At 48.7% G+C, this 142,863-nt stretch overlaps 4 protein-coding genes and 1 pseudogene across 16 annotated transcripts in view; 4 read left to right on the forward strand and 1 right to left on the reverse strand.

Moving 5' to 3' along the window:
* FOXF1 (forkhead box F1) overlaps positions 1 to 2,256 on the forward strand; it is a 4,796-nt gene extending 2,540 nt beyond the window's left edge. The window contains exon 2 of the mRNA XM_009251024.4: positions 665 to 2,256. Within this exon, the coding sequence (XP_009249299.3) occupies positions 665 to 825 (161 nt within the window). The 3' untranslated portion in view covers positions 826 to 2,256. The remainder of the gene's footprint in view (positions 1 to 664) is intronic.
* Positions 2,257 to 13,510: 11,254 nt separating this feature from the next.
* On the forward strand, positions 13,511 to 14,381 carry LOC100442978 (large ribosomal subunit protein eL8-like; annotated as a pseudogene).
* Positions 14,382 to 18,231: 3,850 nt separating this feature from the next.
* Positions 18,232 to 46,004, reverse strand: MTHFSD (methenyltetrahydrofolate synthetase domain containing). 11 transcript variants are annotated; one of them, XM_009251019.4, is made up of 8 exons: positions 44,521 to 46,004; positions 42,443 to 42,546; positions 39,785 to 39,898; positions 36,310 to 36,423; positions 34,408 to 34,498; positions 29,977 to 30,089; positions 29,573 to 29,698; positions 18,232 to 20,543 (listed from the first exon to the last, which is right to left on the reverse strand). In XM_009251019.4, the coding sequence occupies exons 1-8, from the start codon at positions 44,534 to 44,536 to the stop codon at positions 20,073 to 20,075; spliced, it is 1,149 nt and encodes a 382-aa protein (XP_009249294.2). In that variant the 5' UTR covers positions 44,537 to 46,004; the 3' UTR covers positions 18,232 to 20,072.
* Positions 46,005 to 56,211: 10,207 nt separating this feature from the next.
* Positions 56,212 to 59,105, forward strand: FOXC2 (forkhead box C2). The gene has a single exon (XM_024234065.2). It carries the CDS (start codon positions 56,720 to 56,722, stop codon positions 58,223 to 58,225), a length of 1,506 nt encoding a protein of 501 aa, XP_024089833.1. The 5' UTR covers positions 56,212 to 56,719; the 3' UTR covers positions 58,226 to 59,105.
* On the forward strand, positions 59,106 to 72,803 carry FOXL1 (forkhead box L1). 3 transcript variants are annotated; one of them, XM_024234068.2, is made up of 2 exons: positions 59,106 to 59,511; positions 67,861 to 72,803. In XM_024234068.2, the coding sequence occupies exon 2, from the start codon at positions 68,077 to 68,079 to the stop codon at positions 69,100 to 69,102; it is 1,026 nt and encodes a 341-aa protein (XP_024089836.1). In that variant the 5' UTR covers positions 59,106 to 59,511; positions 67,861 to 68,076; the 3' UTR covers positions 69,103 to 72,803. The 3 variants fall into 3 exon arrangements, with proteins under 3 accessions (XP_024089836.1, XP_063573470.1, XP_024089834.1); XM_063717400.1 differs by lacking the exon at positions 59,106 to 59,511 and adding an exon at positions 65,727 to 65,759; XM_024234066.3 differs by lacking the exon at positions 59,106 to 59,511 and adding an exon at positions 65,730 to 65,819.
* Positions 72,804 to 142,863: the final 70,060 nt, after the last annotated feature.

The following is a 142,863-nucleotide window of genomic DNA, read 5'->3' on the forward strand; positions in this document are numbered from 1 at the left end:
GCATCTGCCAAGAGAGATGCGACAGCCTCGCCTCCTGATTCTGCCCCAGGCCCCCCGCAGCCTGCGGGCCCAGCTCTGGAAAAAGCTGGAGTGAGCTTGCCAGGGCCAGTCCAGGGTCAGCTGTCAGCAGCCCCAGGAGGCAGGAGCCAGGCCTGGAGGCCTTAGGTGGCCTCTCTGCGGGGGGACTCCCCCGCTCCGGGGCCTGTTCTCTGGAGAAGCTTCTTCTCACCCCTGCTGCTGGCCTGGCGCTGGCCCCGCACTGGCCTCTCCTTCGACCGGGCCGGCAGTCGGAGCCTCTGAGGTTGGGGGTGGTGGTGGCTGCCCTGGCGGTGACGGCCATGGGAGTTAGGGGCCCTCCACTTAGCCTCCCTCACCACTTCCCCTGTGGCTTCTGGAAGCCCTGGGCCCCCTGCACGGTGTCCAAGGCTGGACAGGCACGCAGCAGGCAGGCAGGCAGGCCGTGGCAAGTGTTCTGGAGTCTTTTCCTCGGGTGGGCAGCCGGAAGGCCGGGACTCGGGGAGGAGGGCGGGGAGGCGGCCGTGCTCTGGAGCCAGGCTGGCAGGCCCTGTGCGCCCGACGGGAGCGCTGCTCCTCTGCCTGAACTCGGAGCCACCGTGGCTAACTCTTCTGCTCCCCCAACCCCTCCTGTCGCCTCGCCTTGCAGGCATCCCGCGGTATCACTCGCAGTCGCCCAGCATGTGTGACCGAAAGGAGTTTGTCTTCTCTTTCAACGCCATGGCGTCCTCTTCCATGCACTCGGCCGGCGGGGGCTCCTACTACCACCAGCAGGTCACCTACCAAGACATCAAGCCTTGCGTGATGTGAGGCCGCCGCCGCAGGCGCTCCTGGTGCAGGTCAAGCCTTGCGTGATGTGAGGCCGCCGCCGCAGGCGCTCCTGGTGCAGGTCAAGCCTTGCGTGATGTGAGGCCGCTGCCGCAGGCGCTCCTGGTGCGGGCAGGCGGGTCACAGGGACCCTGGACCGGCATAAGAAACTGCTTTATTCTCGAGGTATAACCGTCGGCAGAAGAAAAAGGGTTCCACCTCTCCCCAACCGGAGTTTTTGGCAAGGAATCCCCAATGCAAAGACACAGCGCTGCGGTTGGCACCTCCTTCCTCACTCCCTCAAAATTGTTAGGAAATGGTAGTGGTGGGTCTGATCTGACTGCAGCCATCGGTAAATAAAAGTTTTTGATCCTGTTGAACCCGCCTGAGACGGTGCTGTGCAGGGGAAAGCCTTCCGCATCCACACAGGAATTCTGCTGAGGTCCCCCCTCCTTCTGGCCAATAGCAGAAGTGGAGAAAGATTTTTAGAAGAAAAGCAAACATGTGAGACCAATCATTATCAAATACTTTTATTTTTTGGTTGAGTATTTATCTTTTTATTTTTTATTTTTATTTTTTTGAAAGAATGTCTTGGAATGCGCAAGTCTCCCTTTAGAGCCGTCTTTTGCGGGGAGTGGGAGGTGACAAGAGATCAGCTCTTCCTCCGATCTCCCTCCTCACCTCCGAAGTCTCCGTGGACCACAGGTGGATCTTTGTGCGAATAACTTGCATTTCGGAAGCCACTGTCCGTCTTTAAACAGAAAGTCGAAGGAGCCACGAAGCAAGCGGCCGTCCGGGCCTCCGCCTCCGTCCCTTTCCATGTTCCTCTTCTTCCTTCGCTTCAGCCTCTTCTGTTATGTTTTGTCTTGAATTCTATTTAGACTTTTTCAGTGGGTATTTTTCTGTCTCCCAACCTCTACTGTAAACTTTCTGGTCCGAGAACGAGCCGAACACAGCGCGACGCAGGGACTAGGACGGCCCGGTGACCGCGCGGATTCAGGATTGCGGGGACGCAGAAAGGTTAAGGCACTTTTAAAAACTATAGCAAGGCTCCTGTTTATTTATTCTACTTTCTTTCCCTAATAATCAAAACACCGCGTAGGCTCCTCCGTTTATCAGTATTAATGGTGTAACTTTGTTGGCAATATTTGCCGTGTAGAATTTTTTTTAGATATCCATTGTAAATTTGAAACAAAGACCGATCTGTGTAAAAACAAATTTCCATATGTTTTATATAAATATATATATAATATGAAGGACTACCCTCCTTTTTTTTTTTTTAGTATTTTGGCTGCTAGAGTGCAGCATTTGTGACACGTATTTGAAATTTGAAATTTCCTTCTGCACTGTATAAAAGGACCATTTGAGGATGTTTTGCCTTTTGTGTATTTTTTCCTAAAAAAAGAACAAAAATAAAAATGTATAACATTTGTACATGGCCTTTAAAATTGTATCAACAAGAAATAAAATTGCATGAGTATTTTATTGGGACTGAGATTGCAGAATACCTTCCAGACTCCCAAAGATAGAGGGGGAAAAAACAGGCTTTGGATCTCTAGACTTTTAAAAATTTACAATCTGGGTGATTCTGAGTACTTTTTTCTTTTTTGGCAAATCCTCCTCTTTTCACTCTTCATTCCACTTTGAAGTAAACGCTGGACAAGAGGAACTATTTTTCTTGGCTTCTGTTTTTTAAGAAGAGCCCTTTGCCCCTCTAAATGTCATTGATCGTTTTAAAGAAATAATCAAACGTTTAAAGAACACTGTAGACCTCCTTCCCCTAGGGAACACCAATTAAACCATATATGTGCACATATATATGTATATACATATATATACATATATACATATATGTATATATGTATACGTGTCCATGTGCATAATATATATATTTTTGCCACTACAAGACCAATGAGAGTTTTACTTTGGGTTTCCAACTTTCTTGTTCTCTTGCTGTAGCTGTTATAAATCGTGAATCAACTTTAAGGTTTTTTTTGTAGTTGTTGGTTTGTCTTGTTTTGGCTTTTTGGTGCCTTGTTCTTGGTTTTCCCCGATAGAAAATCAAGTAAAATCTAAATGAGGCAAAAGGGCGCTTGGTGGGCCAGGTGACAGGCACCTTTCCAATCCTGTAACATTTATCTCCTAAGTCACAGTTCGTCCTCTCTGGGGAAAAAAATATTTTTTAACACTTGTATCTTCCACTGACCACCCTCTTTCTATTCCAGTTCCCGGCTACCGAGAAAAACAAACACAGTAAGTCACATTGTTGGTGCGGCCCTTCCAGACCCACCGCGGTGTCTTGCGTCGTGGGGTCGTGAGTCTCCGAACCTGGTTCTTCTCAGAGTTGACATTTTGGACGTGGGGGTAATTTCTCCGGTGCTCTGTTACATCAAATTTATCAATAAACTCGCCTGGGCAATTAATGTCCCAAACTAACAGCTGTCTATAAAATCGAGATAAAGGGGACAGGAAAAGGCCGGCGACTCCATCCCTTGGGGTCTCCGGCGGGCCGAAGCGTCAGGCCAGACTCTGCCGGGCGCACGCGCCTGGCCCTGCGCTCCGACAGCAGGTTCGCAGCAGGCGGAGAAGGCGGTCCTCCTGGGGCGGAGGTCTTCTCTGCACCCTCCGCCTCCCACCAGAGCCCGGAAAACCAGTCCTGAGAAGAGACCCCAGGCCTCCTAGCGCGCGAACGCTGCGCTCGCGTCCGGTCAGCCTTTGCAGGCTAGAGGAGCTGGGAGCCCCTCCTCTCTCCCGCAGAGGCTGCGGCCCAGTTAGGGCAGAGGCTCGGGGAAGAGGGGCTGATTAGCAGAAACCCAACTGCGCGCTCCCAGGTTTTCTTCTGCGGAGTCTCCAGCCCCTGCACCCACTCACTTGGCGCCCTGGCTGGCCAGAGGACCCCGTGCGCTGTGGTTGTGCATGGCTTTGGCGCCGCTGGAGTAGCGTCCAGGGCGGCGGCAAAGCCCGGTTTCCTGTTCATCTGCTTGCCTTCGCTTCAGCGGGATCTCCCAGCGCACCCATGTCCAAGTCTAGCGGGGCGGGAGGCACCCAGGGGGGCTTGTGCAGGAAAACCGGTCCGGATTGCCCGAGGACGGTGACCGGCCTCGGTCTTCCGGCCTGACTTGCGGCCTGGGAATGAGAGGGAAAGTCCAGCCTTCCCGCAAGGAGATCCTGGCTCCAGGCAAGCCCGGAAGGGCCAGATAACGCAGGCGAAAACTGCCTCTGCGCCCGCGTCCGAGATTTCGCGCTGCCGCTGCTGCAGCGCCGAGACTGCGCTCGGCTGGGCTGTGTCTTCCTCGGGGTCCATTGCGTCCTGGGCTCGTACAGGGGTCGCGGGTGAAGCTCCCACCGCTGCGCGACGCCACAAAAGCGCGCCCAGCATGTGCAAGTCACAAGCTTAAAACGCAAAGGGCTCCTGAGTCTGGTGCGAAATTACGCGCTCTGCGTGCATGAAGGACCCCTAGGATCAGCTAGCACAGAGGCGTCCTAGGTAGAATTAATTCATAATCGCTCCGATTATCTTAGGGGTTTTTGTCCTGGAATAACGTAGAATTAATTCATAATGTCTTCATCTATTTTAAGGATTTTGCGCTGGAACAGGGAAGTCAAGATGCCCCTTGACATGAAATCCCCCCTGTAATAAAGCCCCGGAGCAGGGGCAGGAGCTGCTTGGAGCAGGGCTTCTGCGTGTGGATTACACATCCGCGGACGCCGCGGTTCTCCGCGCGGGGCCGACGCCTTGGACGCACCCGAGCCTCAGCGGCTTTCCAGTTGCAGCCCCGGGCAGCAGAAGCGCCTGGGCGCGGCCTCTGAGATCCTCAGCCCCAGGCAAGGGGGACTTCGCCGCCTGGAGCTCACCCCCAGGGCCCGTCCAGGCCAGCAGCGCCAGTCGCCGGGCCGGAAGGCGCCTGGGGTGTGGGCTTCTGATGGGAAGGCGCCTGGGCCACAGAGGTGTGCTCTTTCTGTTCTCTTTTCTCTTTGGGGCTGGCGGGGGTTGGTGGCCACAAAGGCATGGCTCCAGGTCTTCCAGCCACCCACCAGCAGGCAGCTTTCGCTCAAAGGAGCTCAAAAGGAGCTAGGGTTCCTCCTCTGTGGCCACCCCAGCCTGAGCAAGACAAGTCGCCTCTGAGGCTTGGTTTCCTCATCTCTAATAGTACAGTCCTGGTGGACCTTTGAGGGCCGTGGTTAATGAGGCAGATGCTTCTAAGGAGTAAAGGGGTGGCCTGGTTCCTTGGTACCCAGACAGGAATGGCCAAGTCATACCTGGCTTTTCTCGCCGCGACATCTAGTGGGGCCAGTGTGGAGTGGTGGTGGTGTGTGTGTGTCTCCTTGTGGGGGGTGTGGGAACCGTAAGAGGTGCAAATATCCATATTTTACAAGGCCCTCTGCTCAGGGACTTCTGATCCCAGTGTGGGGACAGCTAAATTCCCATCTTCACGGACTTTCCTTCCCTTCCCAGGGATAAGGAAGATGGCTCACATAGCTGGAGAGATAATTTTCACAGTGGGTTAGGGCTTGGGATGCCAACATACACCAGCCACCAGAATCTCCCCCAACCTCACTGACCCCTCCTAGGCGTCTGAGTCCTGCGGATGACTCCATGGGGAAGTGGGAGATCAGAAGCCCCCTGAGCCCAAGTGGCTTCACCTCTGATGGTAACTATCAGAGTCCAGCCCAGGAATCACCCTCATCAGAAATATTTGGGGTGTTGGTTTAAACAGCAGATTCGAGGGGTCCCTGACAGCTACTGGTTAGAATCTCTGGAGGGGAGACCCAGGAGTCCATGGTGTTCAAAGATAAGCCGGGTGGTCCTGGGTGAGCGCTAGTTTGGGTCTGTTCTCCCACGCTGGTGGAGGCTGCTCTGAGCGGCCTCTGCTGCCCCCTCCTGCCCGCCTGCTGCATCAGGCCCACGTGTCTGTAGCAGCAGCTGGTTGAGAGAACTTGGAGGCCAGGCAAACAGGCACCATGGCCACATTTGCAGGCATACCATGTGAACGCCGGGCTGGGGCAGGCCTTCCTCCCACATGGGCATCCCAGTCCACCCCAGGCCACCCTCGCCTGCTCCTGCCCCAGCTCTGCCCTTGTTACTCTACTTGTTTTGGAGGCAGATCCTGAGATCAGGGAGGGTCAGTGACTGCTCCCGACATGGTCGGTAAGATGTGGAATTTGGACTCAGACCCAGTGCTTTCTGACCCTGAATCACTCGTCATTACACCACAAGGCTCCTGGACACCCGTTTGCCTCCATTCACCGGGCCTAGTGGAAAAAGGAAAGTTGACGTGGGATCCGTGATCTAGCCTCTGCTGGCTTCCGGCCTCCAGAGGAGAGCTGGCAATGGGCAGGACCACAGAGAGTCGGGATCTCCAAACACATGCTCTCAGACCCCCTCTTATCTTCCAGCTGAGCTAGGCGGGCGCTTGCAGGTGGGGCGGGAGCCGGCCTAGCAGCCAGCACAGCTCAGACCCTGACCTTCACCCCCTCTCAGCGTTCCGAGTGTGATTCACGGGTTCCACCATGACCTGCCATGGAAGCTTCCTTTGCTTCCTGGGGTCCCCTTAGACCAGCTGAGAAAAACTTCAGATGAAAGTGGGTGTTCAGACGAGGCTGGCTGCACAGCACTGTGGCCACCTCCACACTCTATGGAAACTTCTGGGCACCAATATGTCAGAGCTCTGGGCTGTGTGTTAAGGAGGAAGGCCCTTTTCCGGCGTCTTCTGCAGCTGAGCCCAGGGGCAGTGTCCTGGGCCATGGGGCCAGCAGGGTGGGACAGTGAGGGAGGGGGTCGCATCCATCCATGAAGGGACGCCGACTTGTTGTGGGGCCGAGAGGAATCCCGGGCCTTTGACAATTCTGTCTTCGTATGCTTTGGGGGTGCGCAGGGGTGGAGGAACGCCTGCTGTCTGCAAGCATAAGACATCGTGGGAGTTGGGGGTCTCTGAGCTGATTCTGGCTGGAAGGCTGTCCAATTTGCGAACTGTTCATTGCTCAATTAAACTCTTAAAATAAAACATTGTCAGCATGAAATGACAGACGGACAGAGGGGAACCATCGCGGAACTATCCCCTCCACACGGGGCCCTGGCTATGTGTCCACCGCTGCACTAGACTCGATTTGCGATGGACATGTTGACGCACACCTGTCATCACAGACGGACCGCCCAGTGCCGTGTCGTCCCAGCCCACTGGCAAGCGAGCAAGCATGTGGTGGTCGCACAGCAGCTGGCATTGAGGTGGGAAGGTGTGTGGTCCCCATTGGAGCAGATGCCCAGGCCGTGCACTGCCCAGCAGCTGAATACACAGGGCCATGTCCTGCGGGACCATCCAGCTGCTTCCAGCATCAGGACACCTGGGGTCATGTGGACACTCTGAAGAGACAACGACACCAAGGGCAGGATGACCACAAACGTCCTTAGCAGAAGCAGAAAGCTGGCCAGATGCAGTGTCTGCACTGTCCCTATGGTGGTCTTTCTCCCATCCTACAGTGCAGGATGTTTGCTGGGGACACAACCAAGAGGAAGCCCGGCAGAGCAGGGGCGGAGGGTCGCCGGGGCCAGGTGCAGGCATCCTCTCTGACTTATTTTGGACAATGTGCTATGTCTGATGGGTGGCAGCCTAGGGAGGGGCAATGCCACACGAAGGGCCCTTGAGAGCGCTGTAGTGCTGTGACCAGCAGCTGCATACATTTTATGGAAACTGCCGCCAGCACTCCAGGGAGCAGGCACGGACCCCGTGTTCCCCCCACCCCGTGTTCCCAGGCAGGTCTGGGGTCTGGGCCACAGGGAAGCGTGCTGAGTCTGCAAATGTCCCTGGAAGAGGATAGCAACATTTCTGTTCTGGACACTTCCCCCCAAAGCAGGCCGTGATCTATCAGTGCATGGCGCTTCCGTGACGCTGGAAGCACTGGCCAACCCTGGCTTTCTGCTGTGACTCCTCGGCAGGGTCGCCAGCCTGAGTGAGCAGCGAGGACTGCGCCGCCTCTGTCCAGGTGCAGGAGGCGGGGCCAGCAAAGCGGGCAGGGCAAGGGGAGGCAGCCGGGGAGGCTGGGCGAGGCCACAGCAAATGTGGGCCATGAGGACAGGAGGGCAGCTGTGCCGGCTCACTTCCCAGGGGCCTTCGCCGCCATGCCCGCCCCAGGGAGAGAGCTCAGTGTCAGGAAACCTCTTGGGAAACAAAAGAGGACCCAGGGCACCAGGGTCCTTCTTGCAGGGCAGCCTCTGACCCACCCCTGGGATTTCTCGCTCGGCTGTTTCTCTACGAGGAGGCAGCGCCACCTGCTGTCCACTTCGCGCAGATGCTGTTGGGCCCTAAAAATCAGTCCCATGAGGAAAATTGATCTCCCCAGGCTGGGCAGCCGCGGATGCGAGGAATGAACCTGATTACTCTATTTCAGATCCTTAGACCTTTGTCAAGGGTAGCTGGCTTTTTATTTTATTTTATTTTACTTTTATTTTATTTGGTCGGGGGTCAGTTAATGTGGTCTTTTTCTAATTACACAAATGATGTGGCTTATTCCAAATGAAAAAATAAAACTTTAGAAAAGTGAAACGAAGAAAGTAAAAATGACTTCCAACCCCATTCCTGAGTGAGGCAGCTGTGCTCCGTTGGCCACAGGAGACATCTCCCTGCACCCTCAGGGACCCTGCGGTTCTAGGAGGAGCAGATAAGGGATATAGTGGGTCAGAGCCCTGGAGTCACAGGGCCTGGGTTCGAGTCCCGACTCCACCTCTTCTCAACTTCGTGAGCCTGCACAGGTGTCTCTCTTCCGCTCACCTCGGCTTCCCCATCGGTACAGTGGGGATGACGGTAAGAGCAGGGCTCCCACAGCACTGCTGTGAGGCTTAAATAAATAATAATCTGTGAAAGGCTTACAGTGAAGAAACCAGGCACAGAGACGGCAAGCACTTAGAAGCCACACAGCCAGGACACAGTGCAAACCCTGGTGTGCTCGGCTCCAGCACCGCACTCTTCGACCATTAAATGGTCTCTCTGTTCCGACAAGCTGCGGTGGCTTCGTTACCCCTGAAGCTCTGCCTGTGGTCAAGAGATGAGCACTTGGTGTTTCTCCGGGGGACAGCCTTCTCCCGCCCAGCAGGGAGGGGCTTGACGCTATGGCCGACTCTGCTGTGAGACCGCAGGGAGTCACAGAGCCCTTCTGAGCCACACCTGTCTTATCTGGAAAAGGGAAACAGTAGTACGTGCTTCCTGGGACTCTTCTAAGGCTTAAGTGAGCTAATTCACCCTCCAAGGTGGGCAGGGATGCTTAATTTGCTCACAATTCAGCACTCAGGGCCTGAGCTGATTGCTTCCAAACCATCCAGAGTGCAAAACGCCCAAACCGCATGGTCACACGTCAGCAACATTCCCACCTCTGCGATTTATGGACATCAAAAATAAAAGGTTCCATTCACAGGAAGAAGTGCTGCCGTGTTCGCGGGAATGGGAGTGTGGGTTCCCTAAACGTCTCTGCTTGTTTGAATAAGTGCCCAGATGGTCTCTGGTAAAAACACAGGATGATCACTGAGATTGGCAAAGTCATGGGGACTTGCTGGGGCAGTAGGTGTCAGGGAGAGGGGGACAGAAGAGGGGCTCCCAGATCCCCTGAACCTGTGGCTCTGCAATGCACCAGGAAACAAGCTGCCAATACTCTATGCCTCAGTTTCTCCATCTACAAATGCAATCAAATATGGGGCTATTTCTAGCAACAGGACCTGGTCGTGTGGGGCTGTGGCACGCTGGCTGGCCGCAGGTGGCAGGCTGGTGATGTGCGCATCAGAGTTGAAGGCTTCAGGACATGCAAGATAGGGACTCCTGCTGGCTTCTGACGGAGCAGCCCTGGGCCCCGACGCGCCTCTGCACTGTGCGCCATGTGATCTGGTGGAAGCCCCCCACCGCTCCACAGGGCCCTGCTTTTCTCTTCTGGGAAACACCCCTGGCTTTGTCTGCCTCTTCCTATGTCAGGTGGCAAGTAGGGGACAATCCCCAGTGAAGGAAGGCACAGGGGGATTGGTGGCTCAACCTGTGGTCAGCTGCTGCTGCAATCGCGGCTTTACTCCCTGACCACAGGGGCACGGTGGGCAAATGGACTCCTCTGCATTTCAGTAACCTAGGCTGGGAAATAGGAGGACTCTCAAAGTGACTGCAAGGACTACCTGAAGTGATATAAATGTGTGTATCTATGTATATAGTCAATATTTCCTCTTCAATATATTTTATACATAAATACATCATGTACTTTATAAATCTATAAAGGGAATGGGATGGAGGGAAGTGGGCTTAGCAAGCCTCGATTGGTTATTTTTGCTGGGGGGGAGGGAGTGTGAGAATTAAAATTTTGGAAACTGAGTCGGCTGCAAGCCAGGTGCTTCCTGGGGGCCTGCAGGACAGGGAGAGGATACTGCCCAGCTGTTCCCAGGAGGACAGGAAGAGGGGAGGGGAGGGAATCCTCATTTTTGCTCCTTTGGCAAAAAGGCAGAAAGCTTCACATCTCCTGTCCATATCAGCAGGTCTTGGGGCTGAACATGCTGCGGAAGGTACTGCGGATCAGCCAGCAAGAGCACAGGGATCATTACTGATGTCTGTGGCGGGTGCCAGAGGGGCCCATATGTTTACCCTAAATTTACCACCATTCCTACACCTGGTTACTGCTTCCTGTTCTAAATGCTGTTCTCATCTGACATTTCATCCTCTCCACCATCACTTTGCTAAAATATAACTCTTTGTGGTGGTCTCTGCACTGGCCCTTTCTCGATAATTCTGTTCCACTGCTGTTCTCGGCCTTTCTGATTTCTGGGTGATTCTGTTCCACTGCTGTTCTTTGCCTCTCTGATTTCTCGGTGATTCTGTTCCACTGCTGTTCTCAGCCTTTCTGATTTCTCAGTGATTCTGTTCCACTGCTGTTCTCAGCCTTTCTGATTTCTCGGTGATTCTGTTCCACTGCTGTTCTCGGCCTTTCTGATTTCTCGGTGATTCTGTTCCGCTGCTATTCTCGGCCTTTCTGATTTCTCAGTGATTCTGTTCCACTGCTATTCTCGGCCTTTCTGATTTCTCAGTGATTCTGTTCCACTGCTATTCTCGGCCTTTCTGATTTCTCAGTGATTCTGTTCCACTGCTGTTGCCTTTCTGATTTCTGGGTGATTCTGTTCCACTGCTATTCTTGGCCTTTCCGATTTGCTGTCTCGTGTCTCCATCCATTTCCTTCTCTATATGGGTATCTGAGGTGAGGTATGTGGGGGTCACTGGCTGAGAGCTGGGCCGCGGGCAAAAATGCCCAGAGGACACTTCCTCTGAGTGCAGGGGGCAGCTTCTGCCAGAGCTGAGGGGCTACAGTGGGTTGGGAGGACAGGTGCCAGTCTTGCCCATCTTGGTGGTTGAGAAAGAAGTAATGAAAGAGGCAACCACAGCTCTGGGGGCAGAGAGACGGGGGCCCAAGTCTCGGCTTTACCCTGGCCTAGGTCTGCGACCCTGGCCCTAAGTCCCTTAGGCCTTCTGAGCGAAGCCTTTTCCTTTCGCCACAGTCACGGAATCCTTCTCCAAAGGCTGAGTGGGCCGCGCCTGGGATGTGTGGCCCTGTCAGCAATGAGAATGGCAGAGGCAGCCGGGCACTGGCTTGGGGAGGTCACCTCTGCTGGCTTAGCTCTGCCAGAACTGGCTGTGGGACCAGGCAGGGGGAAAGTCACTTCCTCCTTTGGGACCTCAGTCTTTTCATTGGCAAAACTGGGGAGAGCATTTTTCCTCCTTACAGAGTTGGGAGTGTGTGCTGGGGGCCGGCCCCTGGGGCAACCTGGGTGCCGATCCAACCTGTGCAGCCAAGCTCAAGAACAGACACATTTTCCTGTGGAAGGGGAACACCAAGCCTTTGCCCTGCGCATTCTAGAAATTGCTTTTAGGAGTAGACAAGCGTTATACAAGGTTTTTATCCTATTGTTCCAAAAATGATTTAATACTCAAAAAAATTAAATTAAATTAAAAAAATCACCTGTGCACAAGGTGACAAGCCTGAGAAAAGAGCCCGTGGAAATCCCAGCGGTACTTTAGTCAAGGGGGCGTGACGATTCTTCTGCTGCTGTCTTCCCACATTGCTGGCTTTTGGAGTCACACCCACATTGTCAGCCCACATTGTCAGCCCACATTGCTGGCTTTTGGAGTCCCACCGCACCTTCGCCTGCCTGCGGTCATCCTGCAGCATGGAGGGAACCCTGTGCAAACATCAGTTTCAACAAACTGCAGAACTAGACTTGTAAAACACTTTGAATGAAGAACAGAAGGTTTCCAAGGTGCTTCTTCCTGCACCCATCACCGCTCTTCTCTATTATCTTACTGAAAAATAATTAGGAACTATTTACATCACTCAGACGTGACTTCACATAGAAACCGTATGTGAAGAAACCCTGTGAATGTCAATATAGACTCCAGGAACGCCGGCACCTGTGTCACAGCCCCACCGCTCAGCTGAGGGTGCAGGGCCATGGTAAGAAGATGCCAGGGGCCGGCAGCCAGGTGTGTCCCATCTGTTTTCCTGAGCAGTGTGGTGGGATTGCAGGGAGGAGCTGAGAAAGGTGGGAGAGAAAAAGAGCCAGGGGTTTGGGCTTCATCCTGAAGCTGAGAATGCTTTTCCAGAAGTTAGAACTGGGCTGTCCTATGGACTTCTTCCTCCTTTTTAGTATTAATAGAAACAAGATGTGAATTGGGAGAGGCAGACTCTTCCATACCTTCTCAACTCACACTTGGGGAGCACTGGGTTCACTGGCCATATTTTTAAATGGCTGACACTGAAAGGTGCTTTATCTGTTGTACCTGGCAGCATCAGAAAGGCTGACGTGGGGCTGGCCGCAGTGGTTTATGCCTGTAATCCCCGCACTTTGGGAGGCCGAGGCAGGTGGATCACTTGAGGTCAGGAGTTCGAGACCAGCCTGGCCAACATGGTAAAACCTCGTCTCTAATAAAAATACAAAAATTAGCCAGGCGTGGTGGCATGCGCCCGTAATCCCAGCTACTTGGGAGGCTGAGGCAGGAGAATCACTTGAACCCAGGAGGCAGAGGTTGCAGTAAGCAGAGATTGTGCCACTGCACTCCAGCTTGAGTGACAGAGCGAGACTCCATCTCAAAAAAAAAACAATAAAAGGCTGACACAGAATAACTACATAACCTGGCCTGGTTGATTCTGCGGCTTGGAGAACTCTTCTTCAGATCATTCAGCTTGGTGGGTTCGTTTGGATTCTGCACCAGTCAAAACCTGACTTTCTAAGGGGGACAAAGGAACAGATTCCTCTTGAAATTCAAGGTCTTGCTTATGAAGCCCTTTCCTATCCCAACATTATCAAGCCTTCTCTCCTACTTCTCTCCAAAGCAATGGTGTGCTCTCGACTCACTGCAACCTCCCCCTCCCAGGTTCAAGCTATTCTCCTGCCTCAGCCTCCGAGTAGCTGGGATTACAGGTGCCCGCCACCATGCCTGGCTAATTTTTGTATTTTTAGTAAAGATGGGTTTCACCATGTTGGCCAGGCTGATCCTGAACTCCTGACCTCGTGATCCGCCTGCCTTGGCTTCCCAAAGTGCTGAGATTACAGGCGTGAGCCACCGTGCCCGGCTGCCTCTTATATTTTCTGTTTCAATATTGAATTAGCCTGGGATTTATTTTTATGTGTGGCACAATTTAGAAATCCAAGTTGCGCTCTCTCCTCCCGCTGCCCAAGATGCTGAAAGGAAAGAAGGCTAAGGGGAAGAAGGTGGCTTCAGCCCCTGCTGTCGTGAAGAAGCAGGAGGCCAAGAAAGTGGTGAATCCCCTGTTTGAGAAAAGGCCTAAGGATTTTGGTATTGGACAGGACATCCAGCCCAAAAGGGACCTCGCCCGCTTTGTGAAATGGCCCCATTATATCAGGTTGCAGCGGCAGAGAGCCATCCTCTATAAGCGGCTGAAAGTGCCTCCTGCGATTAACCAGTTCACCCAGGCCCTGGACTGCCAAACAGCTCCTCATCTGCTTAGGCTGGCCCACAAGTACAGACCAGAGACAAAGCAAGAGAAGAAGCAGAGGCTGTTGGCCCAGGCCGAGAAGAAAGCTACCAACAAAGGGGACGTCCCCACTAAGAGACCACCTGTCCTTTGAGCAGGAGTTAACACTGTCACCACCTCAGTGGAGAACAAGAAAGCTCAGCTGGTGGTGACTGCACACGATGTGGAGCCCATCGAGCCAGTTGTCTTCCTGCCTGCCTTGTGTCGTAAAATGGGGGTCCCTTACTGCATTATCCAGGAGAAGGCAAGACTGGGCTGTCTAGTCCACAGGGAGACCTGCACGACTGTTGCCTTCACACAGGTGAACTCGGAAGACAAAGGTGCTTTGGCTAAGCTGGTAGCAGCTATCAGGACCGATTATAATGACAGATACGATGAGATCTGCCGTCACCGGGGTGGCAATGTCCTGGGTCCCAAGTCTGTGGCTCACATTGCCAAACTCAAAAAGGCAAAGGCTAAAGAACTTGCCACTAAACTGGGTTAAATGTACACTGTTGAGTTTTCCGTACATAAAAATAATTAAAATAATACAAATTTTCCTTCAAAAAAAAAAATCCAAGTTGCTTTTTTCATCCTTCAGAACAACAGCCAGTAGCTCTGAGTCTGTCTCTGAAGAGGCAAATCCTTCCCCCATTTGAAATCACTGTCATGTCCCAGGTTCCCAACTGCTTGGAGACCCTGTCTTCCGCTCTCCTGAGCTGCAGACACTCCGCTGTTTGCAGGTGGGAAGCTCCATCATCAGACCTGCATCCAGAGGCCAATCCCTTTTCCTTGCCTGGGACTGTTCTTGAGTATTTCCTGTCCACCTTGTCGATTTCTATGAGCAACGCCTGGTGAGATTTTGCTGTTTGGTATAGGGAGAAGTAGCATCTTCCCAGTATCAAACCCTTCCCTCTGGAACACAACGTATTTCTTGATTCAGATCTTTCCTCTCTCTCAGGAAAGTGTGACTATTTTATCCATGTGAGACCATTTTATCCATATGAGTTTTTGTTGTTATTGCCTTAAACGTTTGCTAGTGAGTTGTGGAACTGCGTGTGACTTGCTCTGGCCCTCCAGGCCTTTTCACTGTGAAGTCAAATCTTTCTTTAGCTGGTCCAAAGTTTTACTATGACTGTTTCCATTTCACGCTTCTTCCACCCCTATCCCATTTTGCAGGGCTGTGGGGAAGAATCACCTGGCTCCATCTCTGCACTATCTGTGTCTGTGTCATTATGCCTTCAGCCCACTACTGAGTCTCTGTATTTTGAATTTCAACATTTTTTTTTTTTTTTCTGAGTCTCACTCTATCGCCCAGGCTGGAGTGCAGTGGTGTGATCTTGGCTCACTGCAACCTCCGCCTCCCGGGTTCAAGCAATTCTTGGGCCTCAGCCTCCCAAGTAGCTGGGATTACAGGCGTGCGCCACCATGCCTGGCTAATTTTTGTATTGTTAGTAGAGACGGGGTTTCACCATCTTGGCCAGTCTGGTCTCGAACTCCTGACCTCAAGTGATCCACCCACCTCGGCCTCCCAAAGTGCTGGGATTACAGGTGTGAGTCACCACGCCTGGCCTGTGATTTCAATTTCTAAGTTTTTTCTCACCAGTCCATTCTCTTTTTAATGGACACGATGGCCTCCAAGTCCCTTTGTGACTCCTGTATGAACATGTCCACCACGGCTAGCGCGTGTCTCAAGATACTGATGTCCTCAGATACCTGGCAGCTCCTTGTTGCCTGCTCGTATCTGTAGACGAGGCCCAGACTCCTGCCACAGGTGTGGGGAGAAGCCCTGGCTCAGACGCTGCCTCCGCAGCCCAGGGACGTCCTCCTGTCGTGTTTCTGAATGCCGGTGTGGTCTTGCCTTCCACACTGGGCTTGGCTGTGGCTTGCCACCACCTGGTCTCCAGCACTCTCATCTTAGTGCTCACAGATTTTCTTTCTCCCTCCACAGCACATCTTCTAATACAAACGTTGATGTTGTGAGTATGCATTTGTATTTTTAGAAACATCACCATCCCTCCTGCTGAGCTTTTTATTCCTGCTCACTGTCTGCAGGCTTTGTTTAGGATCCTCACCCACCTCACAGGACTTCTATTTTTAGAGCTCATGTTTTCCTGTGTATTTTAAGATCAGAGCAAACACGAGCAAAAATTGACACATTTTCCTTTTTAAAAAACCTTTTTCTTAATAAAGTTTCGAGGACACTTCATCGACACAACTTGTTTTCGTGGAAAACCGTCTCAAATGTCTCAGGAGTAAGGAGCGGATGATGCCTGAGATTTTCTCGATTCCTGCAGTGAAGCTTTTTCACGATGTAGTTCCTTCACTTTGAGTCTCTCAAAGGCCCCATGTTGATCTGTTTTCTATTTATTCAATTGTATTGATTGCATATTTGCCCAGGAACAAGGCCTGCGGGTGCTTCCTAGGTCTCGCGTTTCCACTTGCGTGTGGTGCAGGCTTTCAGAGCTCAACCCGGAGGGGCCCGTTTCCAGTTCAGTGACCGGCCATCCGAGGGCTGGGGAGGGGTGTGGCCAGGCTCACCCAGACGGGGAACTCGGGTCACACACGCCTCCACCTGTTTGGGTGAAGCCAGTGAGCTGGGGCCAGATGACACCTGACCTCCCTCCTGGAGCAGGAACGGAGGCTCCTTCCTGCGTTTCCCACCTGCTGTGCCCAAAGAAGCCTCCTAGAGCTCGCCCAGTGCTCCAGCTTCTCAGCCCACGTTCCCCAGGGCTCGGCTCCTGTGTCAGCCGTGTCACCTGCGAAATGGCTCTAGGGCCATCACGCCCACTTCTGCCCCAGGGTCCACTCTTGACACAAGGGTACCAGGCAGGAGCTCTGGCTGAGTCCTCAGTCTCACCCCTTTGGAGAGTGAGTCCTCCATCTGGGGGACAATCAGTGGGTCTGGGGCGGCCAGGCCGACTGGCCTCAGCAGCGGGCGCACCGCTGAGCTGTGACCGTGCACCTCAGGCACATCATTTCGGCTAACGTTCACACAACTGCACCCCCTTACAGATGAGCAATGGGAGGCTCCGAGGGATGAAGCAGCTGCCACCGCACACCCACCGCACCACAGGGCGGCAGCACTGATGCTGAAAGCCACGTCTGTTGGCTTCCGAAGCTCCTGTTGTTAATCGTGGCTATGTTTCAAAAGTGCAGAGAAGAAAGCCTGGAAATAAATAAGGGGCGATGTCAAGGTTGCCCAAGTGGTGCTCCTTCTTTATCCTTCTCATATTCTAAAATTTCTAGAAGGAATTAGACAACCAAAAAACCTAAGGGATGGTGACTAGTTAGTCTCAAAATAAACTCAGAATATTAAAACTGGTAAGAACTTTAGAAACCAAGGAGTTCAACCCCTTAAGCCAAAACCTGCACAGGTAGGTGACCTGCCCACAGCACCCACCTAGGACCACAGCCCGCAGTGAGAGCTGGGCTACTGGGCTCCAGAGTCCAGCGCTCACTGTTGCAGAGCCAAAGGTATGTGTTCTGGAAACTGCAGCTGCAGATTCTGCACAAGTCTCTCTCATCCACTGGCAAAACCACGCCACCATTTAGGAAGATACCAAGATAGGACCCATGAATCACGACAGCTTCATTTAAAAGGGTACAGGCCGGGTACGGTGATGCATGCCTGTAATTCCAGCACTTTGGGAGGCTGGGGCAGGCGGATCACTTGAGGCCAGGAGTTGGAGACCAGCCTGGCCAACATGATGAAACTCTATCTCTACTTAAAAAAAAAAAAAAAACAAAAATCGGCCAGGCGTGGTGGTGCGCACCTGTAGTCCCAGCTACTCGGGAGGCTGAAACAAGAGAATAGCTTGAACCCAGGAGGTGGAGGTTGCAGTGAGCTGAGTTTGTACCCCTGCGCTCCAGCCTGGGCAACAGTGAGATTGTCTCAAAAAGAAGGGTACAGGCCAGGTACAGTGACTCATGCCTGTAATCCCGGCACTTTGGGAGGCCAAGGTGGGAGGACTGCTTGAGGCCAGGCATTTAAGACCAGCCTGGGCAACACAGGGAGACCCCATCTCTACTAAAAAATATTAGCTGGGCATGGTGGTGCACACCTGTCGTCCTAGCTACTTGGAGGCTGAGGCGGGAGGATGGCTCAAGCCTGGGGGTTCAAGGCTGCAGTGAGCTGTGATCACACCACTGCACTCCAGCCTGGGTGACAGAGTAAGACCCTGTCTCAAAAAATAATAATAGATATAAAAATAAAAGGGACGGTCTCAGCACTTGTCAAATGGTTGTCTTCCATTCTCCCCTTATCACGTGTGAGTGACACAATCCCAACGCTGACAGGTATTCAAGAGCCGTGGGAACAAGAAGTTGGGTTGTTAAGCACCTGCCTCGCTACCGCCTGCTCACCACGGTCCTTGGGAACTGTCCCCACAGGCCTCCCTGGGAAGGACAGGACAGTGAAAGGTGTGCAGGCTGATACATGTGGGGGACTTTATTTCAGGCACTTGGCTCTTTAGTTTTTCTTACACGATGTTCCACAAATATAAAAATGAGAAACTCTTTCAGATTATCTGTGTCTCCACACACCTGGCTTATTCTGGCTAAAGTGACAGGAAACCCCAGCAGTCTGGCTTCCCCGAGTAACCCTGTACTGCCTGGTTTAATCCCGCCATCTGAGGGTGGGGTGGGCGTCAGGCATAGCTGGACACAGGAGTGCCAGTGGTGGAGTCAGAATCCAGCTTCTCCCTCTCCCGGCTCCAGTGGGTCTATTCCCCGAAGTCCTTGCTCCTGTCTGCAGGGCTGTACCCACTGCTGGCGGGGCAGGGAGTGGACAAGGCGGGGCTGACTCACTTGCTCTTCTCCTGGAGTTGCTATTCTAATGGCGACAAATCCACAGGAAAAAGGTAAACAAACAAACAAAAAAATAAGAATCTTTCAAAAAAAGAAGTATTCTTTAAAAAAAGAGAGAAAAGAAGGTGAGGAGTTCAGTGTAACCAGGTGACTACTCTGAACTGGGGACTGAGTCAGCCTCTGACACTGAGCTGAATGCCCAATGACAAATGTGACCAGCCGTGCGGGCGGGGACAAGGCCAAGGACACAGAGGGCCCAGGGTCCAGGGCCAGGTGTGGCGCTTCCAGACGTTTCTACTCCCTCATTTTATTCATGGCGACTTGGGAAGGAAATCTGTCTTTAATGAGCAAATCTAAGGCTGCGTTTTCTTTCCGAAGTCTCCACAGGATTTTCACGGCAAAACCAATGAGAAAATGCTCTTTCAAAGAGAAGACGGAGTGTCACGAGAACATCTTCTCTAAAGTGCGTGCGCGGGCTGCCCTCTCGAGGCATCATGATGTGCTTCAAATAACACTTGGTAAAACCCTCTGGCTAAAAAATCAAAATTTCCAAAGCATATACATTTGAAAAAAAAAAAATCTCCACTTAAAAGCTTACTTTGACTTGTTGCCCGGGATCAATTGCAAAAGCGCTTCTGTTGAGAAAGGACAATTCAGCCAAACTCCAGCTGGTTTTTAGAAACAGAACTGGAGGAAAAAACCCCAGAAAACATAAGGCACTGGGCAAATGTGACGTAGGCTGGGATGAAACCCATTCTCCCAGAGCCGGTCTCTCCCACAGCACAAAGCTGCTCCTCATGCAGCCAGCTGGCTGAGGGCCCGGAGTGTGTGTCCGCAGAGGGAGGAGTGGGGTGGGGAGGGGAAGAGGGGAGGCTGGCTCCCCAAAGTGTGACCTGAGGACTGATCTGAGCTGCAGTGAGCACTTTTTACCCTGGGGCTGAGCTCCCTGGACTCCTGCGACATGGATGGAGCTCTCCCTGCCATGCTGCCAGCTCAGGAGCCTGAAGCCCAAGGGCGCTCTTCTGTACCTGGCATCCAGTCCCTGCCAGGGCCTCTTGAGAGCCGGATCCTTTGTTCATCTTCTCCTGTTCAGCCCACCCCTGGCAAACCCGAGATCACCCTTCACATCACCCTCCCCTGCTTAGCCACTCACTCAGTCCCTGGCCCCTCTGCTCTGTCCCTCCAGAGAAACACAAACTGGCTCAAGGCCCAAGCCTGCACAAATGGGAGGCTGCAGTCTCTGCGTGCTGTGAGATGAACTGCAGGCCAGCTTCCCCACTCACAGGAGGGCCTGGGCGTTCACTGAGCAGTGACTTCTGAGAAGAACTGAGACCCGAGCAGCTCAGGCGGTGGCTCCAACACGTCTTGCCACGCAGGCCTCTCGAGTGCCACCGGAACCAGAGTAGCAGGGGACGGGGATGGCGAGTCTGCAGTGAGCTCCGTGGCTGTCCACGAGGTCACTTGTCCCTCTGCTGCCTGGCCAGCGCCACCCTCAGGGTGTCGGTGCCCAGGCGCAGGCCCTGCAAGCAGGAGATGGCCTGCTGGGCTGTGGCCGAGTCCGGGTAATGGAGGAAGGCTCTGCGCTGCGGGCCCTGCCAGGTGAGCCGCAGGGGCATGGAGCCGAGTTCCCGCAGGGCTCTCTTCAGGTCACTCACACGGGCGTCCTGGGGGAGGTTACCAACATAAACATCGGCTGCAAGCGGGGCACCCTCCCCTGGTGGGGAGCCACGGGCTGCCTCCACGGAATTAGCTTCTGATCCGGGTGTGTCTGGGGGCCTCCTGCCAACACTCAGGGGCACTGTCTGCTGGCGGCCTGGTTCCGAAAGGTGCTGGTGCTCACCCTGGAGGGTGACATCCTTCCCAGCCTGCTGCTCTCGGGCACGGAGGCTCCTCAATATGGGGATTTTCTCCATCATCTCCCGGCTGATCTGAAAAGCAAAGCAGTTGCAGCTCTTCTCAGGGAGAGAATCACAGGGGCACCTGCCACATATGCATCCACACCTCTGATTACCAGCTGTGCTGCACACGTGGACTGGATGCCGAGTGGTCTGAGCCCCAGGCACATGGGACTCCCACTGTCCCACCCACTGTCTCACACAGACGATGTCACCAGTCTGTAGCTCTGCCCCTTGCCCCTGGCTTAAGGGAAGTCAGCGCTCACGGGGGCTCTGGAGCGTTTGCCACGTGCTGTAGAGGCTGCAGGGTTGGGCCTTCATTTTCCTCCAGGCCTAGAAGCAGGAAAGCAAAGCTGGGGCTCTCCGCTCAGGCCTCCTACCCAGAAGAGGCACCTAAGGTTGCTACTATTGCGATTACAGGGTCACAAAAGGCAGCTCCCCTAATGATCCCCCCAGAATAATGGGGAGCTGCCTCCGCATCTGCCCCCTACCTGTGCCTTTGGGTGGGATGAGGACTTTAATAGGACCACAGGGGTCTCCTCTCCACTGAAGGAACGTCTCTCAGGGGTCACCCCCTTCAATGCAGAGCCAAAAATGCAGAAACAAGGCAAGTCTGAAACATAGCTTTGAAAACACTTCCTAGCGACGGGTCATCAGACTATGAAATCAGTAATACTATGCAAAACTTAAGTCTCAATTGTATGGGACTTGCAGACAAAGGACATCTTTGGCTTTATCTGGATTTTTCTAATCAGCTACGGCAGCGGGCCCCTTGGAACAGACTGGAACTGGCTTGATGCAGCCTAAATGGTGAAGGCCTGATGGCTCTGTCCTGTGGGGCAGTTTGCACTGGGGGCTGCCTATGGGTCAGGACAAGTCAGGTGACGCCTGGACCACCGTGCCCTGTGCAGAAAAGAAACAGACAGACACTGTGCAGTCCTTTTTGACAATTCTCCTTCTTTAGAGATCCTTTTTATTTTTCTTTGGGGCACCAAGCTTTCACACGAGCATGGTCATCTGCAGGCCTCCAACAAGTGACTATGTCGCAGTATGGGGCAGCACGTGAGCTAGACAACTGTAAATTGTTCTACATGATGAAATACTTCAACTAGTATCAATGCTCTCATTACATTCAGAATAATATGTAATTTAGAGCAATGGTTCTTATCCTCGGCAGGGTGACAGAGGAACCTTTGTGAGGAGCTGGGGTTCCCTCCCAAGAATGACTCACCCACAATTTTCTGTACAATTTCCCAGGGTCGATAAAGACTATTCATGGGCCTCCAAACTACAAGAAGTACGCAGGCCCCAAGTTAAGCATCAATAAATTAGAGTAATAGTTAAAGATAACAAACACCTAAGAACAGCCAAGTGCATTCCTGCAAACCTAGAGGCTCTCAATCTTCTCTCATCTAATACCTGGCTCTGTCTCCCAGTGCTGGGTGGAAAGTAACCTCCCCTCCCGGCGAAGCTTTTGCTTTGGTCAGAGTCCTCTGTGGCGGGATGCCACTCTGCTCCCTGGCACTGCCACGTCAGAAGCCTTGGCAGGTAGCAGGCACATGGCCTGATTTTGGTCTTGAATGGCAAACAGACTCTTGGCTGTCATAGAAAGACTCTGCAAAGAAAGACTTGTGCCAACATTTCCCATTGTTCAGACACAAAGGAAAACAACTCACGTCTATGCCATGAACACATCCACGATGCGCTCTTTTCTAATCATAAGGCGTTTCTCTTCCACTGGGCCCTTGGCCTTCCTTCTCAACTCATTCACTGTGAGGAGACTAAACTCACAGAGCAGTATCATACCAGCTCTGAGGCCCAAGGAATCTCAAAAACGACCTAAGCCCAACCACCCCAACCTCTTTCTACACCTCTATTCCACCTTCTCAGAACGTTCAGGCTTTTGTGGTTTTTTTGAAACATTTAAAAATAGATATAACTGGTCATCATTTGATTTTGAAGGATTTTTTAAATTACCAGATTTAGTATTGAGAACAGATGATACAATTTAAAACCACAATTGCAATGAGAGAAAAAGTGTGGCTATGCATTTATCTGGAAGAACTGAAAGTTACTTGGCTCTGCATACAGCACCAGAAGCCTGGAGGTGAGAGCATCCCGTGGGGTGGGGTGGGGGCGAGGTAAGGGGTACAGTAAGGGGTAGGGGTTTGGGGGCAGGATGCACCCTCCAGGTAAACACTGCTCTTCTGATGGGGTCCATCAGGAGCTGCCCCAGCCCAGTCTCCTGCCTCCTGAGTTACTTCCCCTCCCATCTGTGTCCAGTAGCACCTCAAGGTTCCCTATGGCAGAAGCAAACATTCTCAGGCGAGGCTTCACACTTGGGGTTTTGCAGCAGAAATCTGTTTTGAAACATGCCGTGGGAAAGACAAATATATCCTTCCATGCACATCACAGGGAGCTCCTTTATTCTGAGCCAGCAAATATACAATCGGCTGAAGAATAATGAAAACATCTTAACCACACATTATGAGCTAACTGGCGGCCAGGGCACTGACACACTGGCATCCACAGGGGTGGCCGTTAGAATGGAAATGTGGAAGTGTGTTCCACTGAAGGAAAATTGCTCTTTTCACGAGCAGTGTTTGTGGGTAAAGGATGACAAGGCTTCACATCAGCTCCCTCCTCCTTAAGCTCTAATGGAAACAGCTTCCTGGCTGCGGGGCGGCTTTGCCACTCTGCCAGCTGCTGGATGACCACGCCGATCCCTGCCACAGCTGACAAGAAAGCCTCCTGTGCGCCAGCCAGCAGGGTGGCTGGACGTCATGGCTGGGATGAGTGCATGGCAGTGCTACTGTTTCCTGGCTGGCAATGAGGAATAGTTGTTACATTCTGTCAATCTGGCATGTGAAGTGAAAAATTATGCTTGTTAATCAAACATGAGAAAACATTTTTGCCTTTTTATAACTAATTCTATTCTAAAAAAAAAAAAAAATAAACTTTAAGTTTAAAAACCTGTCCCCTAGACATGCTAAGTCAAATACGAATCCGAAATCTGACTTTCAAGATTTCTGATTGAGAGTCAGAAACTGCTCAAAAAAGCAGACACTTGGGCTCCAATCTTAAGGCAGCTACATGCTGCTCTTACCATTTTGGATAAACTGCTTTTCTTTCTGACTCTTGCCATTACCTGACCTGAAGATAAGCAAACTGGGAGGATGATCTTTGAATCCCCCTCATTTTTTTTTTTTTAAGAGACAGGGTCTCACTGTGTCACCCAGGCTGGAGTACAGGGGCACAACTCAGCTCACTGCACCCTTGAATACCCAGCTCCAAGCAATCCTTCTGCCTTAGCCTCCCAAGTAGCTGGCACTACATGTGGGCACTCACCACCACACCCAGCTAAGTTCTGTATTTTCAGTAGAGAGGGGATCTTGCTATGTTTCTCAGGCTGGTCTTCAACTCCTGGGCTCAAGTGATCCTCCTGCCACGGTCTCCCAAACTGCTGGGATTACAGGCGTGAGCCATGCTGGTGAAGATGAGCAGACATCAGAAGTATTTCTAATACTAAGTTCAACCTCCATAAATAATGAGTTCTCTTGCCTGAGACTAAATATGATTGTTCGCTGATGAAAACGCTTTAAGACACTTCCAAACAGCCACAGTGAAATAACCATATGGAGTAGGTATGCTCAGAGGACAGCACAGCAAGGCCAAGGGAACGTGCTGCCTTCTGTAAACATAAATGCCTGCAGGTCTCGAAGCCTCTGCTGGCTCTCTAAGGGCAGAATCTCTTCAACATGGCTCATGGAAAACCCTTTTGTTCAGAGTTGATCAAAGGTGTGAGTTGGTAGGTAGAAAAAGGTTCAATAGGGCCACCCCTTTACAATCATGCTTCGACTGGGAGTGCTGACGGACAGCAGGGGCAAGGCCTGGATGTCCCAACACGGGGCCTGACCACAGGCAGCGCTGCGTTCGACTGTACCCCAACATCGGGAAGGGATGTCTCAACTTGGGAGGGGTATGGAAGTCACTAAGAACTATTTAGTAAAAAACATTTCTGTTTCCTGGTATACATGATCACCTTAAAACTGACGCTGCGAAATGCCAGCTTCCATCTGCACGCTTCGGCTCCTGCCTGGCCTCATTGCAAAGCCCGTGGGAGTGGCGTGCCTCGCTCCCCCTGCTCCGCAGAGTCCTGCATGGGACCAGCAGCTCCTGTCTCACTTCTGCACTTGGGGTTTCAGCCCTCAGAGAAGAGCAGCCGCATGGTTCCCCTCACGCAGACATGCTTGAGCTTTCCATGTTGGCTATTCCAGTGTCACCCTACACACGTCTGTGCGTGAGTTTTAAGAACTGGGGCATATTTAACTATTTTCATTTCTGAATTCTCATTTCTACTAACTGGGTACCCTGGGAACAGAGATATCTACCTTGCTGCTGTGTGACTGGGTTCAAATGCACCCAGGCACAATGTCTACCTTGGAAAATGTTGAACAAATTTACTATTTTTTTCCTAAATATTGTTGATTATAAAATTAGTATATGCTTGTTGTGGGAAATTCGGGAAAAAAGTAGAAATGTTTGAAATCCTATCTCCCAGAGATAACTACTGTTAATATTCTGCTGTATTCCCTCACCGTCTTTTCTCCCTGCCTTTTAACATGAGCAGAATATGAAATTCCACATCAAGCATGTATATCATATCGTGCCTTTTCTACTTTATAACACATGCACTTTCTCATGCCACTAAATATTCTTTAAAAAGCTGTATGCACTTAAATGGACTCCCCCCACCCCCATTTTAAGGCACTAAATGTCTTCTATAGAAATTCAGATAAATCCTTATCTGAATTTCTACATATTTCTCTAGGACTGATTCCTAGAAGGTAAATTATCGGGTCAAGTACAGTCATTCTTTTTCAATGAAAGCCTGTCTCAGCCCTCTAAACATACGGCTTGGTTGTGGGTAGGGGTTGGTTCACAGTTAGCTGCGTTATTTGCAGAGAACAATTTTGTTTTATGCGGGATCTGAAATTGGGCTTTGCTGTCCCAGGACTGCTGCTCAGAGGAGCCCTGTTCTCAAATCCTTTTTCTTGAGGTATCTGTAGATCATGCAGCATACTGTGGCCATCTGAGGACCACACTCCCCACCAGGTTGTGTGGGGAAGAACGGGCCTGCTTTGAAAGCTATAGAATTGTTTCCTTGAGTATGAGCACGAGAGTGGCTCTGGAAGAACCCAGTTTCCTTCATTAAGGAGCAAATGCGTTGCCCCGGGAAAGTCAGATGCACAGGCCTCGGTCTATGGTGTCCTCGCCAACCCCGTGGTAATCAGGAACCGTGTGCTGATGGTGAGGGGCACAGGTTGGGTGAGAAGATGTGTGTGACTGACAGTCCTTCCACTGGGCAAAGGCCAAAAGGCCCTCTGGTTTGTGGGTCTGGTGACTGGGACCACAGGCTTGTGGGTGCCCGAGTGGCTTCTCCTGAGCCCTCAGTCTCCCACTCAGGCTGGCCTTGCCTTCGGCACAGTTGAGGTTCTGGAGTCTGTAGCCATGCCCTACCATTCCTCTCTGTCTCCAAGGTATTCTTAACATATATCTTTCCTGCTCCCCAGCTCAGGCCAGCTCTAGGGAAACACTACAATGGTGTGGCGGGTCTCCACTGTCCAGGTGCAGCTTGGGCAGAACAGAGCTTCCAGGGCAGCGGCGGCAGCAGCAGACCTGGGTCTCCCCACAGAGGCTCCACCTGCTGCTGCTGTCCAGGTGCTCACTTGGGTCCAGCAGGTGACCATGGGTCTCAACAGGAAGTTCCGTTCTTCTGTTGTCAGTGACTCACAGGACACCACGCAGCCCTGGGAGCTGGCTGGGACTCTGCGTTTCACTCCCGACAAGGGCAGGCACTGGTCAGTGGCCAGGGCTGCTCGACACTAGCAGGTCCAGGGCTTCAGCCGTTTTCGGTTTGCTACTGCACAGAGCTGAGGCAGCCAAATGGCTCTCAGCCCACTACAGACCACCTGACACATGGCTGTCACAGGGAGGGACATCGCATGACTGTCTCCAAGGATCAGAAGATCACCGGAGCTGGACGAACTGCCCAGAGGTTGAGGACCACGTTCCAGCTTCAGGCCCAGGTCTTTGGTACCATCTCCAGCCTGGCAGAGATCCTTGGTGTAGCTGGGGGTTCAGGGAGTCCTGGGTTTTCAGGGTACAGTGACTGGGAGATGGGGCAGCAGCGGCTATGCATCTTGTAGTTTGGATGTGGCCAAGTCACCCTGAGTTTCACGGGTCTGTGAGTGAGGCGATCGCCCCCAGAGACAGAAGAGCCCACGAGGACAGAGCAGACAATGTGCCTTCTAGAAAGGAGGAGTAAAAACAGAGCCTTCTGGGGAATGTCTCTGTACCTCTCTCTCTTCCTGCCAGAAAGTTTCCGATGAGGGTGCAGAGTGCTGGAGTGCATTTTAAGCCCCTTACCCAACCCTACCAGGCTTCCTTTGCTGAAGACGATAGGGAGGAGGAAGAACAATGGCTACTTGTGGGGGGTCTCTGCAAAGCACCTGCATAGTCACAGGCGGTATGGAGCAGCCAAAGGGCTGGAGAGCCGGGGTCAGTGCCTTTCTCTCCTTGTCCTCCACTGACAGGTACAACTCGTGGCCATAGGGAGACATGTGCAGGACCCCATCTTGGCTCAGTGAGCTACCCAGAAGGACCATCCTAAGGATTCTGCCAGCAGCACAGAGAAAGAAGAAACATGCACGGCGTCCAGGAAGATTTCTCAACTTTATTAACAACCTACCTCGCATTTGTGACAATGATGATGACTGTGGCCATGCTCCCAAGCATCGTCCTGGGCATTCTACATGCACTGCCTCTATTTCAAAGACAAACGAGAAGGCTTGGAGAGTGTGTTGGAAGTTACAGATAGAGCTATGAAGTGGGAAACTCTTGACTGCTAAACTCGGCAATACACTCACTGGCCACCTGGTCTCCTTTCTTTAAAATCATGAGACACAAGCTGAGAAGAGCCCACTGGATGTTGATGGTGAATCAAGGAGATGCGCTGTTTACAGTAACTGCACTCAAACAGAGCGTGTATTAGACTGGTCTGTAAGACAGGACAGGACGTCAACTACTGGAAAGGTGGAACAAAGGCCAGGGAATCAGATGCTGAACTATCTTTGTGTATTGAAATGAGTGAAGAAAAGGCAGTTTGTACTTCCTTCACATCCTTCATCAAGAGATCTATAGTGCATCCCAGATATTCCAGTAAGATAGCCAAGAGGTAAATTCTTGGATTCTAAAACCTATAAACCTATAGTGATAAATTATTATCACTATAATATCATGGAGAGGTATACCAAATATTTGCCAAAAAGTCAATTTGAAACAATATTATAACCTAGCACTGAACTGTCCGCCTTCCACATCCAAACTCTTTACTGGAATTTAGGGATTTTTTTTTTTCTCCCAACAAATGTTGATAAAACACACTTTGGCTGCACGGCTAGCGAGACTAAAACAGAAATACTGGGAGTTGTAGAAAGTGACTGATTTCCTCTGACCATGCAAAGGGATTACCAGGTGGTGAAACTGAGAACACAGGACCCAAAATGAGAGATGGCCTTTGAAAAGTCTGAGATTCTTGCTGAGGCCTCATAAACAGTGACCATTTTCCTGGAAGAGGGTCTCGATAAACAGCAAAGCCCCCGATGCCCTCCCTCCCCCACAGTGCTGACCCTCAGGAACCCTGGCTGAGTTTGGTTTGCTTTTCTTCTGTAAGAAGATATATTCACCTAACGTGTCCGATGACTTCATTTGTTGCTACTTTTCTACTTTTCTTGTTAAAATCTTCAGAATGTAACCAGGCTGTTCCTAGCTCTCTGCCAGGAGAGGCTGTCCAGGCGCCCCCTAATATGGCTGCAATGGGCCCCTTCTATGCTGCGCAGGCCTGGAGGGACTGCCAGCAGCTTCACTGTGGCTAACGCCCTTGTGCAACCTTCCCACCATCCCTGTTCTCGGCTCTGAGGAGCTGCCAGCCTCATGCTCTGTCTAGTGCATTGGCTTCCACTTACAAGGAAGCTGTGGACCAGAGTTCTCAGGTGGAAGACTCTTAAGAAAGACACCAAGGGATATTTTCATTTCCTGGAAGAGCAGTGACCACCTTCTTCCCCAGTGCTCCTGGTGCGCTTAGAGGGCCGCCCACACACTCTGGGTTACAAAGGCTGTTCCCTCTGCGTTCATCAGCGGCCAACTGAGGAGTGCACACCTGGGAGTCCCCAACAGTGCCTGCCCAGGACGGCTGCAGGGAAAGTCCCCGCTGGGCTGTGGCAAAAGTAGCAGGTATTCTGTGTTCATCCTTAGAGGTGATGTTGTTGATTTTCCATGCCCAAAGGAGGGATACTTTCAAATGCTGAATGATTTGGGTTTAAAGAATGGGATACGTGGACACGTACGCTTATTTAACCAATAGTTTTGTCCACACAAAGCACAAATGTCTTCTCAGTAATTCCGGCTGTTTGCCCAGCAGAGACAGCGTCATAACCTACAGGCTGACTTGCAGGGTCAAACTCCTACTGCAGACTAACTTGCAACGTGTGCCATTACCTAATCTGGAGATAAAAACCACAAATGCATAGAATGTACAAAGGCTTGGTACTGCCTCCTACTCAGGCTAGATCTGCTTGAAGATCCAGATCCTCAGTAAAAAAAAAAAAAAAATCTGGATTTAAAAAGGGAAGACCAATGAGATAAGGCCAGGCAGAACGTGCTGCACCTGGGATGGCAGAAAACAACTCTTAAAAATGAAAAACAGTGGGCAAGTAAAGCTTCAAGGCATTCACCCTCCCAGCCCATGTGGCCATTTCTGCCATCTACAGAGGCAGATTTTAAACCTAGCTGCTTTTTAGACTCCCAGAGATCCATACACAGATTCTTAGGCCTGGGCCTGGAGATTGTCATTCAGGAGCCACATTGCTCAAAAGCTCCTTGGGTAATTCTAACATACAGCCATGCTGGGATTGCCAACAGCTTCCATGCCAGACAGAAAACACTTAAAAGAGGAGGAGCCACTAAGCTACAGGCCAGAGCTGGCCACGGCCGTGACCCACCTTGAACCAGGTGATTCCCATCGGCTTTGGGCGCTTGCAGCCTGTGGCGATGACTCTGGTTGGAGTGAGGATGTAGTCCACGGTGATGTCGTGCTCCTCAACAAGCTCTTCAGGGATGTCCACGACCTGGGGGAACAGAGGTGGGATAAAGGGGCTGGTGGGAATGCCACTGCAGTCGTGCACACTGCCCCGCTCAGTGGGAATGTGAGGCTGGCTAGAGAAGCACCCCCAAATCCACTCTGGGGCTAAGGCTTAGCCGCTGCACCACTAGCAAGTCCAGCCCTGGCTGATCCACACCACTCGTGACACGGCACAGTTCAGAAGCAGATGAGTCTCCTTCCCCACCCCCTGTTCCCTCAGAAGAGAATGGCAGTGGCTCTGCTCAGCCCATTCATAAGGAGCACCTGGCAGTCGTGGACGATGGTGACCACCGGCGTCTCCTTGCTGATGGCGCCCATGGATACCATCATGGCATATTCCAGATCGGCGTAGCCTTCTCCCTTCCCGATTCTCCAGCCTAAGAGACAACTGAGAATCAGTATCGCTGGGCGGTCCAGGGCATCGCTGAGAAGTGGATTTTCCATCAGGTCCAGTGGAAGGAGAAACTTGAACCCAATATCCCGAGCTAATCTATAGAAATTTTCACAGAAATGCCCACCAAATGCCCACAAGCAGCCCACACTGAAGATGGACTTTTGGGCATTAAACAGGAATAACAACACGGCAAATGTCCGGTGATGAAACTACAATGACGTGAACGCTGGACCGTTTAAGCATGTCACAAAGGGAAACAGATCACATTCATGTCAGCTTTATGTTAGGAAGACTCATACTTAAAAAGAATGAAAAGAGCAGTTCTCAAAAAGACTAAAAACAAATTCCTACTGAAAGCAAAACATGTTTAATCAACTTACCTTGGAGGGAAAATCGCTGCTCTGAAGTCAGGAGTGCAAGAGGGCATGGCCTTGTTTCTTCAAAAGCACTGAATACTCACCACTAGACACCAGGTCCTGAGGGACGGTTTAAGCAGTACTAAAGCGTTTTGCAAATTTGTAATTAGTGGCACAACAAAAGGATTTTCTGAGCCTAAAAGAGTAGCTAAGATGAAATCGAGGTTTAACAGCCTCTCTAGCCAAATCAGCTATTCAGAGACAAAAATGCAGGAAGACAGATACATCAAATGCCTCTGGCCCCCACGGAGAAGCTACAATTCCTCTTATGAGAAGCCTGAGGCACTTCAGAAACTGAGGCCAGCGTGTGCCACCACCAGCATCACCCGCAGAGCACCTGCATCACTGCTGCCGTGTCTAAGACTCACATCTGATCAAGCTACTTTGACAATTCAAAACCTTCAACTGTACATGCAAAGAAACAAGAGAAAGAAAATTCAACAGAAAAATAGCAAAGGATATGAACAGTTCACAGAAAATGACAGGCAGATAAGCAGCAAACGTGAAAAATGCTTGACTGACTCCTAATTAGGTACAAACCAAAGGCAAAGGAGATACTATTCACTGCTCACTAGCAGACTGCTAAAAGTCAAAGCTGGCTCATTCCAGCTAGGAACAAGGAAGCGGGAAAAGAGGCCAGGCACCACTGTTGAGGGCCGAAAGTGAGCGGCCCTTCTGGTGGCAACATCAAGGCTGACAATCCACCCTTCAGTTCAGCAACTCCCCTCTGAGGCACTGGCCCCCATGTATAGCCTCAAAGGTGCACCTAGACTATCCCACAGAACATACTTCCAACATGGTCTGTAAGAAAAAAGACCAAAGCCAAATCTGGAAATAACTCATAACGTATGTATCCATCGGCGGGGGTGGGCTTCAGTTACTGAGGTGCAGTCACGTGAGAACACCGTGCAGTTCCTCAACACAGGCCCAGGAGGCCAGCCTGCAGTGCTGACAGGAAAGGGCTCTAAGACACATTCTCCAGCAAGGCACGGAGCTCTATGTGTGCCGCCGTCCCTTCTGTGAATGTAGAAAAGTGATATCTATAAATCTATACCTATAAACTATAAGACAGGGGTTCCCAACTCCTGGGCCACAGACCAGTACCAGTCCATGGCCTGTGAGGAACCAGGCCACACAGCACAAGGCGGGCAGTGAGCGAGCGAAGCTTCCTCTGTATTTATAGCCGCTCCCCATCACTCTCATTACTGTCTGAGCTCCGCCTCCCGTCCGCTCAGCTGCGGCATTAGATTCTCATAGGCGTGCAAACCCTCGTATGAACGGTGCATGCCAGGGATCTAGGTCGCGTGCTCCTGATGAGAATCTAATGCCTGCTGATCTGTCACCGTCTCTCATCACCCTGAGATGGGACCGTCTAGTTGCAGGAGAACAAGCTGAGGGCTCCCACTGATTCTATATTATGAGTTGTATAATTATTTCGTGATTTATTATGATGTAGGAATAACAGAACTAAAGTACACAATAAATATAATGTGCTTAAATTATCCTGAAACCATCCCCTCCCTGGTCCATGGAAAAATTGTCTTCCATGAAACCGGTCCCTGGTGCCAAAAAGTTGGGGACCACTGCTATAAGATATCTGTGTCTCGGCAAAAGAAACTATCATCAGAGTGAACAGAGAACCTACAGAATGGGAGACAATTTTGCAAACTATCTGTCTGACAAAGGTCTAATATCCAGACTCTGTAAGAAACTGAAACAAATTTACAAGAAAAAAACCCAAACAACCCCATTAGAAAGTGGGCAAAGGGCATGAACAGACACTCCTCGAAAGAAGACATTTATACAGCCAACAAACATGGAAAAAAGCTCAACATCACTGATTATTAGAGGAATGCAAATCAAAACCACAATGAGACACCACCTCACGCCAGTCAGAATGGTGATAGATGCTGGCAAGGCTGTGGAGAGATAAGAACACTATTACGCTGTTGGTGGGAATGTAAATTAATTCAACCATTATGGAAGACAGTGTGCTGATTTCTAGAGGACCTAGAACCAGAAATACCATTTGACCTAGCAATCCCATTACTGGGTATATACCCAAAGGATTATAAATCATTCTACTATAAAGACACATGCACATGTACGTTCACTGTAGCACTATTCACAATAACAATGACATGGAATCAACCCAAATGCTCATCAACAATAGGCTGGATAAAGAAAATGTGGTACATATACACTATGGAATACTATGCAGCCATAAAAAGGAATGAGAGCATGTCCTTTGCAGGGACATGGATGGAGCTGGAAAACATTATCCTCAGCAAACTAACGCAGGAACAGAAAACCAAGCACTGCACGTTCTCACTCATAAGTGGGAGCTGAACAATGAGAACATATGGACACAGGGAGGGGAACAACCACATACTGGGGCCTGTCAGGGCGGGGGCAGTGGGAGGGAGAACATAAGGAAAAATAGCTAATGCATGCTGGGCTTAATACTTAGGTGATGGGTTGGTAGGTGCAGCAAATCACCATGGAACACATTTACCTATGTAACAAACCTGCACATCCTACACATGTATCCCGGAACTTAAAAAAAAAAGATATCTGTGTCTCACACGCATGCTACTATGTACAACATCTACACTAGGAACTCCTACTGGGGCAGCTGGGAAGGAACAGGGAAGACTTATGGTGGAGCTTTCTGTGCTGTTCAATTTTCTAAGCAGACACATGGCTACTTTACTACTTTACACAGGGGGTTAGCTAAACGATGAAACTTACAAAGTGTTACTTTCTTCTTTATACATCCCTGAACCTGATGATCTTTTTCCAAGAGGGGACCTTTGCTGATTTCCCACCACCAAGAGCCCAAGTCCCATCATCTCGCCTCAAGGCTGCTGAGAAGGGGCCGCAACCTAGTAAAGGGCCTGCTGCCTGAGGACCCTTTAGTCCCCTCTGCCTGGACAGTGGCCGGCATGCAGGAGCCACCCCTGAGGCCGCTACTGAGGAAATGCCCCCTCCAGGCCGGCACGTCCCTCCTCAGACTCCCCTTCCCACTCCCGTCGGTGCTGACTTGTGTCCAGCACTGAGCACGTCACGTCCTGTCCCGGTCCAGCTCTCGTGTCTGGCCCACCCACACGCCATGCACTAAGGTAGAGACCACCCAGTGCCTGCCTGGCACACAGCAGGTGTAGCAGGTATACCAGAACAGTGCGCTCCTGAGTCCCCAGCCCCGATGACATAGACGAAGCACCAGAAACTGGGAATGCACTGAAAGCAAAGAATAAAGAACAATGTCCCCACATCAGCTCCAGTGGTGGCTGGGAAAAGAGGGCACCCTGAAGCTGGAGACAGCAAGGGGTGGTGCGGTGACCCTGCCCTCTTAGCAAGGGCCCCCTGGCCTTGTGGACCGAGAGCAGCCTGCCTCACGTGTAGCGTGGCAAAGCACCAGGCCTCAGAAGAAGTCTCGGACACACCATGTTGTTCAGGAGTCTCGGACACACAGTGTTGTTCAGGAGTCTGCTGCTTCATAATAAAAACAAAGCTTGGAACCTACTGTTTTTCCATTTGCTGGAGTCCCTCCAAAACCAACTATTTACTGACATACTGAAAAGAAATTAAGCTCCAGCTCACTCAAGAACAGAGAGAAAACCTTTCACCACCTGAAGAGAGAGTTATCTCACTTTGTTTTTCCCGCTAAGAAAAGTGAAAATGCTGTACACATGTTGGGCTGGGGCCAGAAGCGGGTGGGCTGAGCCAATTCTTCACCTCTGAAAAATGCAGTGGCTTCCGAGACCAGGTAAGCGCATCGAGAAAGCAGACATCACTGGCGACTTTTGAAAGACAAACAGCCTGGCACGCAGCTGCCTTCAGGCAGAGCTGTCACACTCAAGAGTTCCCATCTGCTAGTCTTACCTTTTTCAGAAACGGCGACGGATCCCACCACAACTAAATCCACAAGGACTCTGGAATCCAAGCCTATGGGGACGCTGTAGTTCCTCACACCCTGCGCACAGAGATACGGATTGGAAAATTTCAACTCCAGCTGCTTCCTCATTTTATAATTCATGATCAAAGTGCACTCAGGGTTTGAATCAACCTCTTGGACAAAACAGATGCAGGCACACGCAACACCGGAGATGTGGCGTTTCAGGAGAAGCCGCATTCCAGAAACCGCTTTAGAGCACAGTTTCCCCAGTCTCTTTCCCCGAAAGGTGGCCAAGAGGGACTCACAGCACAAATTCATAGGCTGCCAACTTCATAACATCTAACAAATCGTTTTTCCCCATAAGGCAGAAGAGCACAGTGGTGAAAACACAGGGGCAGAGTCCCAGGGAACTGGGTTCAGAGCCTCTGAGCCACAGGACCCCAGCAGGCTGGAGCTCTCTGAGCCTCAGTTTCTTCCCCTGTAAGACAGGGACACCACCCTCTGCCTCGTCGGACCAGTGTTGGAATTAAATAACAAAACGTATGCATTTAGCACATAAGACATGGTCAGTAAACACTGTATGACATATTTATTCAATATAAAATCCTGAAGGCCACTATCTTTATGTACAATATACTCGCTTCTAAAAAATTATCCCTTCAACCAAAATGTCCCAAAAGTGTATTGCTTTATACTAATGCAGGCATGCATATAAAGAATAGGGAAGCTGAATATGTTCATGGTTCTCATAACACGGTTTATGTAAGACTCAGGAAAAAGCCATTTTCAGTCCTGTATCCGGCAGTAACTGATCATTCGATGTGGCAGTGGGCTCTGCCTGCAGTGCTATGACAAGTTCCGTATGGATCAGTGCATACGGGTGGCTTGGGGTCTCCCGACAGTCACAGAAGGGGACTTAGTCCAGGAAACCCTCCACTGCAGGAAACCCTGTGTTCTCATCATCTCACAGGGGCCACGGGAGCAGGCACTGACCAACTGCAAAGGAACAGACGGTTTGCATTTGTGAATGCTGACCATCACCATGGTTTTGTCTCATTTTTCTACCTTTATTTTTCCTTTGCTCCTTTCCCTCTCTATATATATTTTTTACTTTATTGTATGTATTTTTATAAACCATATCAAATTCTATTTTTGGAATAAGCAGGGTGCTAATAAATAAACAATAAAACATTCCAGTTTTATACATTAGGCTTAAGTGGCAAATCCCATAAAAAAGGGTATCTTGAATTGTCTTATTTTTTCTTCTCAGTAGATTAAAAATTAAATGACTTGGAGTTTACCTTAAGATTCTTAAAAAAGTCACCAAATTCGACTTAACTGTAAAATACATAACCAATTTTATTATAATGCACCATAAAGTCATATTTGTACACTTGGTTTTACTAAATTGTGAGGCATTCAAGAAAATCTTAAATATATAATTGTCAGTAATTACTCACTTAGAACTGGTGAGGCAATTTCCAATGGAGCATGTTTTGGAAATTCTATCCTGTCTCCCCAGTCGCTCTGGTGGCACCCAATGAACAGGCCGGGAATAAGAAAAAGCTCCACAACACTGAACATCACAGGTTAACACTGGGCAGCGCCAGAGAACCAGATCACTCGTCTTCCCTTTTCTTACAATAAGGAATTTATAATTTGCCAATTTCGTGCAAAATAGAAACTGAGTTACAGAAATAGAATCTGTTTACTCAGTTTTCCTACTTGGCTCCATTAAGGACAGAATTCTTGAATACTTTAATATCTCTGTTCTTTTGGCTCTGTTAAAAATGAATTCCAACTGTGTGCTGCTATCTTATGCTAACTCGTCAGAAGCCTTCACAGGGTACAGTTCTTTCCTAGGTGGGGACATTGCTTTTAGTACTTACCTGAGAGGTGGCACATTTTCTCAAGATGTCTTTAGTTGCCCCAGGGGGTGGTGTGATCTTATTAAACAACCCCGTTCTCAGTCGTGGTGTTGGAACCAACAATGTTTTTTTGCTCTTTTAAAGAAAAGACAGTCAGTAAATTACAAAATTAAATTATTCCATAGGACTTTCTTATATGTGTTTTTACCATTTCAGGAGAAGAGGCAAATTACTATTATCTGCATTTTTTTTTTGGTGTGTGCCAAGGAAATTACTTATTTGAAAACCTAATTAAATAATGTGTGGGGTCGATTTTTCTTAGAATCACCACTCGGCACCTCCTTACCCTGAAGAGCCAGAGGGTTTACTAAACTTGCTAATTTGACTTCACTTACCATTCAAAATCATTACAGGTAAAAATTGACAACAGAAATCCAAACTAAGGTCAGTTCTGACAAAATCCCAACCTCAACTTTCCTGTGTCTCCTCTGCTCTCAGCACCAAGTGCGACACAGTTACAATAATGTTGTCATTAGAAACTGGCACGGCATAGCTACCTTAGTTACTCAAACATTTCTATCTAGTTTGGCTGTTCAGCAAATCACAGTCAAAGAGATCAGTAATCATGATAATCAATACACCGACACGTGCCAATAGCCCTTTACTTCTACTTAGTTCTCAAATGTCTATTGTGAGAACCTCTAGAACAGGGCTTCTCAAAGTGAGGGCCCTGGGCCAGCACATCAGCGTTCCTGGCACCTGTTAGAAATGAATCAGCCCCTCTGGGGGTGGGGAGCTTCCATGAGCCTTCCAGTGACTCTGATGCACATGGAAGTTTGAAAACCACTGGCTGAGATGTCTCTGTAGATTATGCAAGGGTAAGCCACAAGGCAATCATAAGATCTGTGAAATCTTTCATGTAAATAATAGTATATTTTAGTTTTTGAGCAGGAGATGACAACCCAAGACCAATAAAAGACTGACAACATCTGTATGGCCTATTTCAACAAAGGCTTGTCAACCACAAGAGCGAAGTACTTCAACACAGGCAACTCTAACTGCAGCGTGCTGCTTTTCTGTGAGTGGTGGAGTGTAGCTCCCCTCATTGGCAGTGTTGGAGTCCTGTGCCCCACATACGGGGATCACTCTGTCTTTTCTAGAAGCTGCTCATCCTCTGGCTCAGTGGATCTCAGCCTTTAGTGTGCATTAGAATCACCAGCAAGCTTTAAGAATTACCGAGGTCTAGACCTCACTCCAGAGACTGTTTGGAACCTGGCATGGCCAACAGTCTTCAAACCTCCTTGAGTGACACCACCATGTGGCCAGAGCTGGCAAGTGGCACCTAAGCCAGTGGTGCTTAAGCCTGTGTACTTGGAGCACCCTCAGAGTACTGATTGAACAAAGTCTGATGCCACTTTAGAGACTCACAGTTCTGGGGTTGGGCCTGGGAAGCTGTGCATGCCCCCGGCACTGCGGACTGTCCGGTCAGACACTGGCTGCTGTGCCTGTAGGTGTGGCCTGAGGCTGTGCATGTCACCATTGCCTGCCCACATGCAGCTGGGGCTCAGGAACTTGGATTTTTACCTGCATCCCAGCTCATCCTTAAGTCCCTTAAAGTTTCCAAAAACCACTGAGGACCCTGTAAGCACCAGAACTCAGGGACCACATGTGTGTTGTCTTTCACCAGTACATCCTATGCCCAGCACGCAGCCTGGGAGATAGCTCAGTTATTTATGCAGTTATTTCTTCAGCCTGAATAAACGATGGCATGAAGCAACAGGGATTTGCTCAGGGCTGCACCCCTCTTCCAGGCCGTCTTGGCTAAGGCTGACCTCCACACGGTCAAGGTTTCTGATTTTTGCTCTGAGGGGCTGACAGCTGAGAACACCCTGAACTTCACACTTGCAAGGACTGGCTCTGGAGTCAGGTGGCTGAGTCAGAATCCTGGCCGTACTGAGACTGACGTGTGATAACCCGAGGTGGAGCCTCTCTGCGTCTGGTTTCAAGTGTCATAGAGAAGCAGAGATGGTTCCCATAGGAGTAGTGGAGAACCCAACCACATAATACAGGGAAAACATTTAGACAGAACTGCGCCTCGAATGCAGTGACTGCCGACTGCTGTCCTTCCTTGCTACTGCTGCTATTACTACTTCTAGCTTATTAAAATGATTCATTAACTGGGAAAATAAGGCTGACAGGAAGCTATGCTTCTGGAAGAGCCTACATGGAAGTCTCTCTTGGGGCTGAACCACCATCAGCAGACAAAATGATCTCCCACAAGAGCCTGGACCCAGGGCAGGCCCCTCCTCTCAGCTCCGGCAAGAATACACTCTGCCGTTCACCTTTTCTGCCACGCAGTGTGGAAAGTGCCCTTCTCACTAGGGCTTCTCGGGACTTTGACTTGACAACTTGGGTGGCAGAATGGCGTCAGCACACAACGTGTGGCAGCGTTAAGGAAGAATGACAACGATTCTGTTGTGAGATGGCCAGTACTATACTCAGGTTATCAGCTGCGATTTGCTTCAGCAAAACCACATCAACCATTACGTTAAATTAATGGGGTCATTTGAACGTTACTGATTTTATAGTTTTGTTCGTATTTAACTTATATGCTTATTTTGGTTTTATAGTTGCATAAAAGCTATCTGCATTAAAATTTATACCAAGTTTTATGTTTATCATATTGAATTAGTTTATAATAAACTAATTTAAATCAACCCTGAGGGAGTTTTCTTTTTTTCCTTGAAAAGGGGCCTATATGTTTTCAGTTGAGAAACAGTGCTCTAATTGATACATTTTGAGGGCACAACAGACTTCTTACTCGTGATTTATCATGTTTCAAAGAATTATAATACTACAACTGTGGCAAAAAGAACTAAATATGTTGTAATCTTCCTCCTCTGATGAAGCACATCAAAACTGAGAATGCTTCAACGCCATAGTTTTTGTGTTTGTTTGGTTAGGAAGCGAAAAAATAAAAATTATAAGAGCATGCCTGAATTTAAAAAGTTTAGCAGTGTTGAGAAGAAACCTTTCCAGTTCTTAACCATGGTCTTTACAGTGTCAGAACATGACAAGTGACCGTCTGTCATCCACAAGCAAATGATTCTGTGTTCAGCAAGCTTGTTAGCATGCTCATTTCAAATGGCAAAGTGGTGTCATCTATTTCAGCTCCAGCTCCTCAATTCTGGAACACCACAGGTTCTGCCTGGGTTCCCTCTCCTGTGCCGACCGGGCCTGGAAGCCATTGTTTTGAACATCCTTTATCTCTGAATTTAGAAACATTCGGGACTCTTGATTGACTGAATTGCTAAACAGCTGAAGGGCTTCTGAACTGTTCTTGGAAAAATCACCACCAAGGGCACTTTCTGTATTGGAGGGAATCGGAAGCACCGACTTTCTAAATGCAAGACAGACGTGTGCACTGACCAGCTACCTGGAAAAGGTAACCCCCTTGGCGGCCAGGTCTCGGCTCGGCTCAGGGAAGTGGAATTACCTGCAGCGCCAGCAGCCGAACGCCTTCCAGTGGTTTATCAGGGTCCACTTTAACTTCCTGCGTTCTGGCAAAAACGTCTAGGTCTTTGATGTTTTGGCAAGCCAGATAAGACCCCTAGTTAGGCAAATAGACAGAGTTGCACTTACTTCAAGGACGAAGAAGCGAGCACTTTTCTGGGGGGCATCAGGATTTACTTTAATGGTCCTGGCCGTTTTGAACGCCTGCAAGCGTGGGAGTTGCTCGGCAGCATGAGAAGCGCCCTGTTTCCAATGCAATCGCACGTTACTGAAAGGACAGCACGCTCTCAGGCCAACTGCAGCCCAGGCAGCTCGGCCCAGAATCTCACCCAGACAGGCACTAATAGTCACCCAAAGAAACATCTAAGGAAGCAGTCTAAGTAAGGAAAGGGATTTGAGAAAAGTAGCCTAACCCCACTTGAGTTTTAACTGAAATAAAACATGCATTCCAAAAAGAATACAAATCACGAGTGCAAAATTTGATGATTTTTCACAAAATGAAGACTGCTGTGTAACCACCAACAAAATCAAGCAGTAGCATGACCTGGAAGCTCCCACCTCTCTCCTGTTTGATTCGTTTTTAAAGATTTCTACATGATTCTCTACATCCTTCATCTTTACCTCTGTCAAGATACATTTCTCTCTCTGGGGTCAGAAGCATTAAAACAAAACACAGTAACAACAAAAAACCATCAAAAGATCAGTTTTTCAAAGGGACAGGACAGTCTTGGAACCACCTCAGCTGAAGACCAGGGAAGGTGGAGCTTGTTGTGGAGAAGCCAGGCTTGGGGAAAGGCAGTCCCGACAAAATGGGGTGAAGCAAGCCAACAGCTAAGTCCTTCAGGCCAGAGAGAGCATTTTTGAAAAGCGCTTTCTTTTGCTTTTGGAAAACAGGCATGTCAAAGATTATGAACTGCTGCATTGCCTCTTCCGAGTAACCTTTTTTTTTTTTCCGTCAACACTGTTAGGAACAGCCATCTTTGATTCTTACATTTTGATCAGCCGGGAAACTAAGGCCCAGCATCGTTAGGCTGGCAAGGCATTCATTTCTTTCCAAAGGCGCTAGAGCCTGAACTTCCAGTTCAGTACCCCTTCATTCCCTAACGCTCTCAGCAGGGTTAATTTTGCGAAAAGCCGTCACAACAATAACATGCTTCCGGCCAGAATAAATATTTTACTTTGCATCAAACAGAAAACAGCAAGTAGCACCACCTTGAGAGGTGACAGCGTGCTAGCAGCCCTTGCTCACTCTCGGCACCTCCTCGGCCTTGACGCCCACTCTGGTCACGCTTGAGGAGCCCTTCAGCCCGCTGCTGCACTGTGGGAGCCCCTTTCTGGGCTGGCCAAGGCCGGCTCCCTCAGCTTGCTGGGCGGTGTGGAAGGAGAGGCACGGGCGGGAACTGCGGCTGCGCGCCACGCTTCTGCGCCAGCACGAGTTCCAGGTGGGCGTGGGCTTGGCGAGCCCCCGCACTCGGAGCGGCTGGCGCCGGGCAGTGAGGGGCTTAGCACCTGGGCCACCAGCTGCTGTGCTCGATTTCTCACAGGGCCTTAGCTGCCTCCCCGAGACCTGCAGCCCGCCATGCCTGAGCCTCCCCATCCCCGCCCACGGGCTCCTGCGCAGTCAGCACCTCCCTAATGAGCACTGCCCCTGCTCCGTGGCGCCCAGTCCCATCCACTGCCCAATGACTGAGGAGTGCGGGTGCACTGCACGGGACTGGCAGGCAGCTCCACCTGTGGCCCGGTGCGGGATCCGCTGGGTGAACCCAGCTGGGTTCCTGAGTCTGGTGGGGACTTGGAGAATCTTTATGTCTAGCTAAGGGATTGTAAACACACCAATCAGCACCCTGTGTCTAGCTCAGGGTTTGTGAATGCACCAATGGGCACTCTGTATCTAGCTAACCTAGTGGGGAGGTGGAGAACTTTTGTGTCTAGCTCAGGGATTGTAACCGCACCAATCAGCACCCTGTCAAAACGGACCAATCAGCTCTCTGTAAAACAGACCAACAGGCTCTCTGTAAAATGGACCAATCAGCAGGATGTGGGTGGGACCAGATAAGAGACTAAAAGCAGGCTGCTCCAACCCGCAGTAGCAACCCTTTTGGGTCCCTTTCTGTGCTGTGAAAGCTTTGTTCTTTCGCTCTTTGCAATAAATCTTGCTACTGCTCACTCTTTGGGTCCACACTGCCTTTATGAGCTGTAACACTCACTGCTAAGGTTTGCAGCTTCACTCCTGAAGCCAGCAAAGACGGCGAACCCACCAGAAGGAAGAAACTCCGAACACATCCAAACATCAGAAGGAACAAACTGCAGACACGCTGCCTTTAAGAACTGTAACACAGTGCGAGGGTCCAGGGCTTCATTCTTGAAGTCAGTGAGACCAAGAACCCACCAATTCTGGACACAGCCTCACCTAGAGACAACCAAACCACCCTGCACAGAGATGCAAAAGGCCCCAGGTGAAGGGTAAATGACGTCTCTAAATGCTAAAGACGCCCTGGCCAAATGGCTTTGATTTCCCACCACTGCTCACTGCTCACCACATTCTCATCCACCATGACGCAGTAAGAGAATTTTATTACTAGTGTTATTCATTTAGGAATATCTTGTTTTCCTTTTCTGGACTCCAGAAATGTGTCAGTACCTTAAAGTTGGGAATCCTGTGATGAACAGGTCGGGGAAAGTCAGCTAAATTTTGTGATTCCATGTAGTCCCAAATTTGTTCACGAATGTCCTGTTTGGAGACACCTACTGCAACAAAAGATTCCCACTTAATAACATACAGAGGAATTCCACATCCCATGCTGAAAGCCTGCTCCAGTTACATGCTCAGCCCCCTACACCAAAGTTCATGACTATGCCAGACCAGACTGAGAGGTCTTTTGGTCTCTACATTGAAAAATGTAATAATTTTTTTTTTTTTTTGAGATGGAGTTTTGCTCTGGTTGCCCAGGCTGGAGTGCAATGGCGTGATTTCGGCTCACCACAACCTCCTCCACCTCCACCTCCACCTCCCAGGTTCAAGCGATTCTCCTGCGTCAGCCTCCTGAGTAGCTGGGATTACAGGCATGTGCCACCACATATGAGAAATTATTAAAGTTCAGAGTAAATTAAACATAGCCCTAATATTTAATCCAGTTATACTAACCTTGGAACAGCAGGGGAGCCAAATACAACCCAAGCCTTGTAACCAAGCCCTCTTAAGTCCTTGCTTGGGGACTCAAGTTCTGCTGATGTGGAGAAACTGTCATCTTAGTCTATTCTGTCTTGTTATAACTATAATTCGCTTATTCTTGCCATAAGTCAGGTAAGCTTGCCTTAAAACTAAGTGATCTAGAAGACAGCTATTATTTTGGATTACTGACTGCAATTCCCTGTATTAGTGTGGGCTTAATAATGAGATGATCATACTGGCCTCATCTCCTGTCATTCCTCACTAGGAATCCAAAAAGTGGTTCAAGGACTGTTCTTCCCTGGCCCCCACATACCTGCCTACCTCCCTCTCCCTTTCAGGCCTGTACCTCCTCTGCTCTCCCTCAGGTCTAGCTTAGATTTTGACTTCCCCCGGGAAGCACTCTCTGAGCGCTGTCTTGGGCAGATGACCTTCCTTTAGAAATCTAAAGAGTACCCATACCATTTGGGTTTTTTTTCCAAACAGAAACAATTACATTGGAACAATTACTACCAGGTTACCACATGTATCACTTTCACTAACAGCCCAGAGGGCCTGGAATATCCCCAGCACTGCGCAGGATACCCTGTGGGACACAAGAAATGTAACACTGTGGCCCCTGCTCTGGAGTCAATTAATCCCATAACAGTGACTCCCCCAATAAAGCAATGGGCTAAAAGGCAGGGCCTTCCTTTGGAAAGTTACAAAAACATGAGAAATAATTAGAATAATAAAAGGTGACACACAGTAATGTGTGAAATGCGTGAACCCTATTCTGTAATTGTCTGTTTGCTCCCCCAGCAGGCTGTGGGCCCTGTCGGGTCAGCGTGGGTCTCATTCACCCTTCAGTCTCCAGACCCAGCTCAGTCCTGGCACAGGGCAGGCATCCCCAAAGGTCACTCTTACCATGATGGCATATGATCACCCTCCGTGTATGTACTGTGTACATGCAGCACACGTAGTATGGGTGGGAGTGGACCTGTTCACAACCGTGGTTCCCGCATTTAACAGACACTGGCACACCCTTTGTACTAGTAGTATGGGGTGCTATCTGCCAGGCAATCCTGCGATCAATCATCTAGCCCTTCCCTCACTAGACAGTGACTTCCTACAGGCCAGGGGCTCTACGGGAGGAAGCCTCTCCAGTGCCCAGAGAGGGCCCCGCACGGACAGGGCTTCAACAAGCATCTGTTAAGACCACAGCGGTTAAGCGACCCCAGCGTGTAGGTCAAACCGGCTTCCGATCCTGACCCTGAGCCTCAGTTTCCCCGACCTCAAGGGGCCCACGGGCTCCCCCACGTGCACGGCAGGTATCCCTCCCGCCTCGTCTTCCCGTTATCTTTATTTTTCCCGACATCTTTCTCGGGATTCCGGGCGAGAGAGCCGCTGGTTCGACCCGAACCCAGCACAGACCCCCTCTGACCTCCTCGCCCGCCTCCGGTGATTCTGCCCCATCCTCTGCCAGCCCCGGTGGCCCCGCCTCGACCCTCATCGGTCCCGGCCGTCCCTCCCCAGTCCCAGCCTCCCGGGAGCCCCGCTGGGCCCCTCACCTGCCCTCGGCTCCATAGCGACGCAGTCACCGCGCGACGCAGTCACCGCGCGACGCCTCCCGGCGCATGGTCTGGCGCGCAGTGACGTCACCCGCTCCGCGCCTGCGCGATGGTGGGAGGGGCGGAGGCTAAGCGGGCGAGGCCCAGGCGCGCATGCTCAGGCGGGTAAAACCTGCGCCGGGGACACTCAGGGACCATAGCAGGCCCTTCGCTCCTGCTTTCAGCTAGTCATTGTCGAGCGCCGCCCGTGACAGGCGTTTTGCCAAGCCCTGGAGTTGCTGAAGTGAACAAGTCCCTGGCCTCTCGGGACCCATTGCCGGTTGAAACACATCCCACCTCCTCTTCCATTCCTAGAGGCCGCCTCCTCCGGAAAGCCGGCCTTGATTGCTCCTCTTGCAGGACGCGGTTCCCTCCTCTGAGATCCTGCAGACTCTCAGGTGCTCACACGTGGGTGTGCAGCGGACTCGGCCGGCAGCTCTTTAAAGGGTCAGGCAGATGGAGATTCGAGGCCAGCCCAGCCCCGGCGACTGCGCTGCGGACGGCCAGAGGCCATCCTTTGAGAAACACCCGTGGATTCTTACCCTGACCGCTGCGTACCCTGAGAAAGAACGAACGTGGCAGCCTGCGTCTGCTCGTCTATGTCTTTCCTGTTTGCCCGAGAAGCGGCTCGAGGAGACCAGGCTGCACAGACCGTCACGTCCATTCCCTCCCAGGCCCCAGCCCAGCGGGAAGAAAACGAGGGCGTTCAGCCTAGCAGTGCATTCACTTATTAGGAAGAAGACATCCCTCACCCCCACCCAGCACACACACAGATGTCAGGGACCACCAGCCACTAGGAACCACTCCCTGAGCGAATGAAATCATCCCCGTAGCCACGTGCCTGACACATCACAAGCACTCAAAACGTGGCTGCCACCTTTCGAAATTACATGCCCAAAACTTTATGAGATCCTCACAACACACTTGGGAAACAGACAAAAGCGTTTGAATGCCCGCCTACTTGACAGATACAGAAAATGGTGTTCCGTGTTCAAGCGACTTACTCACGTCTGCCGGTAACTCATACTGTTTCGTTTGACCTCCTTAGGACATAATTAGTAATGGTAATTAACAGTGTTACGATGTGCCAGGCATTAAGCTTAGCGCCTTAAAAGTCATAGCTACATATGTTTCACAGCAAACCCTCAGAGGCAAATGTGACCTGTCTCCTACGCAGGAGGCAACAGAGGTTCAGACATGTTAAAGAAGCTTGGCCTGAGTCTTCCAGCTGGGAAAGGGCAGAGCATGTAGCCCTGACAACGTGCTTAATTGCAACTCCTGTGGGTCCCATCACAACTCTCTCTTCCTATGTGGTGTCCGCAACATTAATACATAGAGGCACCGAGGAGCCTCAGTTCTGCTTGTGGGCGGGCCTGTCTTTCACCAGGCTGGCAAAAGCAGTGCAAACATCATTTTGGAGGTGATAAAATAAAATATCTCACAGAGGTTGGATGTCCTTTCCCCCTTTCATGGAAGCACAGTAGATCTGCAGAGAGTGTTTTATGCAAGTAGACTTGGTCCCAGCAGTGGAAGTGTGTGCAGGATTCCGTTACCCAGCTGTGCTCAAAACAGAGCCCAAGTCTCTCCGATGGTCAGCCTAGCACGGCCCCCAGATGGTAATGAGACACCAGGGACAATCTGCCAGTGGCAATTTTAGAAAGCAGGTGGTGCTAGGAAGGGCATTCTCTTCAGTTCCATGTTTTCAAGTTAGAAGTGCCTCAAAGAGCATTTACCCCCAGCTCCTTGAGGGTGTGAGGCAGAGGATCACTTGAGCCCAGGAGTTTGAGGCTGCAGGGAACTATGATGGCACCACTGTCCTCCACTTGGGCGACACAGCGAGAACTCCTCTCTGAAAAACATAATAATAAATAAAAATAATAAATAGTAGTAATAAGAGACCCATTAGAAAAAATCAACTGGCTCTTTTATGAAAGGAAGATGCTTTCAGGATAAATAGCTAATGCATGTGGGGCTTAATACCTAGGTGATGGGTTGACAGGAGCAGCAAACCACCATGGCACACATTTACCTATGTAACAAACCTGCACATCCTGCACATGTATCCTGGAACTTAAAATTTTTTAAAAAGAAGATGCTATTGAACCTTGACTCAAATACTTAAAACTCAATCATATATGTAAATTTGCATTTGGGCTCTTCAGGATTTTTTTTTTTTTTTTTTTTTTTTTTGGTAGACTTTATCATTTAGAAAAGTTTTGGTTTGGCCAAGAGTGGCGGCTCACACCTGTAATCCCAGCACTTTGGGAGGCCGAGGTGGGCAGATCACTTGAGGTCAGGAGTTTGTGACCAGACTGGACAACATGGTGAAATCCCATCTCTACTAAAAATACAAAAAATTAGCTGGGGGTGGTGGCTCGCACCTGTAATCCCAGCTACTCAGGAGGCTGAGGCAGGAGAATCACTTGAACCCAAGAGGCAGAGGTTGCAGTGAGCCAAGATTATGCCACTGCACTCCAGCCTGAGCCACAGAGCGAGACTCCGTTTGAAAGTAAAGAAAAAGAAAAGTTTTACTTCACAGGAAAATTGAGCAGAAAATACAGAGAGTTCCCATATACAACCCCTGCGGCTGCATTTATACACAGCCTCCCCCACTATCAACATCCTGCAGTGGAATGGTACATTTGTTACAATCGATGAACTTACACTGATACATTGTTATCATCCAACAGCCATGGTTTACATTAGAGCTCAGGCTTTCTGTATGTTTTGGGATTTTGACAAATGCATAATGGCATGTGCCCATCCCTGGAGTATCACGCAGAATATTTTTACTGCCCTACAGATCCTGTGTGCTCTGCCTCTTTCCTCCCTCCCTCCCTCCCTGCTAACCCCTGGCAGTTACTGGTCTTTCTTCTTTCTCCATAGCTTTTTCTTTTCCAGAAAGCCATATAATTGGAATCATACACTATGTAGCCTTTTCGAACAGGCTTCTGGCGCTTAGTAATATGCATTTAACGTTCCTCTGTGTCTTTCCATGGCCGGACGGTCCTCTCTTTTTAGTGCTGAGTAATATTCCATTGTTTTGGTGTCCCATGGTTTATCCATTCACCCACTGCAGGACCCCTCAGTTGCCCCTATGTTTTAGCAAATACACATAAACCTGCTATAACTATTCCTGTGCAGGTTCACGGAGGATCGCAAAGCTTGTCACAGGCATCTTTTAGAACCTGGATGGAAGGAATAGCGTAGAAATGGTGAGTCTCCCAAGGCATAAAGAGCGTGGCTGTGAATCTCCAAGCTGTGTTCCCTTTTACGGTGAACTTTAAACATCATAGTTCTCCGAAACTACATCCAGTAGCTTTAATTGTACTTTCAATCTACATTCAAAGTAATGGCAAAAACCGCAATTACTTTTGCACCAACCAACTTAACAAAATGTAAGCTTGTTTAATAAGCTAATAACTGAAAAGGTATTTGAAGAATTTTTTCCCCTCAAATTAGGGGTTGCCAGATTAAATACAGGTTTCCCAGTTAAACTTGAACTTCAGATAAAGCGATTTTTTTTTTCATTTTTAGTATAAGCATGTTCCATGCAGTCTGTGGGCATTGTTATTTTCATTTGCTCAAGCTGGCAAGCCGAAAGGGCCCCCAGTCTGTTGCCAACTTCTCCAAGAAACTCACACGGCCTCCTCCCTTTCTGATTCTTCTGGGCTTGCTCAGCCTGGCCCCTCCCTCCTTGCACCGTCTTGTGGCAGGGACGGCACCACGGTGGAGGTTTGAGCCTGCTGCCTGGCTGGTTCAAATCCCAGGTCTGCAGCTCTCTAGCTGCGTGAGGCTGGGGGAGTCACTGAACGTGTCTGTGCCTTGCTTTTCATTTGCGGAGTGGAGATAGGAGCACCGTTGGCATCCGCCTCTCCACGCTGGTGACGGTGAAGTGCCGGATCCATGCAGCCCAGAGAACAGCACCTAGAATGCAGGGAGAGCTCTCTATGAGCATTGGCCTAAAATAAAGTTTCAGCCTGTCATCACGCATGCGTCTGCCACAGCTTGGGAGCCAGGGAGCACTTGACGATGAGTCCCCATTTCTTATGCAGTGTCTGCCTAAAATAAGTGCTAGTAAATGTTTGAAACAAATTCTGGGGTTGAACCACAAATGGGAGGCAAGGCCTGTGAGTTATGGTTGGGGAGGCAGTGAAGTGGGGCAGGCTGCGTATCTCCGAAGTCCCATTTGTTCAATGTATAGTTAAGAACATGGAGTCTGTGGCCGGTCGCGGTGGCTCATGCCTGTAATCCCAGCACTTTGGGAGGCTGAGGCAGGAGGATCACCTGATGTCGGGAGTTTGAGACCAGCCTGACCAACATGGAGAGACCCCATCTCTACTAAAAATACAAAATTAGGCGGGTGTGGTGGCGCATGCCTATACTCCCAGCTACTCGGGAGGCTGAGGCAGGAGAATCGCTTGAACCCAGGAGGCAGAGGTTGCGGTGAGCCGAGATTGCACCATTGCACTCCGGCCTGGGCAACAAGAGCGAAACTCCGTCTCAAAAAAAAAAAAAAAAAAAAAGAACATGGAGTCTCGTGGAGTCTGTGTCAAGCAGAGTTATGCACAGGGTGGACCAGGCCCCTGCCTGTCTTCCCTGTATGGGGGTGGTAAGGCAAACAACAGATAGAAGACCGAATGAGACCACACCAGGCAGGGGGGTCTGTGCCACTGAGAACATGAGCAAGGAGAAGGGGGGCAGTGTGGGGGGGCAAGGTGAGCAGGTGGCTGGGGGAGGCCTCGGAGGAGGTGGCAAGGGGGCAAAGAACTGAGATAAGGGACCAGGCCCAGGGCACAGCAGGCACAAAGGCCCTGCGGTGAGTCCAGGCTGGGCTGGCCATGCAAGCCCCATGTCGGGATGCACACAGGCAGAGGTGGGGGCCAGGGCCAGGGAGTGTTCTTGGCTTTCACGGGCTCCTAAAGTTGGACAACACCCAGTGACAGTGGTGTTCGGACTCCCCTGGGAGAGCACTCTGCACTCTTGGCCTTATTCAGTGAGACCCACTGGGGTCCCACTCAGTTATGCCACTGTGGGCCCCGGCCCTAGTCTCAGTGGTTACTGGAAGCACTGGCTGAAGCTGGCCCCAGACTGTGGCTTTTGAGCCTGGCTTATTCCCTGGGGCTCAGAACACCCATCCTACAGGCTGCGCATTTGATGAAAATTAAATCGTCCCTCTCACCTCTTTCTCAACCTGTCCTTGTCCAAACACTGAAGTCCTGTCTGACCTTCCCAGGGGCAGCCTGCTTTCCACAGGCCATTACAGTGAGTCCATGTACCCCACAGGGTTAATCACAGGGGTTCAAGTTAGTGATATAAAAAACTCAAATCTCATACAAATTAAGTTGTGTGTGATACACCACTATAGACATTTTTCTTTTAACTTTTAAAATCTCCTCTAATTTCCAAGTCTCTAATTCTTTTTTTTTTTTTTTTGGGATGGAGTTCTGCTCCTGTTGCCCAGGCTGGAGTGCAATGGCGCGATCTCAGCTCACTGCAACCTCTGCCTCCCGGGTTCAAGCAATTCTCCTGCTTCAGCCTCCCGAGTAGCGGGGACTACAGGCATGCACCACCATGTCCACGCCCAGCTAATTTTGTATTTTTAGTAGAGAGGGGGTTTCTTCATGTTGGTCAGTCTGGTCTTGAACTCCCGACCTCAGGTGATCCACCCGCCTCGTCCTCCCAAAGTGCTGGGATTACAGGCGTGAGCCACCATACCTGGCCCCAAGTCCCTAATTCTTAATCTCAAAGTGGCAGCAAAGGAGTGGGTTAAGAGATCCCAATTTCATCACTTGGCAGCGGCAACACTTAGTTTAGTGATTTAAGATCTCAGTTTCCTTGCCTGCAAAATCGTAGTATTAATAGTACCTACCCTAAAAGAGGAGTCAGTGAGAGGTCATGGCCAAAACGCTTAGCACAGTGCATGGCACACAGTATGTACACATCACTTTTCCCCTTATCTACTAAGGAGAGAAATCTTGGAAACAGTCGTACACTCACTCAAGCGCTACTTGCACACACATCTTGTGCTGAGGTACTGGGCAGTGCACTGGGGCTGCAGAGAACAGAGGACAGTCATTACCCACCTAGAAAGACAGAATATGAGCTGCCGAGCAGATTCCTGGTCCCAGGGAAGACTGATCTTCCTGTCCCCTGGGCGTGTTGGGGACGTATGACCACCTCTGGCCTATGAACTGTGAATAGAGGTGATACATGTCACTTCCAGGCTGGAAGACTTAATTCCCAGGGCTGGATCACCTCTCGCCCCTGCCAAGATGACAGGAACCGATATGATGAGAGGTGGTCTGAAAACTCAGGCTCCTGAGTGACTTTGATGAACAGAGCCCTCTGCTAAGCTGGGGTTGGCTCAGGGTGGTCACCGAGACTAACTTTCTTTAAAAAGAAACATATATGTATCTTTAATATTATGATTGCTTGAGGCTAAGAGTTCCAGGCTACTGTGAGCCATGAGCCATGGGCCATTACACTCCAGCCTGGGTGACACAGTGAGGCTCTGTCTAAAAAAAAAAAAAAACCCAACAACATCTATAATACGGAATGTCTGGCATCTTTGGTTAGTTGTGGCAATGCCTGAATTATAAAATGGATAAGCTCCTCAGAGAATGTGCTTTTTTTTTTTAACAGTGAATTATTGTGATGAACTCCATAGCTATTGATGGTAGTTTTCCAGAAACTTCCAGAAAAGGAGGAGAGCAGATGCTGGACTAAGTTAGGCCCTTGCTAAACATGTTGCAAATTCCTTCCATGGAAATACCTTCCTTTACTGTCACATTTCTTTTCAAATTTTCAGAGTAAGAAAGGTATTTTACTCCCATTTTTTATTTTGAAAAATTTCAAATTTACAGAATTGCAAGAACAATACAATCAATACCCAGGCACCACGGGTTCAACAACTGTTCTCATCTTACCACCTTTGCACGACCTTCCGCCCTCCTTCTCCCCTCTGACCCCACCTTGGTTGAATCTTTTGAATCTTCTCCTTCTTCTTCTTCTTTTTGAGACAAGGTCTTGCTCTATCACCCAGGCAGGAATGTAGTGGTGCAGTCATGGCTTACTGGAGCCTCGACCTCCCAGGCCCAAGTAAAATTCTCTGCCTCTGCCTCCCACAGAGCGGGCAGTACAGGTGCTCACCACCACGCCCGGCTATTTTTTTTTTTTTTTTGTATTTTTTGTATTTTTTATAGAGACAGGGTCTCACCATGTTGCCCAGGCTGGTCTCGAAACCCTGAACTCAAGCAATCCTCCCACCTCAGCCTCCCAAAGTGCTGGGATTACAAGCATCAGCCACCACGCCCGGCAGGGCGAATTTTTTAAAGGTTGCAGAGATGATGAATATCAGCCCCAAATATTTTGACACGTACCTTCTAAAAGCGAGGACATGCTCTTACTTGACGATATATAATTATCGCACGCAAGAATCTTACCCTTGATACAAGATTATTATCTCATACACACCCCAGATGCAAATTTTCCCAAGTCTCCTCAAACCTGTCCTTGATTGCTGTTTAAAATATCCCAGCACTTTGGGAGGCCAAGGCGGGCGGATCACGAGGTCAGGAGATCCGGACCATCCTGGCTAACACGGTGAAACCCCGTCTCTACTAAAAATATAAAAAATTAGCCGGGCGTGGTGGCGGGTGCCTGTAGTCCCAGCTACTCGGGAGGCTGAGGCAGGAGAATGGTGTGAACCCGGGAGGCGGAGCTTGCAGTGAGCCGAGATCGCACCACTGCACTCCAGCCTGGGCGACAGAGCAAGACTCCGTCTCAACAACAACAACAACAACAGGAAAAAAAAAAAAAGAAAGAAAGAAAAAAAAATTTCTTCCACCTAGGATTGAGGATTGCGTTTAGTTGTTGAGTTTCTTTAATCCTTTTGACCAAGAGCAGCCCTCACTACCCACCCGCTTCTGTAGTCCTTTCTGGCCCTGCCATTTGTCGATGGCGTAGCATGGCTTTAACTCACGGGAAAACTCACGCACAGTAAAATGAGCTTGAACTGAGTTTTAGAAAAGACACATTTTTTAACCCCCCCCACAAAAGATAATCTCTAGAAGGCGGATTACAACGGATTTTTAGGAGGTGGCGCCGACTTTGTGTAACCCAAGGGCTCCTCGGTTCCCAAGCAGCTTCTGGAAGCCTGGGACTCCTCTGCCACCCGATCCCTTTCCCCAAAACCAAGGCACGTCGTGACCCCAGAAAAGAAATGTTTGAAGGATATTGAAATGAATGAATGGGAAATAGTGAGACAAGAAACAAAACTCCTTTCACTTGTCACCTCTTTGAGTTCTCTGTTGTGCCTCAAAAGCAGAAGTGGCTGCTGCCCAGTTTCAAAGTCTTCCTCTTGTTCAAGCCAACCCTCTAAACACACGCCCAGCACAAACAGCTTTCTGATGAATTCCCTGAAGCTCACGCCACACCTCGGGCAGAAGGACAGCTGCAGCGGGAAAACATGGACGAGGCAATTTGTTCAACATCTCTGGGGGAAGAAAATGCAGACTTCTAGCCACCTAAGAGGCACAGATTTTATTTGCTGAAAACCTCAGCAAGTTTCTCTAGAGAAAATTTCTTGCTCCCCGAGCAGTTTCAAAGACATCTTTGTTTCCCAACAGATCATGTTCTTGATACGTTGCAAAGCTATGGGAAATGTTTTTAATCGACGCGGCGCAGTCTATCTCCTTTCTCTGCTTTTACAGATTTTTGAAGGCTCCATTCCTGCCGTGCAATGCCCAGGGGTATCCACAAGGTGTCAGCACCTTCATGATAAGCAGGGCGGGCCGGGCGGTCTTTTTCTTTTTCCTTTTCTCGTAGTAGTTCCCCGGTTGGCCTCAAGATGACGCCAACACCCACGGAGTCCGCCTCGCCGCTCCAGGTGCCGCGGCCACGGGCCGGGAGGAGCGCAGCGCGGTGGGGGTGGAAAGCGAATTAAATACCTTCAGGCTTTATCGCCGCTTATTATTCCAGGAACACGCGAGGCCCTCTGGGACCCGATTCCGCTTTCTGCTCACTGACTTACAAGGTCAACAAGGGGGAAAATCAGCCAGAAAGTAGCAGCCCCCAATCCAAAATGCCCTGGCAGGTTAAAGAAAAGCTCGGAAATACGGTTTTTGCAAAGTCCAGGTGTGTGGAAGGCGTTGTTTTAATAACCTGAACAAACATCTTTCCCGGAGTCCCAGTGAGCAAACAAGAAACCTAATTCCAGGGGTGAAGGGAAGTGTCTCTCTCACCTTTTCTGTCTTGATTAGACGAATTTCTTTCCCCTCCTCTTTTCCTTTCTTTGGGGCGGGGGAGGGTGGTTAATATATTGGGCGACTCGATTTAGGTGTTTGTTTGTTTGTTTGTTTGTTTCCCCAGATGACATTGGTTTAAACCTGGACACCCTTGTGAATACAAACGCAGGCAGCAACTGCCATTTTGGAATTTAATTTTTCATAGTCCTTAGCTATTTTAGGTTTTGCTGTGATAAAGCTGTTTCTCTCTCCTCTCTCTCTCTCTCACGCACATACGCCCCTCATAAAAGCAGAGTAAAAAGCAGAGTAAATAATATTCCTCCAGGAAGCCTACAGGCTGAGGAGTGTTTCTTGATCAATAGTTTGCATTTCCAATAAAATCGTGACACGAACTCAGTGTGCCTGTCATGCGCTGCAGGAGAAGGGCACTTTTTGCTACAGTCCTTTTTTTTTTTTTAAGCTAGATGCGGAAATACTAGAATTATTAAAAATAATAAAGTCATGTTGGGAGTTTAGGGTTGGGGCAGAAAGCTCAAATCATTTGCCTGTGAGCTGAGAACTGGGCAGCTTTATTTTACTTTGTTTCAAAGAAAGAAGAAAAAAGGATCAGGTTAGAAAAAGAGCCCAGAATACTCATAAAAATAATGTTTCAGAAGTGGAATATTCAAGGTAAAGGAACCTGATTTGTAGCTTCCCTTTGGCTTTGAATTGATCAGGAGACAAAGATAATGCATCTACATTTTCGTCTTCTGTTCTTTTATTGGAAATGAGTGGCACGCCCCGATTGCCTTCTAGTCGCCTCCCCGAAGCGAAGAGGCCTGGTGGGTTCTCTCAACATCCTTTTGCTGAGAATCGAATACGCAGCCGATGAACAGCCAGGAAGGGTGCAAGGAAACCTGAAATACAAATGTTCTCCCTGAAGCCCTCTTCCCTGCCCAACCAGACCAGCAACTTCCAAAATTCTGCCCGTGTTTAGCCTTTTTAAAGGGGTGTCTCACTCCTTCAGGGAAAGTGGGAAAAGGGGATCTGATTATTGAGGTGTGGAAGGAATAAATAATCAGTCCACAAATAAACAAACTGTCCGAGATTCCTAGAGGAAAGGAGAAATCCTTGAAGGAGATCCAAGTCGCTCCAGGTCCGCCTCCCGAATAATATCATCCCCAAGGGCTCTTGAACCGTTTGCAATCAACCGCTCACCCAGTCTCCCCACGGAGCGCGCTCCCCAACTCACACTACCCACCTAACAAAACAAAAAAAGGCTAAAATATAGAAAATCAACTTGGAGACTCCCAGGGGGACGTTGTCAGGAGCAGGAGGCAGGGACAGCGCCCTGGGGTCGGTGTTAGCGGCCGGCGCCGGCCTGGGCCAGGGGAAGCGTCCACGCTTGGCGCCCGCGGTGCGCGGCGCTCATCGCGCGCGCCTTCGAGCGAAGCCCCCGCGGAAAACAGGCTCGGGTTTCTCCTCGCAGGGCCCAGGAACTCGGCTCTGCCTGGCCCCGGTGGGTCGCTGCATTGTCCCGGTCTTCTGGGAGCGCGGGGTCAGCTTATTAGAGGGAATTTCTACCTGGGAAAAGGGAGAGGAGTTTCGAAGCTGAAGTTGGTGGGCTGCGAGTGTCCACGCGGGAGACGAAAGGGGGAAATAGCAGAGTCACTTCACCCTTTTCCCCAAACCCCGCAAAACTGCTTGCAGTGACGGGGATGATTTGCCGAATTCACGGCGAATTCGGAGGATTAAATTGTCAGCACGTTGCTACCTTCCCCTCTATCCACTCTGCTGCCTGGCTCCTCGACGGGGGGCGAGGGAAACTCAGTTTCTAGGGTTTGCCTCTAAAACCTCGATAGGTTATCCTTGACGACCCCGAGCCTGGAAACTCCCTGTTGATGATTAATTATTTGATTAAATAAGTATAACATCCAGGAGAGGCCCTGCCATTCCAATCCAGCGCGTTTGCTTTGAATCCATTACACCTGGGCCCCCATAATTAGGAAATCTAATTATTCGCTTCATCACTCATTAATAAGAAAAATGTCCCAGGATCATTGCTACTTACAAGGTCTTTGGGGGAGATACTTTACTCCATTAATCCATTCTATTTTATATTTCAAACTGATTTTTTTTTAACAGAGGAAAGTGGCTATTTTTTTGTTCTGGGCATGTGGGCCCATTCACTAAAATGTGATCATAAAATAAATGTTAATAAGATATAACTTTTTAAAAAGTCTTTTCATGTGAAGACGGAGTCGCCGCGGAGGCCGGGGCGGCCGGGTCTTAGAGCCGACGGATTCCTGCGCTCCTCGCCCCGATTGGCGCCGACTCCTCTCAGCTGCCGGGTGATTGGCTCAAAGTTCCGGGAGGGGGCGTGGCCCGAGGAAAGTAAAAACTCGCTTTCAGCAAGAAGACTTTTGAAACTTTTCCCAATCCCTAAAAGGGACTTGGCCTCTTTTTCTGGGCTCAGCGGGGCAGCCGCTCGGACCCCGGCGCGCTGACCCTCGGGGCTGCCGATTCGCTGGGGGCTTGGAGAGCCTCCTGCGCCCCTCCTCGAGCGGGCCGAGAGTCTACCTGGGTCCCCAGGCCGCGGCGTCTCCGCTGGGTCCGCGGCCGCCCGCCTGCCCGCGCTGCCGCCGCCGGGTCCTGGAGGCCAGCTGGGAACGGGGCCGGCGCTGCGCTCGCCCGGGGCGAGCCCTCCAGGATGCCTATCCGCCCGGTCCGCTGAAAGCGCGCGCCCCTGCTCGGCCCGAGCGCCGCCGCCCGCGCCCCCTCGCCCCGGAGGCTGCCAGGAGCCCGGGGCCGCCCCTCCCGCTCCCCTCCTCTCCCGCTCTGTCTCTCTCGCGCTCTCTCGCTCTCGAGGCCCCCCTCGCTTCCCCGGCCGCAGTCCGTGCGCGCGGGCGCCGGCGAGCCGTCTCGGAAGCAGCATGCAGGCGCGCTACTCCGTGTCCGACCCCAACGCCCTGGGAGTGGTGCCCTACCTGAGCGAGCAGAATTACTACCGGGCTGCAGGCAGCTACGGCGGCATGGCCAGCCCCATGGGCGTCTATTCCGGCCACCCGGAGCAGTACAGCGCGGGGATGGGCCGCTCCTACGCGCCCTACCACCACCACCAGCCCGCGGCGCCTAAGGACCTGGTGAAGCCGCCCTACAGCTACATCGCGCTCATCACCATGGCCATCCAGAACGCGCCCGAGAAGAAGATCACCCTGAACGGCATCTACCAGTTCATCATGGACCGCTTCCCCTTCTACCGGGAGAACAAGCAGGGCTGGCAGAACAGCATCCGCCACAACCTCTCGCTCAACGAGTGCTTCGTCAAGGTGCCCCGCGACGACAAGAAGCCCGGCAAGGGCAGTTACTGGACCCTGGACCCGGACTCCTACAACATGTTCGAGAACGGCAGCTTCCTGCGGCGCCGGCGGCGCTTCAAAAAGAAGGACGTGTCCAAGGAGAAGGAGGAGCGGGCCCACCTCAAGGAGCCGCCCCCGGCGGCGTCCAAGGGCGCCCCGGCCGCCCCCCACCTAGCGGACGCCCCCAAGGAGGCCGAGAAGAAGGTGGTGATCAAGAGCGAGGCGGCGTCCCCGGCGCTGCCGGTCATCACCAAGGTGGAGACGCTGAGCCCCGAGAGCGCGCTGCAGGGCAGCCCGCGCAGCGCGGCCTCCACGCCCGCCGGCTCCCCCGACGGCTCGCTGCCCGAGCATCACGCCGCGGCGCCCAACGGGCTGCCTGGCTTCAGCGTGGAGAACATCATGACCCTGCGAACGTCGCCGCCGGGCGGAGAGCTGAGCCCGGGGGCCGGACGCGCGGGCCTGGTGGTGCCGCCGCTGGCGCTGCCCTACGCCGCCGCGCCGCCCGCCGCCTACGGCCAGCCGTGCGCTCAGGGCCTGGAGGCCGGGGCCGCCGGGGGCTACCAGTGCAGCATGCGAGCCATGAGCCTGTACACCGGGGCCGAGCGGCCGGCGCACATGTGCGTCCCGCCCGCCCTGGACGAGGCCCTCTCGGACCACCCGAGCGGCCCCACGTCGCCCCTGAGCGCTCTCAACCTCGCCGCCGGCCAGGAGGGCGCGCTCGCCGCCACGGGCCACCACCACCAGCACCACGGCCACCACCACCCGCAGGCGCCGCCGCCCCCGCCGGCTCCCCAGCCCCAGCCGACGCCGCAGCCCGGGGCCGCCGCGGCCCAGGCGGCCTCCTGGTATCTCAACCACAGCGGGGACCTGAACCACCTCCCCGGCCACACGTTCGCGGCCCAGCAGCAAACTTTCCCCAACGTGCGAGAGATGTTCAACTCCCACCGGCTGGGGATTGAGAACTCGACCCTCGGGGAGTCCCAGGTGAGTGGCAATGCCAGCTGTCAGCTGCCCTACAGATCCACGCCGTCTCTCTATCGCCACGCAGCCCCCTACTCCTACGACTGCACGAAATACTGACCTGTTCCGGGACCTCCCCTCCCTGGCCCGCTCTGGCTTCGCTTCCCAGCCCCGACCCAACCAGACAGTTAAGGGGCTGCAGAGACGCAAAAAAGAAACAAAACATGTCCACCAACCTTTTCTCAGACCCGGGAGCAGAGAGCGGGCACGCTAGCCCCCAGCCGTCTGTGAAGAGCGCAGGTAACTTTAATTCGCCGCCCCGTTTCTGGGATCCCAGGAAACCCCTCCAAAGGGACGCAGCCCAACAAAATGAGTATTGGTCTTAAAATCCCCCTCCCCTACCAGGACGGCTGTGCTGTGCTCGACCTGAGCTTTCAAAAGTTAAGTTATGGACCAAATCCCATAGCGAGCCCCTAGTGACTTTCTGTAGGGGTCCCCATAGGTGTATGGGGGTCTCTATAGATAATATATGTGCTGTGTGTAATTTTAAATTTCTCCAACCGTGCTGTACAAATGTGTGGATTTGTAATCCGGCTATTTTGTTGTTGTTGTTGTTGTTCAGAGCCATTAATATAATATTTAAAGTTGAGTTCACTGGATAATTTTTTCATCTTGCCCAACCATTTCTAACTGCCAAATTGAATTCAAGAAACCGATGTGGGTTTTGTTTCCTGTACAATTATGAGATATAATTCTTTTTCCCATTGTAGGTCTTTTACAAAACAAGAAAATAATTTATTTTTTTGTTGGTGGATAAAGAAGTCAAGTATCTGATACTTTTTATTTACAAAGTGTGATGGTTTTGTATAGTAGGTTCCACCCTGAGTATTCCTAAAAGAAAAAAAAACTTTAAAAATCTAACTTCATCTATGTTTGTCTTATGTGGTCTTAATTGTTGTACTTACCTTAAAATAAACCCATGTTGTTTTTTCTGCCCAAAGTTTGGACAGTGTTTGTGTTGTTGCATTTTTTAAAAACGAGGTGTGTTTGCAAACCCACCTGCTTTGATTATTTTTGTTACACAGGTGGGTATATGCGTAGACACATAAAAATGACCAGAGAATAGGAGCACACACCTGCTGTCTTGTTTAGTGACAGAAAAAGCCTTTTGATTAATTTTAAAATCCCACTCTAGGATTTTTTCTTTTCAAGAAACCACCCAGTTGGAGGGGGCTGCCTGAAGGACCGGACCATGAGCTTGCTGTGATGCATTTTGTTAAATGCAGAAAAACATGCTAATTGTCAAAACAAACAGTGCCACTTCATCTCAGTGTCCAGCCATCCCCAATTTAGGAGGTGAAGGAAGGGAAGAATAAACATTTCCCGTTTGCTAACTGCAACCCAGGGTGAGTCCTGCTTTCCCCCGATTTTATAAAATTTGAGCTTCTTTGCCTGCTTTAATGGTTTTCCAGAGAATTTGAACTGGGCCAATGAAGGTCTGAAGGGGACAGATTTTCTAGCATTTAATATCCATCCCCCTTAGCAGCCAGATCAGAGGGGAATTTCAGACTTCATTACTTCTCAATGTCATGTCTAAATCTACACCCTCATCGCAGTGAAAAATTTTAAAACCTCATTACCTTTCAAAAATAATTTATGATGCTTTTAGAGTTCTAAATTCAAGTTTTTCAATATGTTAAATAATACAGATTATTTTTTCTTTTCAATGTTAATATCTCGTCTTTTACATTTTTAATAGCAACATAGTTTTTGTGAAATGTAGCTGATGAAATGGCTTTATTATCTATTTCAATGGCTGAAGTCCGCCACTCCCCTGCTGGCTTCTATGTGTGAATTTGGGGACCAAAGCTTCATCAATTCCCACCCCAGCAGGTGAGCTGTACCTTGCCAATGCTGAAGTTCTTTGTGAGCTTAACGTTTCAAGACCTGATGATTTTGCTAAAGGTGATTTTGCTTGATGCCGTGGCGCTGAACGTAACCCGGGTGTTGTTCTTGTTGTTGTTTTAAACATGGCACTTTACCTCTACGCTATGTTGAAATAGAATTAGGGGAAGCTTAAAGCATAATAATTTTCCCCATATGTGCAACACAGACTCTTTCAATCTGTGGCCCCAGAGGTGGCACACAGTTAAGATTTGGAGGCTGTTTCATTGCTTTTCATAATGTGCGGGTGCCCGGGCGTCCGGGTGCTAGACTTTCAGCAGGCCCCAGGCCAGGCGGGCTTCGGTTGAGTGAACAGGAGGAGGAAGTTAAGGAGGTAGGGGTGGGGAGAGACCCTCTCCAAGCTGCAGAAGAAGGTGGCCCAAGTTCCTTGCCTGCGTCTGCCGTGACGGTTTCATTTTACTTCTCGCTTCATGCTATTTGCCCCAGGAGAAGAGGAGAGTATTCCAGACCCCAAGCGAGCTGGCTTTTCCCCTTCCCTAGATGTTTGAAAGAAAGCTTTCTGAAAGCTTGCCCTCATCGTAAGCTTTGAAACCGTTGGTGTCCTGTTAGTGGCGAGGCCTGAGAGACTCACAGAAAATAAAGGAGAGCGACGGTGTGGCTGAGAGCCCCCAGCCCTGCTGTTGAAACTACACTGGGCTTTTTGCACCTTTAGGAAGCCTTTTTAAAGAAGTCCTGCTGTGTGGGGGCCGGAAGCCCAAGTGAGTGGCTCTTGTGGAGGTTATCGGGAGGGGGTTTTTCCATTCCTTGGGGAACGTGGGCAACTGGGGGATTGTATCTGAAACTTTATTCAGGTCTTCGGCGGCAGCAGAGTGGAGAACCAGGCCCTTAGTGTGTAGCGGCCTGGGGATTTTGGGACTCATCTGAGGACCCTGTCACTCAAGGCTTCCTCGTCTCGGTGGGGACAGGGATAGGTGCGGTAAGTGCTAGAAGGCCGGTGGCCCCTTGTGCTGTGAGCTGGCTCAGAGCTCTGCCCAGCCCCGGTGTTCTGGGGTTGCAACAACCAGCGTCCTGCAGTGCCTGTGTGGACCTCAGGCCTGGGGGCTTAACGGCCTCTGGGGCATCTGTTGCTCTCCCAGCGGAGTGGGAAGATTCCACAGCACGTGCTGTGAATAGCCAACGTTCTCGCCAACAGTTTTGTGTCTTGGCAGCCACCCTGCCCATCTGCTGCCCAGTGTACAAAAAGTATGTGCCCAGGGCATTGGCTATTCTTGATCCACTCATCCTTTTCCTATTGCCTTCTGGTCCTCAGGAGGTTCTGGGCCTTTCAAGGAAAGGGGAAAGGAGGTTGAGGATGGAAGGGTCAGAGTGTCTGCCACAGGCTGCAGGGACTCTGGGCTGGGGCAGCTCTGCAGACCACGCATATGCAGTTTGCACGAAGTCTGTCTGATAACTCTGTGCCTTCCTGACCCAGTAAGAAGATATTGCAGGGCCAATCACAGAGATGTCGCGAATCAAATGAAAGCGCCCAAACACCATGGCAGAGACCTTCCCATTGAATTAACGCTGCGTCCCTGGCGGGTTTTGGCTGGGTGGCCTCTGACTCTAAGCACAGCCCAGTTATGACAGATATGGGCCACCCGGAGAGACCCCCATGGCCTCTGAGCATCCCATACATTCTCAGCCCCAGAGAGGCTGCAGCCAGAGTAGCCTCCTCGAATGGGCCATCTTGTGTAACCTCTGAGGCTCCACCCCGTGTTCACAGCTTTCAGGAAGAGGGACTGCCTGCGTCCTGCTGGCCGTGCCCAGGCCTCTCGAAGGCTGGGCTTGGGTCTGTGGTCAAAAGGCCATCACTGCTCTGAAATAGGTGACCTATCCCTGAAGATGCAAATCTTGCTGTGACTTTTGTCCGGGAATTGCTGGAGCACTGGGCTGGGAATGAGAAGACCACATCTTTCTGTGTGAACAAACCACTTCCCCTCCCTGGCCTTGGTCTCTTTATCTGTAAAATGACCAGGTGGCCAGGGCTGCGCTGCACTCCCCTTCTGGGCATAGCCAGGGCTGCTGCCATGGGGCCTCACTTATGCTGCTGACCCTCCTGCCACCAAGACATGAAGATCAGAAGCCAGACGCAGAAGAAAACACAGGGTCCTGGGAACTTCTGCGCTTGGCTCATAAATCTTTCGGGGATCCGTCCCCTTCCCTTTACCCAGTGACTGCGTGGGGGTTGCTGCTGGCGCAGGGAGAGGCTTGTGAACAGAGCTCCCAGCTCACCGGTGAAAATGAACCCTGTGTGCTTGTGAAGGTCTCCTCACTCCTCCTCCCCACCCCCATCCAAAAAAGGGGGTGGGGGTGTTGGGCAATGTTGGTTGATGGGAACTTATTGTTAACTGAAAACATGAGCTGGGTGGAGATAGAGACACCAAGATAAGACACCCATTGAAGGGTGGGCAGAGCCACTTGTCTTCAGAAGGTGCTGGGGTCTCCGAGCCTGTGGTTGGCACCTTGGGAACGTGTGTTTCCCTGGGTCCCTGTCTGACTCTCTCAGTGGGATGAAGGTTGGTAAGTAGAGACCTGAGGTTTTATGCCTTAGGTGCCAGTAGGCTGAGGCTGGTTGGGGGTCTGGAGTCCAGTGCCTTTGTTCCAGGTGAGTGGGACAGGCCGGGTCAGAGCTACCCAGAGAGCCCGCCCCTTGCCTCCCAGTGAGCGCTTTCTTGCACCACATATTTGAAATGCTTTCCCAAACTTCGAGCAGCGCGTTCCCTGCCTGCCTCTTGCATGGCCTCCGCTCGCCAAGACGTTTGAAATGTTTGCTTTTTGACATACGCATGTAAGGAAGGGGGCGGGCGGTTTCAGGGGAGATTGGAAGGCTGGCAGCTGCTCTTCAGGGGCAGCCACTGGGTCTGGGAAGACACCACCCACCTATAATTTGTGCCAGGCTTTCTCTTCCCTTTTCAACCTTCCTGCTGTAGAGCAAAAGCAGAGGGCTAGGTTTGAGTGTCAGCCTTGTGGGGACTTCATACTGGGCGGTGGGTGTGTGAGGAGGGAAGGGGGGATGGTTGGTAAAGCTGCTGGCATCCCTGACCCATTTAGGGGATGGAGCTGGGAGGCTTCCACCCGCTTTGTGTCCTGAGGTGCAGCTTCATGCGCTGGAACCTCAGTCTATGCCCGCCCAGGCTGCGAGGTCGTGGAGACACTGGGCCTCGCCTGTCTCAGCGGCCCTCTGGCCCTGGGTCTCCATCTGTCTTGTGTTATTTTCACAGGTGGCCTTCCTAGTGGAGTCCCTCTCTCTAAGGCTGAATCCATGTGCACCAACTCAGGCCCTTACAAAGATTCAGGTGACATCAGACAGATCACCTTAAGCACTCTGCGACAGTCTCTCGGCTGAAAACAGTCATAGCATTGAGAGGGTTATCTCCGGGATTCATGAATGTCACACAGGTTGGCAAGGTGCTTCCATAGTGTCCTGTTCATAGTAAACTCTCATGACCAGCCATTAAGGTGTACCTGGAACATAGAAGAGAAAAAGAGGAAGAGAAAGGAATCTTTGGTCTGAGTGACCTGCATTTATCATACCGTGCTGTGCAGCCCCGGCGGGGAAAGCCACTGTGTCTGGGAAGATGCCACTCACCTTTAATTCTGCCAGGCTTTTCCTTTCTTTTTCAACCTTCCTGCTCTACAGGGAAAGCAGAGGGTTGGGCTTTTCAAAAACCCAGTGAGAGCATGTGCACCAACTGCCTCTGTTTAGAGCCTTTCCATCATTTCTGGGAACAAGGTGTGCTATAAATAAGTGCATCATTTGGGAAATCCCGCCCTACTTTTGGGTCTCCTTCTGCATTCGCTGATTCAGTGGGACCACGATTACCTTCATGTCCCGCTCACTGCCTCCCAAGAGAAGGGAGGCCCTGGGCCCTGCTCCTCCAGCTCTGGAAATCTTCCACTCTTTTCAAAGTGGGCTGGGAGGGAAGGAGGAAGAGGTCTTCTGGGTTTTGGTGGGACATAAGCAAGGACTCTGGAATTTTCTTATAATGTTCTGAATCTCCCAGCTCCAGAGGTGCTGCACACCCTCTCCTCTCTGGAGGGCCCCTCTCCCACTGTCTACTCCAGACAATCTCTGCCTCTGAGCCCTTCCAGATACCTGAGCATGTCAGACCTCAGAGCACCCACTTTTGGAGGACACTCACGTGGGCTGTGGTCCCTGTGCTGCCATTTCCTACTTTCAGGGTCTTGGGGTGTTCTGTGTCGAGCCTCAGTTTCATCATCTGTCAGATGGGTGAATCTGCCATGCCTGCCTTTCACAGATTCAGTAAGGGTTGGCAAGAGAACTTCCATGGAGCCCTGAGTGTCCACACCTGGTGCTATTATAAGATGATTTTCTGTCTTTGGAGCACTTTCTCATGGGACACCTGAGGCAGATTAACTTACAGGGCTTCGTTCGGTTTCCTTGTTTGCAAAATGGGAGCGACAAAGGTTTCTATTAGGGCTGCTGTGAGGATGAAATGGCTCAATACATTTTAGTTATTCATATTATTATCATCTTTGTCTCCAATGTTTTTAGGTTGTCAGTAAGGTGAAGGGCTAAGCCCTTCATCTTTCCACCGCAGCTCTTCTCAAACATGCTACACATGCGGTTGAATCTTACATACGTATATAACACATACACACATTGTATATGTGTTAACTGTCTTTACGTTTGGAAAAGTGATGCAGATATTTGGAAAGCGACACAGATTACTGTTAACTCAGGTTTCTGCTTTGTACTTTCCAGTGAGGAAGGTTGACTGGATGGCTTGGGGTGCAGTGGGAGGAGCTCTTGTCACCCCTCAGCCTTTTTATCTGAGGCCGTTTTCATCACCAATGCCTGGGCTCTGATCTGCCTCCCTGAGGAGTGCACATGCGCTTTGTCCCAGGACTGGGAACGAGGCTGTCTACCCTCATCCCACGCTGAACCCCGTTTCTGCTCAAGCCTCAGAGTTGGAAACTCCAGTCCTTCTGGAGCATCCGGGCAGGCCAGAGATCTCAGGCTTTTCTTGCAGGCTGGGAGGTGAGCCTTCACCAAGTGACTTCTCAGATGACGCGCTTTTCTGGGATCCGAGGCTTATGAATCTGCAGGGAACATTCAGTGTCCCCATCTGGCTCTCTAGGACACTCGTTCTAGAGGCCCGCCCGGCCGTCTCCCAGGCTCCGCTGCCCCCGGCAGGCCCTTCGCTCCGGCCTCAGCCAACAGAGCCTCCGCACGAGGGCGCATCCGCTCTCGGACTCCCAGGGCTTGAGCCTGCACTCCCCGGAAATATGGAAATTGCCCCAGCGCGGGGTTCCTTCTAACAGAGGCCCCTCCTAGGCTCAGGTTACAAACTCATCAATCACCCGGGAGCCCGGAATTCAAACCCGCTCTGGAGCCGGGCTGGGGCGCAAAGCCGGAGTTCTACAGCTGAAACCTCCCAGAGACTTTGCACACTTCTGCAAACGCGCGGGGCTGGGTGTGCGTCTCCAAACCGCGACTAGAGCGTGGGCATTTTTTTTTTTTCTCTCTCTCTCTTTCCTAATCTCTCTGTCTCTCTCTCTCTCTTTTTTTTTTTTTTTTTTTTTGGTTTACTATCGGTGCCCCGCCCACCAGCCGCCCGAGTCTCCGCCCACGTCCCACCCATTACCAAATCGGGCAGTATTTATCACTGTACAAATTCAAGCTCGGATTTGCCTTAGAGTTTAGAAGACGCGCCGGGACGGCGGGAGTTTCGGTAGAGGCAGGGATGTGCGTGCTGGACTTCGGGTGTCGCGTGGGGAGCTCCAGGAGGGGCTGTGGGATAGGAAGGTGGGGAAAGGGTTGCATAGTGACACCGGTTTATCTCTCGGTCTGGGTGTGTTGGAGCGAGCGCCGAGGCTGGAGAAGGAACTGGATCCAAACTTGAGCTTGCTGGGGCGCGCGGCCCCGGAGAGGTTGGGTGACCCCAGAGACTGTGGGGCCTGCGGGTTGCAAAGGCGCTGGCATTGAGGTTTCTTCACCCCAAGGTTGAAAGGGGTGCGCGGGTGAGAGCGAGTGGTAACGAAAGGACAAAGCCCCGCCCCTCCTGGCCAGAGGTTCACCCCCAGGACCTAGGCGGGCGCGGCCGGGCTGCTCGCTGGACCCACGTTAGAGGAGCAGGGCCGCGGAGGGAGGCCCGAGGTGTCCCAGGGACTGGCCTGTTGCTCCCGCAGGCAGTGCCGGTACCCAGATCGGTTTTTCCACCCTTCCTGCGACTTCCTTTTTGGTATTTTAAATTTACCCGCTCCCCTGCGGTCTACTTATTCCATGGGCTGGGTACCCGGGAACCCCAAACACACGGGTTATTTCTGATTTTCTCATTTTGAAAAAGGATGCCCGCCACATTTCCGTGTTCACAGGCTACCTGGGCACTCACATCCCCAGCCGGGTGTGGCAGCGGCAGACACTCCCTCTACCCCTGTAGGTGCCCTCGGTGCCTCTCCCTCCTTCCCGGCCCACTGGCAGTGGGCCATTTCTACACCCACCTGCCATCCTCCCCCTTCCCTCGTCTCTTTGACATGCTCACACGATTTGCTCAATAAGACGCCAGTTATCCGAATGTGTGTGTGTGTGTGTGACAGTGTGTGTGTGTTTTAATATTCAGGGGGTGATCATAAACAGGAAGTAGTCACACTAGGTGCCGTCTACCCTTACCCTAACCGGTGGAGTGGGGAAGAGAGGCCCCCTTCGAAATCAGCATGATTCAGGATTTTTTATTCAAACAGTGATGTGGGAAAATGTAAAATGAGATGGGGGTGGAGGGCTGCCTACACCCCAGGGTGGGTGGACACAGGGAGAGCAAGCAGGCTTCCCAAATGCCTAATGTAATCACGGGCCAGCTGCATGCACTTGTAAAGTTGTTATAACCCCCTCCTTGTTATAAACAGGAAAGCCCAGAATATAAAGCTGGAGACCCACATTCACAAATACCAGGCCTCCCGCGCCAGCTGCCACGGCCTCCTTTTATGGTGTTCCTCTCTTGCAACCTTGGCCCCATCAGGAGGACCTTACTTTTGCCCCCAGTTCTCGAAATGGGTTTATTTTGAAACCTTCCTCAATGGAGCTGTGGACCATGTGCTCTTCCCCAGACCCCCAGTGCCTTAGGCCTTCCCTTCCAGAGAGACTGGGCTTCCAGAGTCCACTTTCCTTCCGATTTCCGGAGAGCCCTGGAAGGGAGGGTGTGGGAGAGCAGGTCCCTAGAGAGTGCCACCTCCTACTGGGTCTGCCACCTGTTTTTCCAGGGAGGGCTGCATCCCCTTCTCAGCAGACACTCAGGCTTCTTAGACACTCTCCCTGCCCCAATCTAAAAGGTTCCTAGGACCTCAGAAAGTGTTTTACTAGACTGTGGCATCTCGACATCTCCGGTTAAGCCTGGGAGAAGAAAAGGCCTTTTGTGGGAGGACCTGGGGTTATGGGGCTCCCCCAGGCCAGCGTAAAACTCATCCCTGCACACCCACCCCCATCTCCACATCTCATTCCTGGCTCAGCAGACCCTGCTCTGAGCCACCGCAGTCTACATCCTGCCTCACTGACTGTGTGTGCTTACAGCGTCAAGGGGTGGACGTGATATTTCAAACATCAGATCAGTGCGTTTATATATTGGGTGCCCGGAAATTTTTCCAAATAAACACAGCTTGATTCAACTTGGGTGGGCGGACTTATCAACAGACTAATTCTATAAACAAATGAAGGAATAGCCCCAAAACCGATTGGCTGGTATCAAAAAGACACGTGGAGGGAAAAGCTTGGAGTTTTTCAGCAATGAAATTTTAATTAATGTGGGTGGGCTGAGAACACAAGGACTGTTTATCATAGACAATTTATTTTCCAGGGCTAAGTCAACATATAACAGCAAACTTACAACAATTATTTAACATTTTTAAAGCCATGAAGAAGGGACAGAGCACGGAGCGGCCGGGGAGAGCGGCAGAGCCAGAGGCAGAGGCACGGCTGGCTCCCCGGGAGGGCCCTTGCGGCGCGGGGCGCAGTGCGTAGGCCGCCTGGGTCTCCTGCGTTGCGGGGAGCGCAGCGCAGGCTCTAGCTTGCCATGAGCCACCTCTTCGATCCCCGGCTGCCTGCCCTGGCCGCCTCGCCCATGCTGTATCTGTACGGTCCCGAGAGACCCGGGCTGCCTCTGGCCTTCGCCCCCGCGGCTGCTCTGGCTGCCTCGGGCCGGGCCGAGACCCCGCAGAAGCCTCCCTACAGCTACATCGCGCTCATCGCCATGGCGATCCAGGACGCGCCCGAGCAGAGGGTCACGCTCAACGGCATCTACCAGTTCATCATGGACCGCTTCCCCTTCTACCACGACAACCGGCAGGGGTGGCAGAACAGCATCCGCCACAACCTCTCGCTCAACGACTGCTTCGTCAAGGTGCCCCGCGAGAAAGGGCGGCCGGGCAAGGGCAGCTACTGGACGCTGGACCCCCGCTGCCTGGACATGTTTGAGAATGGCAACTACCGGCGCCGGAAGAGGAAGCCCAAGCCGGGCCCCGGAGCCCCGGAGGCCAAGAGGCCCCGCGCCGAGACGCACGAGCGCAGCACGGAGGCGGGGAGCGGGGCAGGGGGCTCGGGCCCCGCAATCTCCCGCCTGGAGGCAGCGCCCGCGGGCCCCTCGCCCCTCCTGGACGGCCCCTCTCCGCCGGCGCCCCTCCACTGGCCGGGGACCACGTCCCCGAACGAGGACGCCGGTGACGCTGCCCAGGGCGCAGCGGCCGTGGCGGTCGGCCAGCCAGCGCGCACGGGGGACGGCCCGGGGTCCCCCCTGCGCCCCGCCTCCCGCAGCTCTCCGAAGAGCTCCGACAAGTCCAAGAGCTTCAGCATAGACAGCATCCTGGCGGGAAGGCAGGGCCAGAAGCCGCCTTCAGGGGACGAGCTCCTAGGGGGTGCCAAGCCTGGGCCCGGCGGCCGTCTGGGTGCCTCGCTCCTGGCCGCCTCCTCCAACCTCCGTCCGCCTTTCAACGCTTCCCTGATGCTCGACCCGCATGTCCAGGGCGGCTTTTACCAGCTCGGGATCCCCTTCCTCTCCTATTTCCCCCTGCAGCTTCCCGACACGGTACTCCACTTCCAGTAAAGCAAACAATGGCACGGTTCTTCTCCCGGCCCAGCCTGAGCCTCCGCTGAGCGAAAGGCCACAGCTCCCACCGGCGGAGGATTTTAAAATGATCTTTGCCTGGGTCGGCCTGTGGGTTCAGGGAAGTGTTACCAACCATTGCGCGCAGGTGGGCGCGCTCGCCTGCCTTCTGCGAAGCAAACTTTTCCCAGCAACCGGGAGCAGCTACGGAGACTTAAAAGATCCCCGCGGGGTCATGGGCACCGCACGTGGGCCCTGCAGGGACCTCTACCGCGGCAGATTCCTTGACTTTTGGCCTGTCTAATGGAGTGTGGTCTTCAGCCGCCCACCGCAGGTCCTGCGCCTCCCGAGGATGCAAGGGCCCGCAGACCACCCAAGGCAGGCCTTACAGGTGCAGTGTGGTCCTTTCGACCGGGGACCCCCGTATGACCGTCTCCTGCTTCGCTGTTGCCGTGTGGCTCAGGCCTTGGTTTTGAGCCCATCTGGGTGGTGGGTGGTCACAGCTGGGTTTGTTCCTGACTTGAAGTTGTGGAGGTGCCGGGGGTGACCCCGGGTTTTCAGGTTTTCTGGGAGATGTAGGGCCCGATGAGGATTTATGACCGATGTTCAGGTATAGAAGCTGACAAACCACCCAGAGCAATAACACTTTTATTTTAAACAGAGAATTTTTCTCTTAATTTCTTTCTGGGTAGTAAAAGGAACATGTTTTATTCTTTGCATAAATACTTGACTGTAAGCATCGACCTTTGAAAACGCCTGTATTAACAATTTTTATAAAGAAAGTGCACTCTATATAACATCTTCTTGCATTATGATAGCTCATTAGCCAACACACGTGCAGCTATGTAACCCACAACAGCAGACGTCCTATCCTTTTGCTTTTGTTTTTAAGGGATCAAAATATTTCAAGGGATACCACGAGGAAGGGTGTGAGGGGGAGGGGATATGCCTTGGACAATGTCAGAGTATTGATTTCCATGTTTTTTCAAGATCCAGGCTTGGTGGTCGCTATATTTTTCAGAAACAGATAACGAAGGACTACATTTATGGGTGAAACAACCAAAAGCAGCTGCAGAGAGAGAGAGGGATGAATGCGGGGGAAGAATAAGGGGACGTGCTGGTGTCCGCTGGAAGGGGCCCCTCTGGGCCCCAGAGGACCTGAGGCTTGATGGCAGGAATCTCCCAGACACTCCTGGCCCCCGCACCCCCTGCAGCCGCCCGCTCTTCCCTCCCAGCCCTGCCAGGCAGGCCTGGAGGCTGATGCTAAATCAATACCTTAAAGAGGTGACTGACAGTCTGGGGAGGGGCGCAAAGGTCTGCAACAAAAATCTAATTAAGAACATTGAGATGTTCACAACCAAGTTCAGCTTGGAACTTCGGGGAAATGCAACCGACATCTATGCCATCTCTAGCTGGGTAATCTTCGAGGCCCTGAAATGCAATTTTCTGAACCTCGAAGTCACTTTTATTTTATGTCATGTGATAAAGACACAAGTAGTCACACACTATTGGAAATAAGCTGGGAGGGAGGTCTTTAAGATCGCTTTTAAAATAGTTTCCAGGACTTGTCTAAAAATGATGACAAACTTTGAATCCAGAGGGCCTGTTGGTCAATGTGTTGGAAAGGACATTTCAGGCGGGCAGAGTAATTGGATAATTCACAGGCATAGAGGTGACTTTTGGAAAATTCATTCTCATATCCATGCTGAACCAGGCTTCCACGACTGGGTTCTACCCAGGCCAGTGGGAAGACTCTGGGAAACTTCAGGCCAGCCTTGATTGGAAGAACTTCCAAGAGGAGCCATTGCTGAGATCCAGGCTCACTGTGATTCACTGAAAATGTAGCGAAAGGGCTGTCACTGGATATTTTGCTATCCCAAACTCTCAGCCTCTGTGAATAAAGTTGTTTTTTCATTAACCTCTCAGTGACTAGTTCAGTGGATTACTGGAGGGAAATAAACAAACAGTGTAATAAGAAAGAGGAGACTGGGATTATATTTGGGAGTCATGTTAGCATCTCAGGAGGCTCTGGCTTCCGAGGGGTAAACACACAGATGGAGGGGAAGGAGTGGAGAGGATGCCGGGCCCAGGAAGCTGCCTCCATATCAGAAAGCACGATGAGTTAATTCTGCCATATTGAATTGGGTTTTAATCTTTCCTTTTTCTTTTTTGTGTTTGATATGTTATCTTGGGAGGTTTTGTTAATTTGTGATGGCTATGTTTTGAAGAAGCAAATAATTTGATACTGCAATTTTAAAAGGATCATATTTTAAAGTTACTGTTCCATAAAGTATTGTACAAATGTTACTTTTATGACACAGAAAAAATGCAGATGTATCCACTTTGTGTGTTTATACATGCATAAAGAGAAATTCTATTTAATCCCCACTTTCATCTGGGTTAGAAAAGCTAAGACAAATGGATAATGAGGTCATTTTTATGAAATCTATATAATTTCATGTGTATTCCTTCCTCCCGACCCAAAAAGAGGAGCTTTGGGTCTTACCAATCCGAATAGCTGTTCTATTGATCCAGATTTAATCGTTGGCTCAAAATTATGGCTCAATAAGATCAATAGCTCTTAATTAAAACAAAATCTCAGCTATAATTAGGGTGAGCCAGAAGCAAGCTTATCATTGTACTCTTAGGCAATCTGAAGGAATACCGCTCTGCTCTCATCTAAACAAAGGGAACAGATCTGCCTTCTGTAAATGATCTTTGGTTCAAGCCCTGATTACACACACACACACAAACACATACCCACACACGTATGAGTGCACTGATCATAATGAGGATATGGCAGGCACATGTATGATAACTAAGTGTGTATACATATGTATACGTTTATATATGTGTATATACATATATATACATGAATGTGTAGGGGTGTGTGTGTGTATTTGTTCTGTGTACATGAATGCTCATAAATGTATCTTTTTTGAATATTCTTGAGACTCAGATCAAGTACTGAGTCCTTTCACTTTAACCCAAGTATTGATACTATTTGAAAGATTTTGTTTTTCTATATAGTTTTTAAAAATAGATAATAATTTCTATAGAGCTTAATAGTTTTGTTTCTCTATGTAGTGTGAACCAGGGATAACTTTATTGTTCTATGTTATTATTGTGAAACTAACAGATTTTATTTAAACATGGTGGAAGACACCCGCTTTGAGAACTTTTCCCTCTGTTCACAAGGACAGAGAACTTTACAAAAGACTCTTGCTCTGCCTGGCCTCATCTAGTTGCTGGCTCTTTTAGAAACGAACGGCCTCCTGGGCCTCCAATGAACCATAAGAGTTTTGAGAACCTGAACAGGACCTGTTTAGCCATTTTCAGATTTAATTGTGCCCATTTGAATGGTGGTCTTCAGCATTTCACTCAAAGTGGTGAGTGTATGCCCGCATGTATGTTAAAGAATTAGCCACATATAATTATTGTTACAGCTGAAAGCCAGAGCCAGCCTGCCCAGACCCTGGCGGGTTAATGTTAACATCACAAAAGTAGGTGACGTTTCCAGTAACCAGCTGTGCCCGGGAGTGAGAAAATAGGGGGAGAGCCATGATTTTGTGTACTTCCTGGATTCATGGTGGCTGGAGTCTCGCTTCCATGAAATAAAGGTTGTTTCATAGAATGAAAAACATAAATGATAAAAAGCAAAGTTTGTCCATTAAAAATAAAAAGCGTGAGTTTGTGGAAAAGTAAGATTCTTTTGACTCACATTTAAAGCAGTTTTTTAAATATGCCTGAATAGCCACGTGACAAGCCCTCTCCTCTGCTGGTCCTTATCCAGAGGCCCCAGTGCTGAGTTCTTCAGGGCTCAGGCAGGGGCCACAGGTGTTTACAGTGACCTGGAGTGGGGCCTGATCACTGGAGCGGGCAGTGGTGGGGCTTGGGCTGAACTGGGGTGAGGGAAGTTCTGTTCCTTCAGATGGCATCCAAATGCCAATTGCACTAGGCAAATCAAATGTGTGGCTTATAGGCCAGATGTAGAGTCAAGCTCAGGCTCTCCACCATGGGGTGCAAATGAAATCTGGGGGGGTCACAGTCAACTCAGGTGTTTTTACACTAGCAGTGGGGGTGGAGGGAGGCAATGGGACAAAGATTTGGTCCCAACCTGTTTTTTCCATTAGGTACAAGAATCAGCGTCCTGGCAGGAAATAGAAACCCACGTAGATGGCTCCATGGAAAGGATCAGGGTGGAAGGACTATTTATGGAGGAGTGGGCTGGGTGGAGGAAACTGCCAGTGATTAGCAAGGATGAGAACAGCTCCATCCTGCCTCTGCCCCCCACAGCCTGCAGCAGGTACCACCTTCAGAGCTGGAGTGGAAAGGAGCCACAGTGCTGGAGAAGACAGGTGGGAAGGGAAATATCCCACCTCTCCTCTTCCGCCTTCCAGCCTCATCTGATTCCTCCCATGGGCTGAAACCTGCCAGAAGCCCAGCCTGCAAGGGAGCCCAGGTAATGCTGTCCATAGGGGTCAACCTGCAGAGGAGGTGAAGAGGGGCTGAGAGTGGACCAGGGAAGGGCTGGGCAAGCTGACTGTGACCAGCACACTGGGGGTCCTTCTGCTGGGACCAGGAAGTTGCCGCTGCCCTGACCACACCTTGATGTACAAGAGCCAAGGCTGGGATGTCCCAGACAATGCCTGCGGCTGCATCTGGAGTTCCAGAAGATTGGAATCTCCCATCTGGCAAGCTTCCAAGAGAAGCAGGCTGTACATACTAATCTGGGTCCCTCTTAGGCGGGCAGGGCCTCGGCCTCAACTGAGCTCCAGAGAGGGCCTGCCCTGGCCATGCATCTCTGCCTGGATGTCTTGGAGTCTGAAAAGTTGCTGGACTGCCTGTGATTGTGCACAGTAGTAATGGTTTTTCTTTTTCTTTTCTTTTCTTTTCTTTTTTTTTTTTTGAGTCTGAGTCTCACTCTGTTGCCCAGGCTGGATTGCCATGCAGTGGTGTAATCATAGCTCACTAGCCTCAAACTCCTGGGCTCAAGCCAGCCTCCTGCCTCAGCCTCCTGAGTAGCTGGGACCATACGTGCACACTATTACACTTGGCTTATTTTACAATTTTTATGTTTGCAGAGAGGGGTCTGGCCTGTTGCCCAGGCTGGTCTCGAACTCTTGACCTCAAGTGACTCTCCCACCTCAGCCTCCCAAAGCACTAGGATTACAGGGGTGAGCCACAGGGCCCAGCCTTCACTGGGTTGTGTGGCTGACGCTGTCCTGCCCTTCTAGAATGTGTGGACCACATGTTGGCAAGGGCATCCTCAAGCCCAATCCAGAAGAAGTTGGGATGCAAAAAGGGTGTCCACCCCAGGGCAGTGTCCTTGTTAAGCCCACTTGGAAGGGTGAGGAACAACACCCTGGAGTTTGTGAGGTCACGTGGACTTCGACAGCATGAGCCTTAAGGAACAGCTCATGACTTTGCAATGTGCAGCAGAAAGTATTATGAACCTCATGCCACCCAGAGCTCTTGGCTTCTCATCTATCCCAGGTAGCTGGTCACCATCTCCTATCCATCTCTTCCAGGTCTGCCCCAACACACCCAACAATGGGAGCAATTGCTGTAATTGCATCTTATTGATTCCTTACCCCTCAGTAATTGATCTAGTTGGGGTGAGGTGGCCCCGGAAGAGGGTTCCTTAACCTGGATAAGAGTGTGGCCTCGGAGCCCAGCAGAGAGAGGCTAATAATGCAGCTGAGCCCTCACTTGCTGTTGACATTGGCACAGTGACCTAACTCTTTTGTCCCTTGACTCCTGGCATGGGTACAAGTAACATTAGTAACTACTTCATAGAGCTGTAATGGGGCATAAATTAAATGATGGTTATGCATTCATGACAACAGCCTGCCCTGGTTCTCGTCTGTAAGTAAGAAGAACAATCTCTCCTCCTGCACGGGACCTCATCAGAGTTCAATGAGTTGATGTTTGTAAAATGTCTGGCATACAGAAAACACTCAATACATGCTAAGTCTTAGGGCTGTATACAGACGTAACCTCTAGTCTCCATTCATGACTTCTCTGTTCAGCAACAAAAACACGAACAAACAGCGCTGCTCATGTTAGAGAATTCTGTCGGGAACAGAAGGCTCCTGGGGCTGATTTCTGCAGTCCTCCTGCCCAGGCAGGCTGGGATCCATTTCATCTTTTTGTTGCCATGTTTCCTCTCTTGAGATGATCCAACCGTTTGAACACGAAACCAAAAGCAAAATAAGCTGCTACACACGGCAGGGGATCTTAGGAAAACCAAAGGAGAGATGATTTTCACAGGCTGGAGGAGAGCAACATTCCTTTGGTGCTTCTTTTCTTTGCCCAGGCGGTACAAGGAGCCTAGAGGAGACTTCCCAGGGCTGACTGTCTAGCCATTGTGAACTCAAGGGCCTTGGGAATGAATACAACTCTTTATTGCTGCCCCCCAGCACTGAGACCATTCCTATAAGCCAAAACAGAGGTTCCACCCCTCTCCTGGGGAGAAAGGGCCTAGCCTGGAGGAGCAGTTTTCCCTAAACTCATGCATTTCATAGCCCGCCTTATAAAGTGTAAAGAGTATTTCTTTTCAATGCTGTAGCTAAATATAGCAGGGCTTGGTCAGCTAGAACATTTTTAGAAAGCACATTACAAATCAGGAATGTTTTGCAGAAATAAATAAACTTTCCCACATTTTTGGACTTTGAGTCGGTCCTGCAGCCTCCATCTTGAGAGCATGACTGGTGGGGAAATGATGAATAATTCATCACTGGCACTGCCCAGGGCTCTTTCTGGAACCCTGAGTGTACTGGACATTCTGCATTGACTGAAGTTGTGGGATAAGGATGGACATGCAGGGAGACACTCTCAGGCGAATGGCTGCCCCCTGTCTCCATAAGGGCCACTCAGTGGCATAAGGAAGAGAAACAAATGTATCTCCAGTGTGTTGCATTTCTGACTCAGCCATTTTGGGAGGTGTTCACTGCGGCATCCAAATGCGATGAGAAAAAACCCATGAGGCTGTGGTTCCCACCTGCTCTGCACCAAGGATGACCTGGGAGTTTTGGATTCGCCCAGCATCTGTGTCCTAACCTCAGGCCCTGGCTCACTTGGCCTCTGGTGAAACCAGACAAGTGTATTTTTATAAGTTCCTCAGGCAATTCTATTGATTCTGCAACCAGAGCTGAGAGCCCCTGCAGTGAGGTATAGATGCCACTGGATGCATTTGTAGGGGTAGAGAGAAGACATACTCAGCATTAGCTATCATTTCTTTCTTTTCATCTATGCATATTTACATACAAGTTTTGTTTATTCAGAGTAGACTCTCAGCATCTTTCTATGACCTCAACTACCCTTTTTCTTTATTCTGTGTAGATTTGTCTTTCAATAAAATACCACCATAGAAGTTATATGTGTTCATACAGGAAATGCATAATATTCAGAAAGGTGGTAAAAAAGGAACAAACCTGTAGCCCCACAATTACTTGTAGTAATCCTACCTCCAAGAGTGTGTGCTTGGTATCTCCAATGTATTTTGGTATTTCTTTTGGTATATCATCTTTCTCTAAGTTGTTTTTATTTCGTTAATGCTACCACAATTACCTCCACCATGGTAATTGTGGTAATCATCACCATCATCATCACCACCACCACCATCGTTGTCATCATCACTATTGCCACCACCACCATCATTATCATCACCATCATCACCATTATCACCACCATCACCATTATCATCACCACCACCATCACCACCACCACCATCATCACCATCATCATTATCACCACCATCATTATCATCACTACCACAACCACCATCACCATCACCATCACTATCACCATCATCATCACCATCGCCATCGTCATCATCACCATCATCACCATCACCATCACTATTAACATCATTATCATCATTACCACCACCATCATCATCATCATCACCATCATCACCCTCACCACCATCATCATCACCCTCACTACCATCATCACCATCACCATCATCATCACCATCACCATCACCATCACCATCATCATCACCATCACCATCACCATCACCATCACTATCACCATCATCATCACCATCACCATCATCATCATCACCATCATCACCATCACCATCACTATTAACATCATTATCATCATTACCACCACCATCATCATCATCATCACCATCATCACCCTCACCACCATCATCATCACCCTCACTACCTTCATCACCCTCACCACCATCATCACCCTCACCACCATCATCACCATCACCATCACCATCACCATCATCATCATCGCCATCATCATCACCCTCACCACCATCATCATCACCCTCACTACCATCATCACCCTCACCACCATCATCACCATCACCATCACCATCACCATCACCATCATCGCCATCATCATCACCCTCACCACCATCATCACCATCACCATCATCATCATCATCATCATCATCACCATCATCAGCACCCTCACCATTATCACTACAATCACTATCATCATCATCACCACTGCCACCATTATTATAACAATCATCACCACCACCACCATCATCACCATTACCGTCATTATTATCATCATCATCATTACCACCACCATTATCATCATCATCACCATCATCACCCTCACCACCATCATCATCACCCTCACTACCATCATCACCCTCACCACCATCATCACCATTACCGTCATTATTATCATCATCATCATTACCACCACCATTATCATCATCATCACCATCATCACCCTCACCACCATCATCATCACCCTCACTACCATCATCACCCTCACCACCATCATCACCATCACCATCACCATCACCATCACCATCACCATCACCATCATCATCATCGCCATCATCATCACCCTCACCACCATCATCACCATTACCGTCATTATTATCATCATCATCATCACCACCACCATTATCATCATCATCACCATCATCACCCTCACCACCATCATCATCACCCTCACTACCATCATCACCCTCACCACCATCATCACCATTACCGTCATTATTATCATCATCATCATCACCACCACCCTTGCCACCATTGTCATCATTACTGTCACTAAGTTGCATTTCAACATTGCCTGTGCAGTGCACATGCAGAGTACTGGGGACAGAGAACTCTGCAAGTCACACTTCTTTTACTTTAATTGCTGACAGCTTGGTAATGGAGACAGGTGAGTGAAACATATTTATTTATTAAAAGTTTTAATTTTGATATAATTGAAGATTCACAGGAAGGTGCAAAGAAATGTACAGGGAGGTGAAAGAGACTTATTTTGTACAAGAACTTTCATATCCACTTTCTCATTCTCTTTTAACCACCTTCATGTGAGGTAGGCATTACCATTTTCTCCACTTACATACACACTAACACAGGGACACTCAGAGAGGGTTAGGTGGCTTTTCTTAAGGCACATGGCTAGTCAGTTTCAGAATTAGTCCTGAAATTGAGAGTCCAGCACTCCCAGCCCTCTGGTTCATTCTGACCTCCTGCTGTAGCGTCTGGCACCAGGGATTGGGAACAAAGACTTCTGCCAAGTGACCCCTGGTTGGCAGGTCCAGTCAGTGACTTTGCTGTCCTGTCCATCATTCTCATGGGGGAATCATGCTGGCTTCTCTCTCTAAGCCCTGTCAGGATCTATTTCTGTTTTCAGGTTGATTTTTATCCTTCCTGAAATTACAGCAATAACTGTTGGTTAGAATTGTGACTTCTGTTGTCTGTGTAAACCAGTGAATCTCGATCTGGGCTAAGCACTGAAATCACTCTGTGTGTGTGTGTGTCTGTGTGTGTGTGTGTGTGTGTGGCAGGGGGAGCAGCTTTAAAGGTGCTGGCAGCAGTGTTGCAACCCCAAATGGTATTTCAGAAACCTTCCCAAGTGATTCTAGTGTAACTGATTTTGGGAACCAGTGGTTTTGACATCATTAAGGGAAGGCTTGATGTCAAGTGCCCAGATTATTCAGAAAAACCACTTAGCATGAAGGAATAAAAAAGTGGGTCCAGGGCTGAAAGAAACAGCCCAACTGTTTGGTATTACACAAGCCCTGTACCCTCATCTCCTTGTCCACACTCTTGGGAGAAAGATTGAGCACACAATCTTTGCCCTGTATTGTATCATTTAATCATTTCAACAACTCCAAGAGGTTGGCTAGAGTCTCTCCATTAGACAGATAAGAAACTGAGGCTGGGGCGTGGGACTTCATGGGTAGCATACAGGAAGAGGCTGAGTCAAAAATTGAGGTCAATTTCTTCTAGAACCCTTGCTGTCCTTCACACCATCTTCTATGCTGCCCATACTAGAGTTTCACAAATGTTAAAACACATTTCAGTGCAGCGTAAAGGAAGTGCATGCCTTTAGGAATATCCATAGAGGAAGAGGGTGGCTTACATTTTTCCATGATGAAGAACATGCCTTGTACCTAGTGGTCTTTGTAATCGGCATAGTTTATCATTTCTCATCTAACGAATAGTGATTGCCATTAACTGCCAGGCTGTGATATGCCTTAGGAATATGTCAATGAACCAGACCCAGGTCCTGACCTTCAAGGGCTCACATTCTGGTGGGAAAAACTAGAGAAGCAAATTGACATGCACCAGCCATCTAAGGCAATTTGGACATTTATGGTTACTCAAAATCTTTTAAACACTCTTCAGTTTCTGATAGATTCACGTACTTCAAATCCTACCTTCCCAACATAAAACAGGAAGAAAGCCCTGCTTGTCTCTGGGTGTTAGCCATCTGGAGTCAACCACTGAGACATGCAGGCATGAACCTTGGATTTCTCAGGGAGGCAGGTGAGCAAAGGGGAGGGCATATTATGCTGGCTTTGCTGCTGTGGACCATGAAGGTGGTCCTGGAGCCAATGGCTGTGGCAGCCCCTTTCTGTGTGATTTGAAGGCGTCTGATCCTAGAAGAGGCAGCAGTTTCCTTGGTGCTTATTTCTGCAGTATAGTGCAGGGAGTCACCCCTGGAAGCTCAGCCTCAAATCTGTTTTGTAAGTTTTGCAGGCTCACCTCATAAAGTGAAAGAGACAGGCAAGGAAACACCCTCTTAGCAAACAGCATCCTACACAGAAGTCCTTGGTCTGCACGGCACATCACAACCATCTAGGGAACTTAGCAAAATGTGATACGTGGACCCTACCCTCAGAGATTCTGATGTATCTGGCTCGAGGTTGGTGCACACTTACCTGATGATCTTAGTGCACAGTTATGGGTGGGAGCCATTAATCTTACAGAATCCAGCACTGGTCTAGTACAGTGGTCCTCAACTGAGGGCAGTTGGCAATGTCTAAAGACAGTTTTGGTTGTCATGACTGACAGAGGGATGCCACTGTCACCCTACAAAGCACAGGACACTCCTCACACCAGAAAATAATCTGGTTCAAAATGTTAACAGTGCTGAGGTTTGAGAAACCTTGTATAATCCCTCTTTGTGAGGTCTTGACTCTGAAGAATGGAGTAATGGTATAAGTCACGTTTCTATTATCTTCTCATCTCTCTGTGAGAAGTTCACAGAGCTCTGGGATTTTGAAGCTAAAGGGCATAGAATACCTCTTAAGCAGGGCTGCCTTTTATGACCTAGACCAGTGAACCAAAAAAAGAGTAACTTAACAATGTTTAGTAGCCACATTAAAAAAAGTAATAAGAAACAAGTGAATAAATTTTAGTAATATGTTTTATTTAACCCTACATATCCAAAATACTATTGGCCGGGCATGGTGGCTCACACCTATAATCCCAGCACTTTGGGAGGCCACGGTGGGTGGATCACCTAAGGTCAGGCGTTCGAGACAAGCCTGACCAATATGGTGAAACCCCGTCTCTACTAAAAATACACAAATTAGCCCGGCGTGGTGGCGGGCGCCTGGAGTCCCAGCTACTCAGGAGGCTGAGAGAGGAGAATTGCTTGAACCCAGGAGGTGGAGGTTGCAGTGAGCCAAGATCGCGCCACTGCACTCCAGCCTGGATGACAGAGCGAGACTCCATCTCAAACAAACAAACAACAAAATACTATAATTTCATCATAATTTAATTAAATAAATAATGGCTACTTTACTTTTTTTGGTTTAAGTCTTCAAAATCCTGTTCATTGTTTGTGCTCAGCACATCTTGGCTTAGACTGGCCCCAGGTCATGTGCCCAAGATGCACGTCCAGTGGTCCCTGCATGGGACAGTGAGGCCTCTGTCTCCCTTGGATTGCCTTTCATGTGCTGTTATGGAATTCTGCAGCTCTTTATGGACTTGTCACAGTGGCAATAAGGTAATTATTTGCTCATTAATATGTTTTGCATCTGTCTCTCCCTGCTGCGCATAAGCTCTATGGAGGCAGAGGTTTATTCTAGTTGCTGCTCCCATTTTTTTCTACAGCGTCTAGCCTAGTGTCTGCCACACAGTGGGTGCCACAAAACTACTTGCTAAAGGATGAATTTTTCCCTTACTGCTGACTCTCTTGCTGGAGTGAAAGTCCCTAGCTCATTACAACCAAGTGCTTGGAGCGTAATAGACAATAAATGCTTGTGGAACGGACGTGAAATCTTGTGAAGGTGCCCTCTTCCTCTCCACGTTTCCTTCCTGCTTCTGAAGGCTCCTTCCGTGCAGAGGCGCCCCCACCCCTTTACTCCCTCAGCTCTGGAGAGGAGGGGGTGGGAGGGCTGATCAGATTCATAAACAACAGTAGAATTAATGGGATATTGGGACCCAGCCTGGCTCTTCTTCCCCCTGGCAGTGGGGAAATTTTATGTTGTTCCTTTGTGCACTGGCTTTTAGAAGGGGCTGCCCACATCCACCCTAATAATGTGTGGGGGCTTCAGTGGTCCCAGGCTGCTGTAGCTGCATGGGTGAGTCTGTTGCTCACTGTGAATCTAAGCCACCGGCTCCCAGCTAAGCTTTCATAGCAAAAGTTTTGGCTTCTCTTTGCCCAAGTCTGTCATTCCTCAAGTGGTTCAGAATTCAGACAACCTCCTAGTTTTACTGGAGAGAACCTCACTGAGGGGCAGTGGGGGGAAATGAACTCCCCTAAGATACAAAATCTTATAGTCAGGGCCGACGGGGGGTTCCCAGTGCCCAGTCTGGGGTGCAGTGGGTTTCGGCTTACCTCATATTAAAATGCTAACCGGATGGCAATTCTCAACTCTGGAAGACCTCCCTGAAGAATAAAAGAGCAGAGCAGTATTTACACCACCATGGACAAGACCCAGGGGCTTGGTTTTTTATCTCCACAACTTCCCAGAGGGACAGGGAAAACTTTCAAACTGCAGATTCAAACTCTGGATTTACAGGATTTCCAGAGAGTTGTGTCCCCTTCCCCTTTGGTGAGAAGGATGCCCTCGGGGAGCTGGAGCTGTGATGAAGGGGGTTGGAGAATGGGATAGGAACAAGGAGGGGAGGTGGCCACTGGGGACTGGGAGAAACAGCAAAAGTCCTTCGAGCTCCATTAAGAGCAAGTGGCTGTCTTTCCCGGCAACAAAAATTCTTCATGGGGCCCCTAATTTATATCGCAGAGCTGAGCTTGAAGTCAGGCCAGAGATGCTGTGCTCTGCATGGGTACATGATTATGATGTGCGTGTGTGTGTGTCTGTGTGTGGCAAAACTAGGGGGCAGAAAGAGGCTTTTGGGGGGATTTAGAACTTCTACCTTTGACTCAATCTATCCTCAAATGGAGGGAGATCCCTGCCAGCCTCCCAGCACCCTCCCCTCCTCTCCATTTTAAAACTATCCTCTGAGTTCTTGAGTCAGTGTCTCCGAGTGCTTCCCAAGCTTTTGTTTTCATTAGCAAAGCAATATGTAATAATAGTTGTTAAAATAATTGTATTTCTGTTTTTACATCTGTAAAGATTAAGTTAAACAGTATGAAGCCCATTAAACTATTTCACGACACGCTGCTGTAAATTGCCCTTCATTCCCACTGCTACTATTATTCCGGAGAAAACTTCAGAGATCTGGCGGCTGCCATGAAGGGTTATTTATAGCAGCTCATTCATCAATAAAAAACTTCAAAAGGAATCTGTTATTCTTCTATTGCGAAGCCAAAGAAAACTCACATAAAGAGAACCCCGTTAAGAAACAAAGTGGAGGCAACCGCAAGACATTTAGTTAAGTAAAATCCTGATTTCTAACAAATACCATGTTGCAAAAAGAGATTGCCAGCAACGTGAATCCATTTAAACAACTCGGTTCCCATTGGATAGTTAAAAGAAGCTGTTAAGCAGTTGTATTTACCTTGGCTTCAAAGGGCCCGGGACCCCTCTTTGGGTTTAAACATGTAATAGGTTTGTGATCTTGATGTAGTAAAGCGATTCTTTTCATCTTCAGGGAGCCCAGGGGATGGACTCATCCTAGTGCTCATGGTCTGAACCTGCCGTGTTCTTGGCTTTTTGTGGGAGGCTGCATTGTGGATTGAGGGAGAGTGTCCAACCATGGGAATGGAAAGGACTGGGTACTTGCTAGATTTTTGGTGCCACCCTTTAGAAGTAGGTATTATTGTCTCTGCTTTGCAGATGAAAAAACTGAGATTGAGGTGGGCTAAGTGTATCCATCAGGCTGGACAGAAAACATCACCCATCAATGTGGCCCCAACCTTGGTGACGCCTTAGAATGGCGGTGATTCATTCGGTCTCAGATCTTGAAGTGTGACTAGCTGCAGCCACCTGCACATTCACAGACATAACAACCGCCAGACACCTGACACGCCCATGAAGACACACCCAAAGATGTCTGTGGCGATCCCCAGGCAACAGGAACACTAGCATTTCTTTGCATCTCTGTGCCCCAATCCTGGACCTGTTCTAGCGCACAGGAAGCTGGTTACGAAGGGATGCAGTGGAGATGGTTTGCAGAAAGAACACTGAGTTTGCCGGACTCCGTGTTATGGAGATATTTTGTACTTCTGGGGGTGGAGGCTGGAGCATGCCCAGGAGACCACATAGTCATGAGCATTCACAATTACCCAGCAATTAGCATGTGCTGGGAATCCTGCCCAGTGAGAGCGGACAGATCTTCTGTCATTTATTTTTCCCAAGCCTGTGAGGTAAGCGCTAACAGTAGGCCCATTCTACAGATGAGGGAACTGAGGCTCAGTGAAGTCACCGGCTCAAGGGTACATGGCTGGGAGGACACAGAAACAGGGCTCTTTCCTGTGTGCTGGGTGGGGACTCTCCCCTCCTCTCAGCTCTGTGCCTGTGGTCAGCTAAGACGAGCCCAAGGCTCTGGAGTGGGATAGGGGATAGTGTTTGGCTGTGCTGTTTGCTCACTGCTCTGAGAACCAGCAGAAGGGCTGAGCTGTAAGCTTCACTCCTCCTTGCCAAGCTGTGTGCCTTGAAGAAGATATGCCTTTGGGGTTCGAAGTGGCCCTGGAGCCAGCTCTGTCTGGCAGTCCTGCTTTGCTACTTGCTAGTAAGTTATTCAGCCTCTTGGAGCCTCAGATTTCTCATCCCTTAAATGAGCTAATAACACTGAGGTGGTGGTGAGGGTTAAATGGGATGAGGTCATGTATCTGCAGTGCCCGGCACATCATCGGAAAAACAGCAAGCACCGATTGAGCACTCAGAGCCTGACACATACAAACTCCTGCAATTCTTCCTGCAAGCCTCTGGCGGGAACTGCTACCATTCTCATTTTACAGGCGGGCAACTGGGCCACAGAGAGGTGGAGTGGTTTGCCCAGCCTCACGCAGCTCTAAGTGGTAGAGCTGGCAGGCAGACCCGGGCAGTTTGGCACCAGAGTCCATTCTCAAGGCACCATTCTCATCTGTCTCAGTGGCAGGTTCTCAGTAATAGGGTTAGATGGCTGCTGCCATTCAGATAGCACAGACAAGACAGAGGTGAGAGTTGGCATTGGATTCTGGAAAAGCGTTGGCCACTGGTGCATTTTTTTTGTACAACCCCAGGGGTACCATCCACAGGGATTCTCGGAGTCATGCTCTAGAATGTCGCACTGGAGTTGTGTAGCATGTACTCCTGAGATCCAGCCTATGTGTGGCCTGGGAAATGGGAGTCATGAATCCAGTCACTGGCATGGCTGCCGTTCATCTGGCTGGGTGACTCCCGGCAGGTCCCCATGTTCTCTGGGCTTTATTTCCTCACCTACTCAATGGGAGTTGGCTTCAGAGATGGCCAAAAGCCATTCGGTCACTACACGCTGTGGATCTCTGCCATTTGAACTTAGAGACGGTACCACTGAAACATGCCTGGCCACACACACCTCTTCAAGAGTCCAAACTTTGATTCTAAAAGGGCACATGCTTTGCTTTCTTCAGAGGCTGAGTCGGGGCCTCATCTCCGGTGCGCAGAGCACGAAGATGTTACTTTCTTTTGGTGGAAGCCATTTTGGTTTCCCATACACGGCTACAGGAATAATTTTGGAGGGAGTCTCTAATTGCAGGTGGAGGCCAGAGCTACGTGGAAATGCTGCCTTTTGCGATTTCCTGTAATGCAGTTACGTGCCTCCAAGAAGAACAATGGTGGCTACAAAGACCAGAATGACTTCATGGCACCGTTAGCTGTAGTTTTCAGTTCCTGGCTTTTGGCATTTTGGAGGGAGACCTGTGCTTATTGGATGGAGTGAAAAACTAATACCCATCCAAGCCTGATGTTCCAAACTTGTTCAGTTGGGTCTTTTCCTTAGCCCTGCGATTAGCACCGGATGAATTCATCTGCTTTTTGGACTCACTGACCATCTCAGACTGTTTTTAACATGCTTGGGGTTTGATAAAACTGGAAAGATATTTGCCAAGCCCCTTTCCCCTTCATTTTTAAACCCACGTGGATTTTAGGGGGAATTTAATCCATATGTTTCTGATCCATGTGCTCTTAACTCATCAGAACCTTGTTTCAAAAGCTATTTGATGTCCAACGAGTTTTTGGAGTTGGGTTTTAAACCTTTTAAAGTCTTCCCTTCCCGGCTTTGAAATGAGATGTTGCCTTTTGCCAAGCATAAATGAGCTCCCAAGTCGAAAAAAGGTTCATGTTTGGTTCACAATTAGAGAAATGTGAATTCTCAGTGGGCCATGATACGGGCAAGACCTGCTCTCTTTTGAAGACCTGTCAGGGCACTCCCCCAAATCAGGACTACAGCCTTTGGGGCAAGGAGCCATCTCATTGGCTGGGTGAACAGCCTTTGGGGCCAGGAGGCATCTCATTGGCTGGGTGAAAAGCCTTCCAGCCAGGAGCCATCTCATTGGCTGGGTGAGACAGGACTCAGGGAGCTCCTTTACATGGAACCAGTTTGACTCTGTCCAGAGAATTGGAGCCTGGAAAACATTTTTGAGGACTAGACTCCCCACATTTTAGAGGAATGTAACTTAGGCAGGACTTCTAATAAAACAGATTTTATTTGTTCGTTAAAATCTGAGTTATTTTGAACTTTTTACGATGAAAAGTTTAAAACACAAGAGTAGAGAGTGCCTCCCTGACCTCACGGAGCTTCAGCACGTATCAGTGCAGTGCTAATCCTGGTGATTTCAGAATGAATTTGGACCTTAGATCAGTTCCTCTTTACAATATTTCAGGGTCTATCTCTAAAACGTAAGGAAACATTCTTAAAAATTCCACAATACCCTTATCACAAACTGACGAGAAACCTCCAGTGTCATACAATATCCGCCAGAGATTAAATTTCCTCTATTTTCTCTTATTTTTTAATTTTTATATTTTTACAATTGGCTTATTTGAGTCAAGGGCTGTATATCGCATTTGGTTGCTGTCTCTCTGAGACTGCTTTTTTGCTTGTTTGTTTGTTTGTTGGTTTGTTTGGCAAGAATACATTTTATTCTGAGTTTATTAAATCTAACCTCTAATCTTATTCACCAAGGTGACGATGCTTCAACGTTATCCGTGAATGCTAATCCCTAATTCAGGTGACGATCCAAGGGCTTGTGCCAGCCAAACAGATGAGCAGGTCCTCTGATCATCTGTTCACGTAGGTCACTTGTGATGCGCTCGTTGTCCAGTGAAGCAGGATTCCGTGGCTGCTGTGGTGGGGCCAAGGTTGGATTCTGGAATTTTGTTCAAGGCTCAGTGGTAGAGTCATTCTCTTGAGATCCATTCTCTTCCAGGTCTTCCCCTTTCCCTTCCTCACGATCATGAGGTCCCACAATAGGCCGTTTGCAAGCTGGGGAGCAAGGAAGCCAGTCCCACTCCCAAAGCTGCAGAACTTGGAGTCTGATGTGCGAGGGCAGGAAGCATTCAGCACAGGACAAAGATGGAGGCTGGGAGGAGTTTGCTTTTAATCCATGGTTCCTCTCCTCTCCTTCTCTCCTCCTCCTTCCCATCCCTCTCCTTCCTCTCTTTTCTTTTCTTCTTCTCCACACCCCTCCCCAACCCCACTCTCTCTCTCTCATTGCAATTTATTTATTAAGGAAACAAGCCATTTATCATGTGGCGTAGCCCATACTTTGAATTTTTCTGACTGCATTCTTGCATTTAACAAGTTCTTCCCCTACAAAATGTGAATTCTTTTTTTTTTTCATGTTTTAATTTTAATTGGAATTAAGTTCTTAGAAATAACATCTGGAAGAAATTGAGGTTAAAAATTTTTACAGTGGAAAACAACCATTCAAACATATTCTCCAATGAAAAAAAGGTATTATCTTTAGAGATCTTTCCAGCACCTGTCACACTGCTGGGCCCATAGTTTGTTGAATGCAAATAACTCTGGCTTGGATAGGGAGTATAATACTAGAGAATTGATGAGAGACTATAATTCAGACAATATTTTTCGTTGGATACAGTTGGAACCAAGAAAAGTCTTTCACTCACTTTGCTTTTTCTTTTTTTTTCCACTCACTTTGATCATGCATTTCCTGGTCCCTTCCTTTTTTATATGATGCTGCAGCACTAAAACGCATTGATGTCTTCTGAAGGATTTTCTTCTATGCCCATTACCACTTTGTACTGATCATATAGATGCTGGTTTCTCTTAATTTATATTAGTCATTGCATTTAATGCTTTACAGGTGGGGAAACTGCTCTCAGGATTATATAAGTTAGGCTTTGCAAGCTGGCAATTTTCAGATGGAATCTGATTCATAGATTTGTTGTTTTGCTTGTGCTAAAAAAGTTTTGAATATAAATATTTTTAAATATAGGGTAAATGTCCTCTGAATTAGTTACTGTTCCCCATACTGGCCTATTTCACTTAATTACACTACCTTGCTCTACTAGGCAGAAGGATTTGTGATTCTTGCAGTCTCCTTAATTTACCAATGAGAAAACTAAGGGCCAGGGAGGGTACATGACGGAGGGGAGACATACGGTTAGTTATTAGCGGAGCCCATCTGAACCTGGGACTCTGGAATCCAGGATCTAGACTTTTCTCCACCACTCTATCTTTAAGTAACCATGCATCCCAGGAAGAAGCACTGTTAGCAGTGCTTCTCAAACTGGGTAATATCTGGGCTTTTTTTTTTTAATTTTAATTTTTTCTTTTTTTTTTAAAATTTATTATTATTATTATTATTATTATTATTATACTTTAGGTTTTATGTTACATGTGAGCAATGTGCAGGTAAGTTACATATGTATACATGTGCCATGCTGGTGCGCTGCACCCATTAACTCGTCATCTAGCATTAGGTATATCTCCCAATGCTATCCCTCCCCCCTCCCCCCCACCCCACAACAGTCCCCAAAGTGTGATGTTCCCCTTCCTGTGTCCATGTGTTCTCATTGTTCAATTCCCACCTATGAGTGAGAATACAGACACTTCTCAAAAGAAGACATTTATGCAGCCAAAAAACACATGAAAAAATGCTCACCATCACTGGCCATCAGAGAAATGCAAATCAAAACCACAATGAGATACCATCTCACACCAGTTAGAATGGCAATCATTAAAAAGTCAGGAAACAACAGGTGCTGGAGAGGATGTGGAGAAATAGGAACACTTTTACACTGTTGGTGGGACTGTAAACTAGTTCAACCCTTGTGGAAGTCAGTGTGGCGATTCCTCAGGGATCTAGAACTAGAAATTCCGTTCGACCCAGCCATCCCATTACTGGGTATACACCCAAAGGCCTATAAATCATGCTGCTATAAAGACACATGCACACGTATGTTTATTGCAGCATTATTCACAATAGCAAAGACTTGGAACCAACCCAAATGTCCAACAATGATAGACTGGATTAAGAAAATGTGGCACATATACACCATGGAATACTATGCAGCCATAAAAAATGATGAGTTCATGTCCTTTGTAGGGACATGGATGAAACTGGAAATCATCATTCTCAGTAAACTATCGCAAGAACAAAAAACCAAAATATGAATTCTTAAGGCTTATGTAGGAAAAAATTTCATACAATCAAGTCTATTAGAACAATTTATTTTAAATTTTGATAGGCTTAATATCTCCCTTTTTCCTACCTTGGAATACAACCTCTCAGCCCTGCACATAACTCCATTCTCTGTGCATACCTGATACCCACATGCATTTTCTGTCTGGATCCATGGTTACAAGGCACAGATGTTACAGGGCGGGGAGCCAGTTTCATCATGACCGGCCGGAAGGAGGGGCAAGAACAGCCAGGGAGGGAGATGATTTTCCAGGGACGCCCTCACTCCTGGTCAGAGGGGAACCCCAATCATCTTTCCCTCTTATCCAGCTCCCTCCTGTGAGTCAGAAGCCAAAAACTCTTTTCTTCACTCACGCGATGCATTGGTTACTAGTGTACGAACCAGGGGAGCCCATTTCCAGGTGAGAGGAAAGCTGCCTTGCTCCTCCCTGCCTCCACCTGCTTTTGAGAAATGTAAGCTGTGGCCAGACTGACTTTCATTCAGCTCCTCACACTTGCTGGCCCTGCCCTAACCTCGAACATTTTGCATAGCTCGCCCCTTTGCCCAGAGCACCCGCTGCCATCACTGCCACCGATGTGTTCTCACACATTCGTCACTCATGTAGGACTTTTCCCAAACTTTCCCATGTGTGGCTCTGTGTCCCCACCCAAATCTCATGTCAAGTTGTAATCCCCACTTGTCGAGGGGGCATCTCGTAGGAGGTGATGGATCATGGGGACGGTTTCCCCATGCTGTTCTCGGGGTAGTGAGTGAGTTCTCACCAGATCCAGTGGTTTAAAAGTGTTTGGTAGTTCCCCCTTACTCTCTCTCTCTCCTACCGCCCCATGAAGAAGGTTCTTGCTTCCTGTTTGCCTTCTGCCATGATTGAAGTTTCCTGAGGCCTCCCCAGCCATGTGGAACTGTGAGTCAGTTAAACCTTTTTTTCTTCAAAAATTACCCAGTCTTAAGTAGTTCTTTATAGTAGTGTGAAAATGGACTAATACAGTCATGTTACTTGTACTCTTATTTACTTATTATTTTTCATTAAATCTACATTTTTCCCTAAAGAAAATTTTAATATCTTTAAGAAAAGATATTTTCACTTTTTTTATTTTTATTTTTTTGGAGATGGAGTGTCACTCTGTTGCCCAGGCTGGAGTGCTGTGGCATGATCTTGGCTCATTGCAACCTCCTTCTCCCATGTTCAAGTGATTCTCCTGCCTCAGCCTCCTGAGTAGCTGGGATTACAGATGCCCACCACCACCATGTCTGGCTAATTTTTGTATATTTAGTAGAGACAGGATTTCACTATGTTGGCCTGGCTGGTCTCAAACTCGTGACCTCAACTGATCTGCCCACCTTAGCCTCCCAAAGTGCTGGGATTACAGGCGTGAGCCACTGTGCCCAGCCTATTTCACTTTTAAAAAGTAAAAATCAAACACCGCATATTCTCACTCATAGGTGGGAATTGAACAATGAGAACACATGGACACAGGAAGGGGAACATCACACTCTGGGGACTGTTGTGGGGTGGGGGGAGGGGGGAGGGATAGCATTGGGAGATATACCTAATGCTAGATGATGAGTTAGTGGGTGCAGCGCACCAGCATGGCACATGTATACATATGTAACTAACCTGCACATTGCGCACATGTACCCTAAAACCTAAAGTATAATAATAATTAATTAATTAATTAATTAAAAAAAGAAAAATAAGAGCAAAGAGAATTCTTGTCTAGAGAAAAATAAATAGTACTACCATACACTGTACTGTTTGATGTTTCACCAACATAAGTGTAAATTTTCAAGATACTTGGTGTAACTGTAAGCTTTTTCATAAATGTTTCATTTGGCAATATACTGGAAATAATTAAAGATCTGGAGTACCTAAAAAAAAAAAAGTAAAAATCAAAATTACACATGTTAAATAGTATTAACATTTTGGTTTATAAAAATAGTTTTTAAAAAAGAAAAGTAAAAAAGAAAGAAAGAAAGAAAAAAGGAATAAAAGAACTAGATACAACTATTAGGTCCAGGAAAAGAAAAATAAATTATACAAAAAGGAAATAAAATGATAGTATACCACTTGTCTCAGATTGTATAATATTTTTATGGTCATAAGAAGGAAAACACTGAATGCCAATTTTATGGAAAATTACAATATAATTCTATTAGGAGAGTGTGGGAAAGAGAGGTGGATACATGAACTAAAATCCTCATTTCCTTTAATAACAGTCAGTAGTTAAGTCCTGAAACTGATGAATCAAGAAACAGTAATTCATACATATTAGAAGAGAGAGCCAAGAGAATTAAAGTGGTTGTCTTGAGAGCAATGCATGATGGAAGTAGGGGATGTAGCAACAGGGATCCTCTTTTTTTTTTTTTTTAAATGTTTGACATGTTTGCTATGGTGTTTTCTCTTGTGCTGGGACACGAGTACCCCTTTCAATATGGAGATGCATGTTCTTGGATTATGGGAACTTTTCTTGTCTTACTTCTTTGACTATTTCTTTATAGTTCTCTTGTTCTGTCTTTCTGGAATGCCTATTAGAATATTGGACCTCAAGGACTGATTCTCTAAATTTTGAATTTTCTCTCCCATTATCCTTCTGATTACTACCGCCAAATCCCTCCACTTACTTTCTGGGAGCATTTTCTCTCCTTTATTTTTCAACACTTATTGAATTTTTAATTTATGCTGTCATACTTGTTTCTAAAAATCTATTTTCATTCTAAGTGAGCCTTAAAAATAGCATTCTATTCTTGCTGTCTTTGTTTGATAGATACTGTAGCTTCTCTTTTTTCTAAGGCAAGGGTTGGCAAACCTTTTGTAAAGGTCTGTTTTGTAAAGGTCTGGATAGTAAATATTTTCATCTCTGTGGGCCGTATGGTCTCTGTTGCATTGACTCCCATCTGCCACTGCCGTGTAAAAGCAGCCCAGGGCCACACGTAAGTGAATGGCTATGGCTATGTGCCAATAAAACTTTATTTATCAATCCAGAAAATGAATTTCATATAATTTTCATGTGTCACAAAATGTTATTCTTCATCTGATTTTTCCCAATCATTTAACAAACTAAAAACGGTTCTTAGCTCACAGGCCCAGCTAGATTTGGCCTACGGGCCATAGTTTGTCCAAATTTGCTCTAAGGTTAATATATTAATAGTATCTCTAACTGTATTATTTTTCCCCCAATGCTCTGGATTTTCTCATGTTTGTGAGGATTTTTTTTAAATGTTTGCTTGTGTTCTCTGACTTTCACATTGCAGACCCCTGAATTGACAGCGATGTTTTGAAGCCAGGCACACAGAGTCATATGGAAGGTTTATGAGCACAGACGAGGTGTGTACATGGGTGGGCTTCCCTCTAGGGGATGGAGGGTTCTGCAGTCCTCCAAAGTTCTCTCTCTGTACATTCTGTTTCTCCTGGCATGGATCTTGCTGCCTCCTGTCTGGGAACACAAGCCTGGTGACTGGCACGCTGGGGTTGAGCAGGGCAGGAGGTGGTGGGATCTTACATTTTAGGATGCTGACTTTTGTCATTATGTTTGCAGTCCAGCATTGCTCCAGATCTCTGAGGACCCTGTACTGGGCTCTTCAGTTTAATATATCCAGAGGAAATAGTGATGACCCCTGAAAAGGAATGGGGTGGACAGATATCCTGTCTGCATGATGTGGGACTGAGGTCTGGTTCAAGGACCTGTATAGTCTAATTGCCCCCACGCTGCCTCTTTGTTCAGCCCTGTCTCAGTTCACCTTCCAGCTCCCAAGGGTGAGCTTCCAACTCCCAAGCGTTCCCAGGGGTCTGCAGGAGTATAGTGAACCAATAGGCTTGTGGGGATACCCTCCTCAACACATAGTTTTGGAGGTCTCTTCCAGCTGCTTCCCAGCTTCATGTACAACACCTTAGAGCCATTCAGAGTCGCAGATGGTCATCTCATTTCATTGAAAGGAGCCTTTGGGTTTGCTTTTTTCTATTTTTTTTCCTTGCAGGGGGAGCTATTTTTTTTTTAAAGCATAGACGGATTATTCTGTTTTCTTTTCTCTTCTTATTTATTTATTAATTTATTTTTTGAGATGGAATCTCGCTCTGTCACCTAGATTGGAGTGCAGTGGTGCAATCTCGGCTCACTACAAGCTCTGCCTCCTGGGTTCACACCATTCTCCTGCCTCAGCCTCCCGAGTAGCTGGGACTACAGGCGCCCATCACCATGCCTGGATAATTTTTTGTATTTTTAGTGGAGATGGGGTTTCATCATGTTAGCCAGGGTGGTCTCGATCTCCTGACCTTGTGATTCGCCCGCCTTGGCATCCCAAAGTGCTGTGATTACAGGCGTGAGCCACCACGCCTGGCCTATTCTGTTTTCTTAAAACTGCAAATCCGAACACATTTATTTCAAAAAGGAACTTTATGTCCCTAAGGAGGAGGAAAGCCAGATATCCCTGCCATAAATAAAGGATAGCCCTGAAAATGAGCGCTTAACTACAATGAGCATGCTTTTCCCTATTTGATTTTTAGGTGGTGTGCAGATGCGGTGTTGCTTATCTTTGAGGCACCCAGTGGGAAAGCTCTTCCCTTTTCCATTTTCCTCCACACCACCTGATTGTATCAAGGAGAGTCTCAGCTTGGTGTGGGTCTGTCCAGCACCTGCTAATCTTCTCATTTAACAGACAGATCCAGGCCTGCAGCACAGCGCCCTGGGCAGGTAATGATGTCTAGCTAGAGTTTAATCATATTGCTTTGCTTTTATTGTGTTTATTTTTAGTTACATTCTCCTTATCAAGAGATACTAACTTTCCATTTACAGCAGTGCTGTAAAGTTGACTTTTAAAAATTATTGAAGTAAAGAATGTGAGTCGACTTAAGGGAAAATATTAACGAAATAGTGGAACAGTGGCATGTGCTCCGGTAAGTGCCATGCTCACTAGAATGGCTAATGTTTGGGAAGCAGTGCTGGGCAGGATGGGGTTCTGCAGGAGGCAGTGAGAAAGTCTGGGGCTTTTTCCTCTTCTCCATAATCTAAAAAGGCACATGACCACAGGCAAGCCACTTCACCTCTCTGAAATCTGTTTGTCTCATCTGTAGAGTGGAGACAATAATCTTGGCCCAGAACTCCCGTCTCACCTTGCAGTTGTGGTTAAGGAGCAGAAAGATGATGAATGTGAAAGCGCCTTGTAAACAATAATTATTATGCATAATTTAATGGTCATTTCTGTACTTGTCTAGCTTCTATTTCTCTCTCCTCTTTCCCTTTTTCCTCCTTTCTCTTTCTCCTCCCTCTCCCCCCTCTTCTTCCTCCTCTTTTCTCCTCCCCCTTCTCGCTCCTCTCCTTCCTCCTCCTCCTTCCCCCTCCTCTTTCTTCCTCCTCCTGCTCTTCCTCCTTTTTCATCTTCCTCCTACTCTTTCCTCCTCCTCCTCCTTCCTCCTTCAGCGCCCCACATCCGTCTCTTCCTCTTATTCCTTCTCCCTCTTCCTTCTTCTCGTCTTTCCTCCTGACCCTCACTCCTCTTTCTTCTCCTCCTCCTCCTGCTCCTTCCTCCTCTTTCCTTTCCTCCACCTTTTTCCTGCTCCTTTTTCCTCCCTCCTTCTCCTTCTCCTCCTCCTCCCTCCTCCAATATACAGTCTTTCTGCTTTCTTCTTGATTCCCCATTTACTCATCTTTCTGGAGCTATGAAAGGACAACATGCAGGCAGTTGGGTAGTGAGATGGTTTGGATATTTGTCCCCACACAAATCTCATCCCCACCCAACAGTGGGGATTTCAATTCAACATGAGATGGAGCCTAGTTGGAGGTGTTTGGGTCTTGGGGGTGGATCCATCATGGCTTAGTGCTGGTGAGTGAGTTCTTGTGAGATCTGGTTAAATGTGTGGCACCTCCCCTCCCCTCCTGCTCCTACTCCCACCATGTGAACGCCTCCTCCTGCTTCAACTTCTGCCTGGATTGGAAGCTTCCAGAGGCCTCCCCAGAAACCGAGCAGAGGCGAGTGCCACACTTACTGTACAGCCTGCAGAACTGTGAGCCAGTTAAACCTCTTCTTTATAAATTACTCAGCCTCAGGTATTTGTTTATAGTAATGCAAGAATGGCCTAACACAGGTAGAAACTAAAATGAAAGCCATGAGTCCTTGCTGGAGGTACTAGAAATAATTTGGGCTGGCTGCTCAGGGACTCCTCTCGCAGCCTTTCTGTATCAGACTCCACCCCCAGGCCACAGCGATTGGCCCTGTGTCAGGCACATGGCTCATATTGGGCCAATCAGAGTCCAGCTCCGGCTATTTCCCACTGGCGCAGGTGGGTGACCCTGCTCTTCCCCAGGAGGGGGCCTGGGGGCTGTGACTGAGGTGCCGGGGAGTGGGGGCCGATGGAGCTGACTGAGAGGCCCCCGTGAGAAGGCTTTTCCCTTTTCCATTCTCTCCAGTGGCGTCTGACTATAGACGCAGGGGCTCAGTTTGGTAGTTCCTTTTTTGTTTCTTGGAGAGGAAAAACAGAGGGGAGAGAGGGAGAGAGAGAACAACATTTGAGTCTCCAAGGCTCACTCCGCTCCTGATATTTGATTAAAGAACTTGATACATTCTTTAACCCCGATATTTGATTAAAGAAGTTGATAAATTCTGAAGCTGGCTCGCTGAAGCCAGTTTCTGTTTCATTTTTGTCACCTTCAACCGAGAGTCCTGACTAAACACATCTGTTAGCGTTACACTTAAAAGCACATATTGAACAATTCATTTGGTGGCTAGAAAATAGGGCGTCTGTGGACAGACGTTGGGTGGGTCTAGCTGCTTTGCGCTGGCCTCCTGAAGTGCTCTGGAGAGAGGAGCTGCATTCTTGTTCAGGTATTTGACTTTTAAATGTCTTCAGCATCGTTGCCAGCAGCTGGTTCCTGTGATAGCCTGTTCCAGCTTGTACGTTTTCATCACCTCACTACGTGTTTTCATGTTTGTGCCATTTCTTTCTCACAGTGTCCCTTTGATATGGTCAAGAATGATGGATGGATTGATTAATTAATTTGACCAAGCAACATTTGTGGAGCACCTGCCAAAAGTTGGGGAACCTTGGGGGATACGGATGTAAGACGGAATTTCTGTAGCCAAGTAGGGAGGTTAAGGGATATGGCCCTAACACTCAAGTATTAGGTTGATGCAAACCTAATTGCGGTTTTTGCCATTACTGCAATTACGTTTGCACCAAAATGATATCATTATCCATTTAATAAAAAAAAAAAAAAACTGAAGCAATGAGCAAGGTTAAGGGACTTGCCTGGGAAGTCTTAGGGCTTTAAAATGGAAGCAGGAGTAGGGCCATATCTCTTTTTTTTTGAGACGGAGTCTCACTCTGTCACCCAGGCTGGAGTGCAGTGGTGCGATCTTGGCTCACTGCAAGCTCCACCTCCCGGGTTCACACCATTCTCCTGCCTCAGCCTCTCACGTAGCTGGGACTACAGGCGCCCGCCACCACGCCCGGCTAATTTTTTGTATTTTGTTTAGTAGAGACAGGGTTTCACCGTGTTAGCCAGGATGGTCTCGATCTCCTGACCTTGTGATCTGCCCGCCTCGGCCTCCAAAAGTGATGGGATTACAGGCGTGAGCCACCACACCTGGCCGAGCCATATCTCTTAATCTCCCTACTGGAGTCTTTCCACTTCAGCCTGTTTGTCATTTTGCAGTGTTTGAAAGATACCCACTCTTAGATACTTCTCTTGATCTAAAGCAGGGTGTCTGTATCAGACCCCAACCCGGGCCACAGCGATTGGCCCTGCATCAGGTACATGACTCATTTGGGGCCAATCAGAGTCAAGCTCTGGCCTGTTCCCACTGGTGCAGGTGGGTGACCCTGCTTGACTATGCCAATGTAGGCAGATCTGTGGATGTCTCTGGGCCCCGCACTCCTAACTGTGAAACAAAGCATTGGATACATAGGACTCACAACTTGCAGCCTATGAGTGTGAGCACCCAAGCCTTGGCAGTTTTATTTGGTTCAACAATATTTTTAAATACACTGTATCTAGGCAGATCTTATACTTGGTAGCCATTTGAGCAGCTGAGCATCCATTGCCTTATGCTTGGCCTACTTCAGTCATTTTGTTATTTCCCTGACCCTTACAGACTTTTGAGTTTGCAACCCCTGGATCACTAGGTAGTCTCTGACATATGTTCTATTCTTGACATTTCTATTATTAAATCATAGTGGTTTTTTTTTTAAATATAGATACAACATACACAACATTTCGCATTAGTATTAGTATTAGTATTAGTATTAGTATTAGTATTAGTATTAGTATTAGTATTAGTATTAGTACACCTTTATGATCACTGCTCAGGTCATGGGATGGAATATATTCATTCCCTGAAAGTTCCCTTGTGTCCTTTTTCCAGTTGATATCTACCCCTGCCCCAACCTAGAGGAAGCCGTCTTTTTGACTTCTAGCAACATAGATTGTTTTTCTCTATTCCTGACTGTCAGAGAATAAATGGAATCATAACAAGTGTGCCCCTTTGTATCTGTCTTCTCTCCCTCAACGTTATGATTGTGAAGCTCATCCTTGTGGCATATCTAGCAGTGGTTTTTCATTTTTTATTACAGTGTAGTATTCCTCTATATGAATAGACCACAATTTGTTTCTCCATCTACTGTTTGTTTGTTTTGAGATGAGGTCTCATTCTGTCACCCAGGCTAGAGTGCAGTGGTGTGATCTTGGCTGACTGCAACTTCTGCTTTCCAGGCTCAAGCCATCCTCCTACCTCAGCCTCCTGAGTAGCTGGGACTACAGGGCCATGCCACCACACCTGGTTAGTTTTTGTATTTTTTTTGTAGAGATGGGGTTTCACCATGTTGCCCAGGCTGGTCTTGAACTCCTGAGCTCAAGAGATTCACCCACCTTGGCCTCACAAAGTGCTGGGATTACAGCTGTGAGCCACTGCACCTGGCATTCTATCTACTGTTGATAGATTCTTGGATTGTTCGAAGTTCTTGTCTATTATGAGTAAAGAACTTTCTTGCACATGCCTTCTTGGAGAACACAAGCCCTCATTTCTATTGGGTATAGATTTGGAGAAGAACTTGCTGGGTCACGTGGTGTATGCACTTTTAGCTTTGGTAGGTTCTGCCAGATTGCATTCTCGCGAGGCCAAGCTCCTGTTCCTCTATTTCTTACTCTTTGGGGGGCTACATAAGCACATGGTTTGCCCCCCTTCTCTCCCAACACACAGTAAAGTGCCTGGCACATAGCAGGTGTTCAGCAAACACAGCTAATGGTTGGGAATGAATACTGAAGAAATCCCTCTTCCCATCTCACCGTCATGACAGTCACTGCCAGCAGTCTCGTTGCCATCACAGATGACACTTGAGGAGACCTCCCTAGGGACATTGTTGTTTCAGTCCGTTCTCACACTGCTAATAAAGACATACCCAAGACTGGGTATTTTATAAAGGAAAGAGATTTAATTGACTCACAGTTCTGCAGGGCTGGGGAGGCCTCAGGAAACTTGCAATCATGGCGGAAGGGGAAGCAAACACATCCTCCTTCACATGGCGGCAGCAAGGAGAAGTGTCCAGCAATGGAGCGGGGGAGGCCCCTTATAAAACTATCAGATCTTGTGAAAACTCACTATCAAGAGAACAGCATGGAGGTAACTGCCCCCATGATCCAATCGCCTCCCTCTGGGTCCCTCCTATAACACACGGGGATTATGGGAACTACAATTCAAGATTAGATTTGGGTGGGGACACAGCAAAACCGTATCAATCATCTTCTCTAATCTTCACAGAGGCTGTTGAGGCTGGTATCACTGTACCCATTTCACAGGTGAGGAAGCTGAGGCTCAGCACAGGTGACCTCCTGCCAGCACATTTCTAGCTGGGTCATAGATCTGCCCAAGGCCGTGCACTCAGCCACAACACTGTCTGCTTCTGGGCACTTCAATGCCTTAGGTTCATCTTGGCAACCCGTTTTTCAGACAGCTCTTGGCAGCTTGTCTGCTCTGTGGCATTGTTTGCAGAAACGAGAGCATTGCTAGACAGTTTGGCTTCCCCTGGGATGTCTCCAGGGGCTACAGTCTGTTTATAAATGGACCCTGGGCCTTTTCCTTTACTGGCCTGTATTGACAAATAAATGAATGACTCACCAGAGTAAAAATACACTTCTGGTTGGAGCTGTGTAGAGTTATTAAAAGTTTGTTGTGTCTACTCTGATGGTACAGCCACTGTCCTGGGAGAGGGCAGCCGACTGGGCTGTAGGACAAATACAGGTCAACATCTTTTCTCCTGACTCAGTCATAAATTTTAGGTCAAGGGGACAAGGTTCCAGGGATCAGTTCCCCCTCTGGTGGTTTGGCAGGGTGGCAGGGAGGCAGGGCTTTGGGTCTGGAGCCAGGAGACCTGGGCAGTGCTGCAGCTCTGTCATTTCCTAGCAGAGTGACTCTGGGCAAGTCACCTAACCTCCTTGAGCCCTGCCTTCCTTCTGCCTGCAAAATGGCAGTCACACACCATGCTTCTCAGGGTTTCAAGAAGGAGCCAACAAGGATGGATGCAAACACAATTTCAAACAAGTGGCCTTGGTGAACATCTTGGGATAGGAAGGGTTGGCCTGATGTGAGCTGGGAGAGGAGAGCTGGTCAATCACAGAAATCTTTTGGGAATTGGGATGCTGTAGTTTGGAGATGTCAGTGTGTGGCAAGTGCTGTCCAGCCCCCATCCCGTGTTTGTGGCAGACATTGCTAATAGATCATCGTGTCTTTCCTGCTGGGGCTGAAATGGAACTGAATCACACAATGTGCAGTCTTTGGGGATCTTTCTCAGGATAAGCCCCAGGAAGTCACCCTCAATTGGTTAGAGTTGGCAGGGAAGTCAAAACCTATTTGCAGTTCTTGCTAAAGATCAGTGTGTCCCAAGTTCTGAGCCACATTCTACTGGGCATTCCTCAGATGGTTTAGGTGGGATGTCAGGGCTTATGTTTAACGGAATTGGGTTAAAAATGCAGGAAGTTATTTCCTTTCACTCCTTCTTCAAGATTTCTGATGATCTGATTGCCCTGCTATGCCTTTACCCCCTCTCTTACCACTTGTTCATCTGCATTTTTAACAAAAAGAGATGAGTGTCAGCTCAGAGCTGAGGGCAGCCAGAGTGTCTGGCTAGATACTCATAAACCTTATTTTGTTTTCGTGGCATTTATTTATATATATTGTGACTTTCTCTTGGTGGCCCCCTGGGGTTGGTTTTCCATTTATATTAGCGATGTGAAGGTTTCTTCTAAAGTGAGTTTAGTTGGATGAAAGTGAGTCAATTTAGGGAAGGGTGTCAGTGACCAGGAGTGCTGGTGACTACGTCAAGTCTCCTGAAGGATCTGCCAGCATGCTGGCCATGGCTGGAATTCTGAAGTTCACACATGAATCCCTGACGTTTGGAAAATACAGCCCTGAGCTCTGGGGATCTGGGGGAGAGCGTGAGCATCACAGGAGTGGGCTTCAATGGGATCCCCGAGTAGACAGTGGGAGGAATGGGGCTACTGGGAGGGCAGGGCAGGGTGAGGTGGCTCTCCAGGGCTGCCAGGGTGACCGTGAGGGTGGGGAGGACGCTGGGGCTTGTTATTGCTGGGTATAAGGGGTGAGAAAGAGTGGGAAGTCTGGGATGTCCCCCAGGATTGGTGCCTTGGTGACGAGTTTCCTGGATGTGCCACTCCACTCACCAATGTGTTTCCTGGGAAGCAAGGAGGAAGCACTGATGTGCCTCCTCCCACGAGGTTTTGCTATTTCCAGACTTAAACATTTTTTTTTTTAGATTTTCATATTTAATTGTGGTAAAATACATGTAACAAAATTTACCATCTTAACCATTTTGAAGTGCACAGTTCAGGAGACAGCCCCCAGCACCCACCATTCCTCTTTCTGTCTCCGTGATTGTGACCACTTTAGAAAACTCACAAAGGTGCGGTCTTTGTCTTTTTGTGTCTGGCTGACTTCACTCAGTATCATGTCCTCAAGGTTCATCCATGCCGTGGCCTCTGTCAGGATCTCCTTCCTTTTCAAAGGCTGGATAACACTCCACTGTAAGTATATGCCACATTTTACTCCGTCCACCTGTGGGCATGTGGGTTGCTTCCGCCTTCTGGCTAATCACACTGCTATGGACATGGGTGTCCAAATATCTGGTCAAGTCCCTGCTTTCAGTTCTTTCTTGTCTAGGTATTGCTGGATCCTAGGACCAGACTTCAATCTTTAAACCCAACAGGATGAATCTCTAATGACGAAACTCAGGAGTGAGATTGGCCTCAGCTGGCAGATGCCATAGGAGAGAAAGAGCTTTCCCCGGAGCCCTTCAGTCACCAGATGTGTGTCCCCAGGAGCAGAGCCTGGGGCAAGGATTTGGGTGCAAGGAGTTTATTTGCAAGGTGGCCCCAGGAGCGCCCGTATGGGAATGGGGAAGGGAGGCAGGGAAGGGATGGAGCCAATAGGGGTGCATTAATGAGGGGGTCGCTGCGAGGGCACCTGGACTCAGCCCTACTGCAGACCTTGGGAGGTCACAGCACAGGCCTCAGCATTGTCCCATGCTGGGCCAGGCTGCAGGAGCATGGGCTGCCTCCGGCTTGTCAGCGGCTGAGGGCTGCTCTGGGGTGGGGTTGTGCTTCCCAGCCCTTTCTGGCAGGAACAAGGCCTGAGCACCAGTGGCCAGGAACATCCTCAGCAGGTCTCAGGAGCTTGTGGTGGGAAGCCGTTGTCATGGACAGGCAGTGAGAGCACGCCTGGGCCGGGCACAGGTGACCTCTGGTACAAGAGAGGTGGCCGGCAAGCCCTGCCAGAAGCTCCCTGACTCTGGAGGCTCCAGCTGGAGTTGAGCTGCATTCAAAGTTCACCAAGGTCAGGGGCCCTTCTGCTCTCAGCTCCCCTTCAACAGGCTGGAGTCCAGCACAGGGACCTCCTTTCGATGGTCCGGAGGATTTACCCTGTGACAAAGGGCTGCAAAACCAACGTTCTGGAAAGACGATGGATTGCATTCATCCTGGGACCAGGAGGAGGAGCTGCGTGCCCCTCTGCTCCTGCCATAGCCTCCCAGCACCCTGAGCCTGGGCTTAGCCTCAGGCTGTCTCACAGGGCACAGCCAGCTGCCACCCCATGATACAGACGAGCAAACTCTACCTTCCTCACTTCACAGCTGAGTCGTCTGCTGCCAGGGCAGACGGGTGGTTCAGCCGGGGCCACGCTGCTCTCGGGAAGCAAGGACACCTCTTGAACCCAGGCCTCCTGCCTCCTGAGTACGGCCCTTTCCTGCAATGCTCAGGGCAGCAGTACAGCCCTTCTGTTGGCCTCGGGAGAAGCTTGGTGGTTGTTTAGTCTCCTGTAGTCTTCTGTGCCTGGAGACCAAGAGGCTAGGGCTCACCCTCTAAGCTGTGTGCGAGGATTTTGCAACTGTGGTGAGACACGATTTAACATTTTAGAGACAGAAATGGCCATCTGAAAAGGCTAAAATTATACGTTTTGGCCCCTTCTGTGACCTTTGGAAAGGCGCCCAGCTTCTGACAGTCTCCGATGCTGTTTGGGGGAGGAAATCTTATGTTGAAGAAAAACACGTTGCTTTCATTCCATGTTGTAGCATCTGTTTTTGCATCTTTCATTTCAGAGCCCACACTCTATTTCAAAGCATTTCTCATTACCTCTAAGAGGGACAGCCAAGGACACTCAGGTGGAATGAACCCACACATTCTTTCCGGAAGGACATAAAGAGGAAAAAATTATTACTTTTACCTCCAAAATACCTTGCAAGAATATGCTTTCCTGCAGTGATTTGAAAAATCCTCCAAGTTAAGTTCTTTTTATCAGGAAGGGATATTATCCCCTAGTAATCAGAGAGCAGAGACAGACGAGTTGTCTGATTTGCAGAATAAGCACTTTCAGGGGTTACTTGACTCTTAGGACACATCACTGCAGATCCCACTGGAAGTGCTAGTTAGAATCTTGGAATCCGAACCAGATGCAAGCACCTTTTCATTTGGGAATTAAAAACAAAATCAAAACCCTAACACCACATTTTAAAAAAAGTAGTTGAATTCATTGAAAAAATTGTTGTTAATGGGTTATTTGTAAGAATAACTATGGATACTGATTGGCTCTGCTTTTTCTGTACCACTGTTTTGAAGATTTGTATTATGTCAGACATGAATACATACACCAGTGGTTTGAACTACTGGGTGACTCAAATCCGTGGAGGGAAACAAGACTTGGTCTCCTGGAGCAGCTGGGTGACGTTGAATCACATTGTACTCTGGATCTGAGCCTCTTCACTTATACATGATTTGGACTAAATCATCCTTCTAGTTACTATTCAATAAGAAGAAAATAAATGTCAATGAAGCAGAGATTTATCCTATGATCGCTTAGTAATAAATTGACTCAGTATCATTTCTTTGTCTTCTGGCATCAGCACTGTGGCTTTCCATGGAGGTCACTGCTCCCCCACATTCAGTCCCTTTGGTTTGGATGGGGTTACTTTACTTCTTTTTTTTGAGATGGAATTTTGTTCTTGTTACCCAGGCTGGTGTGCAGTGGCGCGAACTTGTCTCACTGCAACCTCCACCTCCCGAATTCAAGCCATTCTCCTGCCTCAGCCTCCCAAGTACCTGGGATTACAGGTGCCCACCACCACACTCCTCTAATTTTTTTCTTTTTCTTTTTTTTTGAGACGGAGTCTTGCTCTGCTATCCAGGCTATAGTGCAGTGGCATGATCTCGGCTCACTGCAACCTCTGCCTCCCAGATTCAAGACATTCTTCTGCCTCAGCCTCCCAAGTAGCTGGGATTACAGGTGCCCGCCACTACGCCCAGCTAATTTTTTTTTTTTTTTGTATTTTCAGTAGAGATGGGGTTTCACTCTGTTGGCCAGGCTGGTCTCAAACTCCTGACCTCAGGTAATCCACCCACCTTGGCTTCCCAAAGTGCTGAGATTATAGGCATGAGCCACTGCGCCCGTCCAGGTTACTTTACTTCTGTGTCCAGAAGTGGTTGAGGAATTCAAATTCGCCAGTCAGACAACGACTCCAAATACCCCCTGGACAGTGCTGGGGCCAGGGGTGCATGTGGGACCCATATAAGCCACAGTGACCCAGTGGTCATGGACCATTGGGAAAAAAATTCCTCTGTTTGGGTTGTGCGCGGTGGCTCATGCCTATAATCCCAGCACTTTGGGAGGCCGAGGCAGGAGGATCACGAGGTCAGGAGATCGAGACCACAGTGAAACCCTGTCTCCACTAAAAACACAAAAAAATTAGCCGGGCGCGGTGGCAGGCGCCTGTAGTCCCAGGTACTCGGGAGGCTGAGGCAGGAGAATGGCGTGAACCCGGGAGGCAGAGCTTGCAGTGAGCCGAGATTGCGCCACTGCACTCCAGCCTGGGTGACAGAGCAAGACTCTGTCACCAAAACAAGAAAAAATTAAAATAAATAAATAAGTAAAAATTTCCCTGTTTGGCTGGGTAGCTCAGAGGGATAGGACACAAGTCTAGAGCTACAGGAGCCACCGTGCCTCCCTCAGGGAAGCCACACACTCACACACACACACATAGAATCACACACACACACACTCACACACACACTGTTTAAGCCAGTTAGAGTTAGGTTTTTTCTCTTGCAAACAAAAGAGTTTTGACAATTGCTGAACTCATATTTTATCTACCAAAACTCATGTGAGTGTTGCATTCTCTAATAACAGCTACATTTTCAGATAACTATAAAAATAATCTCCATATATGACAGAGATGGCAGGGTTTATTGAGTAAACGAGCTGGTGTAATTGGTTATCCACATAGATTAAAAGTGAAATTACATCTCTATTCTCACCACACACACACACACACACACACACAGCCCAGATGGATTAAGAACTAAAATGTATAAATGTCTTCTTTTGAGAAGTGTCTGTTCATATCCTTTGCCCACTTTTTGATGGGGTTGTTTGTTTTTTTCTTGTAAATTTGTTGGAGTTCATTGTAGATTCTGGATATTAGCCCTTTGTCAGATGAGTAGGTTGTGAAAATTTTCTCCCATTTTGTAGGTTGCCTGTTCACTCTGATGGTAGTTTCCTTTGCTGTGCAGAAGCTCTTTAGTTTAATTAGATCCCATTTGTCAATTTTGGCTTTTGTTGCCATTGCTTTTGGTGTTTTAGACATGAAGTCCTTGCCCATGCCTATGTCCTGAATGGTAATGCCTAGGTTTTCTTCTAGGGTTTTTATGGTTTTAGGTCTAATGTTTAAGTCTTTAATCCATCTTGAATTAATTTTTGTATAAGGTGTAAGGAAGGGATCCAGTTTCAGCTTTCTACATATGGCTAGCCAGTTTCCCCAGCACCATTTATTAAATAGGGAATCCTTTCCCCATTGCTTTTTTTTCTCAGGTTTGTCAAAGATCAGATAGTTGTAAATATGCGGCGTTATTTCTGAGGGCTCTGTTCTGTTCCATTGATCTATATCTCTGTTTTGGTACCAGTACCATGCTGTTTTGGTTACTGTAGCCTTGTAGTATAGTTTGAAGTCAGGTAGCGTGATGCCAAAAGACACATGAAAAAATGCTCATCATCACTGGCCATCAGAGAAATGCAAATCAAAACCACAATGAGATACCATCTCACACCAGTTAGAATGGCAATCATTAAAAAGTCAGGAAACAACAGGTGCTGGAGAGGATGTGGAGAAATAGGAACACTTTTACACTATTGGTGGGACTGTAAACTAGTTCAACCATTGTGGAAGTCAGTGTGGCGATTCCTCAGGAATCTAGAACTAGAAATACCATTTGACCCAGCCATCCCATTACTGGGTATATACCCAAAGGACTATAAATCATGCTGCTATAAAGACACATGCACACGTATGTTTATTGCGGCACTATTCACAATAGCAAAGACTTGGAACCAACCCAAATGTCCAACAATGATAGACTGGATTAAGAAAATGTGGCATATATATACCATGGAATACTATGCAGCCATAAAAAATGATGAGTTTGTGTCCTTTGTAGGGACATGGATGAAATTGGAAATCATAATTCTCAGTAAACTATCGCAAGGACAAAAAACCAAACACCGCATGTTCTCACTCACAGATGGGAATTGAACAATGAGAACACGTGGACACGGGAAGGGGAACATCACACTCTGGGGACTGTTGTGGGGTGGGGGGAGGGGGGAGGGATAGCATTAGGAGATATACCTAATGCTAAATGACGAGTTAATGGGTGCAGCACACCAGCATGGCACATGTATACATATGTAACTAACCTGCACATTGTGCACATGTACCCTAAAACTTAAAGTATAATAATAATTAAAAAATAAAAAAAAAGAACTAAAATGTAAAAAGCAAACCTTTAAAACTTTTAGTAGAAAATACAGGTGGAGATATTCCTGACTTTGATACAGAAAAGGATTTCTTAAACAAGAATTAAAAATGCCCCTAAAAAAAGAAGACGGACAGAAGCAAGCCCCTCCAGACCAAACTCCTTAAGTAAAAGTAATGGTCCAGGATGGGGGGCTGCTTTCGTTTTTAACTCCAAGTCCAGGCTTGCATGTCCTGGTTTAGAGGCACGAAGTGAGAGTATCTGTCAGATTCTCTTCGGGTTGTCTTTGTTTATGTAGAAGTCCAGCTTTGGAAATTTTTTTCTTTTCCTGGGTTGATACTTTTGAATTTTGTAAAATGCGCAGAAATCTGTAACCTGTGCTTTAGAATTTCGAAAGCTGCTGAATCTGGGTTGGCTCTGGGAGGCAAATCCATGCAAGATGTCAAAAATCATTATAGCCTGACTACAAATGCATTAGTGTGACTTTAAGGGACTTGTAAAAAATGCCTCTTCTTTTCTAAAAGCTTGCGTGTTTGCACCAAGCACACCCTCTGAGATCTGTATGCTTGCTCCAATCACTCAAACAACCATTCCATTTTAGTAGCTGCCAGGACGGGCTAGGTTATGTGGCAGTAGCAAGTCCCCTTTGGATCTCAGTGGCTTTCTATTTCTAGCTGCTACTGAGTGTCCCTTGCAGGTCAGCATGGCTGTGTTCCTGTTTTCTTCAGGTGTTCAACCCAGAACCCAGGAGGTGGAAGCAGCTTTTATTTGAAACATTGTTACCTGGAGCTGAGGGAAAAGGGCTTGGTGAACTACGGTCTGGTTCTTAAAGTGACAGGCATTTCCACTCATATTTCATTAGGCCAAGCAAGTCATGTGTCCAAGCTGCACTCAAATGGGGCAGAGGTGTATAATTCTGTAGGAGGGAAACCAGAATTTTTGGTGCACAGTGCTAAACTCTACTTTGCATTTCGAATTGTTTGTGAAATTGAGACGTGGGCTCTGATAGCAAATAGACAACATTCTCTGAGCTTCCCATAGTTTAGAAGGTCTCACATCTTTTCCACATGCTCCCTGAGGCGTGTTCTGTATAGCTTTTCTTCTGTACCCCCAGGGCTCGGCATATGCCAGCAGACACATGGCAGGGGCTTAGCCTGTGTTCCTTGCTAGGCAGGTGTAGCTGGCCCCACTTTCCAGACAAAAATTAAGACCCAGAGAAGCTCAAAGATGACAAAGGTGACACAGAAAAGTTGATTTAGATTTTTTTTTTCTGCTACCTGGAGCGGCTTCCAGGCATGTCTGCAGAGACACTTATTTTATTTGGGGAACACTCTAAGGCCACGTAGATGTGTGGATCAGCCTCCCCTTGGCCTCCCGCTCCCTACAGCGACCACGACATGCTGAGTCTGATGAATGCTGGCTACTGTGGGCTTTTATGTTTATGTATGTGTGCACCTATGTATTTACGTCTGGTGGAGTTTTCAGTTTGGTTTTTTTTGTGTATTTGATGCTGTCAGACACGTTGGTGTGAGGTCTTTCTTGGATTGGGGTGTGGGCGTACATTATATGTTATTATTATTCAGAATCATTTATTTTGCATGTTTCTGAATAATAGTAATAGTTGAGGCATGCTGGTTTCAGAAGGAATCCATTCATTCAGAAAATAAGACCCAGGGATCTGCAAAAGTGCAAATGGGGTGGGAGGGTGTGTGAAGGCACCTTAGTATCTGATCAACAAAAATCCAAAGGATGATTTTTCGGTTGTTCATTTTCTACTATATATGCCTCACCATCACCCCAGGTTTTGCTTATGTTGAGGGACCTAATCTTTTTTTTTTATTCGTGAAAGTTATTAGAAAGCAAACTAGCACACAAGTGATTAACTCTGGTAACATTTGGCGCACTTCTTTACTTAAATTGGATTCAAAGCACTCAGTGAAGGCCTGGAAGATTCTTTTTGCTTCCTTCAAACTGAAGTAAATGTAAATATTTACTATGCCTTATTGTTAGCAGAGAAAGAAACTGTATCCAGGAGAATTAATAATAATAATAATAAACAACTTCTCCAAAGGTTTACAAAGTCCCAGCAGATGAGTTTCAAAGACTTTTTTCGTCATTTACTGACAGTAAAATTAGTAAGTGTTTGTAAAAAATCCAAACATTACAGATGTAGAAAAGATTTTATTTTTAAAACATTTTATTCATCTCACTTTCTGGGATTTTAATCTGTGATTTTATACTAATTATTTTTGTTCAGTTATATTTAAACATGTTTATAAATAAACAAGTGACACACAGTTAATTTAATTTTATGTCATTTTTGAGACAGGGTCTCACTCTTTTGCTGAGGCTGGAGTGCAGTGGTGCCATCTCAGCTCACTGCAGCCTCGACCTCCCAAGCTCAAGCGATTCTACTGCCTCAGCCTCCCAAGTAGCTGGGACTACAGGCACGCACCACCACACTTGGCCAATTTTTTGTAATTTTTTTTTTTTTGTAGAGATGGGACTTTGCTGTGTTGCCCAGGCTGATCTTGAACTCCTAGCCTCAAGCAATTTGCCCTCCTCAGCATCCCAATGTGCTGGGATTACAGGCGTGAGCCACGGCGCCTGGCAACATACAGTTATTTAAGAAAATTCAAATAACAATGAAATAAATCTATAATGTAGTGCGTATCAGTCCTCACTCTCGGGATAACCACAGTTACAGACATTTGGAACATATTTGCATGCAAAATCCAGCAGCTATTATTTTTATTTCTTTTTAATAAAAAATAGGAAATGACCTTACTTCCTGCTTTATTGTTTCTTTTTCACTTAATGATAGACTTTGGGCATTTTCCATGATTACACACACGGATCTTTTGCTCTTTCATGGCTGGGTGGTTTTCTCTGGATTGTAGTTCGTTTAACCAATCCCTTTTTAGTGAATACTTGGGTTGCTTCCAGTTATTTGCTACGACAAATGGCGCTATACAGTGAAAACCCTCGTATAGCTATTTGTCACATTTATGAGAGTGCCTTTGAAGGTACATTTCTTGAAGAACTCTAAGTCAAAGGAGAGGTGATTCTTTAAAGAAAACTTACTACATACAAGCATCTTGTCCTTCGCACAGGTTGTTTGAACCAGCTGGTGCTCCTACATGGATTTTCTTATTCCATAACCTGTTTAACATCCTGTACTTTGAAGGGTGCCTTGAATGACAGCTTGCTTTTTCAGAAGGACCTAGAACCATTGCTACAACAAAAATTTTTTTTCCAAGAGAATCTTGACTGTCCAGTTAACATTACCTGCTATTGTCACTATTAAAGAGATACAGCCACACTCTGTAATGAGCACCGCTGCTTCAGTGCTCGCCATACCTTACTGCGTGAGACACCTCCTTCAGGGGATCTTGAGTGCTTCATTCATCAGGATTAATTTTTATTTATTATTTGTTTATTTATTTATTTATTTTTTGAGATGGAGTTTTGCTCTTGTTGCCCAGGCTGGAGTACAATGGCATGATCTCGGCTCACTGCAACCTCCACCTCCCAGGTTCAAGAGATTCTCCTGCCTCAGCCTCCCAAGTAGCTGGGATTACAGGCACCCGCCACCATGCCCAGCTAATTTTCGTATTTTTAGTAGAGATGGGGTTTCTCCGTGTTGGTCAGGCTGGTCTCGAACTCCCAACCTTAGGTGATCTGCCCGCATCAGCCTCTCAAAGTGCTGGGATTACAGGCGTGAGCCACACAGCCTGGCCATCAAGATTAATCTTATAAGCAGAACATACAATGCTGACAACTCAGCCTCGCTTTGCAGTGCCTTTCACATACTGGTGTTATGACCAAAGGGCTCTGTGATATGGCCTGTGTGTGACCTTCGAGAACTAGGTAGCCCCTTTTCTTGTTTAACTTTTGGGGCAAACACATTCTCATTTAAAAATAATGGAACGATAAGACTCTAGAGAAGGGCCTTCTTCTCCTGGATGATGAGAAGTTCTTCTTGTAAAATCTCTGCAAAATGCGTCTGGGGTTGCCATATTGTTTTTTCAAATACAAAGAAACAGAATCATCTTTTTTTCCTGTGGCTTTGGTTGTTCTAGGAAGCCATCCATAACCCTCCCTCCATGCCTTTGTTCAAGCTATGTCTGTGCTTGTCTGTCTACCTTAATTCTATTGCATGCTATAGGTTGGTTGTTTAAGTCCACAATTCTTCCCTTCCTGCCCCAACCCCAACTGCCTGCAGATGGAGCGACTTTCTATCCCTTGAACTGGGACAGAAGTGGTGTACATGTTTCCCAGCTGAGTCTTTAGGGGACACGTCCTTCTGGCCTCTGCCCCGAGAACAACATGCCCTGGGTGGCGCTGCCCTTCAGCCTGGGTTTCAGAAAGAGAACCTGAACCTCAGGGAGCAAACTCGACCTTGACTTTGACCCACAGCCCAAGATCCAACCTGGCGCAACTGAGCCCAGTAGAGATCAGCCAGGCCGCAGCCGCCCTTTTGTGTATTGTGAGCACACAATACAATACCGTTTGTTAAGCCACTGTGATGAGGGCGGGACGTTATGTGGCGTGATTGCAGCAAAAATCAAACTAACACACCATCTTCAGGTGGAGCCTATGCCCCTTTGAAAGCCTTCTCTGAGATTTGGCCTGTATACAGTTGCAGGCTGGGCTGAGTTTTGAAACGTTGCCATGCTTGATAAGCAGACCTGTCCAGCCGTCTGAGAGCCTCCCCTTGCCATCTTGGCAGCCTCTGCTCCAGCTGGGGACCCGCCCCATGATTCAAAAATGAAAGGTTAATGCTTGGTTCAGTAGGGTGTGTCCAAGGGGCCCTGCAGGACAGGACAGCGCTGGCGGGTCCACCCTTGCTGGTTGGTGCCTGTGCCCTAGTGGCTGTGGAACATTTGGGATCTCTTCCCTGGCATATGTGAAAAGGAAACTGAGAGTAGATGTGAAGTGCTCAGCACAGCCCCTAGTGTATGGGGAGGCTTCCTAAGTGTCAGCGATCACGGTTGCTGTCTTTGCAACATAAAGTGGTCTGCTTGCCAGCACCACACCCTTCTGACTTGGCTTTGCCCTCTGTGCGCAACTGTATGCGTGGTTCCCTAAATGATGTGATGTGAAAACTCTACCTGTCCCCAAATACCTCCCTCACGGAGCTGCCTCAATGCCTGAATCCCGCCATTCCTGCCGTTCTTTCGGAGCAAGGCGTTGGCTCCCAGAGGCTCCTATTGAAGCTCAGGTATGAATGTGAGGTAGGAGGTAGGAGGGGGGACTCGACTGTGGTGGCGGGGCTTGGACACTGAACCAGATTGAGGACTGGCTAAAACAGGGTGGGGTGGAAGCAGCTCTCCATAAGCCACGCCCATCAGTGTGCCCTGTCAGTCGGCGTGGGCGTTACCCCTCCTTTCCACGGAAATGACTCCGACGACCCAGACGTTACTACCTTTTCCCTAAAAATTTCTGCATAAACCGCCCCTGCATCTGCATGCAATTAAAAGTAGGTATCAATATGACTGCAGAACTGCCCGGAGCTGCTGCTCTCAGCACACTGCCTAAGGGTTAGCCCAGCTCTGTGGGAGCAGCCACGGAGCTGTTGCGCTACCTGAGCTGCAATGGTGCCGCTTCAATCAATCTGTTTTCTTCCAGCACCAGCTCACCCTTGAATTCTTTCCTGGGTGAAGCAAAGGACCCTCCCTGGTTAAGCCCCAATCTGGGGTTTGCCCACCCTGCATCAAATCCATAGAAACTCGAGGGAGCAGGCATTGGACTAGAAGTTCTACTGGCCAAGGGGCAGCTGGAGCTGTGTCAGTGGGTCCCTGGAGCACTGGGGAGGACTCAGGCCTGGGTGCACGTAGCAGGGACACCTGGGGTTCTGCTGCACCCCAAAGGGGTGGCATTAACTGAGGGAAAATCTTGTTCTCAACAGAGGGCAGGTGTGGCAGACACCATTTGCTGGCCACCCAACACCATCTCTCATCTGCCTCCAGGCTCCTTGCATCCTCTCAGTTTCCTGCCATAAAGAGTGCAGGTCAAACAAGGGCCTCCCCAGCCCCCATTGCAGTCACAAGTGGCTGCATGAGCTGATGCTGGCTCATAACACAAGGCAGAAGTCTTCCCGAGGAACTTCTGGGAAGCTTTGTGTTCTTTATAAAATATCACCCCATCCTTCTTATCTTGATGTGGATGTGATGTCTGGAGCTGCAGCAGTCACCTTGAGCCATGAGGAATGGCCAAGAAAACAGCAGAGACGTGGACTCTGTTGTTAACCTGCTGAACCATTGGCCGTGACTTTGGCGCATGTGAGAAGATAAACCTGATCTTTAAAGCCACTGTGGCTGGGTTGTCCATTATGTTCAGCCAAACACACTCCCAATGGATACAGCTGATTAAATAAGTGATGAGTTATCCATACGATGGAATACAGCACAGCCATGAAAGACGGTGACATTGCTGTATGTTTTTATGAATATGACAAAGTTATGATGACATGTTAAGTGGGGGAAAAAACAAGTTCCAAAAGAGCATTTCTATAAATCCATTTTGTACTTATAAGAACACACACATCCATACCCACACTTATGTTTGTGATTTTCTATTTGTTAAGAAAGAGAATCTGCAAGTGTGAACATCAACATTTTATGTGTGGTGGGATCTAAAGACCTCTTTTATTTTGTTCTCTGGTATTCTGGACTTTCTGAGTTCCCTGAAATGCATGTGTACTACTTTTGTAATCAGAAAACACCAAAGCTATGAGGAACACAGTGGGCAAGAGGTGTTTCGAGGGTGAAGGAACCACCGAGAGCAAGCTGGTCTCGCTCCCAGATAGGCTGAAAGATGGGGCAGCTGACGTTGACTTTTTTTTTTTTTTTTTAAATGGAGTTTTGCTCTTGTTGCCCAGACTGGAGTGCAATGGTGCAATCTCGGCTCACTGCAACCTTCGCCTCCCGGGTTCAAGCGATTCTCCTGCCTCAGCCTCCTGAGTAGCTGGGACTACAAGCACCTGCAGCCATGCCTGGCTGATTTTTGTATTTTTAGTAGAGATGGGGTTTCACCATGTTGGGCAGGCTGGTCTCGAGCTCCTGACCTCAAGTGATCCACCCGCCTCAGCCTCCCAAAGTGCTGGGATCAGAGGCATGAGCCACTGCACCCGGCCCACCATTGATTTTTTCCTCTCTTTACTCTCTTAGAATGCTGTGCACACTCTTCTGCCCCTACAACTCCCTAAAAGGCCAGCCTTTGCACCCTTCCGAGCCCCCATCAGATGGGAGCTGCTAGGTTGTTGTGGGACCAATGGCTGGTGCCGTCTTAAGGATTGGACATCTTCCTTCCTCTTTCCCTTTCTCCTACCCCTCCATCTCTTCTTTATTTCTTCTTCCATCCCTCTCTCCTTTTTCCTCTTCCTCCTTCCATCCCTGCCCCACGCCCCTCACAGCTTTCCTGAGAACCAGCTGCCAAGCCCTTAATCTGCAGCCAGAGGACACAGACCAGGTCCTGCCCCACGGAGCTCTGAGCCTGGGAGGAGTCGCTGAGCAGAGTGACCCTATGTGGTGTGTAGACAGAGGGCACAGGACCCACACGAGTGCAGAACAGGCCAGGCCTTGAGGTTGTAAAGGGTCTGGCCACTGGCGCTGGCGTCCACCATCATCTCAGAGCCTCTCTGTGGCAAGCATGGACTAGCAACAGGGCGGTTACCTTTTCCCTGTGACCCAAACCCCAGCACGGCCTCCTTGAGTGTGTGTCTTCCAGCCTTGCTGCTGGGACCCGTGCTCTGGTCTGATTCTCTCATTTACTCAGGAGAGGGTCTCTGCGGGATGTTCCCCTCTTCTCCTGGGCTCTGGACTCTTGTCACTGAATCCACTGTCACCAAGGGCCTCAGGGACTTTGTCCAAATCTCGCCACCTTTGGCTTCTGCTCCCTTGCCGCCGGGCTGGGCCCTGCCCACCTGCTGGAGCTCCGGCCCCTGACGGCCACCTGCTGCCTGGTGCAGTGCACTCCAGAGCAGCACCTCATCACCAAATGCCCCCAGCCTTGAGGCTCCTCCCACCGCCAGGCCCCGCAGCCCATCCCAGGGTTCCGTTTTCTCCATCTCATCTCCAGCTCCCAGTGCCAGCGGGCCCAGTTCTTCCTCCTTCAACCATGCTAGTGCTGGGATTGACATTTGTATGTTACTCCTTTAGGCCCCCATGCTAATCAAGCAAAGGAAGAAATCAAGTCACAGAGCATCCAAATTGTCCAAAACCCCCTTCCCAGTAAATCCTTTCATCATGACCACCTGGAGCCTGGGCACCTTAAAAGTCACTCAGGCAGCCAGCTTCCATCAACTCCAGAGGAGATGTTTGATCAAAACAGAAAACTAGGCTGGGTGCGGTGGTTCATGCCTGTAATGCCAGCGCTTTGGGAGGCCAGCCAACACGGGAGAATTGCTTGAGGCCAGGAGTTCAAGACCAGCCTAGGCAACACAGTGAAACCTGGTCTGTACAAAAAATAGACAAAATTAGCTAGACATGGTGGTGCGTGCCTGTAGTCCCTGCTACTTGGGAGGCTGAAGTGGGAGGATGGCTTGAGCCCAGGAGGTCAAGGCTGCAGTGAGCTATGAATGGGCCACTGCAGTCCAGCCTCAGCAACAGAGCAAGACCCTGTCTCAAAAAAAAAAAGAAAAGAAAAGAAAAAGAAAGAGAGAGAGAGAAAGAGAGAAAGAAAGAGAGAGAAAGAGAGAGAGAGAAAGGAATGAAGGAAAAAGAAAGAGAGAGAGAGAAAGAGAGAAAGAAAGAGAGAGAAAGAGAGAGAGAGAAAGGAATGAAGGAAAAAGAAAGAAAGAAAGAGGAAAGAAAGAAAAGAAAAAGAAAGAAAGGAAGGAAGGAAGGAAGAAAGAAAAGAAAGAAAAAAAGAAAGAAAGGAATGAAGGAAGGAAGAAAGAAAAGAAAGAAAAAAGAAAGAAAGGAAAGAAGGAAGGAAGGAAGGAAGAAAAGAAAGAAAAAAAGAAAGAAAGGAAGGAAGGAAGAAAGAAAAGAAAGAAAAAAAGAAAGAAAGGAAGGAAGGAAGGAAGAAAGAAAGAAAGGAAGAAAACTACATGGTATCCGGAAAGGTCTGGGGTTGATCTGAAGCCCGAGAGGTGGGCACTGAGGCCACGTGGAGGGAGGAGCTCCCCTCCTCATGGAGAGAGCTGGCCTTGGCGCCCTTCATGTCATCTCAGCTCAAGGGTCACAGAGGCTCAGGGCAGAAAGGCCACTTGTGGTTTTCTCTGTCACCAACAGATACTGAAAGGACTAATGATACGGTTTAGTTCTAGGTCATTTAGAAATTGGTGACATCGGCAGAAAACAGACGGTTGGGGTGTTGGGGCTCAGGTCCAGGCGGGGTGGGTGGATGGGCCTCAGTTGTTAGTGGTGAACCATGATTGGGTTGCCGGGGCGGGCTATTCCTGGAGCTCGCCCACTAGAGGGGAGCTGGTGGCATCGCTGGCCTGCTTTGTGTGCGGAGTGCCACTGAATGGGAATCTGGGAATGGAAACTTGGGGAGAGACAATGGGACTCACATTTAAACTCAGATTTCAGAAGAAACTCCAGACACAGACCCAGGGCCTCCCTGCGACATCCGAGGCCTCACTTGGGAAGTCAGTAAACAGGGGGAGGCCATGGCTGGTTAACAAGCAGCCTTCATGGATAAATGAATATACTGGATAGGTTGACTAATGCCTACTCTCTGCACCTAACGCCACGTTCTGTGAGCACAGAGGGAATGGAGAGAAGGGTCCCGGAAGGAAGGGCTGCTGGGTGGACCTGAGCCATTTCCTTCGCTCCTCCTGTGGGACATGTGGTGCTCTTCATCTGCACTCCCTGTGCCTCAAAGCACCTCTCTGCTCATTGCCCTAATAGGAACTGCGTCTATTCTCAGACCTGGACTCTCCCAGCAGGGATGTCTTTCTGGGGTGATGGAATGTTATAGAACTGCACAGTCCCATACAGTTGCTGCTGGCCACTTGCGGCTCTTAGAGCACTTGAGCTGTGGCTGGTGTCACTGAGAAACTGGTTTTAAAATTTCATCTAGATTTAAGGATTTAAATTTAAATAGCTGCACGTGGCTAGTGGGCCCAGCATGGAACAGGGTACCCTGAGAACATAAGCCCAGCTGTGTTCACCTTTGCCTCCTCCACACCACTGGGAGGATCTGACAGTGTCTGGGACTTTGTTTTATTCCTCTCTTTTACGCTGACCTTGTTGGGTCTGAGAGGTGAACAGGTGACTGGAAGCCTCCGTCCCCTCTATGGATACATGAAGGTCATGGAAGCTTCCAATGGGTTGGGCCTGGCCGTGCACCTGCTCTCTGTACAGTGACATCAGCACACCTGACAGTGACAGTAATTCTTCCAAATAATCAAACATGCAATCATTGCTCAAATTTTCCCAGTTAGCAAAATACATATCCCAATCCCTAGCTGTATCTTTTTCTTTATGTGTATATCCATTCATCTATATTATCTCTTCTCTATCTATCCTCCATTTGTCTATCATCTTTCCATCTACTTATCCATCCACCTATCACCTCTCTCTCTCCATCTATCAATCATCTATCAATTCATTCATTCATTCATTCATACATTCATTCATTCATCTATCTCTCCCTTTCTCTCCATCTTTCACCCATCCACCTATCTTCCGTCTATCCAGCTTTCTCTCTCCATCTATTTTTCTTATCTATCTTCTATCTATATTTCCACCTATTTATCCATCTACTTATCATATCTCTATCTGTCAATTATCTTTCTATTATCTATCCATTCATTCATCTACCTGTCTCTTTTTCTCCATCAATTCATTCATCCACCTATTTCCCATCTATCTAGCTTTCTTTTTCTTGCCATCTAGCCATCTACCTCTCCATCTCTCTGTCATCTATCCATCTGTCTTTCCATCCATTTATCCATCCACCTATCATGTGTCTAACTCTCTATCCAACTACCTATCCATATCTATTCAGGTCAGGCTGCAAAAGAGACCCACACATTGCATATGACATAAGCGTCTCCACTCTTCATTATTTGGCAGTTTCATCTCTCATCTCTGGCCCGTGGCATGAACAGGGCCGGTGCTCTGTCTACCACCCACACTGACTTCCCTGGGGAGAGACGACTGCCCCTAGCGAGTCCTCGGACTCACCTGGCCAGCTCCCCGGCTGGCGGCTGTCATGTCTACTGCACTATCTCTCCATCAGGTGCTGAGGATGTGCTTGCCGTGCCTGGAAGCCCTGCGCTGGCAGCAACACAATCTGATATGACGCCTGTCTCAGGGAGGTTTCAGCACTTTGTCATCCTCATGGTCTCGGCGCCAATCACTTGGCCCAGGCTGCTGCCAAATGGAGCCATCAGGCCCCACAACTACATTTCACATGCTCGGACATGGCCAGGCCACGTCTAGACAATCCTGAGCACCCAGGAAAACATGCCAGGTCTGGTCAGACCAGATTGTACCCGATGTCTCCAGGGCCGGGAGCCCATTCTGACACTGAACCTTGGTGCTGTTTCCAGGGCTTCTTGCTGGAGAAAGCAGCCTTTTTCCAACAGAAGACTCGGGGCACAGGGGCACGGCGCTATGACAACTGAAAAATAGATTTTGACTTAGAGCATTGGGATGTTTTTCAGAAAAGTTGAAATTGTTTTTGTCTTTTAATCTCTCCTTTTCCCAGGCTTCCCCTACAATCCTACCCTTTTCTTCACATTTGTGTCATTAAAGCCAGTGCAATTCAAAATAATAATATTTATTGTTTGCATATAATACCTCCTTTTAGTCTCCCAATGATCTTAGAGGGTCCATTATGATCTCTGTTTTACACGGATGAAGAAAGGAGCCCAGAGGAGTTAAGTCACTTGCCAGGAGTCACATAGCAGGGCTGGGGTGTGAGCCTAGGTCTTTTGATTCCAAAGCAAGGGATGTTTACAATCCCCCTCCCATCACGCGGAAAAGAGAAATCTTTGTCCAAAGGGGGAAAGGAGATAGGACGATGGTGGGAGTGTAGAAAAGAAAAAAAAATTCAGGTGAGTCACTTCTCCCAGACTTCAAAGAATTGACAAAGTGGAGCTGTGAGATGGCCAGGCAGCCAAGTTCAGAAGCAAGGGCATCCTGAGGCCCCAGCTTGGCTGCCCACGCAAACCTCATGTCCAGATTCCTGTCGTTACCCAGCTATATACGTGGGACAAAATTCATCAAGCTGTACACCTAAGATGGTTTTATTATATGTCAATTACATCCCAAAAAGTTGATTTTAAAAAGATGGGCCTTGAGGACAGAGAGAGTGGGGAGGAGATCCCAAGTTCCCTCCAAAGACAGTGACCTTCCTGGAGCCATCGGCCGCCCATTCCTCGGGCCTGGCTTGCTTCTCCGAAGGACACAGGCATGCGTGCTTGTTCTGTAAGGACACAGTGGGGATTCGGTGAGATGATTTACAGGACAGCCTGAGCGTGGAGCCAGCATGTGCCCTCCGTGACAGGAGCCATTGATACCACAGGGAGTGCCATCCCAGGCAGACCACCTGCAGGGTCTGAGAAGTCCATTACGGAACAAAAAAATTCCAGTTCCCAGGCTGCCCCCAGAAGCCTCAGACACAGGCCTGGTCCAAGCTGGAAGAGTCCCAGAGGCCCCCACCTGCGTTCCCAGGCTGTACTCCCAAGTCCGGGCCTCTTTTGATCTTGCCTCCGCGGGCTGACTCCTTAGGAGTCTCCTGTTAAGAAACCAAATCACTCTTCTTCCTGGCAGCTCCCCTGCAGTGTGTCTTTCCACTCTAGGTTGAAATTCTGACTTTTTGGCCTCTTATAAAAGGGCAGGCCCTCTTCTCCCCACATCTGCAGCCCTTTCCACAGAGGAGGTGCTGCTGTGGGGTACAGACTGAGCTGGACCTCAGTCCACGATCTTGGTGACAGGCACCATCATACAGCCCCAGGGTGCAGCTGCCAGGTGATTTCAATTTGCTGTGGCCTTGTGCGAAGCATCATTGTGTGTGAATTCTATATGCCTCCAGCTACATTTTGGTTAGTGACTCTGGCCCAAGAAAAATATGCAGCATCTTGTGAAGGCTTGGTGAGAGCCACTTTCTCCACTGCACCCATGTCCTCCAGCTTGCCAGAGTCCCCACTCCCTTTGGCCCCTGGCCACGTGCTGTGCAGTGCTCCTGTTAAAGTGTGGTTGGACATCTCTGTAAAGCTCTCAGGGTAGGTTAGCACTGACACGTGAATAGTCACCGACTACAGCATGCGTTCCAGGACAGCTACTGCACGCACGACTCCTTAGATGCTCACAGAGGGCTTGGGTGAGGTTCCCTAGAAACAGACTCTGAGATCAGGCTTCAAGGACAGCTTGTTATCTGGCAGGGTTTCTGGTTATCCACTGCTGTGTAACAAACAGCTCCAAAACTTAGTGGCTTAAAACAACAGTAGCTGTTTTTTTTGTTTATGCGTCTGCAGTTTGTGTAGGGCTCTGTGAGGATGACTCATCTCTGCTCCGTGTTGTCAGAGGCATCGTCTAGTCACCTGGAGTGGCTGGGGCTGGCATTTCTGTCTCTTCACATAGACCCTCCTGGGGTGTCTGTAGCATGGTGGACATGAGGAAACCAATTTCCCATAGAGCAGCCAAGAGCTCCTAAGTCAGAGCTTCTGAGAGACCACAGTGAGGCTGGAAGGCTTTCTGCGACCCAATCTCAGACGTCACCCAGCATCACCTTCTACTCTACTGGTCGCCTGGATCAGCTGTGATTCAGTGAGGGCCACATAAGGCAGGGGCCTTGGGGGGCATCTTGGAGGCCACCACCATCCAGAGTTGTCCCAGGAAGCACCGGACATGGCAGGAATTGAGACCACGATGGAAGTAAGTTGCCTCAGGGTATGTTCAGGAGCAGGTACTTCCCTGGGTGATGGGGACTCCAGTGAGGATGCTGGGTGCTTCTCCACCAACTCGCCGCTCTCTTTGGTTAAGGGGTAATGCCCTTGCACTTCCCGTCCTCCCCAGGGCAGGCTAAGCAAGCCAGTGTGGCCAGAGAGAGCCATCAGCAGAGTCACAGCCATAGCAGTGAGAAGCGCCTGCGCACAGCAGAAAGCCAAGCACTGAAGCATGGTTTTTTTTTGTTGTTGTTTGTTTGTTTGTTTTTGCAATAAGAAAGGTTTATTGCCAGGCAGTCAAGAAAGGACACAGGAGTCAAACTCAAATCCATCTCCCCGTACCAGTCTCACAGCCATAGATTCAAGGGAGAGATTCTGAGGGTGGGGTATCAGGGCTGGACAATGATTGGCTGGAAAAAAAGGGGTTTGGAAAGTCCCTTGGCCATGTGTTGTGGCCCCTGCATGCCTCCTCATGGGTTGTACGTGCAAATTCAGGGAAGTTAGTATGTAACTGTGCTGTTAGTATGTGGTGGAAATTCAGTCCGTGACATCAAAAGATTACCCATCCGGGTGGCAGATCTATTCTGCATAGTTTCCAGTCCACCATATTGGTTCCAACCAGTCTCAGCCTCTCAGGCAATTTTGTTGCAAACAGAGAGGATTATAACACAGTTTTCTTCTCCACTGTTCTCCAAGACAAGCTCAAGAAACAATACCATCTTACTCCTGCAAGAATGGCCATAATCAAAAAATCCAAAAACAGTCGATGCTGGCGTGGATGCGGTGATCAGGGAACACCTCTACACTGCTGGTGGGAATGTAAAGTAGCACAACCACTATGGAAAACAGTGTGGAGATTCCTTAAAGAACTGAAAGCAGAACTACCCTTGAATCCAGCAATCCCACTACTGGGTATCTACCCAGAGGAAAAGAAGTCATTATTCGAAAAAGATACTTGCACATGCATGTTTATAGCAGCAGAATTCGCAACTGCAAAATCGTGGAACAAACCCAAAGGCCCATCAATCAACGAGTGGATAAAGAAACTGTGGGCCGGGCGCGGTGGCTCACGCCTGTAATCTCAACACTTCGGGAGGTTGAGGTGGGTGGATCATGAGGTCAGGAGATTGAGACCATCCTGGCTAACATGGTGAAACCCTGTCTCTACTAAAAATACAAAAAAATTAGCCAGGCGTGATGGCGGGCACCTGTAGTCCCAGCTACTCGGGAGGCTGAGGCAAGAAAATCGCTTGAACCCGGGAGGCAGAGGTTGCAGTGAGCCAAGACTGTGCCACCGCACTCCAGCCTGGGCAACAGAGAGAGACTCCTCAAAAAAAAAAAAAAAAAAAAAAAAAAAAGAAACTGTGTTATATATATCTCTCTCTCTTTCTCTCTCTATATATATGATGGACTACTACTCAGTCATGAAAAGGAATGAATCAATGACATTTTCAGGGACCTGGATGAGACTGAAGACTATTTTTCTAAGTGAAGTAACTCAGGAGTGGAAAATCAAACATTATGTGTTCTCACTGATATGTGGGAGCTAAGCTATGAAGACACAACAGCATAAGAATGATACAATGGGCTGGGCGCAGTGGCTCACACCTGTAATTCCAGCACTTTGGGAGGCCAAGGCAGGTGGATCACGGGGTCATGAGATCGAGGCCATCCTGGGTAACATGGTGAAACCCCGTCTGTACTAAAAATACAAAAAGTTAGCCAGGCATGGCGGTGGGTGCCTGTAGTCCCAGGTACTCGGGAGGCTGAGGCAGGAGAATGGCGTGAACCTGGAAGCTGGAGGTTGCAATGAGCTGAGATGGCGCCACTGCACTCTAGCCTGGGCGACAGAGTGAGACTTCGTCTCATAAAAAAGAAAAAAAGAATGATGCAATGGACTTTGGAGGCTTGGAGGGAAGAGTGGGAGGTGGGTGAGGGATAAAGACTATAAATATGGTGCACTGTGTACCGCTCCGGTGATGGGTGCACCAAAATCTCACAAATCACCACTAAAGAACTTACTCATGTGACCAAATACCACCTGTACCCCAAAAACTTATGGACAAATATATTTTTTTAAAAAAGAACTTTAATTATAGATTCTCTAACCCTGTAGGGCACAGTTTCAGGGACATTTCCAAATGCAGGAAGATTATGCAGATGTTGGGAAGGCAAAGATAAAAAAGACCAGCATCCTTGATAGAAATGGATATGTATGCTGTGGTGTTGTCCTGCTACAGAGCAGGTGGAGTTGACGAATGAGATATATATCAATACGAACGAATTTCAAAAACAGCACATGGAGTGGAAACAGCATTTTCAGAATGATACTGGCTCCTGTTGGCTCTCTGCCCCAAACCTGCTACTCTGTGGTCTGCTTTCAATCACGGGGGCTGGAAGCTTGGAAACTCCACTTCTCATACTCCTTTGCCTGAAGGGTCTGATTAGGTTCTGCCCCGGGAGCCACTCCTGTGACACTGGAAGGTGGGCCGAGGGAAGAAGTCTTCTCTTTTTTTCCTCTCTGCTTTTGGCTCTGGCAGCTGCAGCAGTGGGCAACTGCAGTTGACCCTGAGCTCCTGAAACATTTGTGACGGGTCCAGGAACATCAGCTAGAGAGCAGCTTGGGGCTTCCCTCTGAGGCGCAGTGGTAGCTGCAGCAGCAGCAGGGGTGGCTTGATGCTGAGCGTGCAGAGCTCATGGAGTCCTGGGACCACCACTCCTCCAGCCTTCCCCACTTATGAAACCAATTCCCTATATTAAACACCTTCTTTCAAAAGCTCTAGAGTGGTTTCTGTTTTCTTCACTGCACAGTAACTGATACAATACAAGGCATTACTTATATACATTTTACAACATATAACATTATGATACTATAGTACATATGTACACACACAGTACTATATTTATTTTAATATATATAGTACTATATATAAATAGTAATTTTTATATGTATAGTACTACTAATACTATATCATAGTACTATATGTTGCTTATGGAGACACAGATCTGTTGTAAAGTATAAAGCTCCAACAGAAGGAATATTCATGAACTGCAGAATAGTGGCCACCTCTGAAGAAGCAAGGAGAGGAAGCAAATTTTGGGGGGGTTCCATAGGGGATTATATTGGTAATGTTTATTTCTTGTAATACATAAGTGAAGCAAATATCCACATGTTAGCTTTTGTTAAATTTGGATGGTTTTGTACACGGGCATTTGTTCAATTATTTTCCTTTTTTGAATATTTGAAAAATTTCAAAATAAAGAGAATAACAAAAACCCACAGCAGAATCTCAAAAACAAAAACAAAACAAAAAGCTCAGTAATCCAGGTATAAATGAGCACACAGAGTATGATTCCATTTTTGTAACTCCAAGAACAGGCAATGCTAATCTATGATGGCAGAATCAGAAAAGAAGGTACCGTTGTGGCGCAGGGGAGGCGTCACCAGGAGGGGTAGGAGGGGATTTCTGGGTGATGCAAATGTTCCATGGAGGATGCACAGTGGATGCACTGGTGAAAAATCAGTGAGTAATAGATGTAAGATTTGTGCATTTCTTTTTTTTTTGAGACAAGGTCTGGCTCTGTCACACAGGCTGGGGTGCAGTGGAATGATCTTGGCTCTCTGCAACCTCCGCCTCTCAGGCTCACCTGCCACCTCACTCTCCTGAGTAGCTGGGGCTACAGGCGTGCACCCCCTGCCTGGCTAAGTTTTGTATTTTTGGCCATGCTGGCCAGGTTAGTCTTGAATGCCTGGCCTCAAGCGATCCACCTGCCTTGGCCTCCCAAAGTGCTAGCATTACAGGCATGTGCCACCATGCCTAGCCTTGTGCATTCTATTCTATGTCAATTACATTCCCCAAATAAATACAAACAAACAACAACACATATGCAAGAGAGCAAATCCAGGGAACTTAAAGCCCTTTCAGAGATTTTTCAAATAAGGCAGGTTAAACAAACAAGTTAGAAAAACTGCAAAACTGTGAAAGATCCAAAATGCTTACTGTCTTAAATTACAGTGAAAGCAACGCATGAAGATGAATCCTGAAGGCAGGGTGAGGAGACTGAACTTGGGTGTAGTGGTTGCATCAGCGGAGGAGGTTTAAAGAGGAGCCAGATCATACCAAAGAGACTTCATTTCTCTAAATCTTACTCTAATTATAGTATTCCTAATTGCAAATGTAGTGGTAAAGAGAATTAGTTTATCTAAATGCCAATGATTTGTATGGCTTAGCTAGAAAAAGAGCAATTGCTTAGAGTGTGTGCTGTAATTTAACCTTTTGTATCCACACCTGAGAGGCGTCAGCCTTGTCAGTTCATCCCTAAGCCATGCACTTCCCCTACCTTGGTGGCAGCTGCTGAGATTATAGGTCCAAGATCTGGAAGGAATGAATGGACTTGCGGGGGAAGCATTTGACGCCGACCTGTCACAGGGAGGTGCACATACAAATATGTTGGACTAACATTCCACAGCAGCTTGCACCTCCAAAATACCAGCAATGAAGCAGGGTCAAGGCATTCTCAGAAAGCGCCTTCACCCATGCTTTCAAGATGCTGGTGGACTCTGGGAAGGAGCTGGATTCAGCTCTCAAATTGACCTCAGCTTTGCATCTTCCCAATCTGAAGATCTTGGGCAAATTCCTCAAATACTGAGAGTCTCCCCTGAAAAATGGAACCAAGATACCTCCCATCGATGACTGACTGCAAGGATGCATCTTAAGAGCTTCACAGCTCCTTACTGGAAGGTACGTTCTTTCTGTTCTAGTTGCATTTCTAGTGTTCTAAGCAAACAGGACAAAAACCCGTTAAAAGTCCTCATCCAGGGCTTTGAGGAGCTCAGGACGTTCCACTGGGCAAGACTTCCTTCTTCCATTTTCTTTTTCTTTTTTGAGACGGAGTCTCACTCTGTCACCCAGGCTGGAGTACAGTGGCGCGATCTTGGCTCACTGCAAACTTCACCTCCTGGGTTCAAATGATTATGTCTCAGCCTCCCAAGTAGCTGGAACTACAGGCATGAGCAACTGCATCTGGCTAATTTTTTGTATTTTTAGTAGAGATGGGGTTTCACCACGTTGGCCAGGCTGGTCTCAAACTCCTTACCTCAGGTGATCCACTCATCTTGGCCTCCCAAAGTGCAGGGATTATAGGCGTGAGCGCTTCTTCCATTTCCTATGCTAGTGCCTGATTAGATTACACAGTTCAGCCAAACGTGAGGCACTTTCTGAAATGGGATGGGGATTTGGTATTTGGAGATGGGGCTGGGAGCTGTATGGTGCAGAAGGTGAGGAGACCACACCTTTGTTCTGCTGCAAAATGCATGTCCGCATCCACAGACAACTGGGGCCCAGATCCTTCTAGCTTCATTTCTGCTAAAAGGGGAGTGTGTGGGGCAGGGCACCACCCGCCATGGCTTCCTCCACTCAGTGCCAAGCCCTATGCCCATCTGATAAGGGATTCAAGGGTCCAACAGCAACATCAGGAACTGCCATCGAGCCCCTGACGGAGCTGGCTTAAGCAGGAATAGGGCAGGGACGCTGAACATCTGAGGGAGGGAGGCCAGCAGGCTGCATGCATAAACTTTCAGCAACACAGAACCCATTCACAGCCCAGGGTGCGGGGAGGACGACCCGGGCATGGCCTGTGTCCTCCGTGAACCTGCGTGCTTCACTCTGAGGGACACATCGCTCCTCTGAAATTGCTTTGATTTTCCATCTCAGAGTTGACGAACGTGAGGCACAAAGCCTGTGGTTGTCCAGACATGGGGAGCTAAGGATAAGATGGTTTCAAGGAGAGACAGCCGTTTTCCTGACAGCCACAGTGCCTTACAAATACTGTGTGGTTGACCCTTCAGAGTATGAGGCAGTCTCCTCTGGGCAGTGACAGTTTCTTGGATTCTCCATCTCAGCAAATTTCCTAAAATTCAGGTCTGCCCAGGTGGGCCAGTCAGGGCACCACTGGCCATGATGCTGTCATGGGACACTGGTCTCTCTCATTCCCCCTGCCTCTTGCTGGCTAGTCCTTCTCAGTGTCCTCTGCCGACACTCCTCAGCTCTGTAACACCTGAGTACCCAGGGCCTCCGTTCTTGTCCTCCCCTCAATTCCCGGTGTTAATATCATATGATGTTGGCAACCGCTGGAGTTCAGCCCGCGCTCCCGGGAACCCCAGGCCTTGTGATCCAGTGGCTGACTTGGCTGCTCTATCTGGATTTCTAATGGGCCTCACAGATTTGACATTTCTAAGCCCAATTCCTCATGCCCCACCAAACCTGCCCCTCCCCAGGTGGCCCCATCTGGTTCACCACAGAACCCCTCTCTTTCTGGGTGCCTCTAATCTCACCTCCTGGCAGGTCCTGCACCCTGTACCCCAGCCACACTGGCCTCCCCTCCATGCTGAGCCCATGGCAGCTACAGGGCCTCTGCATGCGTTGGGCCCTCTGTGCAGAGCTCCTATCCCACTGCACTGCAGTCAAGCCTCTGCTCATCAACTCTGCTGAGAAGCCTTCCCTGGGGGCCCTTCCAGAACCGGCCACTGTCCAAACTGCCCTGTTGTCCTCTCCTGGGGCACCCAACACTCCTGCCCTCTATATGAATGAACCTGTAGATGGGACCTCCCACTGCAAAAGAGGGCTGGCCTACCCCATTTCTCCTTAAACCCGGGAAGTAGGCATGATGGAGACCACCAGATGTCCAGCAAAATCAGTTTGCCCCTATTTGGGAAGCTGGTGGCCCACCTAGACCATATCCTCAGCCTTCTTCACTGCTACAATGTCCTTATAGCTGCGTTCCAGCCAATGGTCCATGACAGGATGTACTCACTTCTGCCTGCACTTTTAAAAAAAGAAATAGATGTGTGTTTTTGTTGCTCTTTTCCCTCTTTTCTGCTTACTGGTATGCTGATGTGAGGGTGGGAGCTGGCGCAGCCACCTTGGGCCTATATCAGTCAGGAGAGGCTGTGTTACACTGTGGAAACAAAGAACTCCAAATCTCCATGGCTACATGTAATGTTTATTTTCCATCCTGGCCTTGTGTCCAACATAGATCAGTGATAGCTCTGCCCACTATAGATGCTGAAGACCCTTAGTAGAGGCATGCTCCATGTCAATGGTGCCCACAGCCGTCAGCACATGGAGACCGGCCGTTCACTCAGCTTATTGGTGAAATACAGCCACGTGGCCAAGCCCCGTTCCACAGGGACACACACAACTATGATCCTTCTTCGTGCCCACAGCGGGGCAAGACGGGACATTTGTGAAGGGCCCTAATGACAAGCACACATCACTGGATGGGAGGCAGGGAGCAACAACAAAAGTCCCTGAGCTGTTAGCGCAGGATGAAAGCACGTGGGTCTCACATACATTTCTCCATTTCTGGATCTCTCTGTTACAGCAGCTTCTGCTGTGCCACCATTAACAGAGGTCAGCCCGTGCTACTCCCCTTCCCAAACTGCCATGCCCTTGGACATCCCTGGTCTCATGTGACCAGAGAACTGACTCCTGCATGAAGGATAGTGCTGAGCATAATTGCTCATTCATTCATTCATTCATTCATTCATTCATTCATTCCCGTAAATCTTCTCTTAAGCACCAGGACCTGAGACATACAAAGCATGGTTATTTATGGTTGGCCTTTGCTTCTTCCCACTCTTTCAAAATAGTCTCAAAGAGTGTCACATTATCAAAGTGCCAGAACATAATAAAAACTGGAAAATTTTCTTAATGTTTGAAAATGAATCACAGATTCCTGACTTTTTTTTTTTTTTTTTTTGAGACGAAATTTCGCTCTGTCACCCAGGCTGGAGTGCAGTGGCACGATCTCAGCTCACTGTAACCTCCACCTCCCGGGTTCGAGAGATTCTCCTGCCTCAGCCTCCTGAGTAGCTGGGATTACAGGCGTGCACCACCATGCCCAGCTAATATTTGTATTATTAGTAGAGGTGGGGTTTTACCATGTTGGCTAGGCTGGTCTTAAACTCCTGACCTCAGGTAATCCACCCACCTTGGCCTCCCAAAGTGCTGGGATTACAGGCGTAAGCCACCACACCTGCCCAAATTTTTAAGCTGGACGGCTCCTTATGAGTCAACCAGCCCAACCCTGCTTGTTTTCAAGATGGGAAGACCATGGCCCCACCTGTGGGAATGGTCTGCGGGGTGCTGGGGTGGGGCTGTGGCTGGACCCAGGCGAGGCTGCACCAATCTCGCTGATGGCGCTTGGCCATGGGCAGCTGCAGGTTTGGTCTGGAGCACCCACGCTGGAGTCAGTCACCCTGGGCAGGTCTCAGGTCTCAGCTGACCCAGCCGAGCAGCTGCCTACAGAGAGGGGACTCCTTTTGGAAGGTATAGGACCCACGCACTCTCCAAACCCCTTGCACGGTTCCTCTGCATAACTACCATGTTACTTACCTAGGAGCATTTGAGGCAATGGAAATTCCAAAGCCCAGATTCTATTATAGAATCATTTTTCCATGTGTGATGTTGGGTCAATTCAGCTAACCATTCAGAGACTCAGTTTTCTTGATCTTGAAAAGGGAATAATACTTCCTGTCTTTGAGGACACAGTTGAAAGAGCCAGCACCAAGGTGTAGGAGCGTGAGCAGTGAATTTCTCAGCCCGATCTGTCCACTAGAACTTTCTGTGATGATGGAAAGGTCTGCATCTGTCCTGTTCAATAGGGTTGCCAGCCACGTGAAGATGCTGAGCCTTTGAACTGTGGCCAGTGCCACTGAAGTACAGAATTTAAGCATTTTACTTACATTTATTTAGGGTAATTTTTTTTTTTTTTTTTTTTTTTTTTTTTTTTTTTTTTTTTTTTTTTGTGAGGCGGAGTCTTGCTCTGTCATCCAGGCTGCAGTGATGCAGTCTTGGCTCACTGCAACTTCCGCCTCCCGGATTCAAGCGATTCTCCTGCCTCAGCCTCCCGAGTAGCTGGGATTACAGGCGTGTGCCGCCAAGCCTGGCTAATTTTTGTATTTTTAGTAGAGACAGGGTTTCACCATATTGGTCAGGCTAGTCTCAAACTCTTGACCTCAGGTGATCTACCCGCCTCAGCCTCCCAAAGTGCTGGGATTACAGGTGTGAGCCACCTTGGCGCCCAGCCTAAATTTATTTAGGGTAATTGAAAATACCACTTGCGGCTGCCATGTTGGACAGCACACCTCTATGTGGAATGAAGTGAGCTGCCTTTCACGCATGGCAGCAGCCCCGTTCCTAAGGCAGGCCTTGTGTCTTCATGGCACCAACCATCCTTTGTCTTTTTTTTTCTCTTAAGACAAATCAGCAAAGGTTCAGAAGGCTCAACAGTCCTAGAAGCAGACTGACAGTCAGCGGCAGATTGGTTTTGAACCTGGGTCTGCTTAGGCCTTCTAATGTGAAGCCTGGTGCTATGTCCACTACATCAGGTTTGTTTTCCTTTCTGTCACTTGTGGTTCTACAAGTGCTACAGCTTCAAGGCAGGAAAGTTAGAAAATACAGGTATGCTCTTCCAAATCATTCAAAATTCCATGACACAGAGAAAAAAAATCCACATATGTATATACACAGTCCTTTTAAGTCACCACTGGGATTATGAAAATTGCACAGTTTTGTAACATATTCCTTTACTGTGCAGGGCATCACGAATTTTTCCTTGTCATCCAATAGGAGGAGTCAGCAAACATCTTTTGTAAAGTGCCAGACAGTAAATATACTTCGCTTTGTGGGCCATACGGTGTCTGCTGCAACTTCTCAATGTTGCCATTTTAGTGCAGAGGCAGCCACAGATGATATGTAAATTAATGGGTGTGGCTATGTCCAATAAAACTTTATTTACAAAAACAGGAGGTGGGCTGGCTTCGACCCCAGGCTGTGGTATTTCATGAGGTCGTCATTAGTCTCCCATTGCACAGATGTGCCACATTTAATGAATCCCTTTTTGTTGGACATTTACCTTGTTTCCAGTTTCTCAATCTACAAACAGGCTTGTGATGAATGTCCTTGGAGCTAACTCTTTTATAATCACATCATTAGTTATTTCTTTAGGATAAATTCCTAAAAGCAGAATTGTTGCCTCACAGGGCAATGCCTGTTTTTATGGTTTTCGTATGTCATTTCTGAGCTCTAATGGGATGCTTGGCTCAATGATGAGACAGAAACTCTGCTTTCAGAAACACCCTGGAGAATGGAGGGGAGAACCTCGGCGGGATTCTCTCCACCTCCCAGCATCTGAGCAACACGGCTGGAAACCATGGCTGGATTCCCCCTAAATCCAGTCCGACACGATCAGCAGAAATCTCCAAAACATTCAAGTGAGGTTTGCCATGGTGATTCAGACACTCACTGCGCCTTCACGGGAAGGTAAACTGTTAGCACTTGGAATGCATCAGGAAAAATACTTTTCAAAGCATTTTTAAAATTAGCGGTGCAGGGGGCTCGTAGCACAGCCACTCAGTGCCTGCAGGTTGCAGAGGATGTTTAACGTATGTGTCAGAAATTCAAGATCAACCAGTCCTGCAGTGCTGCCTTTGGAAGAAGACAAATGATCTGGCTAATCAGAGGCTCAGCTGTGGAGGCTGGTTTGCACCTGGGGGTTGCAGGCCCGAGTTATGGTTCAGAGCAGGCCTGATGAGGCCATATGAAGAAGGCCCAGCTCCTCTCAGGCTATTCACTTATTAAAAAAATTTTTACTGAGGTGTAACTGGCATACATAGTGAATGGATACAACTTGTTTGGCCTGGAGATAAGTACACAGGTGGGAAACCATCTTCTATGCCATAAACGTATGAAACCACCACACCTGTGCTGTAAATATATGAAACCATCACCGTCTATGCCATAAACATATCCATCCATTCCAGAAGCTTCCTCCCACCCTCTTTACTTATTATTGTTATTTTGCAATAAAAATGCTTAGCATAAGATCTACCCTCTTAGCAAATTTTCAATATACAATACGACATTGTAAACTATCGGCAACCTCTCAGGCAGTTCTGATGGTGGCAAACGTGGTGATGGGACTGGTTCTCCCAGCAGGAAATCACTCTTCGAGTGCAACAGCCTGAAGAAATGTCCATTTCCAGTGAATTTCTTCCAAGATTCCATCTTCAGAGGCTTCCCGAGGGGTATGGGATTAAACTAATTCCACACACTTCACCAATATTCACTGAGCAGCTACTATGTGCTGGGTGCTGGGCTAGGTGTAGAGATCCAGCCATGAACGGAATAGAAGAGAACCAACGGGAAATGGAAAAAGATACATTGTATCAAGTGGGAGGCAAATGAGAGGGTCAGAGGACAAAGAGTGATGGTGGAGAGAGGGGTATTGGGGGCAGCCTCTCAAAGGAGGGGGCATTTGAGCAAGGTCAGAAGGACGTGCGGGAGGAGGGTGTAGGGGGAGATCTTCCAGGCAGCAAGAATAAAACAGTGTGAAGGCCCTGAGACAGGTGTCTTTGAGTGAGCTGCTCAGCGAGGCTACAGCAGAAGGGGTTGTTGGGGAGAGGAGTTTGGGGGTGGGAGGGAGAGCTGCCGGAACCTGCAGGACTTAGTGTTAATAAAGACTTTATGTTGATTCAGGGTGACATGAGAAGCCGCTGGAAGGTTTTGAGCAGAACAAAGTTAGGGGCTAACTTAGGTCTTAAAGAATCACTCCAGCTCATGTGTGGGAAAGGAAGCATCAGAGGCTAAGGAGGAGGCAAGGAGACCAGGTCGTGACGTTTTCCATTTTCCGCGTGGAGAAGCTAGCTCTGAGAGAGCAGGCAGGTAGCTTAAAGAAGATGACCTCACTACTGTGTCTCAGCTGGCAGCACCCGGCCTTCCCTCACGGGCAGCTCCTTGCCCGCCAGGTCCTCGGGAAGCCTCACCCCATGCTGCTGCGTCTTTCCTGCTCACTTTCTCCATCCCATGTCCAGCTTGGTACCCAATGCCTCCTGGTGGTTCCTCCATGAAAGGAGCAAAGGGCCTAGGAAGCAATGGCCTAGAATCCAGCGTCCAGAGCTGTGTGCAGCCTCTCCGACCACCAAGACAGAAAGGAAAACCTCAGGAGAAAAATCAGCCGGGAGCTGGAGCACTGTGGAGAGGCGACCAAGACCGGCCACCCACATGACAGATGAACGGGTGACTCCTCAGCTGGGAGGCCCGCCAGAGGTGAAAGCAAGGGGTGGGCCTGTGGGAGCATCCATCCCCGTCCCTGGCAGGAGCATGTATCTATCCCAAAGTCAGCACCAGACTGTGGCTCCTGTCTGCCCCAGGAAGTGGGGCCCGAGGGCAAACCACTCCATCAAGGTGAGGAGGTGGGTGCAGCCCTGGGTCTGTACGCGTTCAGCCTGCAAGCTGCGCTCCCCTCTCCCAGGAGGCCCTGGTAACCATGATCAGCAGCTTCTGTGGTGCCGAGCGCTGCTCACTGCCACTCTCCAATCCTTCCAGAATCCGCTGTAAATCTTACAGATTTGAAAAATCTTACAGATTTGAAAAATGCCTCTCCCATACAGATTGAGGACTAACACATGGATAAAAATCACCAACGGGCTGAGCTCTGATACGTCTTTATATTGTGATGAGAGGCGACAGCCTGCAGCCTGGAACATTTTAGTTTTTGGTTGATGGCTGGTTTCTGCCGCGTGTGGCATTGTCTTGGGCCCTCAGTGTTAGCAAAGGGGTGCCCCGGCATAGTGGGCAGAGCTCTGGTTGATCTCTGACCCTTCCAGCAAGTAGAACAAAGTGGGTCATGCCCTCCCTAATGGCTACGGAAGAGCAGTCAGCTTTTACTCCCCATACTCTGGCATCCAGCTGGGGTGGAGATGGAAGATACACATGATGAGACTTGAGGAGAAAAGTGGGAAGCGGGTGAGCCGGAAGCAGAAGGAGCGGCTCCAGGCGTTGTGGGATTTGCCGTGCTTCCAGAATGTTCATCCTGGAGGCACTGCCCCATCCTCATCCTCTCTCCCAGTCTTCCCTGGTGATTTGGGGGACCCCACTTGTGTGGTGACAGAAATCTGGCAGATAGCAAGGAAGAATAAACCCATCTCACTCTCTGAGTAGGAGATCTCGTGAGGATGTTGAATCACGGGGCGAGGCTGTGAGCAGTTGGGGTGTCATTCTCCTCCGCAAACATTTACTGGCTGACCCCGAACAAAGATCAAGATCTAAGGAGGCCTGAGACATGGGCCCCTGGTCTGTGCCCCAGGAGACCAGATGCCTTCCCTCGAGGGAGGGCATGTGCTCAGGAACTCTGGCCATAGGAGGAAGTGGTTTTCAACCCCAAGACTAAAATGCCAGCATTTAACCCAAACAATATTGGATAGATTTTTTTTCTTCCTCTCTCTCTCTTTGATGGGAAGAGTTATTGATTGGGTAAACACAGATGTATTTAATGTTTTAAGTCAGTTTGCAGTGTATGTGGAGTCAACTAAATGTCTCTGGGGAGTAATCAGCCTCGAGGCTGTTAGTTATAGCTGGAAACCGAAGGGGCTGATGAGAGAGATTTTTAACGTTTGAATGCAGAGTTCAGTGGACTGGGACATTTAACACAGCTGAGAGTACAGATAATTGACTTCTAGGTTCTTTGGTGAAAACCCAGAGACTGTCTCCATCATCAATCCCAAACTACTGTGAGGTTTCCAGTTCTGAGTTATTAACTAGGCTTCTTCATAGAACCTTCCATGTCAGCCCTTTCTATGCAGGAGTGTAAATACCTGCAACGGAATGGAAATGTGCCATCCCAGCCTTCTGTTTTTCCTACAGTCGGACCAGGACCCCTCCCTCCCTGTGCCTCCGCACAGGCCCATGACTGTGACGTTAGCCATGCAGTGACGGCTGAGGCTAGGCCATCAAAGACATCCAACTGGACATGTTGCGATGCTCACCTTTGGAAAGTAGCCACCGTGCTGTGAGGAGGGCAAGCTGCCACACGGAAAGGCCATGTACAGGTGTCCTGATGGACGGGCGGTCCCGGCCAACACGAACCAGTAGCCAGAAGAGTGAGGGGACCTTTGGATGATTCCAGCTTCCAGCCTTGAGGAGTCCTTGGGTGACACTGAGTCAGGCAGAGATGAGCTGTCCCTGCCCAGCCCCGCCCGATTTGCAAATTTGTGAGCAAAATAAACATTGTCTTTGTTTTCCGTCACTAAACTTTGGAGTGGGTTATTATGCAGCAATAGGAAACTACAACACTGATGATGCGAAGTCAAACTGCTGAGAACTTTTTTCTTTTGGCTACCTCAGTCTCATTTTGCTTTGTCTCAAATATGTCATTTTGTAGGATTATTATTTTGGTTTTATCATGTATCTGAAAACAGCAAAGAAAAGTATTTTTTAATTGAGTGTAAAATTCACATAAAATTATTTTAAAGTGTACCTCTCAGTGACGTTTAGTACCTTCACAATGTTGAACAACTGTCGCCTCTATCAAGTTCCTAAATATTCTTATCACCCCAAAAGGAAACCCGTATCCATAAAGCAGTTTCTTCACATTCCCCTTTTCCCAGCCCCAGGCAACCACCCATCTGCTTCCTGTCTCTACAGGTTCGCCTATTCTGGACATTTTGTGTAAATGTAATTGTAGGCTATTTTTCTTTTTATATCTGGCTTGTTTCACTCAGCATAACATCTTCAAGGTTCATCCACATTGTAGCATGTGTCAGCATTCCTTCCTTCTCTTGGCTGAGTAATATCCCATCACATGGATAGGCCACATTTTGTTTAACCATTTGTCATTTGATGGGCATTTGGGTTGTTTCCACCTTCTGGCTATTGCGAATAAGGCCACTACAAACATTCATGTGCACGTATTTGAGTTCGTGTTTTCAATTCTTTTGGGTAGATACCCAGGAGTGAAATTGCTGGGAAGATAAGGTTTTATTTCATAACATCAATGGTGTGTTTCTCAGTGACCTCTGATGCATGCAATAGTGAGAGGTTGGGAGTCTCTTTAACAGAATCAACTAAATTACCAAGAAAACACAAAATACAAGGGAAAAGACAATATTTAAAATCTATTATGGTTTTTCAGAGACCAAATCCTTTCTCCAGATAAAACTGTTGGTGAGTGGCCATTGTTACACCTCATTATTTGGACTTACAGTTGATTAATATGATTTAATGACATTTAGAAAAAAAAAACTTACCCATGGTAGGTCAAACCTTGTGAAATTCCCATTTCTGTAGGTCAAAACAATCAAATATTGGCAACTTCATAGGGCTCCTTCGCTGCATATCACAGGAGCTTGAACCAGTGTTTGACCACATGAGGTTTGATTTTCCCATGAGGTAAGAATTCCAAGGAGGACCAGGCCAGGGGCAGTGGCTGACGGAACTGTTTCAGAACCAGGATCCTTCTGTCTTTCTGCCTGCCATCTCCAGCACATGCATACAGTCTGCATTTCAGGAATGGAGAAGGTGACAAAGAAAGGGAAAGAGGTATGTGTCAAGCTTTTATAAAAAACAAAACACCAGCACTTTGGAAGGCTGAGGTGGGTGGATCACGAGGTCAGGAGTTTGAGACCAGCCTGGCCAATATGGTGAAACCCCGTCTCTACTAAAAATAAAAAAATTAGCCGGGTGCTGTGGCACACACCTATAGTCCCAGCTACTTGGGAGGCTGAGGCAGGAGAATCGCTTGAACCCGAGAGGAGAGGTTGCAGTGAGCCAAGATTGCGCCACTGCACTCCAGCCTGGGCGACAGAGCAAAACTCCATCTCAAACAAACAAACAAACCAAAAAACAACAACAACCGAACCAAACAAAGCAATAGCTTTCCCAGGAACCCAACCCTGTGCCCACATCTCCTTGGCCAGAACAGGGTCATGTGGCCACCCCTGACTGCAGGGGTGCTGGGGGTAGTTTTTATTTTAATTGATATTTTATTTTAGAATAATTTAGGTTTATAGAAAAGTTGCAGAGATAGTCCAGAGTATTCTCTATATTCTTTACCTGGTTTCCCTGCACGTAACTATCTTATGTCACAATGACACATTTTCAGAAGTAAGAAATCAACATCAGTGCATGACTGTTAACTAAATGACAGACTTTATTTGGATTTTATCACATTTCCCACTAGTGTCCTTTTACTGTCCCAGGATATCATCTGGAATCCTACATAACGTTTAGTCATCTCGGCTCCTTAGGCTCCCCTGGGCCATGAGAATGTCTCAGACTTCCTCATTTTTCATGGCCTTGACAGTTTCAAAGAGGACTGGTCAGGTGTTCTGTAGACTGTCCCTCAACTTGGGCTTTCCTGATGTTTTTCTCTTGATTAGACTACGGTTAGGGGCTTTGAGAAAGAAGACCACAGAGATGAAGTACATGTCTCATAGCATCATATTGGGGGTGCGTGATATCCCCATGACCTATCACTGCCGATGTCAAGCTCAGTCACTTGGTTACTGCATTGTATGCCAGATTTCTCCTCTGCAATGCTCCTGTCATTCTCTGTCCACACTCTGTTCTTTGGAAGCAACCCATTAAGTTTAGTTCACCCTCAAAGGAGAGATTAAGCTCCACTTCTTCGAGGAAGCATATTGACATATATGATTTGGAATTCTTCTGTAGAGAGGAATGATGCTATGTCATGACCCCAAACAAAATTGGGGCCCTATTAGTAAGGAAATAGGGGAGCATGAGATTACAACCCTCAGTTGTAAATGGGGAAACTAACATTTGCCTGACCTATGCTGATAAGAGAATGTCTACATCTAATGTTGGAACATGCAGGAGCTTGGAATAGTGGTGTGGTTCTTACCAGAGGTTGGCAACCTTTGACAGGCCAGTTTCTTCATTCAAGGCTTAAAGACTAGAGGCTGGGATAGAGGGAGGTACACAGTGGTGAGTAAGGGTGTAGCGAACATACTTCATTGTTACCCAGTATCCACTTTGCCCTTTCCTTTAGTAGTAGAATCCTAGTGTCTTAGCTGGGTACACAGCTGCCCAGCTAAGGACTACATTTCCTAGCCTCCTGTGTGGCTATATGTGGTCATGTGATGAATTGCTGGCCAATGGGATATGAATGGAATTGATGCATTCAACATCAGAATTAAACCAAGGAACAGGGCTTTGTGATGGATAAGTGGGAAGAAGAAATTGGGTATTGTTTCTTACTTTCCACTCAGCTAGAAGCATTTGGTATGGTGGTCCTTGAATCCAAGCTGTGTCATCAGCACTGCATTAAACAGCATCTCTAGATATAGCCATAAATTGTATATTCACAAATGAATCAGATTTTAGTGAATCTCAAACAAAGAGAACTTTGTCCTAGGTCAACCTCTTATTGTCTGTGTAAGCCTGAACAAGCTACATCACTTCTGTGCATCTCTGTGAACTTATTTTTGAGCGTTGATGCCCACCTCACCTAGATTTTCGGAAAAGCCAATGCATTCAGTATGGAAGATACTTAGCATGGGGCCTGGTGGGCAGTATCTCAGAAAACACTTCCAGTTTTGTTATCTTTCCCATGATCATTACCAAGATGTTTGTGGGATTTTTCATCAACATTTACAACCTGGTCAGAGTTTGTCATCTTCCTCCACTTTTTTTTTTCTTTTTTTTGTCTGCTTGTTAAACAAAACTAAATTGCAGTCCTAGTAAGGCTGGTCTTAAACGTATGAAACCATTTTCAAATTTGAGACGCATGGGCCAATTCAGGGCACAGGAATTAGTCTGCATTCCAGATCAATTAGGGAAATAGTTTGCAGTAACTACTGCATTTTGAAACACATCAAATAAGAAAGAGAAGTCACTGTTGTATGTCACTGTCAGAAAGCAAAAGTGAGGCTTTTTTGTCTGATTTTAAGAATAGCTCACTCACAGGGTCCCTGATGGAGAGGCAAGAAATAGCAGGCCTGCCAAAACCACTGTGAACTTTTCACTGACTCAAAGACCGCCCACCCAATCCCTGGGGACTTGGTAATTCAATGGAGATTAAAGGCACACTAAAATCCTGGTAACCAGAGAAAAGCAGGCTCTATTAGGTTACCATTTCCATTTTTCTGTCAAGCAAAGGCAGAGTTTCCCCAGAGAAGACGGAGTATTTGCTCTCAGCCAAAAGACCCCAAAGAAGCAGAACTCTTTAACCGAGATTACAAAAGAGAAAAAACATATAAGTGCAGAGCTGAGCCGAGCCTATGCGTTCCTGCCAGCCCCCCACTATGAACTAAGGCCCCTGGCACTTAAGTCAATGCAAAATGAATAATGCACTTAGTTCAATATTTCCTCCCATGATGAAAGTCCTTGGTCACCCGAATTTCTTTTTCTACTTGACGTGTTCATTTCTTTTTCTGACCAGATATCCATAATAAAATCTGGCACTCTGAGGACAAGTGCTTTCTATACAAGCTTTCTCCAACTTTCTATTACAAGCCTTTGAAACTGAACACCCCCTTTTTATCCTGTATTACTTCCTCCCCTGGAACCGTTCAATCTCTACTCAGCAATCCCATTAGACTTTTAACTTCCATTTTTTAAGTGCTGATAAAAATGTATAGATGTCTGAACCCCATCCAGGAAAGCCGACTTTCAAGCTATGCAAAAAGGAGACTGTGGCGGCTCTGGAAGGATGGGAAATGGAGCTCGTGGTGGAGCCACACTGTGGCCCACCAGCTGTGCCGCATGGTTGCACGCTCGCCCACGCGTTCTGGGGGGCTTGGTGGTCCATTTCTGGCACAGGCTCGGCCACTGCATCATGATCTAGGGGTCGTGGGATTACTATACAGATTTTTATACAGCATAAAGTACTCTTGTTCATCTCTCTGAGACGAGGTTGAACTTTATGGAAGAAAGGAGTGGCTTAGTAGGAAATGATCAGACTAATCACATGGAAATAAACAGCGTATTTTATCACGTTCCACGTGTTCATGCATTTCCCCTTCTTTTTTATAGAGAGGGAGGTTGCCAGCTGCCTCAAAGAAGAGGGAGGGGCAGAAGGAGCCTTAGGGTCCTCAGGGCGGCCCTTCTGAGAAAGGAAGAGGGAAGGGAGGTATAGGCAAAGGAGGTGGGCCCCTCTGGAGGAAGGTAACTTCTCCTCCTTTAGCTGGGGGTGGGGCAGAACATGGGATTGTCCTCAGACCTAGGCCTTGCTCTTCTCTGAAAACACTGCCAGCGTCCCCGGCATACTGGCTCCTGCCCAGGTCTCACTCGTGGGAAGCACTGGGTCAACAGGAGGTAGGGTGGCACATGGAAGAGCAGCTACCTACACCTCCTCCTTCCCTCTGAGTCTCCTCTGTGCTTCCGGCTCCCTGGGGATAACCTACCTGTCCTGCCTTTGCTGGGCAGCCCTCCTGGCTCTGGGCCAGAGGAATCCCCTGCCTTGGACTTGCTGCTCTTGCTGGTATCTTGACTGCCTCACAGGTCCCTCCATGGCCCCTAGCTCTTCCATCCCCAGCTCAACCAAATCCCTGTATTCAATCCCTCTGGTGGAAGTGCCTAGAGTGGGTTTGCTTTCCAAATGGATGGAGAGCAAAGCCTGAGGATGAGGGTCCAGCAAGGTGGCACTCACCAGAACTGCCAGGTCCCTGTGCTCCTGGGGCAGTCAATCCACTGAGGAATGTGTCTTTTCTGCAGAGTGGATGTAACAGGACCTGGAGCAGCAACCTTGGTTTTGGAGGCTTTCTGGGCCCAAGCTGCAGTGAGAGTGGCTTTACATTGTGAAGTGTGCTCCTCTTTTCTGCAGCCTGTGACTCCAGGTGGAGAGGCTCCCCTGTCACCTCCTCTTAGTGTGGCCTCTGCCAGGGAATGTCATCCACTCAGCATCTGCAGGATCCCTGAGGAGCAGCCATGGCCCATGGACCCCGCCCACCCCAGCTCAGACCTCTGGGACCAACACCCGACAGGCAGCAGGCTCTTCACAGACACAACCCAGGGGGCTCTGAGCAACTTGGCCATAGCCCCTGCACTAATGGGGACACTGAGGAGCGACAGTGACTCCAAAGACTCGCTGCCCAAGCAAATGCATGGAAAAGAGGAGCCAGGGAACAGTACAGCTCCTGGGCTTTGCCAGGTTCACCTCAGCTCAGCTTCATGGTTTGCTGGGCCGGGACTTGATGTTCATCCAACACGAACCTGCCAGAAGCACCTGTTCCCTGGGGATGTGGAGGGTCAGGAGCAGGAGCAACTCCATACTGCTGGACCTGCATAACGGACGTCCTGCCACTGGAACCATGAGCTCTGGGAGGGAGAGAGAGAGAAAGAGAGAGAGAGAGAGAAGGAAAACACTGAAAAGGCAGAGACACAAGGTTTGGAGAGGATGCAGCCTGGCTTTCCTAACTCCTTCTAGCTGCTGATTCAGATTCCCTCCACCCTGTGACTCCAGGTTCCATAAGACACCACCAGACCTTTCTGGTAACTTCCCCCTTTTGTCTGTAAGCCAGCTTGTTTGGTTTCTCCAATTTGCATCCCACAGAATCTTAAAAATGTCACAGCACCTGTCCAGAGGAGCTTAGCAGAATCTGGGGGTGGAAGGGTGGGGACTGTGGGGGGGGGGAGAAACAGGCAGGGAAGAGATAAAGTGATACGGGACCATGGAGAAGGGACACTTCTTCCTGGGGGTCAGGAGAGGCTGCTGGGAGTCAGTGATCTCAAAGTTGTGTCTGCAGAATGACCAGGAGCTGTTCAGGTGAAAAAAGAGAGGGAGAGTTGCTGGCTATTTCTATGCACTGTAAAAAATGCATGTGTGTCTGAGCTCCTTACTTAGGTGGTGAGCTCCTCAAGGGCAGGGCCTGGATAGTGGGTGTTCTATCCCCTGCCATACCCAGCAAAAGGCCAGTTAGGTGCTCAATACATGATAATGGATTGACAGATGGAGGAGGTGTTGAAGCAGAATGAAAACTCCCAGGACATGGACACGCTTTAGGTGAAGAAAGTGCAGTGAGTTTGGAAACCAGGGAGTATTTGAAAGGGTTATGGGAGGCTACATAAAAGAGGGTCTAATTGGGTTGGGTTTTGAAGGATGACTAAGAGTTCTCTTCAAAGCCAGGATGCTGAAGAGCTGAGGAGTCTCATGGTGGATGCTTGGGTTTTTTTCCCACTGGACAGTCACGGGAGTCAGGGCTAGGTCTCTTTGCCTCCCTGAGAGCAGCTGCGTAGAGGGGGCAGAGCCTAACTTTGAAGGTTTAATGAGGTTTATTTAGAAGAAAGGTAAAGACAATGCAATGGGTGTAGAGCGATGGAGTCAGACAGACTGGATTTGAGCCCTGGCTCTGCTCCTGTGTGGCCTTGGGCCTTGGGCGAGGGAAGTTATCCATCTGAGTCTCTGATTCCATATCTGTATGATGCCCCTGCAAGCGTCCCTCGCCTGCTGGCTGGGATTTGCCCACACAACGTTGGTAAAGCACCAGGCTCACCCTCTGGTCCACACAACACTGCCCTCATGGGGATATCATGAATGGTTCACCCATGGACAACCTGGTGGCTGTGGCATCTCAGCACCATGGAGGCGGAACGGTTGGAAGAAAAAGCAGAATATTAAAGTGAGTTGGAAGATGCATATTGTGATCTCTAGCACATTGGGTGTGATTTTAGCAGTTTCTGTCTTAGCAACGTCCCCTCCCCGGCCCCTGCAGCATGTTCCTTTGTTGAGAGTGAGGGAGGATTCTGATATGGAATTGTGTCACCAGAGCACAATTCCATGGGGATATTACTTCAGTGACTGACTCAGCACCCCGCCCCCAACCTCACAACTGCCCCTCCTGAGTCAGACGTGGTCCGAGTGGCTTCTCTTCACTGTGATTCAATCCGCATCGTGGGGCCCTGCCGTAAAGCAGCTGTGAGTGATACAACGATTGTTATTACTATCCATAAGCATTCTACAACAGCCAGTATTTGTTGAATTCCTCATATTCCAGGCTCTGGGCAAGTGTCCTACTGGCACTTGTCACTATTTATTCTCCCAATTTTAAAGATGTGGAAACTGAGTCTTCAACTGGCAAAGAAATGAGCCGAAGTGCAAACAGCAGCTGTGGCTCTGCATGTCCTGCTTGCTCCCAGAGGATGCGTGCGCTGGGCCCTTCCTCCACACGGAGACAAGCCTGAGATCAACACCGGAGGGACGTCCCCTTATGATCGTCATGTGACGAATGAAGAACGGAGCAGTGAAGTAGATCCATTACCCAAGGCCACATGGCCCTAAAAAGTGGATGGGAAGCCTGAAATCAGAACTCGTGGTCCAGAGCCTGTAATCTACGCCTATGGGTTCAGCCTTTGTTTTAGTCTGGGCTTCCTCAGAAGCAAAGCCTGGGACGAGGACCTGGCACAGGTGGTTTCTTGGGAGGTGAGGGGCCGGGGACTGAGACCAGGAAGGGGACAGGCAACCAAGGGTGCCTTCGTGAATATGTTACCCGTGCAGGTTCTGAAGGCCAATCCCACTACAACTCTCTATAAGATGGGGCAGACACGCCTCAG

The sequence above is a fragment of the Pongo abelii genome, chromosome 18, assembly GCF_028885655.2.
Source record: "Pongo abelii isolate AG06213 chromosome 18, NHGRI_mPonAbe1-v2.0_pri, whole genome shotgun sequence".
NCBI lineage: Eukaryota > Metazoa > Chordata > Mammalia > Primates > Hominidae > Pongo > Pongo abelii.

Coding starts and splice junctions, on each gene's coding strand:
- MTHFSD (XM_009251017.4), bottom strand. Junction 34,499..36,309: donor GAAAATGTGCCACCTCTCAG/GTAAGTACTAAA, acceptor CTCTGTGCGCAG/GGTGTGAGGAACTACAGCGT. Junction 29,699..29,976: donor CCATCGTCCACGACTGCCAG/GTGCTCCTTATG, acceptor CTGTTCCCCCAG/GTCGTGGACATCCCTGAAGA.
- FOXC2 (XM_024234065.2), top strand. CDS start 56,720: ATGCAGGCGCGCTACTCCGTGTCCGACCCCAACGCCCTGGGAGTGGTG.
- FOXL1 (XM_024234068.2), top strand. CDS start 68,077: ATGAGCCACCTCTTCGATCCCCGGCTGCCTGCCCTGGCCGCCTCGCCC.